The sequence below is a fragment of the Calliphora vicina genome, chromosome 5 (assembly GCF_958450345.1).
Source record: "Calliphora vicina chromosome 5, idCalVici1.1, whole genome shotgun sequence".
Lineage (NCBI taxonomy): Eukaryota > Metazoa > Arthropoda > Insecta > Diptera > Calliphoridae > Calliphora > Calliphora vicina.
In genome coordinates this window covers 102294791-102438969 of record NC_088784.1, presented here as the reverse complement: position 1 = coordinate 102438969, position 144179 = coordinate 102294791, and the positions used below count along the sequence as shown (strand labels likewise).

General features: G+C 31.7%; 1 protein-coding gene across 6 annotated transcripts; it reads left to right on the top strand.

Annotated features, from left to right (window-relative positions):
- Window positions 1–40454: 40454 nt before the first annotated feature.
- tou (toutatis) lies at window positions 40455–135185 on the top strand. Of its 6 annotated transcripts, XM_065514204.1 has the most exons (20): window positions 40455–40629; window positions 80907–80926; window positions 117100–117464; window positions 117543–117785; window positions 118558–119069; window positions 119168–119778; window positions 119850–119938; window positions 120047–120981; window positions 121038–121310; window positions 121607–121963; window positions 122019–122084; window positions 122270–122314; window positions 122501–122712; window positions 122821–122969; window positions 123071–126975; window positions 131828–132678; window positions 133073–133462; window positions 133579–134662; window positions 134728–134849; window positions 134919–135185. In XM_065514204.1, the coding sequence occupies exons 3-20, from the start codon at window positions 117302–117304 to the stop codon at window positions 135073–135075; spliced, it is 10164 nt and encodes a 3387-aa protein (XP_065370276.1). In that variant the 5' UTR covers window positions 40455–40629; window positions 80907–80926; window positions 117100–117301; the 3' UTR covers window positions 135076–135185. The 6 variants fall into 6 exon arrangements, with proteins under 6 accessions (XP_065370276.1, XP_065370278.1, XP_065370277.1 ...); XM_065514206.1 differs by lacking the exon at window positions 122270–122314; XM_065514205.1 differs by having other exon boundaries at window positions 119850–120981; window positions 132557–132678.
- The last annotated feature ends 8994 nt before the right edge of the window (window positions 135186–144179 follow it).

The following is a 144179-nucleotide window of genomic DNA, read 5'->3' as shown; positions in this document are numbered from 1 at the left end:
TAAATATGAGTGTATAGTTAGTCAGTCAGTTTGTATGTACGAGTTTGTTCGCAGTATTTACTGAAAACAAAACAAAATATTTCCAATCTACACTACATTTAAAAGTATCTATTTGTGAACATTTATGAACAGTTAAATGGACAATTATAGCAATTTTAAAGTTTTAAAAGTTTTGCAAAGAACATGCAAATAATTGGGCAGAACAAAATGTACAGTTCTAAAGAAACCTTAAAATTAGACTATAGGTAGACCCAAAACTTGTACGAGCAGTTGACAGTTTCCCGATGTTCATGTACTACATTTCCCTTTTCTCAAGATCACCTACAGTTCCATCCCATAAGCGTCTTACAGCCCTATTGGACTGATGATTTAGTAATACGTAGGCACTTAGTCTCTGTTATAAAAATATAAATCTGAACAAATAAGAGTACCATATCTGTGTTGAATCTTCTACTTCTAATTTTAACAAATTGTAGGTCCAATCAAGATATAAGGAAAAAATCAGGGTATTCTTATTTACTTATTTCTCAGCCAGTTGTGGGCAGATTTTCTCGATTTTAAATACCAACAGAACCAGGGCTATACCCGATATCATGTATCAATAATGTTTGTAAGTTCTTTGGGGGCTTTGCAAAGTTGATTTCAACATACAGACGGATAAGGCAATATCGACTACGTTGTAGCATGAGAAAATTCGTATTTATTTAATTCGTATTTATTTAAATCATTATTAGAAACATCTTATGAAATCGTTCTATCAACAACAAATTAATGCATACAAATGAAAAGGAGGCAAACAAAGCTTTATTAATGTAAATTTTTCATTTGTTTATGTTCCAATGTCGCGTTCTTGTACCTAAATCATCGTTTTACATACGTTTTGCCCTAAACATAGTGATACTAAAATGTTATCGAAAAACGGAAACAAATCTATTAAGATTTCTTTATTTTTGTTCACTTCAAAGGAGTACCAATGTCGCGTTCTTGACTGTGAAAATGTCCTTCTGAGTTAGAACGAAGACAAATTATTCTGTTCCAGTATAGTACATCCATGCGACTGCATCGGTGTATATCTGCACCCCTTACTCAAAGTACTGGCCATTGTTAGCTATGAATTATTCCCATCTTTCTGGCAACATATGGATTCCGAGCCAAAACAACGGCTGATCTTTTGAGGAAAAAAACGAATCAAACTAATTTCGAATACTCTGTTCCAATCGATCGAAACAAATAGTAGTCGGACGGCTCATAGTCTGTTGTATAATGTGGGAGAGGCAATAATTCCCAACCACTTCATTCTAAATACTTTTTAACGGGTATTCCAAAATGATATCGAGTATTGTCATGATGGAATGTTGCGGTTTAATGTCTGGCCGCATATTCATGGCGTTTTTCGGCCAATGCTCGCTTCAAACGAATAGATATGACCCTTTTGGTCCCACCAAATACTTAGCATTACCTTAGCGCCATGGATATTTGACTTTAGTGTCGAATCGGCTGATTGGCCGGTCTTCATATACGATCTTTTACGCTTCGGGTTATCGTAATAGATCAATTTTTCTTCGCAAGATTCGGTGCAAAAATGGTTTTCCTTATATCGTTAAAGCATTATTTCGGATATGCAAAATCGTCTTTCAAGGTTACTCGCCTTCAATTCGTATGGTACCCAATTTCCCAGCTTTTTAATGAATTCTGCTGCTTGCAAAGGTTTTGAAATTGCTGATTGAGAATTTTACAAGCTCTTGTAGAGTTTGACAACAATCTTCATGGAGTAATGCCTCCAATTGTTAGTCTTCACATTTTTTTGGCTGGCCTGGGCGATCTTTATTTTCGCGTCAAAATCACCACTTCTGAACCGCATAAACCATATCTCTCACGTTGAAACCAATGGAACATATTCACCATAAGCTTCGGTGTGATTCAGGGATATTTTTTTTTTTCAAATTAAATAAGTAAAGCAAAACTTCCCGCATGTAACAATTCGTTGGTATAAAAAAAACGTTGTTGCGGGAAATTATGTCGAATTATGAATGTCGCGTACTAAATCATACTAATGTATGTCGCATAGACCTGCGATTTAATAAAAACCTATAAGAAAAAGTATAACGAGGACAAATCGCACGATCTCGGTGATCAGTTCACAACACCTGCTGGTGGGATGACCTGAAATCGCTCGTGCATAATATCCCACGTGACATGCGCTGTGTGGTACGTAGCGACGTTCTATTGAAACCACACGTCGGTGCCCATATCATCCAATTCAGAACAAATAAAGTTGGGAATAATCGACCTATAGCACTCGCCGTTGGCGGTGATGGCCTGACAAATGTCGTTCTCAAAGAAATATAGACCGATGTACACACTGAAAATCGTCCAAAATTCGACAATTTTGTTTGTTGACATCACAGCTGAAGATGGTCGAAGTGCCTGAAGCGTTGTCCTAACAGAACACCCATTTTGATAAAACAATTTTATCATTTGTTCGTGTTGCTGAACGCTATATCCGTACATGACGATTTGACAAACTAGCTTCATCTATATGGCCGCTATCAAATGTCAATGTTCGGAAGTCCCTATTGGAAGACCCCTTCTTTATTCATTCGATATAAGGCGTAATTCTCATATGCTTCTCAAACCTAGTCAGATGTATGATTAAAACAGTTGCATTCAATTTGAGGTTGATTTTCTCCATTTGATATCAAGTTATTCTCCAATAGTTCTCAAACCTAATATTTGATTAGATTTAAAAACGCTGTTTCTCATTGTTATATTAAATTTTAGTGTCAAACTGGATATTTTCCCAGCCAACTTTGTGCTAATTATTTGATCATAGTTATTCCTATATACATAAGTATGTAAGTATGTTGTATGTGATTTTGTCGTATTTTAATTGCGGATTTATCTAACAAGGAGAGAGTGTATTTTATTTGCATGAGTATAAGAGCACATGTGTGCATTAGAAGGGCCCCAGTTGTTTGAGGACAAAAGAGTTGTGGATGTTTAGACAAACTTTTGGTTAATTTTTTCTTTTCAAACTGACAATATGACATTTTGATATCGAACGTCATAATGAATGTAAGATTTTTTCTTTATATTTGTTCACTTCAAGCAGTACGAATGTCGCGTTCTTTACTCTGAAAATAAAGGCTTCTTTCTGAGTTTGAACAAAGACTGTATTTTTAAAATTTTCTATTGGTACTTATATAATTGAAGGGAACTTAGTCCTGCGAAAGTAGTTTTAATACACTTCAAGCATTTGCTAATACAAGAATACAAATGTCTACAAGCAGAGAAAAAATATAGTTGGGCATGGTTACTGTAACCATTTCAATATTGTTACAAGTTTTTTAACTATATTATAGTCACAGTAACCATTTACATGATTGTGGTAACCATAATATGGTTAATTTACTATTCACATGATTGTCTCAATCATATATATGGTTACAGTAAACAAGTATATATTTGTGACAACCATTCATATGATGAAGGACTTATCATATTATGTTGCACTCGGCTTAAGGCTTATCATAATCTGAGAACAACATATTATGATAAAATTATTCATCATAAATATGGTTGCCACAAACATATACAAATGGTGCCCTCCTAATACTTATGTATGTACTCACAAAAGTGTTTTATGTGTGAGTGTACATAAATAAAGCCATTAGCTATTTATCGATTAAGATACACAGCAAAAGTTTAAATTTATTTTATTTAATATTGCTTTTTCTTTTTTTACTTTTTTTTTCTTAATTTTTTCTCCTATTAATTCACAACAATATTCGATAGGAAAATTTTCCTTTTACGTGGGAAAATAATTTTTATATCTTTATTATCGGCATTAAATCGAAACCAGTTTAAACTTTTAAATATGTTGTATTTACTTGGTTTTAAAAGATTAAGATTGATTGAGACAAACAACGAAAACACACACAGATACTTTCTATATTGACATATCGCATATTTAACAATAAAGTGTTGAATAAATTTATAATTATGACTTGCAGCGTTTATTATGACAGCAGATAATGTAACATATTTTGACATGTGTCATAATGTGGGAGAATGCGTAATGTAATGTAATGTGTTGTGTTTTATGCGTATAATAAATATTTGAAATATTTATGAGATTTAGAACAAATTTGTTATAATAAGAAGGGTATAATTAATTGTAAAATTGTGGAAAATTTATTTCTTTTACTTTTGATTTGTTTTTATTTTAGGAATTTGCAGATTATTTTTTTTTTTCAAATATTTTTGCAATTTCCTTTTCAAAAATTATTTCTTTCAAGGTGAGAAATTATTTAAACATTTACCAAATATTTGCTCTAATCAATGAAATGCCAAAACTCATAAACCAAACATCCTCCCTCCACTATTTCAAACATACATATGTGCTGAATTTTTAAAGAAAAAAAGTTCAAAAGAAAAAGAAAAATAAAAACAATTATCAGATTAATTCTTACGCACTATAAAGTCAAATTAATTCATATATAAAAAAAGACCATAAAGCGGAACGAAAGGAAATAAAATGAATTGAATTTAAAAAAAAGCAACAAGAAAAAACGTTTTTTTTATAGCTTAAGAGAGAATGAACCAATAAAACAAAAATGTACTTAAACAGAGAGCAGAAACCATTTGGGCAACAAAAAACTTCAAACTTATTTTGTTTTTAAAAGGTATATTCAAAATCCTCTATCTTGAAAAACACAACTTTTCAGGAGAGCCAAAAAACTGTTTTTTCGCATATTACTTGAGTTGTTATAATTCGGTATTCTACAATATTTTTTTTAAGCAAATACTAAAATGATAAGATATTTTGATTACATTTATGCCATCTGTCAGTTTTTAACGTGATTTATTTAAGATAGCAGCTAATATTTGAAAATTGAAAATAAACAATATTAAACAAAAAGTTATAGAAGAAACATTTTTTGATTGCTTTTTTATTTTTTTGGAGTTTGATTGTAATATAATACTTTAAAAGTATGTAGACACTTTTTTAAGCAAATTCCAACTTTAACCATTTATTTTTATGCCATTGACATTATATTTTCCAAAAACAAGATAGATGGTTTTGAATATAGTCCCTCGATATATTAAACTGGATATACAATCGACTGTTTTATATGCAGAAACAGTCGGTTTCTGCAGAAAATTATGTAGAAAATGTTTAATGCAACACTGTATTGTGTCTTCGCTTACTTGCTTTTGTGTCTTTGCTAAATATCTTCAAAATTAAAGTGATCTTTACCAAAATATATTCAGTAGAGTGATATCAGTTTTATATAAATTTTAATAACAAATTTTGTTGTCTAAATGGTTTATGCTCTCTGTTTAAATATTGGGTGTATGACTTACAAATGCAAGATTTTCAATAATATATGACGTATCTTTTGAACGCGATTTTCCTTTTTAAGACCTTATATGTCTTTTTGAAGGGTATACATCACCTTCCTGAGAAGGGTATATATAAGTTTGTCATTCCGTTTGTAATTTCCACAAAATAATTTTCCGACCTTATAAAGTATATATATATTCTGGATCCTTATAGATAGCGGATTCGATTAAGCCATGTCCGTATGTCTGTCTGTTGAAATAAATTTTCTGAAGACCCCAGATATCTTCGGGATCGAACTCTTCAATAATTCTGTCAGACATGCTTTCGAGAAGTTTCCTATTTAAAATCAGTAAAATCAGTCAACAAATGGCTGAGATATGAGGAAAAAACGAGGACAACCACGATTTTTTACCTATATCTGGATTACTAAGTCATTAATATAGACAATATGGATATCTAATGATAGATATTTCAAAGACCGTTGCAACGCCGTATATAAAACCATAGTAAGTTGGACCTACAATGGGTCAAAATCGGAAAAAATATTTTTTAACCAATTTTTTCACCAAAAAAAAATTTATAAAACTGAACAAATTTTTTTAAAAATAAAAAAAAAATTTTAAAATTAAAAAAAAAATTTAAAATAACAATTCGAAAAAAATGTCCAAAAAATTAAAAAAACAATTTTGGAAAAAAATTAATTTTGTTTACCTAAAAATATTTAAAATTTGTATTTTGAAGTATAATTTGGTGAAGGGTATATAAGATTCGGCACAGCCGAATATAGCTCTCTTGTTTATGTTTATAATTATGTACCTCATTTCAAGCAAGCCTTTTTGTCATGTTGTAAGACTATTTATTGTTGCCCAGAATTTCATGGATGCCTTTGATCCATAGTGAGCCGTAAAGAGAGAAGCTTAATTTGTAAATGTATTCAGCCCAATTATCAAAAAAAATTAACCGGGAGTTTTTTCCCTTTTCTCATTTTTCCTATTCAAATTCTATGTTAAAAAAAACGAAAAAGGAAAAAACTCCCGGGAATTTTTTTTCATAATTGGGCTGATTGAGTTCATAGACCAAATGCTTGGATCCATTGAAGGGGATATTCGGTAACCGTGTTATTTCGAGAAAGGGTCCGATTGAATGGCCGTCTCATTGCTTATGTGATTTAACATTTAAATTACGTTTAAATTACTAAATTTCTACAAGCTAAAAATAAATAATTATTCTCTTTTTTTTTTTACAGATTTTCTCCACTTCATTCAAATGTTTTGTATCGTATTTGTGGCGTGCCGTTGACCAGACAGCTCTGTTTTGAAAATAGACAGTCGACACTCACCTACACGTACGCGAACACGTAAAAATAAATTGCAAATGTGCATTTGAATGGAAGCGCATTTCGAGTAGATGGTGTTGGTTGCGCATTTTACATTAAAACAACATATATTCAACTGCAACAACTGCTGCTCACAGCTAACAGCAATAGTTGGAGCGACGACGCACATTGCGACGCGCACACACATTTAAAGGTAAGCACGCGAATTGTACAATTCTTGTTTTAGTTTTTAGTTTCAGTTTTATTGTAAATTGTACAATAATTTGTTGTATCTTTTATTTAGTTATGAATATGTATCACTTTTTGTATTGTAAAGTAAGTACAAACATACATACAGCAATAAATATTAACATTTATAAACTTATAAATATGTAACTACATATTGTAAAAAATTCAGTGTAAAAACGAGTATTTAAAATTATGTACTCATTTATATAAATATCTACGTATGTACATATCTACGTATGGAATACATAATATGTTTGTTACATTTGAGTGCATATTCCTGTATAATCACAGAATGCCACACATATGTATGAACGTATGTACTTACGGTACACTTGTAACTAGATATCAAAAATAACTCGTCCACCTATTCATATTAACCAAATTATCACTTATATTTAATTATAAACAAATAAATCACTCAAATCACAGTTAATAAATACTTTTTAGAGTTTGAAAGCCATCCGGAAAATGTTTTTCCTTAAGAAACAAACTTACAATGAGTGACAATACAATGGAAACTTTTTTGGAAACATTATTCCGGAATTTCAGTTTTCAAAAACATGACTTTTTACCAAATATGCAACAACACCTTTAATAGAATGTGATTATACTTTTTAGCATTGGCAAAACAAAGGAAACTTTTAAACTTCTTCAAAAAAGAAGACCAAATAACCGCTGAAATTAAAGTGGATCCCTTATCTTTGGTGTCTGCCTGCAACAGTATTATACACTTATGTATGTATGTATATTTGTTAGACTAAAACAAAACAAATATGATTTATGACGCTTTTGATTTTGCAGAGAAAACATAAATGCATATTCATAACTATACTTTGCCCCCCTCCCCTTTGTATGAAACGAAAAATAATGGTAGCGTTATTTTCTAAACTAAACTGAAATTTATCATTTGCAAAATTAGTTTGTATTATGTTACGTCGATGAAAATGATCGCCATGTTATGGTCAATGGCATTCGCTATCGTACTAAGGACTGAGATCGAAGAAATCTTAACATACCTAAATGTTAATAAAAACAAGTAAGAGAGCTATATTCGGCTGTGCCGAATCTTATATACCCTTCATCAAATTATACTTAAAAATATTTTTTTTTTTAAATATTTTTATTTAAAAAAATCAAAATTTTTTTTTTAAATTTTTTTTAAAATTTTTTTTTTTTAAATTTCTTTAATTAATTTTTTTGGAAAAAGAATTTATGACAAAAAAAAATTTTTGATGAAAAAAAAATGTTTGATGAAAAAAAAAATCGGGTTAAAAAATATTTTTTTCCGAGTTTGACCCATTGTATGTCCAACCTACTATGGTCTTATATACGTCGTTGCACAGGTCTTTGAAATATCTATCATTAGATATCCATATTGTCTATATTAATGACTTAGTAATCCAGATATAGGTCAAAAATAGGTCAAAAATCGAGGTTGTCCTAGTTTTTTCCTTATATCTCAGCCATTTGTGGACCGATTTTCGCGACCGAGCCGGAAGAATTTCGGAGCTATTGATGTATGAATCGTGTATGTAAGTTATTTGGGGGCTTCGGAAAGTTGATTTCAACACACAGACGGACAGACGGACATGGCTATATCGATTCCGCTATCTATAACGATCCAGAATATATATACTTTATGGTGTCGCAAATGAAAAATGTGGAAATTACAAACGGAATGACAAACTTATATATACTAGGGTATTCAATTAATCGGGTTTCTGGTTTAATCGGTTAATCGAGCAAATAATTAATCGAGGTTTAGATTTAATCGGTTAATAATCGGTTAATTTGAAATTATTCGATTAACCGAATAATTTATATTTTCATTTCAAATTGAAAATACAACAACGTCATTACTCAAAATCCGTGTTTATTGAACTGAGTAATATAAAATATGCGCTGTTCTATAATCTTTCATATAGTTTTATCAGTTTTCAAAAAAATAAATAATTTTTTGTGTGAGGGTGTTTTTTTGTTGTAAACATTGTAAAAAATCATGTTTTCTCGTATATTTGATAAGTAAAAATTTGTGTTAAATACAGGTTAGAAAGATATTAAAATCTCCTATTTAAATTTCTGAAATCGCATGACTTGTTGAAAATTTATTTAAGAAATAGTAAAATGTCATAAAATATTCAGTGTTTTTCTCGAAACGACTTTTTTTTAATTATGACGTCGTTGCAGCAAATAAGCGAATATAATTTAAACGATTTTTTTCTTTAGATTTTATAAAACGTTTCTTGGAAAAAAACTTTCTCGCTGATTGTATATTTTGGAGAAATCAAGAATATTCCTTTTTGGATATTGATTAATTTAACAGTTTCGTTCAGTTATGATAAAAGACTCATTTCAAAAAAAAAAGTTTCGTCTATACATGTAAATACAAACAAAGTTTCAAATACATGTAAATTAAATATGTCAGTTGTTATACATACTCACTAAACATGTTTATTGGATGTTCAAAAAATATCTAATTTTAATTTGAAATTTGTATTTGAATTGAAATGGAAAAATAAATACAAAAAAAAAATTTAAGTTCCAAAAAAAGGAATTTCGGTTAATCGGTTAATCGACACAAATTAATCGGTTTATTTGTTATTTGAAAATCGGCAATTTCAAATTATTCGAACAGTTAACCGTCCAAAATTAATCGGTTAACCGATTAACGGTTAATCGATTGAATACCCTAATATATACCCTTGCCACTCATGGTGAAGGGTATAAAAAGCAACCACTAAACCTACAGTTTTGATTATTATACCCTACACCACCATAGTGTGGGAGGGTATATTGGGTTAGTGCTGATGTTTGTAACAATGTCAAGTCTTTAGGTATTCTGCAAGAACACTTAATTGCGGCATACATTTTAGGTAATATATTTAGCAGAACCTTTGTAATATCTCAAATGAAAATATTAATTGTAATTATGGATTTCTAACTTATTTATTTCTATTTTTTTTGGGGGGGCCCAGCAGCAGAGACGCTACCCAGGAAAAATTTTGTGAATTTTTGTAATGACCACTAGTTATTTCATGCATTCTTTTGTAAGGAGTGGTGGTTACCCAGCACATTATTTTATTTACTAGAATAAGTACTTATTTTTATGCAGACTGGTAATGAACTTTTGCATTTAGCACAGCTATCTAGTGTGTTTGACTGGAAAACGGGAGGTTAGTGGTTCGCCACCTGTCAAAGCCATTAATTTTTTTGTTCATATCATATTCATTTATATGTTGATGTTAAAACTATTGTTAACTTACAATAAAATAACTCGTACATGGAGCAGTGAGTTAGCAGCTTGACTATCAAACACAAGCAAATAATGTGAATGTTCGATTCCCACACAAGGCAATATTTTTTGTGTTTTTTTTTTTAGCTACATATTCTTGTTGTGAATTTACAACTTATTACTCAACTGATTGTAAGTACATTTGTAAGCTTGACCCCTGAATTTTTTAAAAATCTCGAACAACGGTAAGTAGTGTTTCAGTCAAATAATAAGTAGTTATCGCTTTGCTCCAATTATACTTGCTGGCTTACTAGGTAAGCAAAGTTTTTGCTGGGTATTTACACTTTTTGTCCAGATACTCTAACGAATAAACTCACTACACTCTGATTTTATGCAGAGCTGCATTTTAAAGGCGACGACACAATGAATGCAAGTCAATGTAAATGTAACGTAATGAAAGAAACCAAAAAAATACTCGTACATACTTATATAACTTAGGATGGCCCAAAAAAAGATGTGGATCCAACTCAAAAAAAGTTTAATTATTTCGAATATACCATTTCTCAAAATTTGTGTACAGGGTTCAATATATTGTGAGCTCGTTTAAAGGATAAAATTTTCCTTTTAACACATTCGCGGACAAGACGGCATATATTCGAAATTTTTTGGAAAAAATTTTATTGGGTTTATGACTTAAATATGCGAGATTTACAATATATGGCGTATCTTCTGAACGCGATTTTTGCTTTCAATAATTTATATGTCATTTTGAAGGGTATACCTCTGTCATTTATTCTCACTTAGTTATTGAACATTAAAGTGTAAATAACAAATTTTTTTGCTTCGAAAATGTCGAATTTTGTACCAACAAACCGTCATTTGCGGTATGTTTTGCTTTATTTTTTTAATGTGAAAAAATTGCCGCTTAAGAAACGGATTGCTTACCAAAGCTTATGGTGAATGTGTTCCATCGGTTTCAACGTGCGAGAGATGATTTGTTCGTTTCAGAAGTGATGATTTTAACACGGAATACAAAGATGGCCCAGGCCAGCCAATAAAGTTTGAAGTTCAAAAATTGAAGATTGTTGTAAAACTCAACAAGAGCTTGCAAAAACATTGGGAGCTACTCAATCAGCTGCACGCAGAGAAAAAATATAATTGGGCATGGTTACTGTAACCATTTAAATAGTGTTACAAGATTTTTAACAATATTATAGTCACAGTAACCATTTACATGATTGTGGTAACCATAATATGGTTAATTTACAATTCACATGATGGTATCAACCATATATATGGTTACAGTAAACAAATATATGTTTGCGGCAACCATATTTATGATGAATAATTTTATCATAATATGTTGTTCTCAGATTATGATAAGCCTTAAGCCGAGTGCAACATAATATGATAAGTCCTTCATCATATGAATGGTTGTCACAAACATACACTTGTTTACTGTAACCATATATATGGTTGATACAATCATGTGAATCGTAAATTAACCATATTATGGTTACCACAATCATTCAAATGGTTACTGTGACTATAATATTGTTAAAAAAACTTGTAACAATATTGAAATGGTTACATTAACCATGCCCAACTATATTTTTTCTCTGCGTGTGGATTCATCCAAATGCAGGCAAATTGGGTACCATACAAATTGAAGCTTAGAGACCTTGAAAAAAAAGAAAATTATTTTTGCACCACATCATTACTTGCTATGAACAATGGATCCATTACTATAACCCGATGCGTAAGAGATCGTACGTGAAGGCCAACCAACCAGCCGAATCGACACTAAAGCCAAATATCCATGGAGCTAAGGTGGGAGCTGCTGAAATCTGGCCAGACCATCACAGGGAATCTGTACTGAATGCAATTAATTAGTTTAAAGCGAGCATTGGCCGAAAAACGCCCAGAATATGCAGTTAGGCATCAAACTGTAATGTTCCATCATGACAACGATAGGCCACATGTTGCAATACCTATTAAAAAGTATTTAGAAAGAAGTGGTTGGGAAGTTTTGCCACAAACGCCTTATAGTCCAGACCTTGCTTCATCAGACTACTATCTGTTTCGATCGATGCATAACGTTCTCTCTGAGATACACTTCACTTCAGAACAGAGTATTCGAAATGCCTAGATTCGTTTTTGGTCTCAAAAGATGAGCAATTTTTTCGCGCGATATCCATATATGTTGCCAGAAAGATGGGAAGAAAGATTTGAAAAATGGATAAAACCGTTTCGATGAATTTATAACTTAAGGTACGTGTCAATAAAGCAAATAGTATTGATTGTAATACTTGTTGCTCAAACGATGTGCAGATAAAAATCTGTTTCTCCCATTTCTATTTGGGCTATCAGAGTAAAAGTGGTGTAAGTCAAAACTATTTATTTAGTAGTATATTCAACTTACAGCACTTTTGTAGTCTATATTAATGATTTAGTAATCCAGATATGGGTCAAAAATAGGTCAAAAATCGAGGTTGTCCTGGTTTTTTTTTCTTATATCTCAGCCGTTTGTGGACCGATTTTCTCGATTTTAAATAGCAATGTAGCAAACTTTGCTACATTACTTTATAATATTATGCTCTATTTTTATACCCTTCACCATGAGTGGCAAGGGTATATATAAGTTTGTCATTCCGTTTGTAATTTCTACATTTTTCATTTGCGACCCCACAAAGTATATATATTCTGAATCGTTATAGATAGCGGAGTCGATATAGCCATGTCCGTCCTTCCGTCTGTGTGTTGAAATCAACTTTCTGAAGCCCCCAAATAACTTACATACACGAATGATACATCAATATCTCCGAAAATCTTCCGGCTCGGTTGCTATTTAAAATCGAGAAAATCGGTCCACAAATGGCTGAGATATAAGAAAAAAACCAGGACAACCTCGATTTTTGACCCATATCTGGATTACTAAATCATTAATGTAGACAATATGGATATCTAATGATAGATATTTCAAAGACCTGTGCAACGACGTATATAAGACCATAGTAAGTTGGACCTACAATGGGTCAAAATCGGAAAAAATATTTTTTAACCCGATTTTTTTTTTTCACCAAAATTTTTTTTCACTAAATAAAAAAAAAATTTAAAAACTAAAAATTTTTTTTTTTAAATTAAAAAAAAAATTATAAAATTTAAAAAACAATTTCGAAAAAACAACTGGAAAAAATTTTAATTTTGTTTACCTAAAAATATTTAAAATTTTTATTTTAAAGTATAATTTGGTGAATGGTATATAAGATTCGGCACAGCCGAATATAGCTCTCTTACTTGTTTCAGCTCCATCTGTTTTTGAATACCAAAAGATAGCTTACCCCACTTTTGTATTGATATTGGTAATGTAAGACCTGTAACCAGAACTGCAATCAAACAAAAATTGTGGGATACACCACTTTTGCGCTGATGGCCACATTTTGTAAACCGAAATATCAAAAAATGTAAGGTCATTGAAAGTGCATTTAAAAGACCTGACCAAAATGATATCAATATTTAATATGCGGGAAATATGAAAAAATCCTTAAAAATTACCTTGTTATCCTTTAATTCAACTCACCAAATACTAAAGTGAGGACAAACATTTTGAGAAATGGTCTCCTCCAACAATCTAAACTTTAATTTTAGTTGGTAACATTGACAGCTTTTTTCCCTCCATAGAAACGGGGCCATCCTAATATACAACATACATTCTCTACATACATACATGTATTATGTACATTTCTGTAGTTTTTTTTTATTTTAATGTAACTAAAACAAAAAAAAGAAAAGAAAATATTACAAAAACAATTTTAAAGTGGAGGTTGCTGCTGCACACATACTGTGTGCAATGTTTTGTTTGCTGGAAGTGGAGGAGCAGGTTAAGAGTAAAAACACCCCAACTCGTATTATAGTATGTCGTATTACTGAAACAATGATAAAAAAAAACAAAAAAGAAAAATACAAAATCATCCTCATCATCTTTACAATATTGCTGTAAAGCATATGAAAAAAGGAATAAAGTGGAAAGGAATTATCAAGCAAATGCAACAACAGTGGTACGAAATTGATGATTATTAAAACAAAGTTAAAATTTTAATAAACTATAATTTACAAACAAATTATTGTCTGACAAACGCCATTTATAGATTGTTTTATTTCTAAAATAAAATTTAGAAATTGAATAATATCATGGTGATTGTTTAAATTTATCCTGTACCACTGTGTAACAGTGACTAAAATAAAATCAACTGAAAAATACAACAACAACCAGTACAAAAGGGAACAAAACTACCTTTATAAATACCAGTGCAACAACAATAACAACAACAAAATGAGTATGAAAAAAAAATACCCAACTTTAAAGAACCCATTCAATGTTGTTCACATGTACATTTGACGTGAACTCTAGAAGAAGGAAAAAAGCGTCCTTACACACAGATACAGCCTCAGCCATACACATAGATACACGTCTGTTCAACTCTCAAACATCTCTAGCAACAGGAACAACCAACTACATATATATTTATTGAAACATTGCTGTAGTTCTCGCTGCTGATGATGAAGCTATTGCCGCTGTTGCAATTGCTGTTGGCTGCAACACAAGTAAACTGATGATAATATGCATACATACATTCATCTGTACAATACATACGAATACAGAGTGAATGATATGCATAGATACATGCAACATTTATACAAATACATGTTTAAATCGCTCGCTCATACATAGACACACATGTATCTATGTGATTGTAGATTTATGCATTCGTACATACGTCGTTAAATTCCTTTATTTAGTTTTTCTTAGTTTTATTTATTTTTTTGTTGTTGTATTATTTTCTTTTTGGGTATTTTTTTTTTATCATTCATACTCGTACCAGAAGACGAGGTGTGAGTTGCTTGGCTGGTTAGTTTTGTACTCAGATTGAATGTGTGTCCTTCGTATTTTTATCTGGTAGTTTGGCTGCAGGCAACTTGAAAGAATTTATACATTTAAACTTAACTTTCGATATCGTTTATTTGGAGTATGAAAAGAGCTAAGATTAAAGCTAATATTGGAGTACTAAATACCAACGATTGAAGCTAAAATTAGAGCACAAAAATACCTAAGATTTAAGCTGAAATTGGAGTAAAAAAGACCTGCAAATGAAGCTGAAACTGGAGTTAAAAAGCACATGCAAATAAAGCCAAAGTTGGAGTATAAAATGACCTTCGATTGAAGCTAAAATTGTAGTATGGAGTGAGATCGAAAAAACCTTAACACACGTTTTACTTTAAAACATTTAAACCAAGTATTATTTTGATATTTTTTTCATCAAGATATCTTTGGAAAGTATGTCAGTTATTATGTTTAATGTCAGTTTTGTTAATTTGTTGTAAATCTTATTAAAATGAGTGACCAGAATCAAGGCGTATTAACAAGGTGAGTGCATAAAATCAGCTGTTTCTTAATTCGCTGTGGTTTTATGTACACTATATGCCAAACTTTGTTTATGTTTACATTAGTTATTGTAAATAACAAAGTAATATTTTAATTCGCCTTGATTTTGACATTTACCGTACATTTTAACAAAAACAAATTGACTGTTGTTTTTGCATTGTTGTATTTGTTGCCGGGACGCACTCACCTTGTTAATACGCCTTGACCAGAATGAAGTGCGTACTAAAATTATTAAAAATTTTCAACAAAACCCAACTTGGTCCTACAAAAAATTGTCCAAACAATCAAAGGTCTACCTTCAAACTGATTCCAATATTTTTAAACAGTAGTGGGAGAACTTGTCCGTTGATAGAATACATGGATCAGGTAGAAGGAATGGTTTACATGATGTTTCTAAAGCAAATAAATAGAAAGCATTTTCAAAAGAGCATCCAACATATCCGGTAGGAAAGTAGTCCGGCTAGCTCAGTACTCGTCAGGTTTAAAAACAGAATGAATGCCGAAACGTATTTTCGGAAATTTTTTCTGGTCGATATTTTTAGGTTGCTGATGCTCCAGTGAATGTTGTAGAAAGGTTTAGGACCCAAAAGCAGAAAATTTTCCCAAAAATTTCATGGTATGGCAAGCAATATGCAGTTGCTGCAAAATAAGCCAAACTTTTGTTACAAAAGGCTTTATAAATGGTAAGGAAGCGCTTGAGTGGTACAAGAACAATAATGTGGTATTTGTATCAAAAGAGGCAAATCTTCCGAACTACCCGGAGCTAAGGCCAGTGGAGAGATATAGAAGAGCACAAAAAAGGTGTCCAGAAGTGTGGTCGATTTTAAAGGGAGATGGACTATCTGTTCATCATCATTAGTGATTAGAACTATAAAAATAATAATAATTTCAATCAAAACAGTAGTAAGTATGTTAAGATTTTTTCGATCTCACTCCTTATTGTAGTTAAAATTGGAGTATAAAAAGGCCTGCGATTAAAGCCAAATTTGGAGTATAAAATAACTTTCGATTTAAGCTAAAATTGTAATATTAAATGACCTTCGATTTAAGCTAAAATTATAATATATGTCCTCTGATTTGAGCTAAACTTGGAGTATTAAAAGAACTACGATTGAAGCTAGAATTGGAGTTTAAAAAGACCTGCAATTGAAGCTAAAATTGGAGTATAAATACACCTTGGATTGAATCTGAAATTGGAGTATTAAAAGAACTACGATTGAAGCTAAAATTGGAGTATAAATACACCTGGGATTTGAAATACAATTGGAGTTTAAAAAGACCTACGATTGAAGCTAAAATTATAGTTTAAAAAGATTGAAGCTGAAATTGGAATTTAAAAAGACCTACGATTGAAGCTAAAATTGGAGTATAAATACACTTGGGATTTGAACTACAATTGGAGTTTAAAAAGACCTACGATTGGAGTTTAAAAAGAACTACGATTGAAGCTACAATTGTAGTATTAAAAGACCTACGATCGAAGCTGAAATTGGAGTATAAAAAGACCTGCGATTGAAGCTTTGAGATTTTAAAAATGTCCACATTTCGATTTTTCTATTGGGAACGCGGAATATTTATACAAATCATTGGCCATTGTTAGCTATGACCTTTTCCCATCTTTCTGGCAACATATGGATTCCGAGGCAAAAGAACTGCTCATTTTTTGAGGCCTAGAACGAATCAAGCCAATTTCGGACACTCTGTTCCAAAGTGAAGCGTATTCCAGAGAGAGTGTTATGCAGCGATCGAAACAAATAATATTCGGAAGGGGCAAATTCTGGACTATAAGGCGGTTGAGGCAAAACTCTCCAACCACTTCATTCTAAATAGTTTTTAACAGGTATTGCAACATGTGGCCGAGTATTGTCATGATGGAATATTACGGTTTCATTTCTGGCCGCATATTCTGGGCTTTTTTCGGCAAATGTTCGCTTCAAACGAATATGTTGCGTTCGGTACAGGTCCCATGTTATGGTCTGCCTAGATTTTAACAGCTCATAATAGATATTACCCTTTTTCTCCCACCAAATACAGAGCATTACTTTAGCACCATTGATATTTGGCTTTGGTTTCGATTCGGCTGGTTTGTCGTTCTTCACATACGATCTCTTACGCTTCGGGTTATTGTAATGCAATAATTTTTCATCGTAAGTAATGATTTGGTGCAAAAATGATTTCAGGTATTATTTCGGTCATTCAAAATCGTCTTTCTAGGTCTCTCGTCTTTAATTCGTATGGTAGCCAATTTCCCTGCTTTTGGATGAATCCTGCTGCTTGCAAATGTTTTGAAATTGCTGCTTGAGTAGCTCCCAATGATTTTGCAAGCTCTTGTTGAGTTTTACAACAATCTTCATGGAGTAGTCTTCAATTCTTAGTCTTCAAACTTTTTTGGCGGACCTGGGCGATTATTTTCTTCCGTGTCAAAATCACCACTTCTAACCGCACAAACCATCTCTTGCACGCTGAAACCGATCGAACACATTCACCATAAGCTTTGGTAAGCAATCGGAGTGCTTTCAATCGTCACATTTTTTTCAAAAAAAACTTTGTTGTTTCCAATATAATGTTAAATAACTAAGTGAGAATAAATGACATATATATACCCTTTAAAATGACATATAAGTTATTAAAAACAAAAACAGCGTTCAAAAGATACACCATCTATTGTAAATCCCTCATTTTTAAGAAGGGTTGTTTATTGCAATAAACTGCAAACGAGTAGGGTATCATCTGGAAGCTTTTCCGAAGGCGGATCGGAAAATGCCTTTGTGAAATGTTTCGTTCTTCGTCTGTATTATTTCGTTTGATACCTTTAAAGTTCTGACAGTAATATCTTATATATTTTTTCGGACATGATATTTTTGTATGTTTTCTACATACGTTTAATATTGATGTTAAGCTGAGTAAGTGAATGGGCATGAAGAATTAAAGTGGAGCCCTTCAAAAAAGGAAAAATATTAAATAGAATGAGGCAAATAATGAAAGAAATGTTCTACCGTGGCATCAATAACAAGCTGGAATAAAAACACTGACTGCAAAGAAATCAAAAGTGTGGCTGGTTAAAACTCCTCACATATCCATATATAAATGTAGCTGTGGAGTAGAGAGCAGAAAAGCCAGTATGTTTGAAAAATAAGAAATGTTTTAGCAGCAACAACAGCCAACAGTTAACTGACAAAATACAAGAATAAGTAAAACTGCCATAAACATTCACTTACTCACATATATTCAAACAAATACAACATTGTAAGCAGCAGAAATCTCAATCATAATAAACATCACATCACAGATACATTTTCATGTTGTTGCATAAGAGGGAACGCATCTGAATGTTGCTGCTGCGGCAGCTGTATCGATATTTGTTGTTGTTGTTGCATGGAAATACCATCATAAGTGTGATCACACAACAACACACAACACAACAATTTTAATAAACTTGGCAACAATGTAACAACCATTCAATGCAAACAACCGTTTAATCATCCCACCAACCAACCATCCATCCACACACCCACCGAACGAACGAACATACAGCGCATACACACGTCCTAAACAACCCTTCTTCTGCCATGACATGACATCCATCCATTCCGTGTATGCAAACTAAAACTATGATGTATCAGACTAAATATTACACTAAATACACAAACAGATGTTAGGAATAGACTAGACAGACGGACAGAAAGAAGACAATTTTCCTAAAATCTCTAAATACGATAAAATGGGGAAAAAAAGGTCAAACTTTAAATTAAAATTGTGACAAAGTTGTAAAAACTGACGCTGTCACACAAAATGCTCTTTTACTGTGTGTTTCTTCTAGCGTAGTGTCATTTCTCTGCCACATTTACTCCATAAGTAGTTGTTTAGTTTACGTTACTCGTTGTTGTACTTAACGTTGAGTTGAGTTCTAATTTGTTGTTGCAAGTTTCTTAAATGTTACACTTACGAGTGTGTACTTGCCTCAACCTTTTCTTTTTTTCCATTCGTCTTTTCTGGCGGATTTACTAAAAGCTCTACTCCATTTAGCAGTGCTTACCGAATACATACGTAGTTTGTTTATGATCATCATCATTATGATTATTTGAAAATATGTTCAGGAGGAGTGTAGAAAAGTAATTGACAGAAAAATGTTTTATAATTGATTTGATTTATTAAGGTGATGATGGCATGTGCTTTTTAGACCAGTAACAAATGGGTTACTGTTGCTAAAGTTTGAACTAATTTAATTAAACTATTAAAAATGATTTCTGATAGTAAGAGTAAAAAATTCCTTCCATTCAAACGTTACCTCTAAAATACCAAGAGCCCAATATCTCTCCACTGGCCTTAGTTCCAGACAGTTTGGAGAATTTGCCCCTCTTGCTACAAATACTACATTATTGTTCTTGTACCACTCAAGACCTTTCTTACAGGAAAGGTGGACACATTAAGAAGTCTTATGAATGGAAGCATCCACTTTTGTAAACATTCCTTGATGTAAATTTCGCTATTTACAGAGCCCCTTGTAACAAATGTTTGGCTTCTTTTGCAGTAACTGCATATTGCTGGCCATACCAAGAACTTTTTTGGAAAATTTTCTACTTTTGGGTCCTAAACATTTCTACAGCATTCCCTCGAACATCAGCAACATAAAAATATTTTTATTTTATAAAATATGACTTCAATTTCCGTGCTCTGTCTTTGGCCTCTAAATATTTAGCAGAGTTCCTGTTAGGAACTTCTTGAGCCTTGTATGTGGTTTTAAACCTGCATTGGCTTTAACTTTTCGTACCAAATACTCCTAGTACTGAGCTAACCGGACTGTTTTCCTACCGGATGTGTTGGGAGCTCTTTTGAAAATGCTTTCCTTCTACCTGAACCAGGTTTTCTATTAACGAACAAGTTCTCCCAATACTGTTTAATAATATAGGAATCAGTTTGACGGCAGACCTTTGATTGTTTGGCCAATTTTTTGTAGGACCAAGTTAGGTTTTGTGGAAAATATTTAATAATTGTAGTCCCGTTACTAAAAAATAGCCAGCATATTCCCCTAATAGATTCTCTTAATCATATCTACCTATATCCCCCAGTTCATCATGGAATCTTTCCCCTAGGCATTACTGTCTAAGACCCTGTAGTCTAGGACAGTTACACAGAATATGTTGCACTGGTTCTAGTTCCTCAATATTCTCGAACAACCTACTGAAGTCCGGTGCGCTCATATTCCATTTACCAATGAAGGCTCCAATTGAGGAGTGCCCGGTTATCACGCCTACTAAAGAGCTGAAATTTGGCCAAATAGCCATGGACACCCTGCAATCCGTCCTACCAGGAATTTTTCGAAAAATCACCTATAATAGTGGCATATAGGAGGTATAGTTTCATTAATGCTTCGTACATCTACTAAAACGTTTGGCATTTGAAAATGAGTTTGATTTCAAATTATTCTCCATTCGAAATCCATGATTCTGGGATGTTAAAGCAGACTTTAATAGACTACCAGCTGTACAATAATAAGGGGAAATTGCTAGCTTTCATCGATTTTCATTAAACAATTTCGTAGAGGAAATTTCGTGGTGGAAAATAGTTCACGTTTAGATGTTGATTGCTTGGCTTACGTGATAACTCCCTGCATACAAGCAATCAAGTATAATCTACATAAATGATTCCTTTTTGATAAGACCACATCAGTCAATGAGATTGGTGAAAACTACATCAAGTCTAGATGCTAATGAAAAGAGTACTAGATCCAAACTTTTGCATTCAGGTATCCAATTAGATCACACAGTGTGGTATCCGTGGTGTCAAATACATCATTCAGTGTATGTATGTTCAAAGATCTGTATCTCAATAAACAGAGAAAACCGATTTGCGATAGCAACCGAATTTGTTGTTAATCGAATGATTCTACCTTATTAACCGAATTTTACAATTGTGGATACACAATTTTAGAATGGGTAACAAAAGTTGGGTTGCTTCAACTGAAATTCTTCTTTATCAACAAACTTCCTGTAGATAGAATCGAAAAATTCTATACCGAATCTACTCTAAATCTTTTTTTCTCTGTGCAGAGAAAGAAGGTGAAAACACTCCTCAGTCCATGCTGTGGCGGTAGTAAGTGTTCATGGGCAATTAATGTCTGCTTGCAAGTTTACTGATCTCCCAATCGCGCCCTAACACTGTTATTAGCCTTTGAAATGTCCTTCTATACTGCGTTTCGCATTGTGCGCATTGTTTTTAGCTGTTACTTTTCCTTAGTTCACCAAAGACTTGTCGCAAATGAATCGGTGGATATAAATTACATTTGAACTCATTTTGGAAGCACTTTTTCCATACAGATCAAGTAGCTCCGTAACATCAATCAATCAATCGAAAAAATCATATTTCACTAATATTTTTAGAGATTGACTATTTGTTGATTTGTCAGAATAATCACAACTGCACTCCTCGTCTGTTTATTGACCTAAACTTTTTTATTTTTTTTTGAGGATTCCTAAAATATTTAAATTTTTTGATAACATGTTTAGTGAAATTAAATAATATTAATTGAGTCTATAAATATGTCCACCTGCCGAAATTAACTTTCCAAAAAACTTACAAACGTGATTGATACATAGATATATCGGGTATAGACCTGGTTCGGGCAATATATCTGAAATATAAGCAAAAAAAAAACACGAATACACGAATTTGTTGACCTATATCTCGATTACTAATTCATGTACATATTCAATATGGATATCAAATGAAAGGCATTTCAAAGACCTTTCCAACGAAGTATATAGCGTTAAAGAAATTCGAAGCGACAGAGGGTCAAAATCGGGAAAAATATAAACTTTCCGTAGCCCCCAAATAACTTACATACTTAATTCATACATAAAAATATCGGGAATTCATTCGGCTCGGTTGCTATTTAAAATCGACAAAATCGGCCCACAAATGGCTGAGACATAAGGAAAAAACTGGGACTTTTAGCCTATTTTTGATCTATATCTGGATTACTAAGTCATTAATATAGACAATATGGATATCTACTGATAGATATTTCAAAGTCCATTGCAACGATGTATATAAGGCTATAGTAAATTATACCTACAATGGGCAAAACCGGGAAAAATATTTTTTATCCCGATTTTTTTTTTCATAAAAAAATTTTTTTCTCAAAACAAAAATTTAAACTTTTTAAAAAAATTTAGAAAAAAAATTTTATGATTTTTCACTAAAAATATTTTAAAAAAAATTATTTTGAAGTATAATTTGGTGAAGGGTATATAAACTCTGCATTGGTGAACGATATATAAGATTCGGCATAGCTGAATACAGAACTCTTACTTGTTATACCCTTCACCTTCGTGAGAAGGGTTATATATACCCTTTCTCATTCCGTTTGTAATTTCTACATTTTTCATTTCCGACCCTATAAAGTATATATATTCTCGATCCTTATAGATAGCGGAGTCGATTAAGCCATGTCCGTCTGTCTGTTGAAATCAATTTTCTGAAGACCCCAGATATCTGCGGGATCCAAAAGAAAAAAGAAAAAACCAGGACAACCTCGATTTTTGACCTATTTTTTACCTATATTTGGATTACTAAGACATTAACATAGACAATATGGATATCTAATGATGGATATTTCGAAGACATTTGCAACGACGTATATTAGACCATAGTAAGTTGGACCTACAATGGGTCGAAATCGAAAAAAAAATTTTGAACCCAAATTTTTTTTACACAAAAAAAAAAAACTAAAATTTTAAATTTAAAAAAAAAATTTAAAATAACAATTAGAAAATTTTTTTTTCCAAAAAAATAAAAACAACTTTGGAAAAAAATAAATTTTGTTTAAATAAAAATATTTAAAATTTTTATTTTGAAGTATAATTTGGTGAAGGGTATATAAGATTCGGCACGGCCGAATATAGCACTCTTACTTGTTTTTATATTATTTTGGAAGGGTATGGATTTCTTAAATCAGATTATTCTACTGTAAATCTTGTCAACTTTCCGGATAAATAAAAATTCTGTCAAACATTGTGAAACATTACCGATTACCGTTTACAACAGCTGTATTTTAGTGTTGTATTTTTTAAAATGCAAATGTAAATCATGATCGCATTTTAAAAAACACAACACTAAAAACAACTGTTGTAAACGGTAATAGGGGCCTAAAAGATTAAAATTTTAAGTTTTTAGGTTAAATTGTTGTAAAAAAAACTTGTTGATAAACGTTTCAAAAAGCTAAAGTGACTGCTCCAAAAATATCACTTTACTAGATCAGAAAATTCACTTCTATGCTTAAGTTGACTAAAATTAATTTTATAAGAACAGATTTCAGGTCATGAATAATTCGAAAATTAACAGAATACATTCAACAGTTAAACAAAAAACCTTTTTGTCAAAATTCTGGCCAAAAACAAGTGACAACAAACCGCTTAAATCATCTAGAAATTACCACATCTGATGATGATGATGTTGATGGTTTCTATTACCACACATATTCAACCATATTTTTAGAAAACACAGGGAGTGGCAGTGAGCTACAAAGAATTTCCATAAATACACGTACAATTGATTAATTAGACTTTAAGAAAAGAAAACATAAAAAACAAACGCCATTAAGACCAAGTCTATAGTTAATTTCACTTGAATTTCTTTAGTTGTATCTGCATGTAAATATAATTTAAACAATGTTTGTGTAGAATTTTTGTTAGAAATACTAAATTGTTGTGTGAATACTTGAGATACATTTGCTTATTATGGTTATGGGGTATTTTTTCATATTTAACACTTGATACTTGATTTTAGTTTTTGGTTGGTTGGTCATTGACCGTAACATTAAGCTGCTTAATGTTGTAAAAGAAAACTGAAGAAAGAACCAAATAAGACATAAACAATGAAATAAAATCCCACACAATTATTTAGTTTTATAAAATTTATAAGAATTTTTGTTTGTTTGTTGAATAAATCAATCATAAGTTGGTCTCTTAATATTAAAAAAGAAGTGGAACACAGCTATAATAAGTATTAAACATGCTTTAAATTAATAACAGTTAAATTAAAAGTGTCTTTAGGTGGGCAGATCTTTGAGGAAAGCAATTGTAGAGAAGGATTGTTTGGTTGTGAAAGGAGCCTAAGCATACACAATTATAATGCTGCAGTTTCCAGATCTTTAAGTAATAAAATCACACAGAAGTATTTTTAGCTGTGTTAAATCGTATACACTTTGCGAAATAATCTAAGCATACAACCTGATAATGCAAAAGTTCTCACACTTTTTGCTGGTTTAAGCACTTAACATATATTATGCCCTGCTTATAAATTACAAATACCTAACAGATTAATGAAATTTCTAGTGTTTATTTAAAAAAAATTAACAAAATAATAATGCGTACGTCACACTCAAAAATACTTTAAATTAAAAACGTCAAACAAATAAAACATTAAACAAAATCAAATCAAATGAAATCAAGTAATTTTGTTAACGTGAAATGCTAACAGTTTATGTACGAAAATGAGGAGAAGCGAAAGAAGAAAAAATTAACAGCAACAACAGCAACAACAATAAATAATACTTTTGATTATAATTATTTTAACGTTTTGTATGTTCTGAATCAAATGAACTCGTACATCTTGCTCTCACGCTAATTTGTTCTCTTTCTTACAAACAAACAACACAACAAAAACAAATTAAAATAAACATTTTAAAAAAAATGCTAAAACATACATACGAGAGTACACATACCTCAAATATCTAACAAACATACAGACAGACTTACACAGTTCTCGGAGAAGGCTGTATGGCACGGGGAATAGCACCATCACCAGTTAGTACTAGTGGCTGCCATCTCGCTACGCTACGCTCTGCCATGCCAAGACATACCACCACATCACACAATATGGCACCCCATTACCAAATCTCTTCTCCCATCTCCATACGAACGACTAACCGACGAACCGACCAACCAACCAACCATCCATCCATCCTACACGACATCTTCCTCAAACAAACAGCAAAACCACCAGCAACAGCAGCAACATGGTGAAATTATTATACGAGCGAGCATACCCCAAATAAGTAATTAAAACAATAGACCATTCAGTTATGGCATTCAGGAAAAGCAACAACAACAACAACAGCAGCAACAACATCGCAGAAAAGAGTTCTTCCATATACTTATGTACTTTATCACTGCATATAGATGAGTTAGTGAATTGTGATCCCTCAAATACCCTACTCTTGGAACGGGATTTATATTTAGATGGATCTTTTGAACGCGAATTTTGTTACATTAAGAAAGTCTATGTCATTTTGAAGGGAACATATCCCTCATTTATTCTCACAACAAAGTTTTTCTTTTTTTGCTTCGAAAATTTGGAATTTTGTACCAACAAAGCGTCACATGCGGGAAGTTTTGCTTGACTTCTTTAATTAGAAAAAAAGTGCTGATTGCTCACCAAAGGTTATGGTGAATGTCTTCCATCCAGTTCAACGTGCGAGAGATGGTTTGTGCGGTTCAGAAGTGATGATTTTGACACGGAAGATCAGCCATGAAGATTGTTGTCAAACTCAACAAGAGCTTGCAAAATCATTGGGAGCTACACAGGCAGCAATTTCAAAAAGTTTGCGAGCGGCAGGATTCATCTAAGAGCAGGAAAATTGGGTACCATACGAATTGAAGCTGAGAGACCATTAAAGACGATTTAACAAGACCGAATCATTACTTGCGATGGAAAATGGATCCATTACGATAACCCGAAGCGTAAGAGATCGTATGTGAAGTCCTTGCCAAAGCCAAATATCCATGGCGCTAAAGTAATTCTCTGTATTTGGTGGGAGCAAAAGGGTCCGATATATTATGAGCTGCTGAAATCTAACCAGACCATCACAGGGAACCTGTACCGAAAGCAACTGATACGTTTGAAGCGAGCATTGCCCGAAAAACGCCCAGACATGAAACCGTAATTGTACATCATGACAACGCTAGGCCACGTGTTACCTGTAAAAAACTATTTAGAAACAAGTAGTTGGCAATTTTTGCCTCAGCCGCCTTATAGTCAAGACCTTGCCCCGTCCGACTATTATTTGCTTCGATCGATGCAGAACGCTCTCTCTCTGGGATACGCTTTACTTAGGAACAGAGTATCCGATATTGGCTTGATTCATTATTGGTCTCAAAAGATGAGCAGTTCTTTTGGCTCGGACTTCATATGTTGCCAGAATCCTGCATTTTTAAGTCAATATTATCAAAAGTTAAACTAATATCGAAATTTGATCAGGAGCCAAATTGCATCATTTATGTTCGAAAAATTATTTTGAGATCGAAATTATAATAAAATGTAATAAATTTTGTGCTCGATATCGACTGCAGTCATTCGGCCCCCGATTTTTCTGATCATCGTACAAGTCTCCTTTTCTTATCTTTATTTGTAAATGAGCTAATATCACAACTAAACTCATCGAAATCCTATAGGTTCAGGCATTCGCTTGTGTGTCCTCTTCCTCCAGAACTCATTCAAATCCTAGGTGGTTCCAGCATTCGCTTGTCAGTTTACATCAATGTGAAACAATTTCGATGCGATTATCTAGAGATCTAATACTGAGTTTGAATCTTTAATCTATAGTAATCTGATATCCTGAGGGACAGTCTCAAAAACTCAACTTGTCCGAATAGATACCACATCCGATACTTTCATATAATATTGAGTCGTTGGTGAATATGTTGATGATATTATGCCGAAAGTGGAGGCTGTAGTAATAGTCTGATCTATCCGGTAAACGGGTTCTGGTATTGTATATTCGATAGCAACAACACTTTTCCTAGGATCCTACGAGGTTGATGGCAGTATTAATGGGTCATGGATCAATTATGTAAGCAGATTTGGATTTAATTTCACTACTTATTGTCAGATTTGCATCTAATCAAGGAATGACCAGCTAAGTCATTTAATCTTGGACATTTTTCTTTATTCTAATGATCTATCTAAGGTGTCGAAAACTAGACTATGTGACAATGCAACTGATTTAAACCTAGCTCTCACTTTACTAGTCTATATTCTTGACACAGTACCTTCATCTCAATGAGTGATTCATATCGACACAACTTGAAAAACTAGTCGAAATTACAATTAAACTGTTAAAGGAACTTAAGTCATGTTTAAACCATTTGAAATCGCTCATGTTGTAGCGAGCTACTACATGAACAAACTAACCAAATCAACTATTTCTCATTCAATACGGACAAATTTCTTAGCTTATTCTTAGCAAAAATCCAAAAGAAATCATGATGGAGTAGTGTAAAGTGCTTAATTAGTACATGTGTGCCAGATTTTCAAATGGTTTAAGAGAAGGTACGTCTAATTTTTGTGCCGAAACGTAGCCATGAGAGAATCATGGATATAATACAATACAGCGACAAGGAAAACCAACAAAATTATAGGACTTGTTGAAAAAAGCTGCCTCGGTCTCATACAGAAGGCAGCTGTACTAGTAATACTACATTAAAACGCTTAACGCTGTTGCTACTTAAATGAAGGATGTCATAGTAAAGCGAATTGTTGTGGTTTTTTGGAAATTAGACTCCAACAAATTGCTGATTTCTTAAAGCGTTCGGATATCCGTATTCTTTAAAGTCTGAAGGATTTAACGTGTGCTTTGGAGTTGTTTAACAAAATCCAACAGAATTATATTACAATTTATATGGTTTTTTAATATGGGATGAGACTGGAATTCATTATGGATTTTGGATTGTGACAATAAGGGAAATGCCTTGAATTTAAAGATTTGTTAAGTTTGTTGAAAGGAGAAACCTATGAATGCTGTGATTTCATTTGTATGGTGGACGATCTTTAAGGATCTTTCGATCTTACTTCTGCCTCCATTGCTGATTTTCTTGGTTTGTTGTTGATACTTTGTAACTTTGTCGGAACGTTGTGATCTCCTTTGTATGCTGGACGATCTTGAAGAAAATTAGTTACTAGAGGCTTGTTCAACTGGTACCACATCGATAGTTACATTCTTATGGATACATTGCTTTGGGAACTGATTAGAAAGGAGATGGCTATGAACTTTGTAATCGCATTTGTATGGAGATCGATCTTGAATAAGCCTGGGACGGTTTGTTGATACTTTGGAACATTGTCGGAAAGCTGTATGCTTATCCATATCTTACAGATATTTGTGCATGTGTGTTATTCAGCAGATATAAGTAGTGAATATTATTGGGAATATTCAGTTTGTGGTCAAAACATACGTGGAACTACATCCATTTTGGAATTGGTTAGAAAGGAGATGGTTATGAACGTTGTGATCTTCTTTGTATGGAGATCGATCTTGAAGAGGACTAGGGCGTTGGTTCTTATGGGGAACGAAACTGTTAACCGGTTTATTGATACTTTGGAACATCGTCGGAATGCTGGTTACTTATCCTTATCTTACAGATATTTGCATAGGTGTTGTTGAGCAGATATAAGTAGTCTTATACCGATGATTATACCCATTTGCTATAAATTGGAGTAGAGACCGCATTACACATTATTAGAAGAATTCATTTTTTGGTCGAACCATACGTGGAACATACTACCTGCCAATGATTTCCTAGCGGAAAGGCCGGACAAAGCATTGCAGATTGCATAGATTGGACAATGAAATTATGGAAGGAAAAAGCACTGACACATTTATCATCAAGATCCTGGATCATTAAGAATTACCTGCCAAGCCTCGCATAGGTTAGGTTTCCAGGCAGCAGCGGAGTGAAGACAAGAAAGAGGATCAGCTCACTTGGACCCAGGCAATAGGTCCGTTTGTGTTACCTGAAAGTAGAAAAATAGAAAAGAGGGACTGATAGAAATGAATAGAGGGGCAGTAAGATGTGATGAAAATATTGAAAAGTGAAGAGGAAAAAAGCGAGGAGAGGAGATTATTAATTCTTAAGTCACTCTATGGAGATCTCCATGCCTGGTCTGATTTATTACTATTCCTTATAAAGGCATTAATGCAATCTAGACTCATATTCGAGAGCTGAGAAAGACTATTTAGGGAACGATGGCCACATACTTCAGGGGCCAAATTATGGCATTCGTGGTCGAAAAATGATTTCGATATCGAAATTATGATAAAATGTACTAAATTTCTTGCTCGATATTGAATCCCATAATCTCAAATTTTACTCAATATCGAATGCGGTAATTCGGCCCCAGATTTAGCTTTCAGCGACTACTATTTATTTCTAATCTGAAATCAAAGATGACTCCCGGAAATTGAGATTTGAAACGCACATGGACGTCATATTGGAAAGTTTCACAAATCATAAGAAACTAGAAAGAAAGTATGTTGGCAGTTAAGTTAGAATGCTGAGTGAGAACCGTTGGAAGAATTTATCTTCAAGAGCATTACATTGATTTGAAATACAAAATAAAGTATTGCTATAACTATCATAAACCTCAACTAGTAGGGTGTTAAGAAAAAATACATAAAATATATAAATAAAAACAAAAACTGAAAAGTTTTTATTGTGTATCAAAAATACAAAAAAAAAGAAAACGGAGAAACAGAAAGAACATGACGTATATCTGCATGTCACATTGATGAGGTTGACGACTACTTCTACTTGGAATGACTACGACGTTTAAACCAACAGATATGGTCGGTCACATACAAATCTACAATATAATTTTATTTTATTTTTTTGTTTTCATTTTGTGTATTATTTATATGAGTTCAATTTTTTAATTCTTTCGTTTCGTTTTTGGTTCGTTTAGTTAGCTAAAGAGGTGATTGGGAAGTAATGGGATGAGATGGGATGGTGGTGGTTGGTGGGCGGCCGGGAATGATGGTGGTACTCTACACTACACTTCTAAATGTTCTTCTTGTTCTTGTGTCATCATATGGGTTTGTTTGATTGTTGTGCTCAAAAAAACACCACTCGTATTCGAACACTGTACACTGTTGTATTCATTCCATTTAAGTTGCTGGTGAGGAGGAAGAGTATGTAATCGTAGTTTGTTTTAAATGTGTTTGGGATGAGTTGAGAAGATGTGGATGCCGACGACGACGACGACAACGACAACAACGACGACGATGTTGATGATGATTTTCTACTTTGTTCAGTGCCATCCATACTTGGTGTATGTCTGTCTGTCTGTCGCTTGATTATACACATTTCTACAAGTACTAAAGTACATGGGTCTCCATGTATGTTGGTTGGTTGGATTCTTTTTGTTTTGTGCTACGACCGCACTTTATTTTTTCTTTTATTTTATTTTCTGTGTGTTTTTTTTTTCTTTCTTGTTTTGCTTATTGTTTAAAGTTCACACCGAATTGTTGTACTTCATTTCATTCCACTTTCTCAGTTCCGTTTAGTTCAGTTCATGTTTGGTTCGATTCAGTTCGTTTGAATATAGTATATGTATGTATTTATTATGTTTTGTCGTTGTTGTTTGTAATGCTGTTGCTGCTGCTGTTATATTATTTTAGCAAAGTCCATGACTGTATGTTGTGAGACTTCACTTTGCTACCCCCGCATCATCTCCTCGCCACCTTAGGAAGAGTCGGTGGCAGGCAGAGCTGAATTCATCTGAAAGTACTGGTAACAGAGACATTGGGTGATATATTTGTTATGTTTCTTTATTTTATTCCAGTGCTTATAAGTGTGTATGGGTCACTCCAAAAACATGGAAACCGAAACAAAATGTTGGTTTAGTTTTGATTATGTTTCAGACATTGCCTTTCCAAGGTCAAAATCAAAAGTGAAAGTTAGAAGAGTAGTCTTCAGTTGGCGATGTCTTGAGGCTAAACATATTTATGTTTGGTGATGTGATGGAGAATTGAGCAAGAATGGAAAATTTGGAAATTAATTAAGCCCTTAATTAATTAAGTCATTTATTGTCATTTTTCCTTTGTATGCTGGCCTGTCTTGGAGAATACTGTTAATGAGGATTCTTGAACCTCTTCTTGTGACAATGAAGAAGATACCTGGAGTAGCAAGATTTCATTACTTTGTTGAAAGGAAATACCTATAAACGCTGTGATCTTCTTTGTATGTTGGACGATCTTAAAGAAAACTAGTTACTAGAGACTTGTTCAACTGGTACCACATCGATAATACTTACTTCTGCATACATTGCTTTGGAAACTGATTGGAAAGGGGATGGCTGTGATCTCCTTTTTATGGTGGTCAGTCTTGAAGAAGGCTAGTTCTTCGAGACTGGTTGAACTGGTAAATACTTTGGTTTCGGTGTGTGACACAGGAGCTCTTCGTATCACAATGATCTTTATCCATTTCCTTTGGATTTGATTAGAAATAGATGGTTGTGAATTCTGATACAAACGAATTCGTTGCCAATTTACATTTGTATGGTGGTCGATTTTGAAGAAAGCTATTTACATGAGGATTCTTTAACTTTCATTCATCCATTGCGGTGTTTCGGTTATAAAGGAGATGGCTTGATGGCATACGTTGTTGCCGATTCTCCTTAGCAGGGAGCTCGATATTGAAGAATACTACTCCTTCTGCAACTAGTGTCTTTGGAATTGTTAACTTTTTCCAAAATCCCCTATGATGGAAGGTCGATATTAAATATAACTACTTACTAGGTCAGCGTAACTTTTTAACTGGTACATAGATTGTATTCGGTATCTCATCGACCATACTTCTTCCTCCATTGAATTGGATTATAAATGGATATGAACTTCGGTATCCTTTTATTTTGGTACTACTTACATGAGGATTATTTAACTGACTACTCCGTATAACATTGATTTGTGCCAACGGAGCTGGTCTTTAGTTTTGGTTAGAAAGGAGATGGCTTAATTTCTGCGATTCCCTTACTATGTTTCCAATTCTTTGTATGAAACTCGACTTTGAAGAAGACTAGTTACTGCTTTACTTTTTCCCAAATCTCGTTTAAGAAGAGAGTTCGACATTGAAGAAGACTGCTTACTAAAGACTTGCTAAACAGGTACATAATATGACTTCAATTTGTGCCACATTAGATCATACATCTTCCATTGTATTTAGATTAATTGATTGAAATCAATAACTTGTTTGTATAATGTTCAGCATTGGTTAAGTATGCTCTACACCTTCTCACATATTACGTATATCTACATAGAAATAATACCACCTGGAATATACCACTCATGAATGCTCCACATTCGTTGTTCTTGCGATTCCAAGACTACCTCTCATCCCTAAATAATACGACTAAGCAGAACAACATAAGATTAATCTGGTTTTGAAGCTCAGGATTATCCAGCAAAACATCATGAAATCAACAAATATCACCTGATTTGGAAAGTATTGGTATCTCCCTAAATAGGATCATGCTAACCTAAACTTCGCCGTAATATAAAGGAGTTACACGACTAAAGTCCACACGACAGACCCTGGCTCTTGATCTGGAAGGAATAAAATCGTCAGATTGGTAGAGTTATACTTCGCAGAGGTTTTGAATGCAATGATTTTTACAGGAAATACAGAAACAAGAATGAAGAGGAAAACATTTATCTCATTCTTTACGAATTTTTTAGAATTTTGGATTTTGTTTCATCGTGATTATTGTGTGAACAACTTGCTGATATTAGTAACATCATTGTATGTTAGAAAATCAAAACTGCACCCTATCCCGTCGCATCACAATGTATTAGCCTTTTATATTCTGACCAGTTTGAGTGCTTTCCAATCTTCGTTCCGGGTCTTCAATAAGGGACATGGCAAACTAAATCAGAATCTTATGGTTTCCGGAGCACAAAAGCTTCTAAGAAAACATGATGACGAATAAGTTTTGTAGAGGAGATATCAACTCCTCGTAGCAACACAATTTTAACGACTTTAACTATTCTAAACAATTTGAGTGCTTCCCAATCTTCGGTCCGGCTCTTCTCTAAAGGACATGGTAAATCAAATCAGCATCAGAATCATTCCGGAGAAAAAAAAACTTCTAAGAAAACATCATGACGAATTACATTACCAGATTTGGACAGTGTTGTCTGTGTTGAAGTTCGGCATAACAAAGAGGTATTAATCGATTGAAATTGGGAGAAAAAGAGATAGTAAAGACCTTCGAAATCGTTATTCTCAGCAGAGACATTTCCATTACGGAGTCTGTGATTTGTGGAAAATCTCTGATTGGTAGACAACCAATTAGTATTGGTGTTTAATTCAATGATTTTTGCAGTAGCTGTAGATACGAAGAACAACGAAGAATTGAATTTTGAGTATTTGGTTTCATCGTGATTATAGTGTGAACTGCTTGCTGATATTAGTAACATCATTGGATGTTAGAGCTGGTTTTAAAGTGAGTTCAAAACTGTGCTCTATCCTTATTCGGCTCTTCTTTAAAGGACTTGTTAAATCAGCATCAGAATCATTTGGGTTCCGGAGAAAAACAACTTCTTCTAAGAGAAGCTCATAACGAATAAGCTTTCTAGAGCAGGTATCAGCTTACATTACTAGATTTGGAATGAATGAAGTTCGGCATAACAATGACGTATTAATCGACTGAAACTGGAAGACAAAATACGAGAATGTCGATCATCTGCTTTGCCACTTTGCCATTCTTTCTGCGGACGAAGAATAACGCTATTTGTTGTAACAAATTAGGAGTCTTAATGTGTAGGGACACATTGTTCCCGGTATTCGTGATTAAATAACCTAACACTTCGTTGAATATAAGTTTTTTCCCAGAGAATTGGACATTGGACCCTACATTCGTGATTAATTATCCTAATTCTAACTTGTATATATGTTTCTTGTAACAGTTCTGCTGCAGTCGAAAGTTCTTCCCTGGAGAAAAAAATTCCGATTAAAAAAGCTGTCGCCGAGTTGTCAATCTTTGGCCGAGTGAGGCTCGGCTGCGATCGTTTCGGATGTGTGAAGATCCAATTGTCGTGGCAACGATTATTATAGCTGTAAGCGAAGTCGTCGTGGAATAGCCCATATGATAGCTCTATGCCATTTGTTTGATAATACGAATAAAATACATTATGAATTTTTCCTACATACGAGTAGTACAACGCTGTCTGTTGCTTATGGCTGGAGTTGTTGTTTCTTATTTCGTTTTGTTGTTAGAGTATTATTATTTTATATGCTGGTTTGGTTTTGTTGTCTTCTTTCTAGGCTGCTGTTGCTGCTGCTAGTTGTTGTAGATGTTGTTGTTATTTTTGTTATATTTACATTGCCTTACTATTCTACTTCGATTATTACTCCTCGGCTTTTACTTGTCTACAATTGGTGCTGCTGCTACTGCTACTGTTGTTGCTGTCACTGCCAGTGCTGTTGCCTTTGTTAGTGTTGTTGTTGCTGGTGGTGCCATTGCTCGCTGTTGCTGTTGTTGCCTTTACTAACTTTAATTTAACTGAAACGCTGGCTGGATGGCTGGCTGCTTGGATCGGGTGCACATCTAAATACATACCTATTTTGATTTGTTTTATATTTTATTTTTTTTCCTTATTTTTTATTGTTAAACAAAACACATGAATGTTAACATGGCGCTGCTCTGCTGCGCCGCTGTTGCTAATACGAGTAGTGAGTGTGTGTGTGTGTGAGTCTGAAATTTTTTTGCAGGCCTTTGACTCGAATCGTTCTGTGGATGATTTTGTAAATTTAGTTTTGTTCGGTAATTCGTCGCGTTAAGCAGGAAAAACAACAAAATTATTTAGAATATTATTGTTATTTTACGTGGTTTTATTTTTGTTTTTTCCCCCATTTGTTGTGAGCAAAAATTTATTATTATGAGTGTGTGTAATAAAGAGCAAAAATATTAATACAAAAAAAACGTGTTATTGAGAGAGAGCTCAACGAAAAGTGAGAGGGAGTAAATTGGTGGCAAAAATAAAGTATGCGAGAGATTGAAATATTATTTTGAAGAGAGTTAAAAAGTGGTATTTTCTAAATGTATGTTTGGTTCTTGACGTTTTTTTCACGAAAATTCTAAAGAAGTTTGCTTAAGTGACCACCATTTTTATTCGAGAATTAGTAATAAGGTGCGGGGGGATTTTATAGACAATATGGGTGATGAGGTGAAGTAGTGTAATAACAACTGTGGGTAATACTTGTTAAATGATTTGCATAAATTATGAAAAAAAGAACATAATTAATATTAAGCAAATAAATTAAATGGAAATTATTTAAAAAAAACCTATAAACAAATGCAGCATTGCTACAGTTATTAGCACATCTGTTTAATTTGCAATCTTTTTAACTGTAATATTTTTGATAAATATGACATATTGGTTTAGTTTATTATTTAAATTTACAAAAAAATAGGTATATTTTTTGTTGACATTTTACAAAACTTAATTAAAAGTGTTAACACATTCGTTTAGATTTTTTAAATTAAGTATGTAGATTAGGTTATGTTGCATGATTTGCTCGCAAATGTGCTCTCCATAAACTGAACGACTTTGTGACTCATGTGGTTCATATGATCCATCTCTGAGACAGTCCAGACCATGAATGAGATGTGTGCAAAGATCTCTCGAATGTGTTGTACCGATTACTCCTCTTCCTCGTCTAAACAGCTTCAACAATAATTATAACGTGGATAACCTATACATTATGTCAATAAGTCCAATCATAGTGCCCTGTAATTATACCCGTAAGAAACCTGATCGAATTCCTGTCAAGAGTCTACGTTCATTTCATTCTGGATATTCTACAAATGCAAGACCACCTCTCTTTCATCGCTCATTCAACTATCGAATTCGATCTGCCACCAAGGAAGTATGAATGTTTCTCTTCCTGGTCTAAACAGCTTCTACAATAATTATAACGTGGATATCTCCCATACTTTCATACAGTGCCCAGTAATTATACCTGTAAGAAGACTGATCGAATTCCTACCAAGAGCAAGAGAAATCTAGAGCATTTTGGATATTCTACAAATGCAAGCCCACCTCTCTTGCATCACTCATTCAGTTATTGAATTCGATCTGTCACCAAGGGAGTATGAATGTTTCTCCTCCTGGTCTAAACATAATCTACAATAATTATAACGTGGATAACTCATACGTTTTGACATAAGTCCAATCGTACAATGCCCAGTAACTATACCCGTAACCAGCCTGATCGAATTCCTACCAAGAGTTTGGAGAGTCTTTGTCCTTACCTTTACATGAAAAATGTAGAGCATTCTGGATATTCTACAAGTGGTGATATTACTCCACCTCTTTTGCAACGCCCATTCGTCTATCGTATTCGATCTGCCACCAAGGGAGTATGAAGGTTTCTCTTCCTGGTCTAAACAGCTTCTACAATAATTATAACGTGGATATCCCATACATTCTGACATAAATCCAGTCATACAGTTCCCAGTAATTACTCCTATAAAAAGCATGACCGAATTCCTACCAAAAGTCTGGAGAGTTTTGGTACTTTCCTTTGCCAGAGAAATCAAGAGCATTTTGTATATTCTACAAGTGGTGATATTAGACCACCTCTTTTTCAACGCTCATTCATCTATGGAATTCGATATGCCACCAAAGGAGTATGAATGTACCTTTGTCTAAGAGGTACGTCCAAGGACGACCCGTTATTTGCACATTCATCTGCTATTTCATTCTCCCGTTTGCCATCGTGACCTGGAACCCATATTATCTCAACATGATGTTTAAGTTGGGCCAGTGAATAAATACAGTCGAGGAGATATTTCGACCTAATTCTATTGGAGTTAAGCATTCATTGACGTAAGACTGTCCACATAGATAGTCGAAGTTTCGAGATTTCATTCCCGGATTATGTCATAAACCTCTGTCGGGAAAACGGTGCAGGTGTCAGACAGTCTGAGCGAGACCAAAAGGCTGATTCATCATAGTAAATGCCCGTTTCCGTCTTTGAGTCGCCAGTGTTGATTGAGATTGCGTCGTGCCGAACAGTCATTTCTTATCGGTATTTTAATCCTAAATGTCCTATCAAAACTCGGTGTATTTGTTATATAGTCCGCTCTATGCCCCATGATTGGACCTGCTTAACTTCTGGGGGATGGTGCCATAGCCAATACCTTAATGCTTCAGTCTGCCAAACTCATTGAGTCTTAGAGCAGACTTAGCAGAAGTGCATTTGAACTATTAAGTAAATCATGAGAAATTTCTTATTTTTTGGTGATTTGTAAAACTTAACGGAACTTTTATTATTTGGATGTATTGAAAAGATCCTACTGTCCAGGACTACTCCCCAGGTCCAGGATGTTCCTTAACATCTATTGCTCATTATAGATCCTTAAGTTGTTGGATTATAATTCTTGGTCGCCGCTTCCTTTTTCAAGAAGTTGTGATCACAAGGATATCTCCTGGGTTTCTTCATGAATATATAGTCACTGACTTCTTACTACGTTTGCTCTATTGTTCTGTGGTTATTTCCAAAGTTCCAGAAAGAACTGATTGAGTGCATAGCCTCTCTCATAAAGTGATTTCATTACTTTATCTTGTCCGATTTTATGATAAAAGTATCTTTGGATAATAATTACCTCATGCGCTTTCACATTTTCAATAATTAGAATTCTACGATTTCGTCAACATTTGCATTACATGCAGGATCGTTAACTTTGATTCAGTGGTTTTCCAGTTATTTTTATCAACCTGGTCCAAATTTCAACCAAATTTAAAAGCAACCTTAAGCCAATTATTGTTGGATCTAGATTCTTCCTGACTCTAATTCTCACAAATTTTCAGTGGCTGCCATCTCCACATCCTGTCCACCATTATTCGCTGAGATTTAGTATCCTATCTAATTGAAGTCTATTCATTTCACTTATGCCGTTACCAGCTTTTCCTCTTCATAGAGTCTTCTAACATTCCATGTTCCGATTTTGAGTTTCTGCTTTGTTTTATCATCGGAGATTGTTAGCTTTCTCCTTAGGCAGATTGAGGGCTTATTGGTTATTCCAAATTTCATCGCTCTAAAAATATCTTCTTATTTTATGACGTATAAATCAATCATAATGTGGTTCATATTTAAAGCCCTCTAAAGTTGGATTTTGGTGAAAAACTAGCCATGTACAAGATCGTTTAACTTTGGAACACAAAATATACAGAGGTGTCACGAGACAGAAGATAACGAACATTTCAGAACTGCCTTTGCAATTTTGTTTTTATTAAAAACTAACTAAACTAACTTGTCTATAGAAACAGCGAGCGAATTTAGCAGGAATCGAACCCATAACCTTCCGACTGTATCATCTGATATGTATATCGGAGCATCCTCTATTCAAGATAATTTAGCTATAACTGAAATTGATACTTCCTTGAAAAAGATTCAGTTTATTTTGGATTATTATAATATTATAATAATAGATACAGTTTCGACCTGAAAATAACAATTCAGTTCAAAATCTAATGTGTATTTACTAAGAAAAATAATCATAATGATGTGCTAATAATATTGCCATGACTGTATAAGATAAATTACTTGAATCGCGCGTCTATTTTATTGTCAAAATTTTTGTTGTTATTACGTTTTGTGGTGGTTGTTTTGGTGCGATACAAATGTGAATGTGAATTTTTGTCATTTCTAAATATTTTTTTTTGTTTTGCTGAGGTCTGGTGTGTGTGTGGCCAGTTGTCATTGGTTTTTAGCTTAACTAGCAGTTGTGATAGATAGAAGAAGGAAGTACAAACTAAAAGTTGCAGAAAATTCAATAATAAACATTAAAACGCATTAAATAAATACATTAAAAATCACAAAGAATAAATAAACTCAAAAGAAACTATGTAAATGGATTATAACAACAACAATAATAAAATAAATAAATTCCAGGATCATACAACCGTGGTCAACTAAACGTATGTTTTTAACTACATATTTTCCCCATTGTTAACTTCACTTGCTCTCTGAGGCAACTGTTATTCGTGTGTGTTTGAGTGAGTGTTTGTGTGTGCATGTCTTGTTTGTTTTGTATTGTTGTTGTGTGCTCATCATTGGTACAGCAGCTTTAAACGCGAAGTTAACAACATTTATAAGTGCAATATAACAAAAGTAAATCTCCTCTTTTATATCTTTTTTTCTTCTTCGAGTTTATTACTGTTTCATCTTGTTGTATTCGTCTGCCTTGTGACTGACTTCGTTTTCTTCAGTTTATGTCTTCAATACACATTTATCATTATTGTTATGTTGTTTTTTTTTATTTTTATTCTTCTTACAGTGTACACTCAAAAGTTAAATGTGAATGTCTGAAATAATATTGTTCATACATATATAACCACATACATACAATTATATATGTACAAGTGTATGTATAATAAATATGTAGAAAATTTTTTTTTTTTTTTAAAAAAAAGTTTATGCCATTAAAAATATTTAGTGAGTTTTTGTGTATAAGTAAATTATGGCCATAGAAATCTAAATCAAAACATGAAATTGAAATGAAATTAAAAAGCAAAAATATTCAATATTCAATAATAAATATTAAGTGAATTATAAAGGAATACAAAACAAAAATCTATTAAATACCTATCTACCCCAGTGTTGAAATAAAATGTATTTATACCTTCATTTTCTACATAGTATGAAAACAAATTTATCGTAATCAATAATCTTTACTCAATAAAATAAAGCAAATTCACAAGGAAAGCAGCAAAAACAACAAACGAGTACAACAAAATTCGTCTACTCTTTATAATAAAATAATCTAGCTAAAACACCTCTTCCTCCACCTAACTCCCCCAATTTAATACTCAACATCAACATCTTGCTCTAAAATATTGCAGTAGTGTGGTGAACAAAAAAAAGTATTTAAATGCTAAAAATTATACAAAAAATTCTTGGAAATCAATTTATAATTTATTGAAAATTAAATAGAAAAAAAATTTTAAAAAAAAAATATAAATAAATAAATGTCTATAAATTGTTTATCTATATCTAATATATGTATAAAAAAATATTAAAATAAAAATGTATTTTAGAATGTTTAACTAATAAAAGTGAGTGTTTGTGTGTATTTTACATTTAGTATTGAAATGAAAATTTTCCCATTAAAAACATTTGTCAACAACAAAAAATGATTTTTTATTGCTATTGTTGGGATTAACTTAATTATTGTATTAAACATTTCCTGTTATTAAAACAAAGGTAATTTTTTTTATTCTCATTTCATTATTTCAATATTTATATCATTATATCATTTTTGTGTTGTTACTACTACTACTATTTGATGTGATTTAATTAAATGTCAAAGTTTTTTTTCTCCTAATTCTGCTCCCACACTTAGAATTTCTATAGAATTGAAATTTAAATATAAGTTGTTTAAATATTAAGCAAACACATTTCAAGAATTTGCATATTTAAAATGAAACAAATATTATTTTTTTTTTTGATTTATGATAAATGTATGGAATTTGTTCAGTACAGTTCTGTGAGATTTTTAGCTTGAAATTCGTGTTAGACAATAAACAAAAAAAAAATATATTTTTTATGTTTAATTATTTTAGGCCAATTTTATATTGTATTATTCATCAGTAGTGGCAAGGGTATATATAAGTTTTTCATTCCGTTTGTAATTTGAACATTTTTCATAAAGGATTTAATATAGCCCCCAAATAACTTACATCAATGAATCCGCTATTGACCCGGTTCGGTTACTATTAAAAATCGAGAAAATCGGCCCACAATCTTTTTGTTGATCTATATCTCGATTACTATGTCATTAATTTAGACAACATGAATATCTAATGATATATATTTCAAAGACCTTTGCAAAGACGCCATATTAAATCGGACCTACAGTGGGCAAAAATCTGGAAAATTATTTTATAACGCGAATTTTTTTTATTCCAAAAAAATTAAAGAAATTTTGAAAAAAAAAAATTTGCCAAAAATTTTGTTCAATAATAAAAATAAAAAAAAAATTTAAAACAATTAAAAAACAAATTTTGATTTTTTTGAAATTTTTTTCATTTATAAATTTAAAAAAGAAAATTTAAACTTAAAATGAAAATTTGAATTTTTTTTTTTAATTTTTATTGTTTTACACCGACGATGATGCTTTGAACCAGTAAAAAAGAAAATTGAGACTAGATATGAAAATTAAAAAAAAAATTTTAATTTTTTTTTTTAATTTTTACTGCTTTAGAGCGATGATGCATTGAACCAGTTAAAGATTCAGTCGTCTCTTTTTAAATTTTGTTTTGCAATTCCCTTATAACCGCATCTGATAAAGCTCTCTTCGAGGTATAATTTTGAGTCCGTATTTTTCGATCTACAATTTCTTTACAATTTTTTATATGATTAAGATCTGGCGATCGTTGTAGTTCTGGAATCTTCAAACCTCATCGTTTAAAATGTATCACTATCTGATTTCATTCATATTATCTATTATGATATGAATTCATTGCATGAGACTGCAAGTAATCCTTGGGGAAAAGCAGTAAAGATGAGTGAGAATATTTTACCAGTGGTATTAGTTAAAGGGTTGAAGTGTATGTTATTGAAGCCAATAAATATAAAAATACGAAGAAAGGGTTAAAGTGTATGTTATTGAAGCCAATAAATATAAAAATACGAAGCTTTTGTTGGAATTACTTCAACCAACCCCTATCACAAACGTGACGGGAAAATATGCCACGTGCTAAATTATACTAAATGTTATAAAACAAAGAAGAAGTAAATATTTCAACATCACAAATATCAACATATGCTACAGTATTGTACTTTGTCCAAATATCGCCAATTTCCTGATTCGAAAACGTGCATTTTTTGTAGCGTTCTGGATCCCATGTTTTTTGTTAATATTTTGGAAACAACAACACGAAAAATTTTACCATTGTGCTGCTATCGAAAAATAGAAACAACAAATTTTCAAATTCATTATTTATTATCTTCGAAGCCGTACGAATGTCGCGTTCTGGACCGTAGAAATGACCATATTCGTGCGAAGAAGATCGTTCAAGCTATAAAGTCATTTTATACAAAATGATTGAGAGTATGGCTTAAAAATGTGGAACTTAAAATAGATGGCGTTTCTTTTGAATGCGTTTTTTGTTTTATATTGTACAAATGTTTCAAAACAAAAGCTAAAAATTTTAAAATCCAGGTCGACATGGATGCGTGCCTGCCCAATATAAAATATTGAAAATGAATTTATTTACATAAGATGAAAAAATCAAATCGTAAATTTTATTAAAATTTGTCAATTAAATAGTTTTAAAGATGAATAAGTCTTTACATAATATAAATTTGTGAGAAAAAAAATACGACAGTAAATTTTTTTATTAAACTTATCTTCAAATTTAAATAATTTTCTGTTTGGAAGAAACCTGAAAATCATATACAGTGGTGGCCACCAATTTAAGACAAATACTTGAATTTTTTACATCAACTGAATTTTAAGTGCGATAGAGCCAAAATAAAAGGACCTCTAAGGGTATGAAATTTATTATTAATGTTTCTAGATTCTGAAAACTTTTTGGAAAAATCGGTAAAACATATATGGACAAAGATATGTGGAAATACGTTAACCCACCTCAGCGAACATCCGCTGTTATTAACATGATATGACCGAAACTAATGAAACTAAAAATACGAAATTTGGTCCGAATATTTTTTAATAATAAAATTATAATGGTATAAATGTGAGAAAATATGTTTATTTAAAAAAAAAATTTTTTGGTCAAGTTGTAGAAAAATTGTATGTGTTCATGGTGAATATGTATGAATTGACACAGTCGAATAAAACACACTTGTGTGTTAAAACAGTCCTCATGCATACATATTTGTGGAAATATTTGAAAAAATAATTGACAATTACATGGAATTTAGCAAAAAAAATTTGTCTTAAATTCCTGGCCACCACTGTACATACGTTAATAGAAAAGCTCCGAAATGACTACTTAATACTTAGCTAAGAAATCCTTATTACAAACGTGACGAGAAAATATGACACGTAATAAATGTCGCGTGCTAAATCATACTAATAGGGTTTTTACACTAGCGCACATCTAACATCTACCATCAATTTGCAAAGATGTTAACATCTTCACATAAGAATTATACAGGGCTGAGTGTTCAACATCTTTCTACATCTTTACAAAATGTTTCTATCTCATTTCGTTCCACATAACATTTTTCGATTATTTTAGTGTCACCACTAATAAAATGGCATTTAAATTAAAAAAAATGTAAACAAATATTTTAAAAGTTTTAAAATTAGGTTACATTTTATTTGTTTGAAATGTGTTTATGAAATTATTTTCTTATTTAATTTTATAGTACAAAAAAGAAAACCAGTCTAAATTCATTTTGTTTCATTCAAAACAATAGGATTTTTAATATTTTGGCAAATTTTGCTAATGGTAGGTGTTAGATGTTGCTAGTGTGAACAAATTTTTCAAATTTTCAACATCTTCTATACGTTTCGCCAAAATGTACGTAAGTGTAAAAACCCTATAAAGGTTGTAAAAACAAAACGAACACATATTTCAATATGACAGTCAAATTATTGTACTTTATTTTCCGAAAATCGCTTTAAAAAATTAAATTCCAATTCTATTCATAGCGAAAATCCAACTGTTTAAGTTGCTTTATATGTAGATATTTATATCGAAACTACATATTTCAGCTAGTTTAATGTGTTTACAATTCTGTTAAAATATTTTAAATGACATTTTTAAAGCGATAAGTTTAAAAAGTTTGCCACTTTAACAAAATACTAAAAAAAGTGTTTTTCTTTCAATTTTAAACACCCAAAGTCGTTAACTTTGTCACCATTTAACTCGTTTTTGCATTTAACAAACTGCCACAAAATAAAATCACAAAGTTTATCTTGATGTTTTTTTTTATATGTTTATGAAGTTGCAACAATTTTTTACCAGAGCAACAACACTATTACTTATATTTTTTATTAAAAAAATAAAAGAAAAGGTAAATGCATTTTTGAAGAGATTAAATTAAACTTTTATTACTTAATAATTAACACTTATTTGGGATTTTAGTTTAAATCATATCAAGCTTTATGTGATACTTATTAATTGCAACGATTAGTAAGTAGTTTATTTAAGAAGTGGTGGTGTATTTTAAGTATTTTGCTGTCTGTCACACTACTGTGTGGTGTATTTGTTTCTAGTTTGTTTGGTTTTGTTTTCGTTAAGGTTTCTGTACGTGAAACGTACAATTCTCATGTTGAACAGCCATATGTCATTTTACACACAAAAATATTATTATTATTATTACGTTTGTTTGTATGGATGGATGGATGAAGAAAGAATATTATGTTAGTGTAGTGTTGTTGTTGCTATTACTGTTATTGTTGTAATTTATGTCTTTTTCTGACTGTATGATTCGATTCATTTCATTTCGTTTGCCATTATTGGGTGCTGGCTGGCTGTTTTTCTTGTTCTTGTTCTTGTTGTGGTTGTTGGTTCTTTTTTGGATTTCCTTTCTTTTTGTTGTGGCTGTTAATTCGTTACAATTTGCTTGTGTTGTTGTAATAATAAATAATTTTATTTCGTTTTTGTTTTAATGTTCAAAAACGGCGAAGTACTAAATAGGAATAAAACATATAAAATTACCAGAGTTTGAGTTTGAAGTTGTAACATTAGAAAATTGTTGTACTATCTCTTCAAACAAAGAAAAACGAACGTGAATATAAAATATGTGTTCGTTAAATAAATACACAAACCCATTAAAAAAGGGGAAAAATAAAGTACTAATATTTGGCGACACTAAATTGCAAACACATAGATACATACTTATGTACATATTCATATGTATATGTATGAAAAAAGTCCATACTTACATATGTATGTATGTATGTAGATTAGGGTGGCAATGAAAAATTAACTTAAATTTCTTCAACATATTTGAGCAGATTAGTTTTATAACATATTGAAAATTTGAGCTAAGCTGAACTAAGGCTCTAAGTCGTACCCCAACAAGGTCAAAGTTAAAATTTTGAGAAATTATGTATATTTATCTAAAATTAGCTTAAAATAATCTTTTTATAAACTGGTTAAAAAATATCTGTTTCTCAGAAAGTATTTTCAACTATTGGGTGTATGACTTACAAATGTGGTATTTTTTTTAAACGTTTAGCTTTTATTTTAAACATTGAAATTTATTCAAAGTTATCAATGACCTTTTCCCATCTTTCTGACAACATATGAATTCCGAACCAAAAGAATTGCTCATCTTTAGAGGCCAAGAACGAATCAAGCCAAAATCGGATACTCTGTTCCAAAGTAAAGCGTATCCCAGAGAGAACGTTCTGCATCGATCGAAACAAATAGTAGTCGGACGGGGCATGGTCTGGACTATAAGGCGGGTGAGGCAAAACTTCCCAACCACACAGCTCATAATAGGTAGCACCCCTTTGCTCCCACCAAATACAGAACATTACCATAGCATCACGGATATTTGGCTTTGGTGTCGATTTGGCTGGTTGGCCGGGCTTCACGTACGATCTCTTGCGCTTCGGGTTATCGTAATGGATACATTTTTCATCGCAAGTAACGATTCGGTGCAAAAATGTTCTTTTATAGCGTTCAAGCTAAATTTCAGACTTACAATATCGTCTTTCTAGGTCTCTCGGCTCTCCAATTTCCTTTCTTTGGATGAATCCTGCTGCTCGCAAACGTTTTGAAATTGCAGCTTCAGTAGCTCCCAATGATTTTGCAAGCTCTTGTTGAGTTTGAGAACAATTTTCATGAAGTAATGCCTTCAATTCTTGGTCTTCAAACTTTTTTGGCTGGCATGGCCGATCTTTGGCTTCCGTGTGAAAATCACCACTTCTGAACCGCACAAACCATCTCTTGCTCATTGAAACCGTTGGAACACATTCACCATAAGCTTTGGTTAGTAATCGGTGAGCTTCGGCGGCACATTTTTTTGTTGTTTACACTATAATGTTCAATAACTAAGTGAGAATACTGTCATTTATTCTATCATATCTTTTTGTACCCTTCAAAAAGATATGTACTCTTCAACAGGATTGTCGCATATTTCAACATATTTATCACTGCTGAAACAGTATTGCGAGAGAACATTTGTATGGAGGCTAGGTTCAACCACTTTCAATACCAAACAAACCTTGTCAACAGCGAGTATTTGTGGAAGATTTCAGCCACAAATACTCGCTTTCCTTTCGTTTGGGACCTATCGTGTTTTCAACACAGACAGAGGAACGAACATAGCTAGATCGTCTTAGAATCTGAGCTATTTATGGCAGCTGTGACTGCTCCTTGTAAACGCTATCCTGTCGGTCCAATTTTGCTCCATTTTTTCGTGAATAACCGGTCTTGTTTCGTTAATAGACGTCTAATCTTGGCTTCTAAATAATTAATACCCCCACAAAAAAGAGTCCAAAGGTGTCAAATAACACGAACTAGGAGGCCAATTCACAGGTCCATTTCTAGAGATAATTCGGTCACCTAATGTTTAGCTCAACAAAGTGATACATTCACTCACTGTATGGCATGTTGTGCCGTCTTGTTGGAACCATTTCTCCTGATTTTCAATGACATGAGGGAAAAAAATCTGTAGCGTTCGCCATTCACTGTAATGTTGGCTTTGGTTTCGGATTTAAAGACAAATTGGCCAATGACGACTTCGGCATGTAATTTTTTCGAGATGTAATGGAGTCTCATGAAGATTGTGCTTGTTTACAAACCCATTAATCCAGAAATGAGCCTCATAACTGAAGATAATTTGTCTTGAGTTTGGCGAACAGATCGCGAATTTTAGAAATATAATTCCACGATTCGTAAACTTTGTTCTGGTGTAAGTTTTAGCATGGTAATTTGCCAAAGTGTACTGAAAAAAATGACAAACACAATTCATTAGTATGCGAGCTAGTTTTACAGTTATCCCTATTGGAAGTTATATGCGTCTTAAAAATACACCCTTTATAAGGATGAAATTAGGGAAAACTATACTACAAAAACTTCCAGGATATTGGAGGATTTAATTTTAGAAGGAAATCATAGTCTGAAAACCAATAATAAACTCTTTTATTTGAATTAAATGTTTAGGTTTAAAATTTTCAACTTTTTTTCATTATTTGTTTCTAAAATATTAGAAAAACTAATTGTACCGAAGTACCAAAATCCTCCTTTTTAATTTGCTACCCATAAGGGCATAGTGGGCAAGTAAAAATATTATAATGAACGATATAAACAAATATTAAATCTGAGATTTAAAAGTCTTTTCATGTTTTCATACAATATACAACAAAAAACAGACAAGTGGCAACGATGAACAGCTGACATACAAAATTAAAAAAAAAATCAAAAAAACGTAAACAATAAAAGTAACCGGGACATCTAAAGAACGAAAGTTGTTTGTTGTAGAAAAATGGAAAAGATAAGATTAATTAATAATAATTACGATATTTTGGTACTAATTTTATTGATAACTGTTCAATAATTGCAAAATCTCTACCAATATCTTGTAACTTAATCATTTTTTACTTTGTGACGAACTTTTTTACTCGGCGAAGAACAGCTGATGCTGTTGTTAAATGAGTTAAAAACAACTTCAGCTAGTTTTATATTTAGAGTCGACTTTAACTTCAATAATATACTTTAACTTGTCTATGATAGAACTAAAGTCCACTCTTAAGTAAAGTCGAGTTTAATTCTCTTAAAATGTACTTTATTTTTGACTATGATTATGGGCCTATATTTTTGTCAATTAAATTTCAATACTCTGAATTTTTTTGGCGAAAATTGAACTTTGACCTCAGTAGGGAATGGATTAGAGTGTAATTGGCACAAATTAGAAACAAAAGTGTCTCTCATACAATCTCTTTGTCACCCTAATGTAGATACATTTAATATTTTATATTTTGTAGTTGTTGTTTTTTTTTTTTGTTTAATTCTTTCATATGTGACATGTTGTATGTTTTATTGTTATGTTTTTTTTTGTTCACCATTTCTATATGCAGTAAGTAAATGTACTCATACTCCCCAATGTACATACATATATGAAGAAGAAGGAAGGTACGTTGGTGGATGGATGGATGGATGTACTTTTTATTCTCATTTCCATTTCCATTTAGCTTCTCACCCATTTATTTTTGTTGGTTTACTTTTCGTACTCTGCTCGTATGTTTGTACATATTTCAAACTCCTCGCCAAGTTGTTTCTGTTCTTTATTGTTGTTGCCTGGTTTGTTAAGGTTAAAGCGCTACTTCTTCTTCATTTCGTATTGTTGTAGTTAGTTGCTGTGTTCCTCTGCCTGCCACTTCGTGTGGTGATTGCTTGTACATGTTTTTCTTTTATGTCTTTTTTACAATTTTTTATTCTTTAAACGAGTGCAAAATTACAGTGTAGGATAATGTGAGTAGAATAAGTGTTCATGCCTGCAAAATAAAGTGATTAGAAATTGATATTTTTAGTAATTGCAATAATTTTAGCAGTCTTTTGGATATGAATATTTCCACGGTCCAGAAAACATTCGTATGTTTTTGAAATGAAAAAATATAGGAATCTTAACCCTTATTTCCACACAATTAGTAGCAATATGTTTAGTGAAAAATCTAGGTTTTGTTGTTTCGTGGGATCTAGAACGCGACAATAAATAGAACTAGTTTTTGACTGCAGCTAGAAAAATTCGCAAAAACCAGCGAATTGAAAAATAAAGTAGAATAATGTGTCTTTCTGTTGTCATATGAAAATATTTTCTTTCGTTTTTTGACAACCTTAAGTACGATTTAGCACGCGACATATTTTCCAGTCCATGATTAGTTCAAGTAATTTCAACAAAAGCTATCGACATACTTTTAATATATGAGTTTACAAGGTTACTACTTAAGTTTTGAGAAAACATAATCGTTTATTAAACCGTCAACAAAAATAGTTCTTAAAAATGATCAAATAAGAAACAAAAATCATAATCAACTGCTGGTTATGTTATAAAAGAGAAAAAATATCCATAACAGGTTATTGCAAAACATATTCCATGATCGTTTTTTTTGCCGATCACTGGTTTAAAGTAATTAAAAAACAAAGGGAAATTATGAAAAAATCACTTATTAAAGCCCAACTGTGAGAGTTTACATTTTTATGGCAGGAAATGATCAATGACAAACATTTGATAATGTAGCATTTATATTACTCCAACAAATTTTATTCAATTAGAATCATCTCGGCAGACCAAAATAAATGACCAATTTCATGCTGATATAAATAACAATAACTAAAAGAAGATAGGGCCTAAACAAGGAGACCTAGAAAACAGAAATTTGTCACAAATAATAATTTACTTATGTGTTCACAAATGAACAAAATTCGTTGAACCGATAAAAAATTTTAGATCAAAATATATGAAAAACTTTTGAATATTATTTTTCAACATAGTCTCCTTTGAGCTCTATACACTTTGTTCAACGTTTATCCCATCCAAAAAATATGTAATTCAAATAGGTATTTGTTTGTGAGATAATTGCATCGTTGGAGTCAAATCTCTACATTTCTTCAGGTTTGGAAACAAGAAATAGTCACTCGGGTAGAATTCTTAGCCTCATTCATGGATTTTTTTATGGAAACTTCAATGTGAGCAACATTTTTCTTGGCCAACTACTGTCGCCATGACTTTATTATCTAACAATTTATTGTCGATTTACACCGGGAAACCAACTGTTTTGACTGTTGTTTGGTCTCTGGGGTTTTGTGGTGGATCAACGTTTCGTCAATGATTACAATATGGCGGTTGAACAACGCCAAGGTTAGGTTAGGTTCCATGGGTAGCCACTCTTCAAGCAGCTCACTTGGGTCCATTAAAAAACTGATCCCATTGTGATACCCAAGGGGTAAACGTCTGGGTATTAATTATACGTCCATCGTTTCCAGGCCAAACCAACCAGATTCTCTGATGAAAAAGTAGATTCATCTAAGACTTAATCTTGATAGCTCATCTAAGCATGATAGGAATGGTAATCCGAGGATGCGTTCCCTCAGGTTTATCAGAGCCGGGCATTGGCAGAATAGGTGGGACACCGTCTCCTCCTCTTCTTCATTGTGACAGCTCCTACAGTAGTCATTGTACCGTAGGCCCAATCTCCTAGCATCTGTCCCAATTATACAGTGTCCTGTAATGAATGAAACAATTAGCTTTATTTGCTCACGACGAAATTCTATAAGTAGATTCGTCCTGTTGGCATCATATACGGGCCAAGTAGAACTCGTTATAACACATTAAGACTCATTGGTCCACCTGCTTTGTGCAGATTCATATAGTATCCGCTGAACAGCTATCTTGCAATTAACAAGGGAAATACCAGAAAAGGGATCGCCAAACACTCCTGCGAAGTTGTCACACAATTGCATTTGTGGTCGATTGTGAGCACCCGTTTTGAAGCCCAATTTTGTAGCTATGAATCGTTATATGCGGAAAGTTTTGCTTTACTTCCTTAATTTGGAATAAAGTACCGCATACCGATTGCTTATGGTGCATGTATTTCATCGATTTCAAAGTGCGAGAGATGGTTTGTGCTCTTCAGTGAGAAGTGATTTTGACACGGAAGGCAAAGATCGCCCAGACAAGCAAAAGAAAGTTTGAAGGCCCAGAATTGGAGGCATTACTCCGTGAAAATTTTTGTAAAACTCAAGAGCTGTTAAATTGGGTACAATACGAATTGAAGCCGAGAGAACTTGAAAGATGATTAAGCTTGAACGCTATAAAAGAAAGTAATTTTTGCACTGAATCATTACTTGCGATGAAAAATGGATATATTACGATATCCTAAAGCGTAAGTTATCGTATGTAAAGCCCGGCCAACCAGCCGAATCGACACCAAAGCCAAATATCCATGGCGCTAATAGGTAATGGTCTATATTTGGAGGGGCCAAACGGTTCCTATATATTATGAGCTGCTGAAATCTGGCTAGAGAATCACAGGGAACCTGTACGGAACGCAAATGATTCGTTTGAAGCGATCATTGCCCCAGAATATGCTATGGCCGCATGAAATTGAAATAATCCGAGGAACCAGATAAAAGATTTTATGCAAAATGCACAAAAATCTGAGCCTGTATTATGTATATTGTAAACAAGTAATCTTGTTTAACCCTCTAACCCGCAAAATATTTTTTTAGGGTACTTATGGCCCAATAATCTCAGAACAGCCAACAGAAACTAATTTGCAAATTAAGTTTAGGAACCAGGTGCAAAAAGGTGAAGAGTGAGTGCCTCAGGGCATTGTTGCCGGTTTAGGTGTAAAAAACAATAATTAAAAAAGAACTAATAAAAAATATTTCGAATAGATCGGGCGACTAAAAGTCGCCCAAAATTAAAACTTTGATTTAAAAAAAAAACAAGTAAGAGAGCTATATTCGGCTGTGCCGAATCTTATATACCCTTCACCAAATTATACTTTTTCCATTTTTACGAAAAAAAAAAATTTCGAATTGTTTTTTTAAAATTTTTTAAATTTAAAAAAAAAATTTTTAAATTTTAAAATATTTTTTTTTGTTTTATCAATTATTCTTTTTTTAATATTTATAAAAAACTTTTGGTGAAAAAAATTCGGGTTAACAAATATTTTTTTCGATTATGACCTATTGTAGGTCCAACTTACTATGGTCTTATATACGTCGTTGCAAAGGTCTTTGAAATATCTATCATTAGATATCCATATTGTATATATTAATGACTTAGTAATTCAGATATAGGTCAAAAATCGAGGTTGTCCTGGTTTTTTCCTTATATCTCAGCCATTTGTGGACCGATTTTCTCGATTTTAAATAGCAACCGAGACGGAAGAATGCCGGAGATATTGATGTATGAATCGTGTAAGTTATTTGGGGGCTTCGGAAAGTTGATTTCAACAGACAGACGTGGCTTAATCGACTCCGCTATCTAAAAGGATCCAGAATATATATACTTTATAGGGTCGGAAAATTATATTGTGGAAATTACAAACGGAATGACAAACTTATATATACCCTTCTCACGAAGGTGAAGGATATAAAAATGACACACAAAATTTCACGTGCTAAAATTATGACATCACTCACAAAACAGCTGACAGAACAAAAACTAAAAGTCAGAATTTATTTCGACCTTCGAAGGAAATGTTAACAAATTTGAAACTAAAGTCACAGTTAAATTTAAAAATAATAAAAATTATAATTACTTTTTGAGATAATTGGTGTTTTGTAAAGCATGCCTTGAGGAACTCTTGCGGGTTAGAGGGTTAAATTTCGTTCTGTGTAAAGAGTACAGTGTAAGAGAAACTATACACAAACATAATTCTGTAATTGTTGTTTGTAGTTCTTTTACAGATCAACAAATAATAAAGACACTACAACAACAACATCTTTTTAGAGTTGCATATGAAACGTAACAACGAATTGAACCAACGACTGATTTTATTGTAGTTGTTGTTGTTGTCCCATAGTAAATATAGTTAGTGTAGTATATGTACTATGTTTGTATGTTTGGATGTAGTGGAGTGTAGTATAAATGCATTAATATAATGAATGTCCGAAATGTATTTGCAGGGGGATTCAACTTCAAAACCAACAGCAACTGCAACAATATTACTTACTTACTCGTCGTTAATTCCCAGGTTTTATTTTCAAGCATTAAATATTTTTTATTTTATTTTTTTCAGTTTTCATTTGTTGGTGTCCGTAAGTTTTTTCAGTTGCTGCTTTTAGTGCGTTTCTTTTTGTTGGTGTGTTTTTAATTTATAAGTTTTGAATTGTTTCTTTTTTTTCAGTTTTCGCTGGCTGATTCTGTCAAGTATTTTAACGTATTTTTTTTTGTTTAAATCTTGTAGATTTTCGCGTGTATATTGTCATGGTATGTGTGTGATTATGTTGCTCTGTTTTATGTTACTTTTGTTGTACAGCTAGTTAGTTGTTTTTGTTGTTGTTATTGTATTATTGCAGTTATTGTTTGTGGTGTAGTTTTTAGTTTGAAGAAAAATCCACCAAAAAAAAAAAAAAACCCAAGAAATATTCCAAGTAGTGGCTGGAACATATTAAGAGTCAACCAACCAAACAACCCAATCAACCAGCCAGTCAGCCAGCCATCTAACTAGCCAGTCAGCCAGCCAGCCAGCAAGCAAGTTGGGCATTTAACCATAATACTCGAACTCCATTTACTCTGGCTCTGCTCCACTCAGTCATTTAGCCAACCATTCAGCCCAACAGCCATTTAAGCAGTCGTCAGTCATTCAGTTCGGTTAAGTTTTCTGAATTGTGTATCCATTCATCCGTCTGTCCGTCCGTCCGTCCCTCTATTTCGTTCGTTCGTTGTCTTGACAACTAACAAACTTACATATTTTTCGTCTTCGTCTTCGTTGTTATTTGTTTGTATAAATGATGACTTTAGTTTTTTTTTTTGTTTTTTTTACAAGTATTTATTTATGTTTTTATACTCTGCTCTTGTACTAAACTTTTTAATATTTTTTGCTTTAAAATTTGTGTTCCCTCGATTTGTTTGTTTGTTTTTTCGTTTTCTTCATATTTATTGATTTTAAAAGATTATTATAACACAAATCAGGTTTATGAAATATTCACAACAATTTCTTTGTAAATTTGCAGGGAATTGTTGCAAGTTTTAAGCGGTTAAGAGAATTTGAGAGCAGGATTGATGGCAAACTTAAATGAAACTAATTAGGAGAAAAGTAATTTCTTAAAAATTAATTATTAAAAGAAGAAAATCAAAGGGTTCTTAACAGAAATGGAAAATAAATTTTTTAGTTTGGAATCTAAAAAGTAGATTTTGACTACCACATATTTGTAAAGGTGCTTTTTAAATAGCTTACTTAGCAAAAACTAACTTTCGATAAGATTATTTTATTGAAAAATAAGAAAATAAAGTAAATTGCTTAAAAATAGTACTTTGGAAAAAAGTACTTTTTTAATACTATTTGAAATATTACTTTTTTTAAACAATATTTTTAATAAACAATTTGAAATACCGAAAAAAATTGTTTTTAAAAAAGTACTTTTTTCTAAAAGTAAAATTTTTAAGCGAATTTTTAGTAAAATTAACTTTTAATATAAATTTTTCAGTATAAAATAAGAAAATAAAGGAAATTGCTAAACATAGTAGTTTTGAAAAAAGTAATATTTTAATACTATTTGAAATAGTAATTTTTTTAAACAATATTTTAATAAACATATAATAATTTAGTTGAAATACCGAAAAAATATATAAAAACTATTTTCTAAAAAAGTACTTTTTTTACTACTATTTCTAAAAGTAAATTTTTTCGTTATTTTTAGTAAAATTAACTTTTAATATAAATTTGCCAGTGAAAAATAAGAAAATAAAAAAAATTTCTTCAAAATAGTTCTTCTAAAGAAAGTACTTTTTTAATACTATTTGAAATAGTAGTTTTTAAACAATATTTTAAGAAACCTATAATAATTCAGTTGAAATACCGAAAAAAAAAAAAAAATTTTAAAGTACTTTTTTTACTACTATTTCTAAAAGTAAATTTTTTACGTTATTTTTTAGTAAAATTAATTTTTAATATAAATTTGTCAGTGAAAAATAAGAAAATAAAAGAAATTGCTTCAAAATAGTTCTTCTAAAGAATGTACTTTTTTAATACTATTTGAAATAGTAGTTTTTTAAACAATATTTTAATAAACATATAATAATTCAGTTGAAATACCGAAAAAATATACAAAAAATATTTTTTGAAACAGTACTTTTTTTTACTACTATTTCTAAAAGTAATTTTTTTAGTCGAATTTTTAGTAAAATTAATCTTTAATATAAATTTGTGAAAAATAAGAAAAAAGTACCTTTTTGTTAATACTATTAAAAGATCTTTTTTTAAATAATATTTTAATAAGTAGTTGAAATATCAAAAAAATATACAAAAAATATTTTTTGAAACAGTACTTTTTTTTACTACTATTTCTAAAAGTAATTTTTTTAGTCGAATTTTTAGTAAAATTAATCTTTAATATAAATTTGTGAAAAATAAGAAAAAAGTACCTTTTTGTTAATACTATTAAAAGATCTTTTTTTAAATAATATTTTAATAAGTAGTTGAAATATCAAAAAAATATACAAAAAATATTTTTTAAAACAGTACTTTTTTTACTACTATTTCTAAAATGAAAATATTTAAGTGAATTTTTAGTAAAATTAACTTTTAATATAAATTTTTCAGTGAAAAATAAAATAAAAGAAATTGCTTAAAAACTTTTTTAATACTATTTCAAATAGTATTTTTTTTAAACAAATTTTTAATAAACCTGTAATAATTCAGTTGAAATACCGAAAAAATACATAAAAATATTTTTTAAAAAAGTATTGTTTAGTACTATTTCTAAAAGAAATTTAATATAAATTTTTCAGTGAAAAATAAGAAAATAAAGGAAATTGCTTAAAAATGGTGCGTTTGAACACAGCCTCAAAAGTGAAAACCAAAAAATTTACAAAAATTATAAAAAGTACTTTTTCTACTACATTTTTTAAAGTAAATTTTAAAGTACTTTTCGATACTATTTTATTGAAAAATAAGAAAATATGAAATATTGCTTGAAAATAGTATTTTTCGAAAAAGTAGTATTGAAAATTACTTTTTTATACCCTTCACCTTCGTGAGAAGGGTATATATAAGTTTGTCATTCCGTTTGTAATTTCTACATTTTTCATTTCCGACCCTATAAAGTATATATATTCTGGATCCTTATAGATAGCGGAGTCGATTAAGCCATGTCCGTCTGTCTGTCTGTTGAAATCAATTTTCTGAAGACCCCACATATCTTCGGGATCAAAATCTTCAATAATTCTGTCAGGCATGCTTTCGAGAAGTTTGCTATTTAAAATCAGCAAAATCGGTCCATAAATAACGGAGATATGAGCAAAAAACCGGGACAACCTCGATTTTTGACCTATTTTTGATCTATATCTGGATTACTAAGTCATTAATATAGACAATATGGATATCTAATGTTAGATATTTCAAAGTCCATTGCAACGATGTAGATAAGGCTACAGTAAGTTGAACCTACAATGGGTCAAAATCAGGAAAAATATTTTTTAATCCGAATTTTTTTTTCATCAACGTTTTTTTGTCATACATTTTTTTCCAAAAAAAAAAATTTAAAACTAAAAAAAAATTGGAAAAACCTTATTTTAAAAAAAATTAAAAAAAAAAATTTGAAAAACAATTAAAAAAAAAATTAATTTTGTTTACCTAAAAATATTTAAAAAAAAAAATTATTTTAAAGTATAATTTGGTGAAGGGTATATAAGACTCGGCACAAGCGAATATAGCTCTCTTACCTGTTTTAAACTAAATTTGGTTAAAAACTCACTAGTTAATAATTCACACGAAAGATAGAGAAAAACCCAAGACTGACTGACATTTATATAAGAAAATGTTCTGTAGAAAAAAAAAACTGTTATACACAAACCATTTTACAGAAGTTTTCAATATAAAAAATTTGTATAAACGAAGTTTTCAGTAGAAAATACTGTTATACACAAAATTTTCTATAGAAAAAACTGTTATACACAAGGCTTTAGCTGACCATATTCGTAACCTGGAGGCTATGAGTGCAGACCAAAGATTTAAATGAAATCAATTTTGTGCACTTGTCTTCAATATTCACATTTCTTTCATGAAACTTGTGTTATTTATTGGCAGAAAAAATTATTAAGTAAAATAAGTGTTACCTATTTGCACGAATTACTTACTCCTTAATTGATAAACAATTCATATACTATTACCCATAATATGTAAAATTGTTTGTTGTAAATTTGTTAAATATTTAAAGTACTTTGTAAATATTTATCAAAATAATAAAATTTCATTGTTTTCTCTGTATAACAATTTTAAACTCACTTGTTAATACTACAACACACTTGAAAACATTTTATTCCAAACAAAAAAAGTAAATATGATTTAAATGTGAATACTTATGACCAAAAAAATAATATAAAACCAAATCCTATGTAATAGAATTTAGATAAAACTTTTGTTTAAATTCTAAAAAACTGTTAGTTTAGTTAAATATTTAATAAAATCATACAATTACATACAAAGAAATATATCATCTATCTATTTACATACATACATAATATTTATAATATATTTATTAGTAATATTTTGTGTTTTTATGAAATAATGCATGTGTGTGCTGTTCGGCGGCCTCTCACTCTTTAATTTCCAAGTAAATACCTACCATGTGAAAAAATAATAATAATAAATTTGAAAAAAATCAACCTAATACATAAATACATACATACATACTACATACAATGATAAAATGAATTCATCACAAAAACTCAACTTTTGACGGTTTGAATGGATGGATGGTTGGTTGGTTTTACTGTCATTTTAGATACACAAAAACACACACATCCACACAGATATACCCACATACATACATTCCTAACAGTGCTGGCAAATATTGAGAAACATACCCTTTGGTGTAATTAAATATGTTGAAATACAGGGTAAACTTTATTTTCAATTGAATTTAACAGGATTTTTTTTCAGTAAACTTATTAAAAAAATTATTTTCTGAGAATTTCTGCCAACTTTCCCAAATTGCATTGCTATAGACACAATCATTTTCATTATTAATAATTTAAATGAAACATAGGAAACACATCTGACGTTTTAATACAATATCCAAATGATTGGCAATACTGGGAAACTATTGCTGCTATGTATATTATCATATAAACTGCAACAAATTGTTAATTTTAATCACAATTAGTGTGTGTGTTTTTTTTTTTGGAAGTCTAAGTTCTATACTAACTAGTACACAACCACGCACTCACTGAAGGGTGATCAATTGATATTATTTGCTATTTTTCTAAAAAGTACCTTTTTACTACTATTTGTAAAGGTGATTTTAAAGAGCTTACTTAGAAAAAACATACTTTTGATATGATTATTTAATTGAAAAATACAAAAATAAAGGAAATTGTTTAAAAATATTGGTTTTGAAAAAAGTACTTTTTTAATACTATTTAATAAACATATAATAAATAATTCCGTTGAAGTATACAAAAAATATTTTTTAAAAAAGCACTTTTTTTACTACTATTTCTAAAAGTAATTTTTTTAGGCGAACTTTTTGTAAAATGAAGTTTTAAGATAAATTTCTTAAAAATAGTTCTTTTGCAAAAAGCACTTTTTCAATACTATTTGAAATTGTACTTTTTTAAACAATATTTTAATGAACATATAAAAATTCCGTTGAAAAACATACAAACAATATTTTAAAAAAAGTACTTACTACTATTTCTAAAAGTAATTTTTAAGCTAATTTTCAGTAAAATTAACTTTTAATATAAATTTTTCAGTGAAAAATAAGAAAATAAAGGAAATTGATTAAAAATAGTACTTTTGAAAAAAAAAAATTCCGTTGAAAAACATACAAAAAATATTTAAAAAAATGAAAGTAATTTTTTTACGCTAATTTCTAGTAAAATTAACTTTTAATATAAATTTTCAGTGAAAGATATGAAAATACAGGAAATTACAAAAATTTTAATTTTGAAAAAAGTACTTTTTAAATAACATTTTAAATAGTGTTTTTTAAACAATATTTTAATAAACATATAATAATAATTCAGTTAAAATACCGAAAAAAAATATGTTTTTAAAAAAGTACTTTTTGTAAAAGTAAAGTTTTCACTTTAATTTTCAGTAAAATTAACTTTTAATATAAATTTTTCACAGAAAAATAAAAAAAGAAATAATTTTTCTTTAAAAGAGTACTTTGAGAAAAAGTAATTTTTAATGCTATTCGAAATAGTACGAAACACAAATAAAAATTCATTTGGAATACGGGAAAAATTACTTTTTACTACGAATTAATTAAAACTTTGCTTAAAAATGTAGTATGTGTATATTTTAAGAAAATATCTAAAATTACTTAAAAAAGTGCAACTTTCAAAAAAGTACCTTTTAAATAAGTTGCATTTAAAAGGTACTTTAAAATGCAACTTAAATGGTAGTATTTTTTTTATAAAATTTTGATAAAAATACACTAAAGATAATAATTCAAATGAAAGATGGAAAAAACTCTTATTTTTTAAAAAAGTACTTTTTGTACTACTATTTGGAAAAGTTAGATTTTTTGAATAAAAACTGACTTTTTTATATTAAATTTTGTCAAAAATACACTAATTAGTAAAATACACAAAACTGTTATTAAAAAAAAAAAAACGTAAATTGTCTACTGCTATTTATAAAAGTATTTTTTTAAACTATTTTTAAAGTAAAAACTTTTAATTTAATATAAAAAATACTACTTTTCTAAAAAATGTTAAATATTCACAAATTAGATAGTAATTCGAATGATAGATTAAAAAATATACTAAACTCCTCTTTTTTAAAAAGTACTTTTTCTACTACTATTTGCAAAAGTTAAATTTTGTTTGTTTTTTTTAATAAAAACTTGCTAATAACACATTTAATTGAAAAATAAGAAAACATCAAAAAAATTTTTGAAAAGAGTATTTTTCGAAAAAGTACTTTTACTATACTATATTACTAAATAAAAAATAAAATTTTTTTTAAAAAAATTTTGTTAAATATTCACAAATTATATAGTTTTTCAAATGATAGATGGAAAAATACACTAAACTGCTATTTTTTAAGAAAGTACTTTTTCTACTACTATTTGCGAAATTTAATTTTTTTTGTTTTTTTTTAGTAAAAACTTGCTAATAACACGACTATTTAATTGAAAAATATGAAAATATCTAAAAAAAAAAAATTAAAAATTGTATTTTCCGAAAAAGTACTTTTTTAATACTATATTTCAAATAGTATTAAAAAAGTACATTTTTATACAAAAAGTTTTTAAATATTCACAAATTAGATAGTAATTCGAATGATGGAAAAATATACTAAACTGATATTTTTTTTAAAAAAAATACTTTTTCTACTACTATTTGGAAAAGTTACAGTTTTTTGATTTTTTGATTAAAAACTTGCTAATAACATGACTATTTAATTGAAAAATATGAAAATATCCAAAAAAAAATTTAAAAATAGTATTTTTCGAAAAAGTACTTTTTTAATACTATTTGAAATACTACTTTTTTCCAAAAAAATTTGTTAAAAATTCACAAATTTGATAGTAATTCAAATGATACATAGAAAATTACAATAAACTACTTTTTTAAAAAAGTACTTTTTCTCCTACTATTTGCGAAATTTAAATTTTTTTGGTTTTTTTAGTAAAAACTTGCTATTCACACGACTATTTAATTGAAAAATATGAAAATATAAAAAAAAAAATTAAAAATTGTATTTTCCGAAAAAGTACTTTTTTAATACTCTTTGAAATACCTCTTTTATACAAAAAAGTTTTTAAATATTCACAAATTAGATAGTAATACTAATGATAGATGGAAAAATACACTAAACTGATATTTTTTTTTTAAAAGTACTTTTTCTACTACTATTTTTAAAAGTTACAGTTTTGTGATTTTTTGATTAAAAACTTGCTAATAATACGATTATTTAATTGAAAAATATGAAAATATCCAAAAAAAAATTAAAAATTGTATTTTTCGAAAAAGTACTTTTTTAATACTATTTGAAATACTACTTTTTTACAAAAAATTTTGTTAAAAATTCACAAATTATATAGTTTTTCTAATGATAGACTGCTATTTTTAAAAAAGTACTTTTTCTCCTACTATTTGCGAAATTTAATTTTTTTTGTTTTTTTTTTTAGTAAAAACCTGCTAAACACGACTATTTAATTGAAACATATGAAAATATCCAAAAAAAAAAAAATTAAAATTGTATTTTTCAAAAAAAGTACTTTTTTAATACTATTTGAAATACGACTTTTATATAAAAAAAAGTCTTTGAATATTCACAAATTAGATAGTAATTCTAATGATATATGGAAAAATACACTAAACTGATATTTTTTAAAAAAGTACTTTTTCTACTACTAATTGGAAAAGTTAATTTTTTGGGTTTTTTTTTGTAAAATTTAATTAAAAAATTAGAAAATATTAAAAATGTTTAAAAAAGAGTATCTTCGAAAAAATACTTTTTTAGTACTATTTGAAATACTACTTTTTTAAAAAAAAAATTAAAAATTCACAAATTGGATAGTATATTCTATTAAATTCAAATGATAGATGGAAAATATACTAAATTACTATTTTTTAAAAAAGTACTTTTTCTACTACTATTTTTAAAAGTTAAATTTTTGTGATTTTTTTTATTAAAATATCAAACATTTCTTAAAATGAATATCTTTCGAATAAGATTTCGCCTTATCTTTGGTTTACTCCAGTTCAAATAATAGGATATTTATTCAGGTGCTAGTTACGGCCATCTAATCTTGGAATCAGATGTATGCCTGAGTTAAATATTATTGAAATGGAAGATTGACTGATTTTTGATCAGAACTCATTAATTGATTCTTTTAAAGTATCTCTGCTCATATCTAGATCTAAATACCATAATAATTTTAATATTTTGTTGTTTCTTGTCGCGGTCACTGGTATCATTTTGCTATTGTACGAATAAGTAGTTTTTTTATTGTTTGTTGTTGTTTTACCCCTGCTGTTGCTGCTAGTTCCTCAGTTTCTCCTCAGCTGGTTTCAGTTAATTGTTAATGTTTTATATGAATTTGATTTTATTTGCTTTTCATTTGTATACCTATTTGATGTTGTAGTTGCTGTTGCTGTTGAACGTACAATTGTCAGTTTAACGTACAAAGGCATTTATTATTTTAGTTGTTGTTGGTATTTATTAGTCATGTATATTTTTCTTTTTGCTGCTGCTGCTGTTGATTTTTTTGTAGTTCGAATTTGTATTTGGCAACGTCTGCTTATTGTGTATGTATCCACCAACAATTATGTCTGTCTGTCTGTCTGTCTTTCTGTCAGTTTGTCTGTCGGACCGTCGTTCTTTTTGTATGTTTGAATGAATGTAAAATGTTTTAACACAGTATTATGGGTTTGAGTGAGTGTAGTATGCATGTATATGCTTTAATAACTAATAACAATAATATTTTGTGTTTTTATTTTTTTGCAAAAAATAAATTTACAAAAAAAAAACATTAAACAATAAAATGAGTTTAACAAATAAGACTCATAAATTTAATTTATTATCGAAAAAAAAAACAAAAAAATTTATAAAAATAAATTGAAATTAAGTACATACGCTATTTATAATTAGGTATTTGATAAAATATTGTAATTTTGTGAGATTTTTAAGACAAATATTGTAAATATTAAGATTCTTTCATATAAATATGAAATATTCAAATATTAAATCAATGTGAATGAACCTTTAGTATTAAAATAATATGGGGTTAATGCGATATATTTCAAAGGATATGGTTCCAGCATTTAAGTATCAAAATTTCTCTGGTTGGAACCTTATTATCAATTGTTTGCTGTTTTAATAATAAAATCACAAATATAAATCACAGTCCATATTTCTTCTTAATAAAAATCACGTCATACTCTACAACTCGATATGGTACACCAAAGCCAACAACAATGAAATCAATTCGTTTAAACAAAAAAAATATTTTTAAAAAAAAAAATAAGTCTAAAGCTAAAAAGCTTCTCTATATAAAAGTACATACATTCGTACATATGTATGTTTGTATATAGAAGTACTACTTGTATAATGATGTTATAGATAAATATCTATAAAACTACATGAATGTATAAATAAAATATAAAATAAAAAAAAAGTATTAAACAATCACGACTACATGCTCATAAACAGATGGACACAGCGATGGACAGACGGACGGACGGACAGACAGACAAACCAACAGATACACAACTGTATTCATAGGAACAATTTAAAATTAAAAATAATAATAATATTATACTTTCATACATATAAGAAGTATATCTATAGTTTTTGTCTTTTAAACTACAAAACTAAGTATATAATCGCCGCACTTAGAATACGGTGGAAAATATTCTTACATATGATACGTTATTGTGAAAAATAAATGAATAATCAACAGAATGACAAAGAATATCAAGCAGCAGAGATCAGTAGAATACGAGGGAAATTTTAAAACTCCTTAGCTTGATATTTTGTTTGGCAAAAATGAATTTCATGATTCAATATTATAGAGCCTAATTTTGTAAAAAGAAGCTACAATCGTTTGGTAATTATGTCGATGAAAAATTTGGTTCATCAATTTCTCAATATGTTTATTCATTATAAATAATAGCTTATGTTAAGATTCTGTCCGTAATAGCAACCGAATCGAATGATTCTATCTGAGTGATCGAATTTTACTGTTGTGGCTACAAAATTTTAGAATGTTTAACAAAAGATTGGTTGCTTCAACGGAAATTCTACTTTATCAATTGACTTTCTGTTGATAGAATCAAAAATTTGCAAATCATTTGATTGGTAACAAATTCGGTTGCTACTACAAATAGAAAACAGATTCGTAAAACCAACCGAATTTGTTGCCAATCGAATGATTCGGTTTCACACACAGAATTATGCAGAAAGTCAGTTGATAAAGAAGAATTTCGGTTGAAGCAACCCAACATTTGTTACCCATTCTAAAATTTTGTATCCACAACTGTAAAATTCGGTAGCTAAGGCAGAATTATGCGATTGACAACAAATGCAAATCTGTTTTCTCTGTGTAGGCGTTTGTTTTACACCGAAATATCTTACCGCAGAACAATTTCTTCAGATTTTGGAAACAGGAAATGGACACGTGGGGCCTTGATCTGGAGCATATGCTGAAGGGGTAGCATTTCGTAGCCCAGATACGAAGTTTTATGTAGTTTATGAAATTTTGAGTTGAATATACTTGAGTAATCGGTATTAGTAACATCACGAAAAAATATGTCGCATGACAAATCATACCAAAATGTGTAAAACAGAAACCAATGCAAACATTTCAACAAGACAACTGTCAATCGATGCTACATTATTCCAAAAAAAAAAAATTCTTTAATAAATTATGTTCCAATAAGCTGATTTTTCTATTTTTTGTCCCGTTCGGGATACCAGTTATATTTTAATTTAACTAATCGACAAAACCTATATTTTGCACAAAACATAATGCTACAAATATTCTATAGAAAAATGTAAATATGAAAATAAAATTGTTCTGAATTCTGTCACGTTCGGGACCGTGGAAATGCCCATATATAAAAATTAATTAGATCTGCTTAGTAAGGCGACATGTTGAATATAAATTATTTTATATTGACTTAAAAATGCAGAATTTGCAATAGATGGCGTATCTTTTAAATGCGGTTTTTGTTTTTAATAACTTATTTGTCATTTTGAAGTGTACATATCTGTCATTTATTCTCACTTAGTTATTTAACATTATAGTGTAAACAACAATGTTGTTTTTGCTTCGAAAATGTCGAATTTTGAGCCATTGATTTCAAAGTGCAAGAGATGGTTTGTACGTTTCAGATGAGGTGATTTTGACACAGCAGACCAATATTGCCCATGTCAACCAAACAATCAGAATATGCGGCCAGATATGAAACCGTAATACTACATCATTACATCGCTCGGCCACATGTTGAAATACCTGTTAAAAAGTATTTAGAAAGAGGAAGTTGGAAAGTTTTGACCTTGTTCTGTCCGACTACTATTTGTTTATATCGATGCAGAACGCTCTCTCTGGGATACGCTTTACTTGGAATATGGGATACGCTTTACAGAGTATCCGATATTGGCTTGAATCCTAAAACTTCTTTGGATTGGCGATTGAATATCGCCAAACACTTCTTCGAAGGGGTCACAGGGTGGCCAAGTGTGAGTAATTGCGGCACTCATGGAGCGTTTAGATTTTTCATGTCAAAATATTCATGCCCACAACCTCATTCTCCGATCGCCCAATATCATTTCATGGATTTAATCGACGATTTCTGGCACGATGACCACTTTTAGGCGACCTGTAATTTCGACGTTACTTGTAAACCATGACTTGAAGGCCTAACTTCGTGGTGGGCTTAACACTGGATAGAATCAATGAGTCTATCACCGAAATTGTGTGACTTACCAGCCTCTCTTAACGTGGGTACCGGACTTGAAGGCCTAACTTCATGGTGGGCTTAACACTGGATGTAATCAATGAGTCTATCACTGAAATTGTGTGACTTGCAAGGAACACACAATTGGAAACTTTTTGTATATTGAATGCACAGATCAATGCACAAAGCATTTGCTCGAGAGTCATCATAGCTAGCTAGCAATCAGCAAAGCCCAGTACAATTATCAAATCAGCAACATCCGTCCTTGTAAACCAGTCCTATATATGATCTCTGACTTCAAAAGCTCCAGGTCGATAAAAGTGTGTGGTCTGATTCCACACACATAATCCACCACTCCAATACGTTACGAGCATCTGCTACTTTTAATGGCCTTGTTGTAATAGGTAACAACACATCCTTCTAAGATACAATTGGTGGTCTGAAATTTGTTACTAGCCCAAATATCAGTCCTTTAACCAACTATCTTTTACCAGCTTTGGATTTTAAACTACAGCCACTAAGTGACCTCAACATCGATCCAACAGGACAAGTTCTGGTGCTCCCCGTAGTACTAGATAAAGACTAGCCAGCTGCGAATTAAAAAAAAATAAATTCTTACCAGAAAAGATGTCCAAGTATGCCCCAAGGGGACCATTATTGGACTGATGTGTTCAAGATTAACGTGAGTACCTGCCGCAAAGGGCCAAACTCACGGTGCTCTTAACATCGGGTAGAAACAATGCGTCTACCTTCGCCCCCATGCTCGACAAAATGCCAAACAAGAGTACCAATTCGAAGTTATGTATTTGAATATAACCTCCCCTTGGTGAGGAGCGGAACACTATCTAAAACTCCTTCCGTTCTATGGGTCACTGCACTCGGTTGCAATGCAACTCTACACCGAGCTTGCGCTATAGCCGCGATTTGGGTCTAAACCACAGCCACCACGAAGATCCCCGAAGGGCCGCACCAACTGTCAGGCTGGAACCAAAGTTCCAGGGGCTCCAGACACCCGTGGTACCTGAATTAACCCTCCGGTCAGGCCTCGTAGCCGAAGCTACTACCAAGTAGAACTCCAAATAGTTCGGGACTGGTCACCAACAGCAACGAAACATCAAAACATACAGCAACCATTATTGGACATTGGGGTGGACTTTATTTTGCATTTTTGACGGAGAACAATTTTAGACCTTGGGAGTAACGAAAATAGCAAAAGTGTAAAATAATGGCCATTCTATCGTGGTAATGTTCTATTAGTTACAGTCTGTTCCTTGAAGTCACTTCAAGTCGAAAAACAGCTGAAAATATAGAAACCAATGGGTCGATTATGGATGGCTACCGAATTTCAGTTGCGTTGCCAGAAATTTCTGGTAGTCAATATGGCAACAGTTGCAGTTGACAGTTGCCATCTGTAATATCATTTTATCATAAATTTTGTATGAAAACTTTTTGACTTGTCGTTCTAGTCATCATTCGCATATAATTTAGGAGTTAATGAAAACCAACTCAAATATTTCTTTCGCTTGGAAACAAAACGACTTGCAATTATGCATTTATCCAGCCACAGAAGAGAGCGGAAGTCAATACAGTAGTGCTAAGCCAAAGTAAAAAAAAAATCTACCGGTAAAATATGAATAATGAAAAAGTTATGTGACTCTTCTTTATTTCTTTACATTGACAACAACTGCAATAATATGCAACATTTACAGTTCGTTCTCTTTTATGTCATTTTAAGCCGATGTACTCCGATGTACATACATACGTACGTAGGTATTTAAATATTTTGGTTATTATTGTTGTTAATACCTACATATGTATATGTAGCTGCTGGTGCTGCTATTAGTATTGCTGTCGTTGTTGTTGTTATTGTTGGAAATTTTATAAATTGTACTCTTGCGATTTATATCACGTATACTATGCGTACTACCAGTATGTATAATATTTCTGAATGTATGTATGCTTGCTGTACATAGATACATACTCATAAATGTAGATACTTATGTATGTATATCTTCTCATACTCTACTGTAAGATGTATTGCATTGTATTTGTGTACTCCCACCTCAGCCATCAACTATGCACAAGTCCAAACGGAAAATATTTATTAAATATTTAAACTTTTCATATTTTTTTTGTTTTGTATGATATTGCAACCATTCAAAGACATCTTTACAGTTACTATATACATACATATTTACAAGTACATGTTTGGGTGGATATGTATGAGTTTTGCAAATGTATGTTTGTAATGATATCCCAGCAGTTCTCGGTGACTGTCCGGAACTAAGGATTGCGGGAATCGAACCTGCAACCCTCAGATTGATAGTACATCACACTATCGTCTAGTCTATCGGGGCACTCATTGTATTGACCTCAAATAGTCAATTAAAAACACTCAGAGTCAGTGCAATAACCGACTGCTTGTAAACAAACCTTCTTCCGACAACTCTCCAATAGTTTACTTCTGGGTTTAAAATAACTACTTTCTAAAGTGCAGTACAAAATAAACGTTTAAAGTGACTACCCTTTAGATTACTTAGAGACACTAAAGTGACAATTGACTTCACTCTAGATTACATGGAATATCAGTATACTTTAGTAATAAGAAAATAAACTGTATGAGAATTATATCAACACAATTACTCACAAAAAATGCAGTACAAAACAAACGTTTTAATTAACTACACTCTAGATTACTTAGAGACACTTAAGTGACAATTGTAACCATTTGTTTTTTTTCTCTGCACTACAAAGAGCTCATACGTATTAAATGACCCATTATACAAATTGGAGTCAGACTTTAGTGATAATCACTGTCTATAAGTGATACATTGACTACTTGCTTAACTGTTGGGTGTGTGTGTCTATCACTACATCATACTCATTTATTTTAGTTATTTAAAAATTCTTTCTTTTCTATTTTCTTCCACATCCACATTTAGAGTCAGTGAGTTAAGCATATGGAAAACTGCTGTATAGATTGATGTACTATTTACATTTCAATTAAACATAATGTAACCGAACAGCTGTCAAAATATGGAACTTGAAAGAAATCTATGTTGGGTTTCATTAACTCCCCATCTAGGCGTTTTTGAACGACAAAAACGCTAACATTCTTATACAAAATTGTGCTTCTTTATTTTCGACTCTTTCTCAGTCGGAAGAAAGTAGAGGAATCTAACTTCGGTCGACTTTAAGTGAATAACTTGTGCAAAATTTCAATGTATTATCTGCAATATATCAGGAGGTTATCTCACAGTTTGGTCCAAAACTATGGTTCTTTTCTACACATTTCCAATACCAAACATTTCTGATCAACAAAGAATATTTGAGAAAAATTGCAATACCAAAAGTCCTTCCCTGTATGGCCTATCGTGCTAGAAGGGACGGATATAACTAGATCGTCTTAGAATTTTATAAGGACCCAGAATATATATACTTTTTAGGTAAATAAAATTGCATGAAAAAAAGTTGGCGATAGTCGTCGTTTTTTCTCGATTTTAACTAGCAATCGAACCAGGACTATACCCGACCCCACTATCTATAACGACCCAGAATATATATAGCATTACCCCTCATAAGGAAAGGGTATACAAAGTGATTAACTGAATTTCGTTGCGGTCATATCAGAACAAGTGACGACGAACATACAGGTCGGTCAAATGAAGTCGTCTGGGCAGAAATTATTAATAAAATCCATGGAATTATATTATACTGGATATCGAAAGTTCATGAGGGGGTACATCAGAGTTTACTTGAATATTTGGACATGGACAAGTTATTTGCTCGTTGAGTGCCTCGATTGCTTACATTCGACCATAAGCGCAAACGTTTGAACACTTCACAGGAGCGTTTGGTGACGTTAAACCTCAAGAAGGAGGAGTTTTTGAGCCATGGTTAAACATGGACCCATCACAGCACACCAGAGACCAATGAACAGTCGAAACAGTGAATTCTCTGGGTAAACTTATACCATAGAAGACCAAGACGGGTCTGATGGCGTTCAGTGATCACCGGTGATTATTATTCAGAGCTGTTGGGCAGATTCATCATTGCACCTCTCGGTAATTCGGATCATTGCACTATTTCCGCCTCGTTTTTGCTCTCGGAACTTCGCAATGTTTCACAAAAAGCTACGAAATGTTAAATTTTTATCTACGAAAAGGCTCGTTGGGCTGAGCTCAACGATTTCTTTCGGCATTTTAATTGGAAACTTTGTTTAATAATAAATGTAAGACAATAACGTCAATGCCAATGCGAAAATGGTTGAGAAAGAAATCATGTTGGGAATGAAGACACTTCATACCGTGCCGGCGTATATTGAAAGGATGCTAATGTAAATTTTGCTCTGCACTTTCCAAAGTTATGGAGAGTATGGTTAACTACCATCTTGTAAAATACTTAGAATCCAACAATTTGCGTAGCTACCGGCAGTATGGCTTTCGTAGAGGACGCTCTACGGGAGACTTGCTAGCTTTGGTATCGGAAAAGTGGTGTCGTCCCATACATCGTTTTGTCGAAAGTATAGTGGTGGCTCTATATAATTCAAAGGCGTTTGATAGAGTATGGCATGGTGCGCTGTCAGCAAAACTTATTGCTTTTAGTGTCGGTATTAACTTCTCTCAATTTATATCGAGCCTTGTCAGAGATCGCACTATACGAGTTGTTATAGATGGGATCTGATCAAACGAGTTCAAGATAAATTCAGGGATACCGCAAGGCTCCATTCTTTCTCCTACTCTATTTCATAATTTTCTAAATGACCTTCTACTTCAAACTTCCAATCCCATCTATTCTTTTGCAGAAGACAGCAACATTTGCCATTCATATTCATTCAATTACAGACCTAGCCTTTCGGTGATTGAGACAACGAGGCAAAACATGGATGATTCCCTTAATCGGGACGTTCTGACAATCTCTGAATAGGGTCGTGCGAATAGGGTCGCTCACAAGACTCAATATTGCACGTTGACACATAAACGAACGACAGACCATGTCGCTTCATCTGTATTAATGGGTGGTGTAAATATTGTGGAATCAGACACTCTTGATGTTCTGGGCATGAGAATACAATGTGATGTCCGCTGGTCTAAACACATTTTTCAAGTGTCTCGGATTTCTGAAACGGTGTAGGAATTACTTCACACCATCTGATCTCCCCACATCTGATCTCCTCACGTAGGGTATCCAACTCTCCCGTTGCAATGTGGGCTGTGTTTCACTGTTCTGTCGGTACTACAATGGAATGTATTCTGATGAAATTAGGGAACTTGTTCTTGATACCCGCAGATTTTTAAGTAATACACGTTTTTCAGTAAGAACACATCCCTTTTTGGTCGATTGGCCAGTGGACCGCACAACACAATACAGGGAAAATGCGTTCTTTAGCCGTACTGTACGTACGTGGAACAAACTTCTCGCTGAAGTGTTTCCTATTTTTAATGGTGAACTTTTTATTAATCTAAAAAAAAATTGCATTATTAAGTAAAAAATCGGGGTTTTTCCAATTTAGTGCATTCGAATTGTAAGCATATAATCATTTAAAACATAGTTTGTCTAATCAAGTTGGTCACAATTGTATCTACAGTGGGTGTACAAGTGGATAAATCTAACCCTTTCTCACATAAGGAGTGAGATCGAAAAATTCTTAACACACGTTTTTCATTACATTTTTTAACCCAAGTATTATTTGAATTTTTTTTTGATCAAGTTACCTTTGAAAAACATGTCAGTTATTATGTGTAATGTCAATTATATTAATTTTTTTGTTAATCTGATTAAAATGAGTGACCAGAAAAAAGTGCGTACTGAAATTATTAAATATTTTCAACAAAACCCAACTTGGTCTTACAAAAAGTTGGCCAAGCATACAAAGGTCTGCCGTCAAACTGTTTCCAATGTTATTAAACAGTACCGGGAGAACTTGTCAGTTGATAGAAAACCTGGTTCAGGTAGAAGGAATGGTCCACATGATGTTTCTAAAGCCAAAAAAATAGAACGCATTTTCAAAAGAGCTCCCAACACATCCGGTAGGAAAGCAGCCCGGTTAGCTCAGTGCTCGGACTATTTGGTACGAAAAGTTAAAGCTAATGCAGGTTTAAAAACATACAAGGCTCAAAAAGTTCCTGACAGGAACGCTACTAAAAATTTAGAGGCCAAAAACAGAGCACGGAAATTGAAGTCAAGTTTTATAAAAAAATATTCTTGCTGCATAATGGATGACGAAACGTATGTTCTGGCAGATTTTTCGCAACTTCCAGGTCAAAAATTTTATGTTGCTGATGCTCGAGGGAATGTTGAAAAAAAGTTTAGGACCCAAAAGCAGACAAAATTTCCCAGAAAGTTCTTGGTATGGCAAGCAATATGCAGTTGCGGCAAAAGAAGCCACTCATTTGTTACAACGGGCTCTATAAATACCGAAATTTACATCAAGGAATGTTTACAAAAAAGGCTGCTTCCATTCATAAGACTTCATAATGTGTCCACTTATTTTTGGCCTGACTTGGCATCCTGTCACTATGGCAAACAAGCCCTTGAGTGGTACAAGAACAATAATGTGGTATTTGTACCAAGAGAGGCAAATCCTCCAAACTGCCCGGAGCTAAGGCCAGTGGAGAGATATTGGGCTCTTGTTAAAAGAGAATTGAAGAGTACAAAAAAGGTGTCCAAAAGTGTGGTAGATTTTAAACGGAGATGGACTACATGTTCGAGCAAAGTGACAGAAAGCACTATAAAAACGTTAATGGAAGGGTTTCCGAAAAAGGTTCAAAATTTCATCACTAGTGATTAAAACTATAAAAATAATTTTTTTTGTAAATTGTAATAATAATTTCAATCAAATAAAAAAAAAATTAAAGCTGTAAGTTTAGTGGTTTCTTTTTTATAAACATATATGTATGTTAAGAATTTTTCGATCTCACTCCTTATTTACATCTATTTGTAGTTATGTATGATATGTGCCTGTATAATTGTTTTATGTGTTAATATCTGTGTTGTTCCTGTAAATATGTATGTATGAATGTATACATTTCTATAAAAGCTCTTCATCGTTACTTTCATTTATATATTTTCTATTTTACTGCGTCGTCTATATGTTTAACTTTGGAAACTCTGGCATGGCCACATTCAGAAATAATAGTAATAATAATAATAATAACGTATGATGATATGTTGTTTGTGTGTCCGTTCGTTCTATATGTATATTTTCTATCATGTTCTGTTCTATTCATTTGCTGCTATTGTTGCAAAAAAAATTGTATGTATGTAAGTTTATAGTTAAGTGCTGTTGTTGTTGTTGCTTTTTATACAAATATACATATGTATGGTAAAGTAGATATGGATGAAATTTTAAACATGCCCAACAAACACCTTACAACAGCAAGAACAACAACAACAACAAAAATCACCACTTTTCCCACCATCCTGAGTTACGGGAATTTTCTAACAAGAGAAAATACATGAAAATACACTCACTTTACTCCACTCACATGCACACACACACAACACAAAATATTCTCGTTTTTATCAACACCCAAACATTCATACAAATTTTTTCAAACACTCGCTACACTGTGTAGGTCCTTAAAGTTTTTTCTGCTTTTCTTTCACTTTTTTTTTTGTTCCTCCAATCCATTGGTTTTTCCACTTTTTCCCCATTTATTGATACTACGAGTACCAGTTGTATGTTTGGTTTACACAACAAAAAAGAAGAAGACAAATGCTCCCTTCTTATTAGTTTTTTTTTCTTTTTGGTTTTTTTGCGTTTAAGCTTCAAAATATTGCTGTTGGCGACATTTTTCTCTATTTTTTTTGCCATTCTCTGTTTGGTTTCAAACAGGGTTGTATATTTAAGTAGTAGACATTGGTATTGTTACTGCTTTTTTTTTTGTATGTGTGTTTATTTGCAAACCAACAACCCATCCATGCTGGGTATTTCTATACAATGTAATGGTACTGTATGTTAAGAGAGTTTTAAGACAAGAAAAATCTATGTTTAATTTTGCTTAATAATTTCTTGATTATGTTTTAAAAGCAATTGGTTTGTTATTATATTACAGACGGTAAGATAAGTTTACATAAAACTTTTATACTATTCAAAATCATTGAAGTTTTATAAAAATTTCAATAGAGGTACATATGACCAGGAATTTTGTTTCCAAAGTGATCACAATGTTCAAAACAGACTTAATAATAGAGAGTAAACCAGTAACAGCAAACGTGCCGATTATGTCCATTTTCTATGCCAAATATTTCTGATCAACAGAGATAATTTGTGTTAAATTTCACTGCCCTATTTCCGTCTCCAATGACCTCCCTTTTAAACTTGTACTTAAGGATTGAGATCGAAAAAATCTTAAAATACAGAAATGTTAATAAAAAGGAAACCACTAAACCTACAGTTTTGATTTTTTTATTTGATTGAAATTATTATTACAATTTACAAAAAATATTATTTTTATAGTTCTAATCAATAGTGATGAATCTATGAAACTTTTCCGGAAATCCTTCCATTAAGGTTTTTATAGAGCTTTCTGTCACTTTGTTCGAAGAGGTAGTCAATCACCGTTTAAAATCTTCCAGACTTTTTGAGCTCTTCAATTCTCTTTTAACAAGATCGCAATATCTCTCCACTGACATTAGCTCTAGGTAGTTTGGAGTATTTGCCTCTCAGACAGGTCAAAAATAAGTGGACTCATTTAAATTCCTTGATGTAAATTTCGGTTTTTATAGAGGCCTTTGTAACAAATGGCTTCTTTTGTCGCAACTGCTTATTGCTTGCCATACCAAGAACTTTTAGGGAGCATTTTTTGCTTTTAAACTTTTCTACAACATTCCCTCGAGCATCAGCAACATCAAAATATTGACCCGGAAGCTGCGAAAAATTTTCCAGAACATACGTTTCGTCATCCATTATGCAGCAGATATATTTTTTTGATAAAATTTGACTTCAATTACCGTGCTCTGTCTTTGGCCTCTAAATTTTTAGCAGCATTCCTGTCAGGAACTTTTTGAGTCTTGTATGTTTTTAAATCTGCATTGGCTTTAAGTTTTCGTACCAAATAAACCGAGTATTGAGCTAAACGGACTGCTTTCCTACTGGATGTGTTGGAACTCTTTTGAAAATGCTTTCTATTTATTGGCTTTAGAAACATCATGTGATCCATTCCTTCTACCTGAACCAGGTTTATTTTTATCAGCGGACAAGTTCTCCCGATACTTTTTAATACCATTGGAAACATTTTAACGGCGGACTTTTTGGAGGCCCAAGTTACGTTTTGTGGAAAATATTTAATAATTTTAGTATGCACTTTTTTTCTTGTCACTCATTTTAATCAGATTAACAACAAATGAACATAATTGACATTAAACATAATAACTGAAATACTATTCAAAGGTAAATTGATCAAAAAAAAAAAATCCCCGGAACTATTGGAGATATTGCTACGAAATTTCACATGCTTGGAGCTGAGGTGTTTTCGACTTGATGTACAGTTGTTCAGTGGCCTCTCATAATTCGTCTCCTCGGGTCTCAATTCTTTCTTAAAAATCGCCAAAAATCCATTTATAATCCGAATGTACTACAAAAAATACGCTTGCATGTGAAGGTTATCTCTTTTAGTTGGGGAGACATTTAAGTTTATTTTTTTAATTTTGCTCAATATTTTTTTGGTTTTTTAGATATGGCGGGCCTACCGAGGCCCTATATTAGCGACAAAATTCTAAACAAAATAATACAAATTTGCTAACAGTTATCTCGTCCCTATAAAAAGTTACAGGCATCAAAAGTTGGAGAATTTTTTTAAATTTTTCCCAAAAAAAGTTCTTTTGTAGAAAAAATTTTTCTTTGGGACTACATATGTATATACAATTTGAAATATGATCCGAAAAGAGAACTTTAAGGGAAATCGTGTAAAGTTTAATTCGGCTCACTTAAGTGGGCATATTACCCCGCAGACCTAACCAAAAGAAAAAATAGGTTTGAATAAAAAATTCTAAAAACGAAAAGGCAACGATCCTCAAAAAAAGCTGCATATTTGTATAACCCTATATGTTATTTAACTACATACAATGTTTTTTTTACTATCACACGGTAAATAACGTCACAGTAGGCATTTTTCTAAAAAAAGTCAGATTTTGGAACACATTTTCCGCGTTTAACGAATTTCGGTATTTGCAAATACAAAATTTCAAAAATTAGAATGCCATTGATTTAAGTACATTTGGGTCTACATTAGTTCCAATTTTTGTTATGATTAATTTAACCGTTAAAATTTTACATTAATTAAAATTTTATATTTTTCTTCATGGAAAATCATCATATTACTAGCATAACCCGGTGCACTTCGCTACCCCTACCCTAGTAAAATTAAAAAAATATGAATTGAAATACGAAGATAACACATACAAAATTTTAGAATCTCTCAATTACAGTTCACTTGATATTCCAAAATAACTAACTAATTTTGTGTGGGAGATACCACCCTACTGCTCTGATCCCACCCATTTTTGAACCTTTTATGTAAATATCAATCTTTACTTTCCTTTATAAGGGAGAGGTAATTCCTACCAAGCCGATAATGCTTAGCTAAACTTCGAACAGGAATAAATTTGTTTTTAGCTAACCTCCGTAGAATGGTAATAAATTGATTGATACAGAGTTTAAATACTTTTAGAATTATAGTTAGTTCTCCAGATATTCAAAATTAATTATTTACTTTGTGCCACAACTCATTTTTACTCATGTACAACTCATATTTACTCATGTACAATTACATATTTACCCCGCCATCCCACATATGCATAAACAGTTTTTAAATTTGTCAAAGGTTTATAAAAGAAATTTTGAATGGAAATTTTGTTTAATTTTGATCAATTTAAAAATTGTTTATGCATATGGGAGTTAGAAAATAAGAAAAGCACCTTCAAAATATATTTTTGTGACTTTAAATTGCTAAAGTCTTCTTCTTTGTTTTCTATAACAACTCTCACTTAAAACAGAGCGAAATCAATACAGTTTAATTGTTTCTCTTATTTATTTACAACAACAAATTGGACAAACACTTTTGCTTTGTTTACTTTTTAGCTTAAGGTTCACATGTACACGTTTTTGCATATGTGTTAGTAACATCTTAAAACGCTTATAACTCCTAAAAAACTGAACCGATTTCAATAAAATATATATTCTGCACTTCTGTGAATAAATCCCTTTAAAGTGGTATATTTCTTGCCCAAATTAATTGTATAAAGTGAGAGTAAAAGGGGTCTAAAGAAATCGACTTGCCTATTAATATTATGACTAGCATAACCCCTACCCTAGTAAAATTAAAAAAATATGAATGGAAATACGAAAATAACACATACAAAATTTGAGAATCTCTCAATTACAGTTCACTTGATATTCGAAAATAACTAACTAATTTTTTATGGGAGATACCACTCCACTGATCTGATCCCACCCATTTTTAAACCTTTTATGTAAATATCAAGCTTTACATTAACTTTCGTTTGTAAGGGAGGCGTCATTCCTACTAAGCCCATCATGCTTAGTAGCTAAACTTCGAACAGAGATCAGGAATAAAATAGTTTTTAGCTAACCTCCTTAGAATGGTAATAAATTGATTGATACAGAGTTTAAATTCTTTTAGAATTATAGTTCACCAGATATTCAAAATTAATTATTTACTTTGCTTCATAACCACTAATGCAATCCCGACCATTTTCAGCCAATCTGTGTAAAATGGTTAGAGAGCTATGCGGTCAAAGTTTGAAGAACCTTGCAATTATTACTTTGTATGGGAGGTGACTTACCTCCTTTTCCGACCCCTTCCATTTTGGGTGCCATGCCCTCTAATCTAATTTCATCTATATTCAGCTAAACTCCGCACAGTAATACGAAATTAATTCGCTATAAGTTGAAACACTTTTACAATACAGTTCTACTGATATTCGAAATTAATTATATACTCTGTATAGGGTGTGTCACGCCCACTATTCCAATCCCGAACAATTTCAGCGAAACTATGCAAAATTATAAAAGAGACATTTAGACTTATTTGAAGAATCTTGCAATTATAGTTCACAAAATATTTAGAAATAACTATTTACTTTAAACCATTTTTCCGATCCCTCCCAATTTTGATTAAACTTCATGCAGTGATAAACAGTTGAAAATCGTCAAATTATAAAATAACTATTTACTTATCTACAATTATATATTTACCCACATATGCATAAACTGTTTTTATACCCTACACCAACATAGTGGGGAGGGTATTATGCGTTTGTGCAGATGTCTAACACCCACCTTAAAGTATACCGATCGACTTAGAATCACTTTCTGAGTCGATTAAGCGATGTCCGTCCATGTAAACCTTGTGCGCAGATTACAGGTCGCAATTTTGAAGATATTTCGATCAAATTTGGTACATATTATTTTTTCGGCTCATGGACCAAGCCTATTGAAACTGGCTGAAATCGATCCATTATTTCACCTAGCACCCATACAAATGTCCTCCCGAATTTGGACTTTATCGGTCATTAATGTTTAATTTATATATGTATCTCCACAAATTCCTCTCCAAATAAGTTTTATATACACAAAATTCATGTCACCAAATTTTGTTACGATCGGTCCATAATTAGTCATAGCTCCCATATAGACCCGCTTCCGAAAATCACTTTAACGTGCATAAATCGCTTAAAAATGTTGGTAAACACACAAAATTCAACATAGTTAACTTTAATATAGACATAAATCACACGACCTAATTTCATGGTGATTGGTCCATAATTGGTCATAGCCCCCATATAACCCCACTTCCGAAAATCACTCAAAAATATAAATTATTGAAATTTTAAAAGAAACAATTTTTTTGCTCTTTTACTTAGTGTAGGGTATTATATGGTCGGGCTTGACCGATCATACTTTCTTACTTGTTTAAATTTGTCAAAGGTGAAACCTTTGATAAATTTAAAAATTGTTTATGCATATGGCAGTTAGAAAATAAAAAAAACGCCTTCAAAATATATTTTTTTAAGTGACTTTGAATTACTAAAGTCTTCTTCTTTGTTTTCTATAACAACTCTCACTTAAAACATAGCGAAATCAATACTGTTTATTTGTTCCTCTTATTTATTTACAACAACAAATTGGACAAACACGCATTGCTTTGTTTACTTTTTAGCTTAAGGTTCACATGTACACGTTTTTGCATATGTGTTAGTAACATCTTTAACTCCTTCCCAGTATGCAACATTTCGAGTCAGTTCTTTTTATCGAACTTATTTCGAATTAAAATCGAAAATATGAATTTATTATGATGCTCTATCCAATCTACATTTTTTAGAATATCGTATTTTAATATTTTATAGAAATAGCGAATAATGTTCCAGTTTTTTTTTAATGCCAAATTTTATTTTTGCACAAATTGACAAATGCATATACATACATATTATTCTTTTGTCAATTTGTGAGAAAATAAAATTTTATTTATTATCCTATCAATAACATATTCATAAAAATATAGTTTAACACGAAAAATGGATCAAAGACGTCTTAAATGAAAAGCGCAGCCAATTATTGATGTTGTTTTTTGACAATTCGAATCTCATAATCCGCAAACATCGGAAATATGTGCAGAGTTTATTGCATTTGAAAATGAAAACACATCTAACGCAACATTATTGGATAATAATAAAGGTATTGAATATGCATTATTTCAAGAAAAAATTGCTCGATGGTATAAAGTATTCGAAATTGTTCATATATTTAATCGAAATCGAATCAATTTAGAACATTTTTAATACCGAAAAAGGTATAGTATATCGATAAAAATTAGAATCAGAATAATAAATAATTTTCGACTCTTTATCGCTCTGCACTCTACTTAGGAAAACACGCACATTCTCGACATTATATCGAAGTCGATATCGATAAAATTTTACGAAAAAATGATTCATTTTCGACATAACTTCGAATCATTTTGCATACTGGGTTATAACTCCTAAAAAACTGAACTGATTTCAATAAAATATATATTCTGCACTTCTGTGAATAAATCCCTTTAAAGTGGTATATTTCTTGCCCAAATTAATTGTATAAAGTGAGAGTAAAAGGGGTCTAAAGAAATCGACTTGCCTATTAATATTATGATGATGATAATTTAGATTTTAAAAAATAATATTCTTGAGAGCATATTCCTGACATGGAATTCGACCACTCTTTCCAGTGAAGTAACGCTGGGAATATGCCATTATGCAACAATTTTAAATAAATCTAAATTTTCAGCTGTCAAACGGTTTATGTATTTTGGTTGGCAACACTTTATAGCACAAATGGCGGCAAATTCAAATCTTACGTAAACTTTGCTATATTTTGCCAGTCTTACGGATTATTTTGTTATCTGCTTCTTTTTTTATAAATATATTTCGTAATTGTCCCCAAACCTACTTAACACACTGTATTGGATACAGCAACAAACACCAGCTACAACAATAAACATTAAATATCATTTCTATAATTTATTGCATTCTGTATTCGTACATATATTTTATTTATTTCGTTGGGTTTTTGTGTTGTTGTTGTCGCTGTTATTGTAGCTTTGTCGTACTTCATCTGTATCTTCTTGTTGATTTTCTACTTTTCTTTAAAACCGATTGTTGTAAAAGACTCTGTGTAAAAATCTGTCTGTCCTCCGTCCCTTTAGACTCCTTAAATGTAAAAAGTCTGTAATATTTTATGTACTTATGTACATATGTATTTCTTTTTCTTATACTTACATACTTTTATACATATTTATATTTATATTGTATATATTTTTGTTCATTTTCTACGTTACATTTTAAAATCGAGTTTTTGCTATATTTAAAATGAAAAAAAAACCTCACAAATAAATGGAAAAAAAGTGGTAAAAATGTATATCTGGTGCCTCAGATTTTTCGTTATTGTTGCACTTGCTTTGTCTTCTTTCTTATAGCTGCAACATTTTTTTTTCCTTGTGGTGGTTTAATAAATTTGTTTTTGCTTAAAGATTAGACTTTAAACTTTGCTTTTAGCCGTTGAAGCCAGTTTTTTTTTTGTTGGCTTTTAAGCAAATATATGTATGTATTTAATTCCATTTGTCTGCAAACATTTTGACAGTAAGTGAAAAAACTAAAAACTAAACGGTTAAATATGCTTAAATACTTGTCAATTAAGACTTGTCTGGACCCCATATCTAATTAAATATTCAAATTGTTAGTAAAATATGAAAATTATTTGCTTGTTTTTTTTATTGTTATGTTATACATAAATTATATTTAATTCAATAGTTTTTTTTTAAAAAAATCATTTTAATTTGAAATTTTTTCGCTGTGAAAGACAAACTTTCATTTATTTACTTTTAAATATTAAACAAATCAGATTTTTCATTCCACAAACTTACTAATTTACTATTTTTTCTTATTATTTATTACAGATCCCTTAAAAATCTCATTGGTAAGTAATAAAAACACATGAAATTTTAAATCACTTTTATTTCGATTTTTATATATATAAAGGCTGTTTTTTATGCCCTTTAGAACTTGAAATTGTAAAAAATTACACAAAAAAGTAAATTTTATTCAAAACAAGTATGAGTGATATATTCGGCTGTGCCGAATCTTTTATACCCTTCGAAATGTTATACTTTAAAATAAAAATTTCAAATATTTTTAGGTAAAAAAAATTTTAAATATTTTTTTTTTAAATTTTCATTTCAAAATTTTTTAGTGTAAACAATTTTATCTATGCCAAACATTTTTTTTCAAAATTTATTTTTATTTTTTAAAAAAAAAATATTTAAAAAAAAATTCGGGTTAAAAAATATTTTTTCCGATTTTGACCCATTGCATTTCCAACTTACTATGGTCTTATATACGTCGATGCAAAGGTCTTTGAAATATCTATCATTAGATATCCATATTGTCTATATTAATGACTTAGTAATCCAAATATAGGTCAAAAATCGAGGTTGTCCTGGTTTTTTCCTTATATCTCCGGAATTTGTGGGCCGATTTTCTCGATTTTAAATAGCAACCCAACGGGGTCTATAGCAGATTTATTGATGTATGAATCAAGTATTTAAGTTATTTTGGGGGCTACGGAAAATTGATTTCAACATACAGACGGACAGATGCATATCTATAACGATCCAGAATATTGTGGCGTCGCAAATGAAAATTGTAGAAATTACAAACGGAATGACAAACTTATATATACCCTTGCCAATCATGGTCAAGGATATAAAAATATTTGTATTTGAAAGATCAATACATGGCATTAACATTTGAAAATGATATGGGTCATATGACCAGAGCAGCTGTTCTTGAATCAACGTATTCTGGACGTTCAATTTCAGGCCGCTTTTTCGAACATTGCTGGCTGTATATCACGAAAAATACGAACAATGTTGGCCTTCAAGACGTCAATTGTTGCTGGATTATCAGCCTAAACCAGTGACTTCATTTGGCCCCACATGAAATAATCGAGAGCTGTCAAATCGCTCGACCTAGAGGGGCAATTGACAGATCCATTTCTCGAAATCAAGTTGTAGACAAATTTTGATTTCAATAAATCGATGGTTGAGGTCGCCGTTGGCACTTAGCGCCATCCTATTGAAACCACATCACTCCCGGATCAATGTCATAAATTTTGTCATACAAACAATAATTTATCATGGTACGGTAACGATCTCCATTGGCCAGAAATAAGGGCCAATGATGCCACCAGGGGGTAAACCGCACCAAACGGTGCATTTTTCTGAATGCAATGAAGTCTGTAGGTTCTGTTGTGAATTGGTCTCACTCTATATGCGGCAATTTTGTTTATTAACAAACTCGTTAAGCCAATGAGCCTTATTGCTAAAGACAATTTTGCGATAAAATAGTCCTCTATAAGTTGCTCAAATCAATGACTGATTTTCAAAGAAAATTTGTATAATTTGGTAAGGTTGTTCAAGCGTCAATCTATTCATGATGATTTACCAGAGTATACTGATCAAAATTATCAAAAAGTGAGGGAACGGATCTATGGGGAAAGGAAATTTCACCCCCAAAACCAAAAAGTTTTAATATAAAAAAAGGAAAACAAAATTAAATAAATTTTACTTTATTTATCACCCCCTCCCCCCATTTGGTTGACCAGGATCCATGCCTGCTTTATGCACATATTTCAAATTAACTTACCAAACATAGTAACGAAAAAAATACGCCATTTGTAGCGTAACAATCCAGAGAGCAGGCATCGAACTTAGAGTGTAGGCAAATTGCAGGTTATGAAGTAAATTGGCTGTCAAATAATGTCAAGAATTTAGCTGTCATCACATGTTTTAGCCATAGAAAAGCTACACTTTTGAACAATGAATTTTTAATGTGCGATGGGACAATACCAATTCAAAGGAGATCCAACAGCGTCCAAGGCTTCCCGAAAAAGTCACGGTTTGTTGTGGATTTTCTTTGATGCCGTTAACGTTGAGCGCTATAGGTCGATGATTATTCGCAGGAATAAGCCACAAACCACAGCGGCCCTCAAAGCCAAAATCATTCAACATATTTCATTAAGCTATTTTGCAATGGATTTGAATAAACAAAAACTTATGTAAATGATTAATTCTTTAACGAATGAATTCTTAAAGGAATGAATTCAATACTTTTGGAGTACTCAGGAATTAAGATAACGAATAAATTCGTGTTGAATGGTTTAATGGAATTGTTAAGAGGATATATTTAATTAGATTTTGCATATTGAATTAAGAATTAATTCGAATTCGAATCTTATAAATTTGAAATTTAACTATTAATGACTTAGTAATCCATATATAGATCAAAAATATGTCAAACATCGAGATAGTCGTGGTTTTCTGCTTATATCTCAGCCATTTGTGGGCCGATTTTAAATAGCAACCGAACCGAGATTATAGCGGATATATTGATGTATGTTATTTGGGGGCATCGAAAAGTTTATTTCAACATACAGACGAAAAGACAGACAGGGTTATATCGACTCCGCTATTTATAAAGAATCAGAATATATATCTTTTATGGGTTCACAGATGAAAAATATAGAAATTACAAACCCTTTTCACTCATGGTAAATATGTATGTGGGCAAAACTTTAAATAACATTCTTTTTTTTAAGACAAAAGTCTTTAGGAGAAAAATTCAAATATTCTTTACAGTAATGCTGGTGTTTTTAATATTGTTCTCTAGGCATTGTAATTAATTCCTTACAGACCATTTATTTACTACGTGTATCTACATATCTACCCTTAAATACAAGAAACGGATTAGTTGTTTTACACTTTCTGTTCAATTCATAGAAAATGACAGCTGTCATGATAGACTTAAGACGTTGTGTTCTTATATTTATATTGTTTCGTACGTGTATCTTCCTTAAATACCCACACCTGTTTTCTTTGTAGGTACTTATTGGTTGTGGAAATTGTTTGAAAAGTCACCATGTCAAATAATACTCAAATGTTTGTAATATATAAATATGTCATAAATGACATATGTTAAAGAGTTTTTATTTTTAATAATATTTTTAAATAACAAATACATAAATAATAAATGAAGTTTATAAATACATTTTTTTTGGTTATTGAACAATTGTGAGGAAGATAAATTTGTGGTGAATTTAAATTAAAATGAAAATAATTATTTCAATATTTTTAGCCTAATTATTTATAAACTGGGTCAAAGTATACATTTTAAGGATTAAATATTAATTCTTACTGGAGATATGTTTACAACAAACAAAATATAGATGTGTTTTTATACCCTTCACCATGAGTGAAGGATATTCCGTTTGTAATTTCTACGTTTTTCATTTGTGACTTTACAAAGTATATATATTCTGGATCCTTATAGATATTGAAGTCGATATAGCCATGTCCGTCTGTCCATCTGTATGTTGAAATCAACTTGCTGTAGCCCCCAAATAACTTACATACATGATTCATACATCATTTTATTTAATATCGAGATAAACGGCTCACAACTGGCTGAGATATAAGGAAAAAACCGGAACAACCTCGATTTTTTACCTATTTTTTATATATATCTGGATTACTAAGTCATTAATATAGACAATATGGATATCTAATGATAGATATTTCAAAGACCTTTGGAACGGCGTATATAAGGCCAAAATAAGTTGGACCTACAATGGGTCAAAATAAGGAAAAACTAATTTTTACCCCGGATTTTTTTTTTCACCAAAAATAAATTTTTTATAATATTTGTTTCACTAATAAATTTAAAATTTTTATTTTTTAAAATTAAAAAAAAAATTAAAGAAATTAAAAAATTTTTTTCCGTAAAATTTTTTTCGCTATAAATAAAAAAAATTCTTTAAAAATTAAATTTTTTTTGTTTGCCTAAAAATTTTTATTTTAAAGTATAATTTGGTGAGGGGTATATAAGATTTTGCACAGCCGAATATAGCTCTCTTAATTGTTAAATTCCATATTTTTCAGAAAATGTTTATTTGTGATCGTTTCGCTTTAATTTATAAATATTTGTTATAGAACAAAACTACGCACAATGAGAAAATTCAGACACTTTTAAATCAAAAAATCTCTTGTTAGAGTCAACGGAGACATATACTGTTATATACCAATAGATTCGTATTGACATGCACTTTCAGAAATAAAAGTTCTCATGAAACTCTTAAAAAAAGAGTTTTAATAGACGTTAAAAAAAACTCATTTGAGGAGTTTTATTTTTTCCGTCATAAAAAAAACTCATTTGAGGATTTCTACTTTTTTTCAGTAGCTTTCTTTATTGAGTCTATCTGATATAATGTTTGTAGTAATTTGTTTGTTTAAGAAAAAAAAAACAACAACAATTTGATTTAGGAATCAAACAATAACAAATTAATTTTATTTTAACCCTCCGGAGGGTTCATTTTTAAACTGAAATTACTCCTTGATGGTCCATGGGAAGTATACCCATGTATTCTAAGGAAATTTTATCTAGAATCGTTAAAAAAAATCAAAGCGATCCGACCAATAGTTTAGTTTCTATTAAAATTTAATACATGTATAATTAGTAAATAATAATAAATCAAAACAAAAATAATGTTTAAAAAATGCGTTTTCATATAAAATTCCCTAAAGGTCCCTGTGGACCTTGTACTTCGTATAAGGGCAAAAACTACTCAACCGTCGGAGGGTTAATGACAATTTATTCAATTGCAATGCAAGGTGCTTTACAAATTGTAATGATCTGACTAGCCAAACTTTAGAGGTGTCGATTTATATAAAATGAGTTTTATTTTCTGACGGAAAAAATAAAACTCCTCAAATGAGTTTTATTTTTCGTCAAAAAAAATAAAACTCCTAAATTGAGTTTTTTTTCCGAAGGGAAAAATAAAACTCCTCAAATAAGTTTTTTTATGACGGCTATTTAAAACTCTTTTTTTGAAGAGTTTCATGGGAACTTTTATCTTTACGTTGAAAAATAACTGTTTTAGATAAATTTGTCACATATAACCTTGGAAAAAGTGTTGATAAATCTAAGTCTTTTAAACTGCTAGTCCGATTGGATAATGATGTACGAACAAATCCTACAGGAGAACATAAGCTTTCCGAAAATTAACACATGATGAGATACTGGTTGTCAAAATCGACCCATTGTTTGTTTAAGAAAAAAAAAACAACAACAATTTGATAATAGGAATCAAACAATAACAAATTAATTTTATTTTAATCACAATTTATTCAATTGCAATGCAAGGTGCTTTACAAATTGTAATGATTTGACCAGCGGCATGCTTTAGAAGTGTTGATTTATATAAAATGAGTTTTATTTTCGGACGGGAAAAATAAAATTACTCAAATGAGTTTTATTTTTTGACGGAAAAAATAAAACTCCTCAAATGAGTTTTATTTTTTGAGGGAAAAAATAAAACTCCTCAATTGAGTTTTTTTTTCTGATGGGAAAAATAAAACTCCTCAAATAATTTTTTTTATGACGGCTATTTAAAACTCTTTTTTTAAGAGTTTCATGGGAACATGAGCTTTACGAAAACTAAATTTGTGAGCACCCTGTTAGAACACATGATGAGATACAGGGTGTCAAAATCGATCATATCCGGTTTTCAAAATTTCAATAAAACATTTTTTACAGATAATCTCTAAAATCAATTTGGTTAAAGTGTTAATGGTTTTTAAAATTCCACTTATTTTTTTACACAACACATTTGTTTAAATAAATTTTGCAATTGTAAAATGCTGAATATGAAAAAAATCATCATATGCCTCATCGGTAAAAAAAATTATTTAACCTGTTTTTATTTAAAAATTTACACCTTGCCCCCTTAAAATCAATTGATTCAGTGCCTGTTGCTCAGTCTGCTCATAAAATGTATAAATTTCTTATATTAAACAGATTCAATAAAAAAATTTCACATTTAAATCTGCGTAAATTTATAACTAAAAAGCAGAAAAAAGATACAAATTATTAAAAAGAAACTGAAAATGAAAATTAAAAACTAGGACGACAAAACAAGCTAAACACAGCCAAACATTCATCTTAAAACCCAAAAAAAGCAAACGACAGAACGGCCAAAAAAACTGACGACCCAACCAACAACCAAAAAATTCAGCCAGCCATCCATCCAAACATCCATCTATCCATCCATCGAATTTTTATTTTAATATCGTCGTGTACATTCAATTCAATCAAGCGTATATGCGATATAATTCATTTTTGTTGTAGTTGTAGTTTATACATACAAACAAACACACATAGATACAATCCACCACTCCACCAACAACTACAACATTTTAAAAAACAAAATTCAAAAGAAGAAAAAAAATCATTGACGATGACTTGAAATCAATAACAAGACATGTGAACTGAAATTACGATGATGAATCACTTTTCAAAATGTGTTTTTTCTTGTTTTTTTTATTTTTATTATATTTTTTTATAAATTTTTAATTTTTTTGTTCGCTCTAAACTGATTATATGAATATAGAATCAACATAAAAAGTGTTGTTGCTGTTTGAGAAGGTCTTAACTGCAATTATTTGTAGGGAAAAAAGGTTTTACTTTCATTATTGCATGAAATTACAATAATCAGGATTTGAAAATGAAAAAGCATGTGATTTAGACATTTCATGACTATATTCTGTTAAATATTGCAAAAAAAAAAATTACCTTCGACTCTGGAGATTTTGATGAAAAGGCACATTTAAAACACAGTGAAACATTATCGGTCAATTCACAAGGTCTCATATCATGTCATATTGTCATAATATTTCACGACTCGGCTTAACCGAATCTTAGATGTTCGTCCGTCGCAAGTCTCTGCTGGTTGGCAATAACCACATTGTGAAATATTATGACAAGATGACATGATAGGAGACAATCACCTCTATCGCGAATCAATACTTCACATGAAATATGTTCCCATTTCCCATTTTTCGTTCATAAACTTTGTTCACGTGAAAAAATTCCCCATGTTGTGAAATTTTTAAATGAAATTTTGTAAACAATAAACAGCTGCTACGAACAAAATCAACTATTGTGAATGAAAAGTTTAGGGGAATATCACGATAGCAATTTTCCCTTCGAGGGAAATAAATATTTCATGGGAACATAAATTTCACATGTTTTTCACGATAGGGGTGATTGTGAATAGACCATAATTTCATAGATTTTGTTGAATTTTGCCACTTAAGTCATTTTACACAGCAGCCGCATACCTCCAGCCATTTAAACTGAAGTAGATGATGTTGCCATTGTGCGGAGTAGATAAAAACAAAAAGGGGATTTTGTGAGACTCCAGCCAGTTTAAACGTTTAATTTGTTAAAATAACAAAACTAAAATATGAAAAACAACAATAAAAACAAATTGAAATTTAAAATTATAACCGATGATTTTATATATTTATATATTAACCTAACTAAGAAGTATAGAGCGCGATAGAGAGGAGGGGGTATCAGAGAGCAAAACGTATTTAAAGTAATAAATTTATTATTTGTTTGCTTACACATTTATAACAACAATAATAATAGTTAAATTATTGTAGTTTTTTTTGTATTTGTTTTATCTAATATATACATGTGTAAACCTAGTAAATATTACAATAATAATTGTTATTTATAGGAATAATTATAGTAATGATTAGTTTTACATATGGATGTTGTAATTGCAAAATCGACCAGGTTAAATATATTGGATTTATGACTCAAATGTTTAGCTTTTATTTTGAAACATTTCTACAATATAAATTTGTTCAAAGTATTGTTCATTGTTATCTATTAACTTTTCCCATCTTTCTGGCAACATATGGATTCCGAGCCAAAAGAACTGCTTATCTTTTGAGGCCAAGAACAAATCAAATCAATTTCGGATATTCTGTTCAAAGGTGAAGCATACCCCAGAGAGAGCATTCTGCTTCGATCGCAACAAATAGTAGTGGAGCGGGGCAAGATCTGGACTATAAGGCGGGTGAGGCAAAACTTCCCAACCACTTATTTTTAAATAGTTTTGAACAGCTATTGTAACATGTGGCCGAGTGTTGTCATGATGGAATATTACGGTTTCATGTCTGGAATATTATGGGCGTATTTCGGCCAATGCTCACTTCAAACGAATCAGTTGCGTTCGGTAGAGGTTCCCTGGGATGGTCTGGTCAGATTTCAACAGGTCATAATAAATATGAACCTTTTTCTCCCACCAAATACAGAGCCTTACCTTAGCGCCATGGTTATTTAGCTTTGGTTTCGATTCGGCTGGTTGGCCTGGCTTCACATACGATCTCTTACGCTTCGGGTTATCGTAATGGATCCATTTTTCATCGCAGGTAATGATTCGGTGTTAAAATGATTTCGAACTTGTAAAATCGTCTTTTAAGGTCTCTCAGCTTCAATTCGTATGGTACCCTGCTTTGGGATGAAACCTGGTGCTCGCAAACGTTTTGAAATAGCTGATTCAGTAGCTCCCAATGATTTTGTAAGCTCTAGTTGAGTTTTACATCAATCTTCAATTCTTGATTGAAAGTGAGTACTAAAATTATTAAATATTTTCAACAAAGCCCAATTTGGTCCTACAAAAAGTTGGACAAACAGTTAAAAGTCTGCCGTCAAACTGATTCAAATGTTATTATACAGTATCGGAAGAACTTGTCCGTTGATAGAAAACCTGGTTCTGGTAGAAGGAATGGTCCACATGATGTTTCTAAAGCCAATAAATAGAAAGCATTTTCAAAACAGCTCCCAACACATCGGATAGGAAAGCAGTCCATGTAGCTCAGTACTCGGAGTATTTGCTACGAAAAGTTAAAGCAAATTCAGGTTTAAAAACATACAAGGCTCAAAAAGTTTCTAACTGGAACTCTGCTAAAAATTTAGAGGCCAAAGCAGGGCACGGAAATTGAAGTTAAGTTTTATAAACAAAATATACCTGCTGCATAATGAATGACGAAACGTATGTTCTGGCAAATGTTTTGCAGCTTCCGGGTCAATATTTGTATATTGCTGATGCTCAAGATAAAGTTGTGGACAAGTTTAGGATCCAAAAGCAGATAATTTTCCCAAAAAGTTCTTGGTATGACAAGCAATATGTAATTACAGAAAAGATGTCTATATTTACATCAAGGAATATTTACGATGCTTCCATTCATAAGACTTCTTAATGTGTCCACTTATTTTTTTGTCTTGAAATCCTGTCACTATGGTTCTGAGTGGTACAAGAACAATAATGTGGTATTTGTAGCAAGAGAGGCAGTCCCTCCAAACTGTCGGGAGCTAAGGCCAGTGGCGAGATATTGGGCTCTTGTTAAACGTGAATTGAAAAGCACAAAAAAGGTATCCAAAAGTGTTTAAATAGAGATGGACTACCTGTTCGAACAAGTGACAGAAAGCTATATAAAAACCTTAATGGAAGGATTTCCGGAAAAGGTTCACAAATTAATCACTATTGATTAGAACTATAAAAATAATATTTTTTGTAAGTTTTAATAATAATTTCAATCAAATAAAAAAATCAAAACTGTAGGTTTAGCGGTTTTTCTATTAACAGTTATGTATGTTAAGATTTTTTCGATCTCACTCCTTAATTCAATGGATTGAATCAAACAACTCGCCTTATTATAGATATTTACCCCCATATGCATAAACAGTTTATAAATTTATCAAATTTCCATAGAAAATTTGTTTTATAAACCTTTGATAAATTTATAAACTGTTTATGCATATGGAAGTTAATCTTTACTCGTTCAACGACTTTTAACAAATTTTGACAATTGCTTTTCTTTACCCTTACAAAGACCTTTGACAAAACATATGCTGAGATAACATAATTGCACTAATCGCAAGTTGGTGCAAATCACTTTTAATCGATATTATGGATATAATTCGTCTTCAATCGCTAACTTTTAGATGATTTTCAAACATCTTTTTTAAAGACCAATCATTACCACCAACCAGCCTTTCCTATAATAATAATTTCTTTAAACATCTTCTTTACATAACACTTTTAATACACAAACAAATCGATTTTATAGATGTTTAAATATTAAAAATAATATAAAAAAAAGCTGGATATTAAAAAACTCAGACATAACACAATCAAACAACTCAATAATTTTCCACATTACAGCAGCAGCAGCCACCACAACAACAACAACATAAAAGTGGAGGAAAAATAAAGTGTAAGTGCAACCAAGTCAATAACCCTCGCTCTCGCAATGATTATCGAGTGAGTGAATGAGTGTTTGTGTGTTAGAGAGTGCATATTTAAATGATTGTATGTGTAATAAGAGTCATATTAACAATAACAACAACAACAATACAACGATGAACATTGAACACCGCAATAAGACACAACAACCAGATCCATTAAAAAGAAAGAAAAAAACACTGGGAAATACAAAATCAAACCTACAAAACAAAACCACTGTCACTGTCCTCCATCCAAACATTAGTTTTAGTACATGATGATGATGCCCTGACACTGCACTGTCAGAAAATAAATACACTGTTTATATGAATTAATATGTACTGTAAGCAAAATCCTACGCTACTCAAACAAAATTGGAAACTTAGTTTGTAAGACGATCTCTACATATTTTGTTTCCGATAACATTTAAATTCATTAATCTAATTAGATGAAATTTGCCACTAATTAAATTTTCTAGTAATAGAAAATATAAAATTTACTAAATTGGGTAAACCACATAAATGTTTTTATGCATAATGAACAAAAATCGGTATATTTTTATACCATTCACCTTCGTGAGAAGGGTATATATAAGTTTGTCATTCTGTTTGTAATTTCCACAATATAATTTTCTTACACGATTCATACATCAATATCTCCGGAATTCTTCCGGCTCGGTTGCTATTTAAAATCGAGAAAATCGGTCCACAAATGGCTGGATATAAGGAAAAAACCTGGACAACCTCGATTATTGAACTATATCTGGATTACTAAATCCTTAATATAGACCATATGGATATCTAATGATAGATATTTCAAAGACCCTTGCAACGACGTATATAAGACCATAGTAAGTTGGACCTACAATGGGTCAAAATCGGAAAAAATATTTTTTAACCCGAATTTTTTTTACCAAAAGTTTTTTTTTCGCTAAATATTAAAAAAAAAATTCAAAAAAAAAACAATTCGAAATTTATTTTTCCAAAACATGAAAAAAACTACTTTGGAAAAAAAAATAAATTTTGTTTACCTAAAAATATTTAAAATTTTTATTTTGAAGTATAATTTGGTGAAGGGTATATAAGATTCGCCACAGCCGAATATAGCTCTCTTATTTGTTTTCAAATATCTTTGTAGATTTAAATTTACATAAGGAGTGAGATCGAAAAAATCTTAACATAGATAAATGTTAATAAAAAAGAAACCGCTAAATCTACAGTTTAGATTGTTTATTTGATTGAAATATTATTTCAATTTATAAAAATTATTATTTTTATAGTTTTAATCAACAGTGATGAATTTATGAACCTTTTCCGAAAAGCCTTCCATTAAGGTTTTTATAGAGCTTTCTGTCACTTTGTTCGGACAGTTAGTCCAACTCCGCTTAAAATCCACCACACTTTTGGACACCCTTTTTGTGCTCTCAATTATCTTTTAACAAGAGCCCAATATTTCTACACTGGCCTTAGCTCCAGGCAGTTTGGGGAATTTGCCTCTCTTAGTACAAATAACACATTATTGGTTTTGTACCACTCAAGACCTTGTTTACTGTAGTGACAGGATGCCAAATCAGGCCAAAAATAAGTGGACACATTAAGAAGTCCTATGAATGGAATCATCCTCTTTTGTAAACATTCTTTGATGTAAATTTCGGTATTTAAAGAGCCCTTTTGCCGCAACTGCATATTGCTTGCCATGCCAAGAACTTTTTGGGAAAATGTTTTGCTTTTGGGTCCTAAACTATTCTACAACATTCCCTCGAGCATCAGCAACATAAAAATATTGACCTGCGGAAGCTGCGAACAATTTTCCATACATACGTTTCGTCATCCATTATGCAGCAGGTATATTTTTTTTATAAAATTTTACTTCAATTTTCGAGCTCTGTCTTTGGCTTCTAAATTTCTAGCAGGAACTTTTAGAGTCTTTTTAGAGTATGTTTTTAAACCTGCATTGGTTTTAACTTTTCGTACCAAATAGTCTGAGAACTGAGCTAACCGGACTACTTTCCTACCGGATGTGTTGGGAGATCTTTTGAAAATGCTTTCTCTTTTTTTTGGCTTTAGAAACATCATGTGCACCATTCCTTTTACCTGAAACAGGTTTTCTTTCAACGGACAAGTTCTCCCGCTACTGTTTAATAATGTTGGAATCAGTTTGACGGCAGACCTTTGATTGTTTGGCCAACTTTACATAGGACCAAGTTGGGTTTTGTTGAAACTATTTAATAATTTTAGTACGCACTTTGTTTCTGGTCACTCATTTTAATCAGATTAACAACAAATCAAAATAATTGACATTAAACATAATAACTGACATACTCTTCAAAGGTAACTTGATCAAAAAAAAAGCAAAATAAAACTTTGGTTAAAAGTTTTAAGAAAAAAACGTGTGTTAAGGTTTTTTCGATCTCAATTCTTACACTCTTCGCTTTTAATAAAGATAATTAACTTCTAAAGTGTATTTCATTAAGCGTTTCCAATATTTAAATTTAAATTTCGGATTAAAAATGCGGGATTTTTTTTTTCAAATTTGTAGCTTTTATTTTGAAACATTTATACAATATACATTTATTCAAAGTATTGGCTATCGTTAGCTATGATATTTTTCCGTCTGTGATGGTCTAACCAGATTTCATCAGCTCATAATAGATATGACCCTTTTGGTCCCACTAAATACAGAACATTACCTTAGCGCCATGGATATTTGGCTTTGGTGTCGATTCGGCTGGTTGGCCGGGCACACATACGAACTCCTATGGTATGGTATTCAGGCAGATGTCCAAAACCTTCGCCTCGTACAGCTCACTTGGGTCCAAGATCGTTCCCTTTGTGATATCTGAAGAAGAAAATGAAAATAGAAAGAAAAGAGAAATATAAGTTGAAGAAAATGGAAATCTATAGATTGAGTTATAGCTGAATTTGCAAGAGTAGAGTGTAGGTAGAAATGAGTGGAGAAGGAGGAGAAGGGTTAAGAATTCAGAGAATTCAGCTAACGCAGACCATCATGGAATAGTTGCTGGGTCCCTAAGATGTACAGTTTGCATAACCAGTTTTATCAACCATCTGCTTTCCCTGATGAAGGCGTCCATGCACCGTAGTTCCTTCACAGATAACCTGTAGAGGGTACTAAAGAATCGTTCACCTAAAAGCCTGGCACTTAGATCACCCAATGCCGGGTAATTACAAAAGAAGTGTAGGATGGTCTCTTACCCCACCTTGCTTGGGCAAGTTCGTGATATGCGTCATGTATCAGTTCCTTGCAAGTTGACAACGTACGAACTCCTACCCTTCGGATTATCGTAATGGATCCATTTTCGAACAGGCAAAATCGTCTTTCAAGGTTTCTCAGCTTCAATTCGTATGACACCCAATTTCCCTGCTTTTGGGTGAATCCTGATACTCACAAACGTTTTGAAATTACAGCTTGAGTAGCTCCCTAGGATTTTTGCAAGATCTTGTTGAGTTTGACAGCGATTCTTCATGGAGTAATGCCTCCAATTCTTGATCTTCAAACTTTTTTGGCTGGCCTGGGCGATCTTTGTATTCCGTGTCAAAATCAGGCGGGTTATTATATAACTCCTTTCGAAAAGAAATCCGTTCGAATTTGTATGCTTTATACACTGTATTTCGAAAGTGTTTCGATTCGAATCGAATTACATAATAACCCCCAGCACTTCTGAACCGCACAAACCATCTCTCGCACGTTGAAACCGCTGGATCACATTCACCATAAGCTTTGGTAAGCAATCGTTGAGCTTCAGCGACACTTTTTTTCAAATTAAAGAAGTAAAGCAAAACTTCCCGCATATGACGCTTTGTTGACACAAAATTCGACATTTTTGAAAGAAAAATATTTTTGTTTACACTATAATGTTGAATAACTAAGTGAGAATAAATGACAGATATGTACCTTTCAAAATGACATATATGTAAGATAGTATTGAAAAGAATAGATGCTAAATGAATAACACGCAATAAAATTACACTTTCTTCTGTGGTCTTTTGTAAGCGATTTATAAAATAAAACCCCTCTTAAAAATTATAAACCAATGGCACATTTGAGAATTAAAATGGAAAATTTATAAAGTAAATTTTGTAGTTGTTTTTTGTACAACTATTTACACACCCCCACACACATGCAGGGAAATAAAGAAATATTTTTCAAATGACACATACGAAAATAAACTCAATTTATACAACAATTATGAAAGAAATTAAAAATAATAGCAACAAAAACAACAACAATAACGACAATAACAATAAAAAGTATCTATCATTAATTTCTAAAGACACTGCAACAAATTGTGTTTTATTTTTTCTGTATTTTCATTTTGTAATTGTACAGAGTTTTCAAACTATAGTTTTGAATATGTGGTATCTTGTAGATACTGTATAAACGTTTCCCATCATTTTATAAGCAAAAAATGTGTGTTTTTTGTATAAATAAAACGAAAAGAAAACTAACAAACGATTATCTACAAACATACAGAGAAAGACAGACAGACAGACATTTTAGATACAATTGTACGGGTGTTCAAAAGTATGGATGACAAGATGTTGTGAACGAAGAAGTACAAGTACAAACACAAGACAAGAAATATGAGAAAAAATTAAAAAAAAAAAATAAAAAAAAGAGTTGTTGTATCTGCGCGCTGTTCAAATTGTGTTATTCCCTTTTATTTTATTTGGTCTTCATTTTCCTGTGTGCTAAAGTATTTGTTGTACTTTTTGGAAAAAATACACATTTTTGTGAAATAAAAATTGACCATGTTAAGAGTACAACCAACCAACCAACCAACTACTATTGTTGTTGTTGCTGTATTCCATCTACATAGATTGCAGATCCCAATGTGAGGAGGACAACAGAGTGTGTTTTGTATGTCTTATTTAAAAAAAAAATAGTCTCAAAGGGAGAACAAGGTTTTAGCTTGTTTGTCTTCCTTTTGCTTCTTATTCTCAAACATTTGCGAGCAGAAACAAAGCGTCAAAAAACACACACCAAGTTTTTGAGAACAAGAAACCAAGGATGTAATTTGGTGTCTGCCCCAGAGCCATTAAAATCTCATTGTTGCATTCATTAGTTGTTGTTGTCGTTCCTCTGTATGCAGAGAATAATGGAAAATTGAAATCAATTCTTTCTCAAAGATAAATTTATAATAATTTGAACTAACAACAAACAAACTAACTGTAAATTTTAAATGTAAATTTTTAAAGAATTCTTTAGTGTTGAAATTCGTGAAGGTCGTTGCTTAAAACAACAGTACAAAAAAGGTTAAATTTTTGTTATAATCTCTAGAGGAACTAGTCATGTGCCTAGCCAATTAAACATGGTGCTTAGAAATTATCTTAAGAAAGCATTGAATAATGTAAAGGGTCTTTCAATAGGGTCTTCCGAACTTTGACAGTTGATAGCGGCCATATTGTTGAAGCTACATCTGTCAAATTGTACGTCATTTATTCAGTTTGTTTTCGCGAATCACCATGGAAGGATATAGCGTTTAACAACATGTGCAAATAATGAAATTGTTTTATCAAAATGGATGTTCTGTCCGGGTAACGTTCCAAGCGCTTCGCCCATTTTACGGTGAAGCCCAATTTTAGATGACAACAAACAAAATTGGAGAATATGGGCCCATACCAATCCATATGAGATCCAAGAGCGTCCAATGCATCTCGAAATAGTCACTGTTAGGTATGGATTTTGGGCTAGTAGCGTCATTGGTACATATTTCATTGCAAACGATGTTGGTCAGACCTATAGGTCTTGATTACCAACTTATTTTGTCCAGAATTGGATGATATGGACACCAGCGACATGTGGTTTCAACAGCACGGCGATATGTGCCACGCAGCTCATGCCTCATTGGACATTCTACAGGATCGATTTTAGGGTATGATCATCTCAAGTCAAGGTGATGTGAATTAGCTGCAGATATCGTGCGATTTGACTCCGTTAGCCAACATAACCCATGCCATCGGTTCAGCCTGATTTATGCTCCTGATTCATGGAAACTGGGATTTTTTCCAATGAAAGTCTCCCAGCGAAATCTGTGCGGACATTTGCATGATCTTATTTTTATTTTCTCCATTAGCCCTATTGGGAGCATATGGCTTCCACAAAGCATCTCCATCTTACACGATTTGTTGCAGTTGTTTTTGCGTTTTCCCATGTCCTAGATCTTGGAGTATCGTGCGTCTCCATGTACTCTTTGGTCGACCACGGCTACTAGAACCTTGAGGGTTCCACTCTAGCGACATCCTTTTTATACTGACAGGATTCTTTCTAATCCTTTTATACTGACAGGATTCTTTCTAATAGTATGGCCGAACCACCTCAATTTCCTACGTTTTATTTGTGTTAGTATGGGTTCCACATTGGTAAGGTTCCAGAGATCCGTGTTGCTGATGTTGTTAGGCCAGAATATTCTGCATATGATTCTGAGGCACTTGTTGATGAATACATGTAGTTTTTGCGTGATGATGTTCCATACTAACCAAGTTTCACTTCCGTACATTAGAGTAGACTTTATACATGCCGTTGAATATTCTATGCTTGGTTCGTCTGGATATTTGTGAGTTTCTCCATACTGGTTGTAGTTTTCCTAATGCCGCTCTCGCTTTATTGAGCCTGTTATTTACGTCTGTTTCAGCGCCGCAATTCGTTGATACTTGAAGCGTTGAAGCTTTCTACGTATTCAACTGGTTGGTCTTGTAGCATAATGTTATCGGTGCTAACGTTCTTGATTCTCATTGCTTTGGTTTTCTTAATATTTTTCTCAAATCCAACATTGCTTGCTAATTTTTCCAAATCTTCTATTTTTGCTTGCATGTTGAATATCTTGTGCGAGAGTAGACAAATATCATCCCCATAATCCAAACCCTCGAGTACACGTGAGAGGCTCCATGTTATTCCTCTTCTCATTGAACTGACTTCGCTCATGATGTCAACCAGCACTATAGTGATTAGCTGGGGTGATAGGGGACATCCAGCGTTTGTGTGAAATGGTTGACGATGCACGATGTTATATTCCATACATGTTGGCTTCGATAGGCCTTTCAAACGAATAAAAAACGTTTTATTTAAATTTAAAGATAGAAAGCGCTTAATGAAAGACCCTTTAGAAGTCAGTTATCTTTAAATTAAAAAGCGAAGTTAAATAAAACTTAAACCGTTCAATATAAAAATTCTCAAAAATAAATATTGTCCTGGGATACTCTTCCTGTGTTCTTTAATTATTTTATTACAAGAGCCCAATACCTTTCCACAGGCTGAAGTTCTGGACAGTTTGGCATTTGACAGTTTGACATTATTGTTTGAATACCACTCAAGGCCATTTTTTCCATAGTGGCATGTTGCCAAATCGGAATATATTAGACACTCCGTAATATATATTTTTGTGTTTATCTTGGCTGATGTTACAAATGATTGCCTTCTTTTGCCATAACTGCAAATGGCTTGCCACACTAGCAACTTCTTGGGGAATTTTGTTTGTTTTTTGTCCGGTATTATTCTTGAACATTACCTCGTCCATCAGCCACATAAAAATCTCAACCCGGAAGTTGTGAAAAGTCTGCCAGTACATAAGTTTCTTTATCAATCACACAACAGGTGTATTTTTTATAAAATTTTAGCTCATTTTTTTCCTCGTTCTTTTACTTCTAAGTTCTTTAACGCATTGCGATCTTGAACTTTATGCGACTTCAACCCTGCATTAGCTTTGGATCTACACACAAAAGAATTAGAGCATTTAACTTTACGAGCTGTTTTTCTGATAGAAGTGTTCGGTGCTCTTCGAATGAGTTGTTCGACTTCTTTTGCCTTAACAATCTCTGTTAGACCTTTTTTCTTCCTGCTCCAGGTTTTCTTTCAATGTTCAAGTCTTCCTTATACTGTTTGAAGACTTTTGGAACAGTGTGACGATGAACCTTTAGATCTTTGTCAGAATTCTGCAATGACTACTTTTCAGTACTAAAGTTTTAGTCCTAGTACAAGATTCTAAATAATATTTTTGTTCATTCACTCTAATAAATAAGTCAAAATACGGTTACCCCTGTAATTTAAATTAGGGTAACATTTAAACGTTTCCAATATTGCTGTTATCGTCATTAGAACCACAAATTATAACTCAACTATTCTTTACATACCTATAATGTATTTTCTTATAATTTTTGCCATCTTTTAATAATTTGCTTAAAATATACATATATTCTATAATTTGGCCAAAACGTTTATTGGAATTTTTTCTAGCTGAAACAAAACATTATAAATGTCTGCATTGATATCTATTTGTTCATTCACACACATATAACAAACATAAATTTTATACAAATCTCTCATTAAATCCATTATAAATAATTTATTGAAAAATTATGCCCCACCAAAAAATAAAAATAAAAATTAAAATGAACACACGAAAATAAAACAAGCGGATGGAGTACATAAAATGAAAAAAATTGAAATTACGAAAATCTGTGAAAAAAAACACTCAAAAACAATTGTACATAGACAATCACACATACAACATTTAAATACCAAAAACAAGTGAAAATGATCCATGAACACATGAGGTTAAGACGGTACATGAACCCTCTATTAAACACAATTTAGGATATAAATTCATACATATATTTTATATTGTCTTAATGTATTATAATCTACCAAGAATAGCCCAATAGTTTTAAAATGGACTCGCAAATTCATTTACACTCTATACAAATACCTGAAGTTCGGTTTGAATGTCAACGTTAATTAAACATTTTATTATTCGTATTTAAATGTGTTGCAAACCATATGTCAAACTAAATATATCTCCTCCGTGTATGCGCTCATACATGATGTTGGTTATAATTAAATAAAATTTAAATCATGGATACATAATCGATAGAAAAGTAAAACAAATAATACAAAACACGCAAATCACATCATCATCATCCATTTAAACAATGTCAGCATAACGCGTAAGTTCATACGACCCAAGTACTAGTATCTCTCTCTGTCTCACTCTTGCTGATATTGTTTGAAAGAATGCATTAATTGGGTTTAAAATTAAACATTTATTACTAGGTCAACCAAAAAAAGGATCTAATTTTTACAGAAATTTAAATGCTAAAACAAGTAACCCTAGGTCTCCACGTAGCAATTTTTATTGCTAAGCTCAAACAATAACGTCGGCAGAACAACAGCAGATTGATTGCTGATTGCTTTACGTGGAGAAAACGTTCGTCACGTGTGGTTTATTTTGCGTTGAATGATTTTTTTCACTAATTTCATTGTTTTTTTTTTCTTTTGGATCTTAAATAAATTAAATATTTATGAATTAATCGCACCGAATCATAGAAAGATGCAATTTTACATTAATGACAACTGAACTGACAGCTTATTGCTTAGCAATAATTGCTCAGGCAATCAGTAGAGCAATCATTGCGCAATGGATTGCTACATATGGCAATTTGCAGTCTACATTCGCGAATTTTATTGACGCAATCAAATTTGACAATTGCAGCAATAAATATTGCTACGTGGAGACCTAGGGTAAGAGAGCTATATTCGGCTGTGACGAATCTTATATACCCTTCACCAAATTATACTTCAAAATAAAAATTTTGAATATTTTTAGGTAAACAAATTTTTTTTCCAAATTTGTTGTTTTTTTTTAAATTTAAAAATTTGTTTTTGTTTTTATAATTTTTTTTTAGTATTTAGCAAAAAAAAATTTTTGGTGAAAAAAAATTCGGGTTAAGAAATATTTTTTCGATTTTGATCCATTGAAGGTCCAACTTACTTTGGTCTTATATACGTCGTTGCAAAGGTCTTTGAAATAACTGTCATTAGATATCCATATTGTCTATATTAATGATTTAGTAATTCACATATAGGTCAAAAATCGAGGTTGTCCTGGTTTTTTCCTTATATCTCAGCCATTTGTGGACCGATTTTCTTGATTTTAAATAAAAATCGAGCCGGAAGAATTCCGGAGATATTTATGTATAAATAAGTTATTTGGGGGCTCGGAAAGTTGATTTTAACAGACAGACAGACATGGCTTAATCGACTCCGCTATCTGTAAGGATCCAGAATATATACAGCTGCGGTCAAAATAATAGCACCACGACATTCATATTGTTTTATAATAATATTACGTAAAAACTGCTAAATTAATTTTTGTTGTTTTTGTATAAATTTATGCTTAATGCCTTAAAAATAGTTTTGAAAATTAGATGCAAATTTTAAAGAAAAACTTCATAATATATAAATACCTAAGAAATTCATATATAAATTCAAAAAAATAGCACCAAGATAGAAATCGATTAAAATAAACAAAAATTAACCAGGACAAAATTTAATTTAGTAACAATTATTATGGTTGTAACGTTCTTAACATGTTATTATTAAAAGTAAAATATTGTTGTCTTTTGTTTTCGTATTTTTTGGCAAAAAAGAGACCGACCCCCTCCTACCTATAGATTCTTAAATTTTAAAAATTTTGTATCGAACTTGTATGCCAAATATATTTTTTCATTCCCCAAAATAAATTCTTAAATATTGTTGCTTTCCTTTTACCCTTTTAGTGACTTTTAGCCATCTATTTTTAATAAAATTATGTTTGGGGATATCGCATCCTGTCCCACGACATTGACCTTTTAGCTTGAAACCCAAATTTATATCAGTTTATCATTCCATAGATCATTCCTATGGTCATAATTTCATTGATTTATATCTGAGTATGATTTTATCAAGCATTTGATCATATAATATTGAATTATTTATTCCACATATTCAATATATTCTTCGAATGTTATAATAGAAAAACCACAATCAAAATACAATTTTAAAATCTGTGTTTTGTAAGATAAGATGAATATATTATCTTAAATTTTGGTTGAAATTGCATTCGGAGGACTTTCAATAGAAGTCTGATATCAAACAATATAATTTGTTATTTGACCAATAAGTGTTTTGGTACTTGAATGTTGAAAAATATTAATGCGACTTCGGAAATATTACCTTTAATGGAGGATGTTATATTGTTATTGGTGAAACTTTTCTAGAATTTAAATAATTTAAATTTTGTCAGCGAATAACTGCAACACTAGTCGTCACTTTTGACCACCGTCAAACTAGAGCTCACATGTACCACTTTTTCACAATATCGAATGAAAGATTTCATTCGCATTCTAAACGAAAGAAAGCTGATTTTGGATTCCCTAACTCCATGTTTATGTCAACGAATCAGTTTTCTTTCGCTTCGAATGCGAACGAAATCTTTCAATCGATATTGTGAAACAAGCAATTAAAACCACTATAGACAAAATTACAGCAGCTATTATTAAAGATAGTAACCATTGAAAACAGTACTGTAACGACTTATTTTCTTATTTTTACATTTTTTACTACTTTTGTTTTTTATACTTTCTGTTTGTAATATTGAGCGTACAATTTTCGAAATGATCGCTATATAAGATTGTCAATGTTAAAAATTTGGCCGTTTGTTTGATTTTGTTTGTTTTTTCTCACCATTCGTTATATCGAGCATACAATTTTTGAATTGTTCGTTATATAAGGTAGTCAATGTTACGAATTTGACCGTGCGTTAAATCGGATTTTCGTTAAAGTGAGATTCGTTATACCGGGATTTGCCTGTATTTAAAAATCGTGGCTATCTCCAATGTTATATGCATTTGAATTTAAAAATTGTTTCGATTCTTCGCTAGTTTTTGAGAAAAACAGTACTTTTTATACCCTTCAGCTTCGTGAGAAGGGTATATATAAGTTTGTCATTCTGTTTGTAATTTCTACATTTTTCATTTCCGACCCTATAAAGTATATATATTCTGGATCCTTATAGATAGCGGAGTCGATTAAGCCATGTCCGTCTGTCTGTCTGTCTGTCTGTCCGTCTGTCTGTCTGTTGAAATCAATTTTCTGAAGGCCCCAGATATCTCCGGGATCCAAATCTTCAACAATTCTGTCAAACATACTTTCGAGAATTTTGCTATTTAAAATCAGCAAAATCCGTCCATAAATAACGGAGATATGAGCAAAAATCCGAGACAACCTCTGAAAATTTCATCAAAAAACACAATGTATTGTATGCTTTGACAAAAAAACAACAAAACGTATGTTTGGATGGGCAAGTTTTGTGTATTTTGTTTTTTTTTGTGTTTTGTTTCTTTTGTCGTTGTTGTTGTTTTTTATACAACTAAACGGTTGTTTGGTTGTGTGTTGGTTTTTTTTTACAAAAAAGCAACAAAACGTAGGCTTGGATGTGCAGGCTTTGCGTATTTTGTTTTTTTTTGTGTTTTGTTTCTTTTGGCGTTGTTGTTGTTTTTTATACAATTAAACGTATGTTTGGATGTGTGTTGGTTTCATTGGCTTGCGTATTTTGTTTTTTCTTTTGGTGTTTTGTTTCGTTTGGCATTGTTGTTGTTTTTTGTGTTCTTGATAAATTTAGGATGCTGTACGCTGAAAGTGGGCAATGTACATACATATATACTAATTATAAAAAATAATAATGCATCCACAACAAAGGTGAAGGGTATATAAGATTCGGCATAGCCGAATATAGCACTCTTACTTGTTTCTTTTAAAGTGATCTAAAAAATTTCTAAGAAGCTGTATTAAGAATTTTTACTTTTTGCAAAGCTAGATTTACAGTAAATATTTTAAATGAAAAGAAATTTAAAAATTGTTGATATCGAGGGGACCAGGTCCATTCAAAAAATCCTATTTTTTATGTAAAATTCAACTTTAAGGCAAAAATTCTCAAATCGCATAGTCGATATTAAAATATAGTAACCCATTTTGGATGGTCAAATATGTTCTAAATTATTTTGTAAAGGATTCCGATAATACAAAAAAATTCCAGTTTTGGAATTTTTCAACACTTTTTTTCAGAATTGCGGGATTCCTGATTACAAATTTCAAAATTTGTTTTTATTTTTTCATTTTCAATAGAAAAATCTATATAACTGTAAAATTTCATTACAAAATATTTATTTCATTAAAAAAATTTATAAATAAACATTTTATTTCAATTTGAAAAATGTGTATCTTTGCAAAAACTCAATAAAAAGTATTTCTTGTCATATTTTAAAAAAAAAAAATATTCCATGAATTTTTTAATTGTCAAAAGTTATATAGGTAGGTAGTATATTTTTTGAAAAATAGACAAAATTCCTTATCCATTGATATATAACATGTCTGTCTACCTTATGGTTTTTACGTGGCAAATTAATTAGGGAAAACTTAACAACTCACACATTCTAATGTTTTCTATTTTTTATTCCTTTCAAAATTGATTTAAAAAAAAAGTATTAATTCTTTAGTTGACCTGTACCTGCATGTCAGTGTATTTGTTGGTGCTTGGTGTGTTTTATTGCAAAACAACAACAAGAAAAGCTTCATTCATGTTGATGTTGTTTATTGTGTTTATTTTTTGTTGTTTCTTATTGTTGTAATTTTTCTCCAATGGAATTATTATTAAAAATAAAAACATAAATCTTTAATACATTGTTGTTGTCCGTGTTGTTGTATGAATGTATTATAGTGGTCTGGTGGTGTTGTTGTTGCTGTTTGTTTAGTTGATTGGTTTGGTTTTTGTGCTTTTTTAGTCGTTTAGATGCTTCGGTTTCAATTTCAGTTTGACTCGTTTTAATAAAATCGCTCAAACTGTGTTCACTGTATTTTTTCGTTATTGTTGCTGTTGTTGTTGCTCTTATTGTCTACAATGTTTAAATGTGACAATAAATTTTATACAGAAAATAAAAACAAAACAACTACTACAGCAACATTTAAATGAAAACAAAATAATAAAATAAAAGTGTTGCCTTGTTGTAGTTGTTGTTGCTGCGACAACCGACACTCTTATTTTAATAAAAAATAATAAAAAAAAGTAGAGTTGTACAGAGTGTATAAACAATAAACAGACAGAGCTGGAGCTAGTTGTTGGAAAAAGCAACAAAAACAACATAGACAGTATCGAGAAGTGGTAGTAAAATAAACGAATAACTTTACAGTACAATAAGTAATACCAACAGACAGACAAACAAACAAGTACAAACTTACATTACCAAATACATACATATACCTACAGACATTCATACATATTTGTAATAATGTCAAGAAGAAGAAATTATATTTTTCGAGTACTAAATGTATGTATAATAATAATAACAACAACAACAAACAGCAAGAACTCTACTAAAACTATGTACTCTCATTAATTCGCCATCTTGTACTCGTAGTCAAAACAAAAAAGCATAAATAACAAAATCGTACTCGTAATAAAAATAGGAATCAGCCACCATATTACTAAACAAATAGTTAGTATTAAATATATTTTCGTTAAACGTTCGTTAATACATATTTTCAATGATTTGTCTTTGCAAAATTGATGGATTTTATTTCCGTTTTAGAGCAAAAACAATGCCAAGATTTTCTTTTGTTGATAAAATGAAAAACCAGAATGAAAAAAAAAATGTTATCACGAAGATAGATGATCAATCTATCTGCAATATGAAATCTGTTTGGTCAAACATTTTTCTTTATTAATTGACAGTTCGAAAGGCTGGCTGCTTGAATGATTTAAAAACAATTCATTTGCCGACACACAGTGGGTTAGATAATGGTAAATGATATGAAGCTATACATACTAAGATTTGAGATAGCGGTAATTAGAGTAGAAATAATAACTACATAAATTTGATTGCAATATTACCATTAAATATGGTAATATGTAAAAACAGTCAGTTATAATTAGAGTTTTTCTTTTCCCGCACTTTTTTATTTCCCGGGAAATTTCAAAATTAATCCCAATTTCCCGAGAACTCCAGCCTAGAACTATTATTCAATTTTAAAAATGTAGACTTCGTTAATAAGCTAAGAATGTCATTTGTTTTAAAATGTAGACTTGGATACAAATAAAAAACTCCAATAAAAATTTAAGATAAAGAGATAAACTGGCTGGATTTCTAATTTTGGTTGAATACAAACCTGTCACCATTTGTCATATGTATCGGAATGGCTTCAATTTCGATTAGATTTAATAATTCTGTTAATTCGCAAAAAATAAATATTTTATTTTTTTAATTTTGAATTGGCAATGTTTTGCTTATTAAATCAAACAATAATAAAGATATTAATTAAAACTTTAAGAAACCCGAATAATATTAAACAAAATTCAATTCCACGGAAGATGGATTTATTCTTTCGTTTTACTCTTTGTTAAAAAGCTAAATACTAAAATTATTCCACTTTCGATTGGAATAGAATTCTGTGACAGCCCTGAACATTCACGAGTTTTGGTATAATTTGAATAATGAGCTTTTTATTGGTCTATTTGGGTTAAATCTGCTAAATTTTGTTGTATGAATCTCCTGCATTTGTTTTGAAGCTTTAAGTATATTTAAGAGAAAGGCATGTCCAAAAAAACATCTCACACAATTTCCCGGGATTTCGAGATTGAAAATTTTGCGGAATTCCCCTGAAAAACTCTAGTTATAATACAATGGAAACTTTAATTGATAACTGTATTCAAAGTAGGTATGTATTGGCCATTGTTAGCAATGACCATTTTTCGATTTTTCTGGCAAATTATGGATTCCGAGCCAAAAATAAATGCTCATATTTTGAGGCCAATAAACAATCAAGCCAATTTCGGATACTCTGTTTTGAAGTGAAGCGTATCCCAGAGAGCGTTCTGCTTCGATCGAAACAAATAGTAGTAGGATAACCTCTTCTTTCTAAATAGTTTTTAATAGTGTTGCCTAGTGTTGTCATGATGGAATATTACGGTTTTATGTCTGTCCGCATATTCGGGGTGTTTTTCGGTCAATGCTCGCTTAAAACGAATATGTTGCCAACCGAAATATCAAAGTAACACTGAATTCGATGAACAATAAACACACTGTCCTTTTTTTATTGAATGAGTAAAAGTCTCTTAAAAAAAACACAATATTTTCAAATAATATATTTATCTAACCAGAGCAAAAAATCATAAACGATGACTTTTAAAAATATAATTGTTTAGCAAAATGACAATAGATGCCAATAAACTTTGTTTTAAAGACTATACGAAATGTGGTTAGTAAACTAACCACCAAACCGCAAAGAGTTAAAACGTATATGTTGCCATCGGTACAGGTTCGCTGTGATGGTTTGGCCAGATTTCAGCAGCTCATAATAGATAGGAGCTTTTGGTTCCACCATATGCAAAGAATTACCTTAGCGCCATGGATATTTGGCTTTGGTATTGATTCGGCTGTTTGGCCGGGCATCACATACGGGTTATCGTAATGGAACCTTTTTTCATCGAAAGTAATGATTCGATGCAAAAATGAGCAGCTTTTCAGACGTACAAAATTGTTTTTCAAGGTCTCTCGGCTTCAATTCGTATGGTAGCCAATTTCCCTGCTAATTGAGTAGCTCCCAATGATTTTGCAAGGTCTTTTTGAGTTTGATAACAATTCTTGGTCTTCAAACTTTTTATCTTTGTCTTCCGTATCAATATCACCACTTCTAAACCGCACAAAACATATCTTGCACGTTGAAACCGATGGAACATATTCACCATAAGCTTCGGTGAGCAATCATTGTACAATTTTTTTCAAATAAAAGAAGTAAAGAAAAACATCCCGCATATGACCCTTTGTTGACACAAAATTCGACATTTTCGAAGCAAAAAAAACTTTGTGAGAATAAATGACAGATATGAACCCTTCAAAATGACATATTAAAAACAAAAACCGCAATTTAAAAGATACTCCATCAATTGTAAATTCCGCATTTTTAAGGCATACACACCCAATGTATATTTTTACGTTTTTTTTTAAATTTATGTATTAATGAATAACAAATTTCACCTAAAAATGCCTAAGCAAATGATACCTACACTATATGTATTAAAAAATGTAAAAAATCAAATTTCTTAATTTTTTTTTTTGATTGTGGCCTATTAATTGAATTGTCAGTCACTGAATTTTCTGATTATTTGTACATTTGTAATTAAGAAGATTATGCAGTCTTCAATGTATTATGTAGGTACATACCTAGTAGTTGCAAAATTAGTTTCAAACATTTGTTTAATTATGCACCTATTTATTGTTGTTGTGTAGGTATTAATAGAAAACTAAATTTAAATAAATGATGTCTGTCCGTTCCGGTATTTTGCCCCTCTTTTAGTTGTAATTAATCAAAAATTAACACATTGTTTTTTTTTATTTTAAAAAACTCATTATTATCGTTATAATCACGGTTACTCGTTGATATCATTGTTGTTTTTTTTTTGTTTTGTTTGTTTCTTTTTGTTTTTTTTATTCATACACACATCAACCGACAAGCGACATTCATTTGCTGCTGCTGCTAAACCACGCAAAGCACACACACTCGCTCACATGTTATTTTCAAAGTAATACGAATTAAAACAAAAACAAACAATAAAAAAAAATGTTGCTCATCGAACCAACAACAAATTTAACTGAAAGAACAGAAGAATAATAACAACAAAAACAACAACTAACTAATGCTGAACCCGAACCAACAAACACAACTACAACAACAACCTACGAATTAAAGAAGGCTGGCAGAAGTCCATCTGTTTGTTGTTTGTCGGTGAATAAACAATTTCGTTGTTTTTAGTTTAGTTGTTGTTTAAATATTACTATTGTTGTTGTTGTTGTGTGTACTTTGGCTGTGCTTAGATGGAAACGATGATGCCGTATGTCAGTGTGTGTTTTATTGTCTCTGTTTTTGTTTTTTCTATATGTAGGCAGGGATGCCAGATGATTTTGTTAAAACAAATTGTTTTTTACGGTAAATATTAATGAAATTGGAATAAATTATTAAAATCCTTAATTTATAAGTTTATAATAAATTTTTGGATAAAAGAAATAATTTTTTGTTAGAATTCATTTATTAGTTTCCTATTAGAGCGAAGTAGCTTTTATTATTATTGTAAGCTCCTGCTTCTTTGATTCATAGAAGCTGCAAAATATGTTGAAGATGTAAAGATTGTCGAGTCTTTCGGTTTTTTTCATCAATTTTATTATTTTTTTCCTCCAATTATATTATTTTTTATAAATTTCATAATCATTTTAACCTATTAAAGAATGAGTCAGAAAATACTTACATATTCACACTATTCCAGTCAAAACTTATCCCTGGTCCAATAAATAATTATTTTTTTAATCTAAATCATTCATTTACAACTGTTCGTTCAAAATGGATAGCGAAAAAGAAGTATCTGAACAAATATTTAAAACTTTTAAAAAAATCCAGTATGGATTTTCGAAAAAATAGCCAAAGATCTGAAGGTTTATCGTCACACTGCTTCCAACGCCAGTAATTAGTATAAGGAAGTATTGAACATTGAAAGAAAACGTGGATCAGGAAGAAACAAAATATCTAAGAGATATTGGTAACCCAAAAGAAGTCTTTCGAAGAGCATTGTAAAGTTAAATGCTCTAATACTTTTGTGCGCAGACCCAAAGCTAATTCTGCGTTGAAGTCGTATAAAGTTCAGAAAGTTTCAGATCGCATTGTGGTAAAAAACTTAGAAGCAAAAGAACGAGAGAACAAATTGAGGTCAAATTTTATAAAAAAAAATACAGCTGTTGTGTGATGGATGATGAACTTATGTACTGGCAGAACAATACCGTACAAAAAAACAAACAAAATTCCCCAAGAAGTTTCTTGTGTGGCAAGCCTTTTACGGTTGTGGAATAAGAAGCCAATCGTTTGTGACATCAGGCACGATAAACACAGAAATATGTACATATATATTACAAAAATGGCTTCTAAAGAGTGTCTTCACATTTCTGGCCCGATTTGGCATCATGACACTATGGAAAAAAGGCCCTTGAGTGATATTCAAACAATAATGTCAATTTTGTACCACGGGAGGCAAATCCAAAACTTCGGCCTGAGGAAATGTATTAGATTCTTGTAACAAAATAATTAAAGAAGACATGAAAGGTATCCCAAAATCAAAAGTGTACCACCTCGTACAAAAACGTAAAAAATATCAACTATTAAATCTTTAATGGGAGCAACCTAGAGTTACCTAGCCATTTAAATCTATGAATCTGTAGTTTCGGTATTGGACATAATGTGCTCTACTCCTCTACATCCCCACACACTCTACAAAAATCCTGTGTTTTATTATCCCATTCACCTACGAATGCACCAATTGAGCAGTGACACTCCTACTAGAATTCTGAGACTACACCTATCCAACCCAATTAATGTTTTGGTTGGCTTTGCATCCAGTTTTGGCCAACAGACCTTGGACACACGACAATCCGTCCTACTATTCCAAGATTGATTGGTGGAGCCACTGAATCTTTCAAATATTAGGCTGTAGTAGTGACAAATCAGAGGTCTTACTCCCCGTTTACTAGTACCATGGTCTAGATCAGAGCTCTACTGGAGGTGAGACACCGAAGTTAAAGGTCGACACCCTATGATCAGAGATTCCCGTGGGAATAATGTCATTACCTTTAAAACCTGCCTCATGGAATATACTAGTGCGAACTACCCGCAGTTGTTTCACTAACGATGACTCAAATAGCCTAAGTAAGTTCCTTGCCGCCACACTCTCAATATAATTCTGAATGGGAAGTAAGTTTAAGATTAAGGCAGCTGTAGGTGGCTAGTTTATTTAAACACTAACTAACCATCCAGGTCCTCGGCACTGCTATAATTACCCCCGGTAAAGCCTCTACTATACAAGTGGCGAACATATCAAACGGGGATAGCACCATAAAATATACATGTCTTAATATTAGACCCAACAGCAACAGATTACATATCGCTCCAACATCTTGACAAGATGAGTAACCTTTGATCATACAGTCCTCTAAAATCGCGACCCCCTTTGTGAATGTGCCAAAAGAAGCTGCACATACAAAAAGGAAAGTAAGACCACAGAGAGTACTTAAGCCCTCGCATCGCTATAACATCTTTACCAGGCTAAATTTTTATCGAAATATCTTCAAAATTGCGTCCTCTACTTTGCGCACAAGTTTAAATAGCCTCAGAAAGTGATTCTGTGTCTATCGATATACTTTTAGGTGGGTGTTAGACTAATATTTTGTGCGTTACAAACATCAGCACAAACGCATAATACCCTCCCCCACTATGGTGGTGTAGGGCATAAACAGTATTAGTAATTTTGGGAATTACACAATTCAGTGCAAAATCATTTAACTATGACAACAACAAAATTCATCAAAATGCCGAAAAACCGTCAAATCTGGCAGCTACTTGTGTATACGATTGTTTGTTATTTATTTTATTTTTTTTTTTTGTTCATCATTCTGTTGTCGGTCCACTCAAAAATCGAAATACTCGCTTAATAATAACTCAACATTTTATGTACGTTTGTATGTTTGATTGTGCGACTTACTTGAGTGAGTGAGCGAGCTAGCGAGCGAGTAAGTAAAGTAGTGGTAGTTTATAATAGTAGTTTGAGTAACCATCAGATACTTTGCTGGTGTACTAAAGTAAACACATATCTACGCGTTTTGAAACAGTACAAATTTCTCGGAATTTAAATACAACAAAACAAAATTTTCAATTAAAACAATTACAGAAACAAAAAAATTTTAAAGAAAATTCATGTTTAATAATAAAAAATTATAAATAATCAGAAATATATGAATAAATAAAACAAATAAATAGATTTAAAAGTGATACAATTTAAATTAAAATACAACAACAAAAAAGAGGTGTGTAAAATCGATGTGAAGTTTGAAAGAAGACGGAAAAAATAATGAATGAATGAAAAAAAAAATTATTGTATATCTACTACATAGGTACTTGTAGTAGAATAAATTAAAACAAAATTTGTTAACAAAAAAAAGAAAGCAAACCCAGTTAAATGTATATAAAAAAACAAAGCAATTGTTTAAATAATTTAAAAAGGCTAATAAACCAAATAAAAATTTAATAATTTATGACAAAAGTTTGTTTTCTTGAAAGAGATAATTATGACAAAGATTATTTATAATATTTTAATTAAAAGTTATCAGATTCTAAGCATTTTTTTATCAAAAAAGTGCAGTGAATTGTGGAAAAAATGTTTGTGAAAAACTCTACATTCAGCAGATGTGTTTGAGTGTGTAGAAAAACGGAAAAAATTTTACATATACACTTCTTTTTCCCTTTTTCGCTTTTTCTTTTACATTTTTCATTTATTACTACACACTTCTGCTCTCTCGTTAAGCACACATGTACATTGTACAATTTAAAATACAGTTCGGTTTTCTTTTTGTGTTTTTGTTTTTATTGTTATCTTTTTTTTATCTGAAAAGGTGTATTGCTCGTCTGAATTGAATCGTGCTTACTCATAGATAATTCGTTACTTTTGCATGTGCGTGCAAGTGTGTGTGTGTGTTTATATGTGTTACTAAATTATTGCTTTGTTAGTTATTTCTTGTTATTTTGTTTTAGTTTTTCTTAAAAATTTTTGGTAGGTTTGTGGTGTGTTTATGTTGAAAAGAAAATCAGAAGTAACCAAAAAAACAAATACCAAGAATAATAATAGAATTTTCCAAGATTTTTGTTTGTTTCTCAGTTTTTGTTTTCATGTGCAATTCGCTGGCTTCACTCTTGCTCTCACTCTCTCACTTTAACAAAGCAAAACAAAATAGAAAAAAAACACGGTTATTTAAAATGTTTACTAAAGAGAGCAAATTAAAAGCAAGTCTACACAATCTATCTCTCTCACTCATATAGTAAAAAAAACACGTATACAAAAAAAATAAATAAAAAATCAAATGAATGAATAAAGAAAAAAACGTAAAAAATAGTAAAGTGTTGTGTTAAAAGATCGTAAATAAATAAACCAATAAAATGCTAATTCCTTTATTATTTTCTATAAAACCAACAATAACATTATTCAAAACAAAATTAAAAAGAATTGTGCAAAAGTTTAAAACATATAAACTAAATTCTTTGTAATATTTGATGGCATATTGTTGTTGTTATTTAAATATTGTAAAAATGAGTGACTGTGTTTTTGTGTAAAAGTTCATTGGCCGACCTAATGAATAAAAAGGAAAAAAAGATTAATTGATAAAAAAAATTAAAAAATTGAAGGTCAATTAAATTTTAAATTGTGTGTATCTTTAAAATAATATTGAAACCGAAATATAATGCATACATACATACATAATGAATTACATATAATTTTTTAAAATAGCCTATCAATCAATTTGGATTTACATTACAATAAAACTTTGAAAACAATAATCCGTTGAAACTGCTCTACATAAATTTTTAGCTAAAATTGGGTTTATTTAGTTGTCATCATGAATGAATTTAAAATGTTAAAATTAATTTTGTTTTGGCGCCAAACAATTTTCAACATTTTTGCAGTTCTCACCTGTCATTTGTCATTTAGTTTACAGCTGTAAACTATGTGCCTAGTGAAATTAAAGTTGAGATTTTAAAAATTTTAAATAGGTTGCATTTAAATTTTTTTTTTTAATGAGTAGGTAGGTATTTGACTTAATGGAGTTTTTTACATAAATCATGTGTTTACATGAGTAAAAGATTTATTTCCGAAAAACATCTATTCAAAATAATGCGAAATTAAAAAAAAAAAAAAAATAAGTGAATTTTGGTTTCGTTTTAATATTACTGTGAAAAAGGTAATATTAAGCTGTGGAATAGAAATCTTTAGCGATGAAGACCATTTCTGGATGAATGAATTGTCGTATTTGGGACGATTCCAATCCGCATGAGTTCCATGAGCCTTCAATGCATACCGAAAAATGCACTGATTGTTCTGGCGGAGTCATCGTTCCATAATTCTTTGAGAATAACATTGACCAGGGCATCACCATCAAAGTTGAGCGCAGTTCATGCCACATTGGACATTCTGCTCGATTGATTTGAAGGCATGGTCATCTCACGTGGAGATGAGATCGTGCGATTTGGCCCCGTTAGTTTTTTTGTGGGGTCTACGCGAATAAGCCTCAAAGTGGCCCTAAAAAGCCAACATAACACATGTCATCGTCCAAATTCAGACTGGTTAATGCGATAGAGTCATGGAAAATTGAACATTATGTTATATTCCATACATAATGGCATCGGTAGGCCTTTGAAAAGAATACAAAATTTCGATGATGTCTCACACAAGCCCAGAAATGGCTGAGATGTAGATACATATATGGAAAAAATCAGGACAACCTCGATCTGGATTACTAAGTCATTAATATAGACAATATGGATATATAATGATAGTTATTGCAAAGAACTTTGTAACGGCGTATACAGTATTGGCCATAACTAAAGCACCCCCTCAATGAATTTTTTTCATATGGTATTTTTTTTGTATAAAATCAAATTTTTAAATATCTATTATGTATTATTTTCATTTGTTAATATGTTTAGTATTGATAAAACAAATACTTTCAAAGTTAACCTTTCTATAAGAGGTAACTTAAAATTAAAAAATATTTTAAGGTAGAAAATGAAACGGAAAAAACTAAAGCACCCCTTCAAGGATATAATATAAAAACATTTTAATTCATTTTTTGTTGCAAATCCTTTGTTTTGGATGGCACAAGAACATCTCTTGGCATAGAAGATAATATGTTTTTATGGCGTTTTTCGATATTCCTTCCCAGGCTATTTTAACGGCATGATATATATTGTGAAAATTTCCGATCCTTATTTCAGCAATTTTCACGATTTATTTTCATATTAACAATGTGCCACAAGTTCTGACCAGGCCAATGAAGAACTCGAATCTTATTGCTCTCTAGCCAAGTTTTACAAGCTTTGGAGGTGTGCTTAAGATCGTTATCCAGTTGAAAGCTTCCTATAAGTGGCATCTGTTCACTGGCATAAGGCAACATTACATCTTTCGATATATCACGGTACATGAACCGATCCATAATCCCATAAATTTTATGAATTGGCACCCTATACGATTACATTGCGTCCTCCATGTTTAATTGTTGCTTTACAATACTTGTTATACAGTCTTTCTCCTTTTGGTCTGCGTACACGCTTTATTCCATCGGAACTATTTAAGTTGAATTTGGATTCGTCAGAGAACAGTACTATCCATACTATTCCATTATTGGACTCTCCAGTCAATGTGGGCTTTGGTAAATTCCGGTCTAGCTTTCTTGTTTATACGCTGTCATCGGCTGAATAATCCAGCTTCTACTGCTCTTCTACGGATTGTTCTCTCGCTAACGCATAATCTTAAACTTGTTCTTACTTGACTAGCTGATGCTGTAGGATCTTTTTGTATTGCTCTTTTGAACAAGGAATCATCATATCGTGTTTTTTTGCGGACGTGCACCGGTGATATGCGACCAGTCTGTAAAAACTTTGAAATGAGCCTGGAAAAAACTGATCTCTTAATTCAATAATTTTTACGCAATTCATATCGTGTTAAGCCCGTCTTCCAGTCTTCAATAACTTTAATTTTCCATTCAATGGAGTACTAGTTCCTTGCCATTGTTTTTTTTCACAATAAACTGTATAAAACTTAAATTATTAGTTCATCCAAATTATTCGATTTATATTTTGTACAACCATTTAGTTAAAATTGTTTTTGAGAAAACCTTGGTTTTGGTTCTACTGCAAATTGTTTGGGAAACTTGAACACAAACCGTGATTTGGGCTAAATCCATTAATTTTGGGTAGAACGAGTTATTGTGAACGTCATAGAAGATGTTATTACTTATTTAAATTTACACTCAGAGAAAAGATGGAACTTAAAAATAAGAACTCGTCATATTAATTCAATAATGTTCATTATACATAATAGAAAAATTGTATTAATATGCGATAAATATTGAAATTAAAAATTTCAACATTACTAGACTTTCGTTAATGTTTCTTATTGATACAATATGGTTTTTAAGTTGTTTTTTCTCTGGGTACCTATAGTATTATGAACAATTTAAAAAAGCCCTATTATTTGTTCGAAAATGATAATTTTGAAATTCGATTAATCGAACAATCATAATTCGAGTGGATATTCGAGTAGTATATATCCAGATATTGACAAATACGTGGATTAAAATAAATGAAAGTATTTTTTTTTGTTTGTTTCCTGTTTCAAATAAAACAAGTGAAACACGTTACCTACTTAACAGTAATGAATTAGAAGCAATAGCAATTAATTGAATTAACAAACAATTGATTTAACTAAATAGATACCTAACTACAAATTGTTTTTTATTGACATATCGATGAATAAATGCAAGTCTAGAACATTTAAAAACACCCGTTTTAATTATTAAATATGAATCACTTAATAGTATGTACCTACTAATTTTATTATTGTGAATTATTAACTGGTTATTTACTAGTACATTTTTTTTATACCTACTCAACTTTCATAATTTATTCTAGAACCAACAACAAAAAATACGTTAAGACATAAACAAAACAAAATAAAAACCTTTAGGCCAATTAATTGACCAAATTTTTCATTTATGTTTGTTGGTAGTAAGTACGAAGCGGCCAAATGGTTTTTGACTCTACGCTTTATTATCGGCCTATTTTTCTTTTAATATTCTACTCACTGATATTTTGTGTATTTACTATGTTTTGACATTTCCACTTTGTTTTGTCAATCATAATTCTTTTAGCTTGTTTTTTTATTTTGTTTCTTTTTCCTCTTTACTGTATTTTGTGTTTTGTTTTCGTTTCCTCTACATACTTGGTGTGCGAAAACAAAGAAAGTGTAATAATAAAAAAAACAACTCCACTTGTACTAAAAGAGAGAGAGACAACTGTTTTGTCTGTTTCTCTTTCCATTGTTGGTTTCTCTTATATTGTGTTGTTTTAATTTTGTCCTAGTTGTAACGAGGCAAAGTGATATTTGTTGCAAGTTCGAGTTGGTTTATATGTATAAAAAACATGTTTGTTATTATTTTGTTTTTGTGCATTTGTTTTATCTGTTTTTTTCTTCTTTATTTTGTTTTTAGCAAAACCCTACAACATGATGGATGTGAACAAGTATGAAATGAACTGAAATGAATAATTTTATTAAAAATAGTTTAACAACAAACAACAACAGCAGCAAATTTCCAACAACAGCGATAGACAACGAATTATTTGAAAAATTCCGGTTAAAATAAAAACTTCAAAATTAAACGTAACAATAGACCCTTTGACCCCCATACATTCATGAAGAACATGGATAAAAATGCGGGTGAGGGTGGACAACAAAATGATGGTAAAGGCGGCGGCGGCGGTGGTGGTGGCAAATCATCGGGCAATTCTGGTGCTGGCGGGGCAGGTGGTGGTGCACACGATCCTGCTGCCCTATTAGATGCGGCCTCATTATTTGGTTAGTTTTCTATCATTATTTCTACTTTTAAAATAAAATTTCTATGGAATTTATAACTTTATTTTTTAATTATTTCAGCTTACTGGGGTCGTGATCCTAGTGCTGCTGCAGCAGCAGCTGCTAATCCATTATTTAACGCACAATTTAATGCTGCTGCCGCTGCTGGTTTGGGTCTACTACCCAATCCAACTGCTAATGCCGCCAATGATCGCTATTCAATGGCTGCAGCAGCAGCAGCGGCGGCCGCAGGACATCATCACCAAAACACCATGGCGGTAGCAGCTTCTCAAGCCGCCAGTTTGGCGGGTTTACATCCAGCAAGTGAGTTAATGTGTAAAGTATGCGTTAATTTTAACTTTACTGAGTTAAAAAGACATTAAGCGCTAAACTTATTCTATTACAACTTGTTCTTATATCATTAATTGTTCAAGTTCAAGTTCGTAGGATCCAAGTTCAAATACTGTTAAAGATAGTTTAGTAAATCCTTAACATTGGGGTGAAACAGCAAACTCATTTGCTTTGCCAAAAATGTAGTTTGAAGAAAACTCCCCTAGATTAAATAATTAAACAAAACTTCAATGGTGTTCACAAGATTTTATTGTAATTTCATAAATTCTTTAAAGCCATTGAAGCTTATACTTATGTACATATTTCACGCGTATATGGTGCATACACCCTTCCCAGTATTAACGCATCGAATATTCTCTTTCAAATGCTCGATCGTTTCTGGTTTATCTGCTTTACATATCCCCAGAGTAACTAATGACGTACATATATAGGGAAAATCAAATATTTTGGAGAATTTAAAAAAAAAAAATAAGTTAAAACTAAATCTCTTGTAAGTTTCAAAGCATATTTTTAAATTTTCGACTATAGTAACCTAAGATTACGGATTCACAGTTTTTTCCTTTCTATTTTCTACCGATACGTGTCTCTGAAACCGAAAACCATCTGAATACAGCTTCAACGATTCTCCAAAATGTTTAATTTTCCTCATGTATACACTCAGAATCGCCTCAAATCAACAGATTGGACAAAATAAATTCGTGTATGTGTTATTTGAGTTAAATTTAAATTTATTTCTGTTTCTTAGATTGGTGGTCAATGGCCCAATTAGCTGCCCAAGACTATTTCAGTCGTTTGCAGGCCTCTGGCCTATCACCATTTCCCCATCCCGATTTGGCAGCTGCTTTTGGACCAGCAGCATTAGGTTTAGGTGGTGCTGGTACTGGTGCAGGCAATAGTGGCGGTGTAGGCGGCAACTCTTCTGGCTCTGGAACACAAAACTCCAGTGGTAATGCGGGCTCCAATATCGGTGGTAATTCATCGTCTGGTGGTAAGTCGAGCAGTAAGTCTCGCAAAGAAAAGCAGCGTCAACAGCAACAACAACAACAACAGCAGCAGCAACAACAGCAACAACAATCGCTGGCCAACAGTTTAAATGCGGCTGCTGCAGCAGCAGCCGTTGCCTCAAATCCGGCAGCCGCATTGGCGGGCATGCATTTGGTGGGAGCCGGCACCACAATAACTCCCTCCTCGGGCATGGGCAGCTCCGCTAATAGTGGCAATAACAACAATAACAATAGCAGCTCCAACTCATATAAAGTAATTTCTTTACACAACAACAAACTTTTAAAATACAATACAAATAAATTTGATTTCTTTTTAAGACAATTAATGAAAATTGTTTATATTTTATGCAGAATAATTCCTCAAATCTTGGTAAAAACTCAGCGTCATCGTCGTCTTCTACAATCTCTGTACAATTGCCTCCGTCGCCTGGTTCAGCTTATGATCCTGTAGTCTTGCACAAAGAGTTATTGGCCATGCAAGTGGCAGCCGCCGCTGCAGCTGCCAATCCCTCATCTTCGTCGTCATCATCAACGTCATCGAAGAAATCCCGAAATTCTTCATCAAACAATTCTTCCTCCTCGCATCATATGGTAGGCAGTTCATCTGGTAACAATGCCTCATCCTCAGGCGGTCTGATGTCAACGCATGGTGCTATGACAGGAAGTGGTGTAGGTGGCGGCATGGGTGGCTCTTCTTCATCATCGCGTAATAAGAATGAGGATAAAAATAATGCCTCCTTGAATGCTTTGAATTCATTGTCGCAGTTTGGTACATTGGGCATGACACCTCAACAGAGTATGCAGGCAGCCATGAATGCTTTTGCGGCCAGTAATTCAGCAGCAGCCGCAGCAGCCTCCAATGCTGGCAACAATGCTGGGGTATCCTCAACCTCGACGTCGTCATCTTCTACTGGCGGCAATAAGCAATCAGTAAATGATTTCATGCCATCCGGAGGATTAGGGTGAGTTATTCTTTTTAATCTCGTACCTACTAAACTAAGCTAATGATGACATTTACTCTGCACCATTTTAGTGACCATCCATCGCTGTTGGGAGTACGCTTGCCGCCCGATACGGAAATCATCAAATACACATCATCCATCGTGGGCCCCAAAATACCCGGTACTACAACACGTGGTCGTAAAAATACAATTTCTGATCATGATCAAAATCTACAACTACAACAAAAGAATGTACCCGAATCAAAATCATTTTGCATTGCATTTTCAGGTCTTAGCCCGGCGAAAAGGGCTAGACTAGAAATGGAGTATGCTGCCATTGCTGCCGCAGCCAATGCAGGCCCTGGACCCAGCTTGCCTCCCACGCTGACTGCTGCCCAGATCGCTGCGCTGAGTGGACTGGGTAGAGCGAGTAGCACATCAAAATCTTCGGGCGCCTCTGCTGCCTCATCGTCACAGAGCACGCCACACTTGGACTTGACCGGGCCGAGCAGTGGCCGAACGAGCCGTGACTCATCGTCGGATCGCGTTGAGGTCATTAAATTGCCACCTACTATTACCTCGAATGGAGCGTATAACTTATCGAATAAAAATAAAGATATACACGATTTGAGCGGTACAACTGATCTTAACTCGGGTGTTAATCTCAGTTTGAAGCCGGCTGCTTCTTCAGTATCGAATACATCGCTAGCCAATTCGAATGTTGTCGGAGCCACCATTACTATAGAAGATTTTGATGCTCCGCTTAATTTATCCATGAAACCGGATAAATCATCAGCGTCTAGTAATGATTTATCAGGTAGCAGTGGCAGTGGCGGTTCGGGCGGTAATAACTCTGGCAATACGGGTTCAAATAGTTTACAAAGTTTAAGTTCCATAACCGCTGCTCTTGGGAGTAGCGGTGGTGGCGGTATCGGTATGAGTGGCGATAATGTCGGTGGCGGTAATGGTGGAGCAGCAAATAGTTCCAATACTGGAGGTAATAGTAGTAGCAATTCCTCTTCGGCCAGTGGTGGCGGTGGTGGTGGTATGGGCAATGACAGAACAAACCAGCCGCCCTTCAAAGAGGGACGTCCTAGAAATTTGGGTCGCGGTGTATCGAAACCCAAAAAGAATACTGTGGCCTCGCTACTCGCTCAATCAAGGGCAGTGGGTATAAAACCCATGCTATCCACTCAACAATTATTACAACAAGGCGCTGATATAGTAAGTGTTATTAGACGTAACAAAGTCGTAAGTTTTAAAATATTTTTCTATTTTAGGAGAAAATACGTCAAGCCCTAACCGAAGCTAATGCTCAAATGGAGGTTTCTACTGATTCTGAAAGTATTGCTGCTGAAAGTGGCCTCTCGGAATCGGAAAGTGAGGAGCCGAATCTCTTAAATGTAACAGAACTCAGAATACCCTTGGACTTGGGCTGGAAGCGTGAAACGGTCATTAGAGGTCTTACCAAGGCGGGTCAAATTAAGGGTGAAGTCGTGTATTATGCTCCCGGTAGTAATGTACCCCTAAAAACCATGGGACATGTTTTCTCTGTGAGTTTGTAGATCAATTTTTAGTAGATACTATTTAATGACAGGATTGATTACTTTTATAAACTTGATACTTAAACATAATTGGGAGGCAACGATAAATTTCGATAAAAAATGAGTTTTTCAAACTTCAATCTTCTGAATTTGATAATATTTATATATGGCCAGCGAAAACATGTATACCAAATTGAATTCAGAAGATTGAAGGTTAGAAAGGGTTAGGTCTGAAATTTTTTGTTTCCTCCCAATTGAAATTTTATGTAAAATCCAGTTTTTCATAATTTTATTAAATACTTTAGCATTTGGAAAAGAATCCTTCAAAGTTGACACGAGAAAACTTCAGTTTTTCGGCACGAGCCATAGTGGGCTCTTTCTTACAACCTGCACCACCACCATACGCCAATGATGGTGATTACATACGCATGACAGACGAGGACGTGGCCAAACGTTTGGAAGACCTAAAAATATTTACGCGTCAAACCCTAAATGTGGAACAGCGCATTGAAATCGCCAAACAGCAGCAGGCACTGAGAGATGCCAAGAAATTGCAAAAGGAGGAAATGAATCGCAACAAGGAGAAGGCACGTTTAGAGAAAAATGAAAAGTTGGAACAGCAGCGCAAGGAAAAAGAGTTGAAAAATCAACAAGCCATAGAGGTAGTACAAAAATCTTTAAATTTAAATATTTATATAAACATGTTTGTACATTTAGGCCCGCAAAAAGAAACAAGAGGAACTGGAGCGTCTTAAACAGGAAGAAATACTCAAAAAACAACAGGTATGTAGGACGAAAATTAATACAAAAATTCATTTCATTTTGTCTATTTACTTCACAATCTGTCTTTGGTTTACTTTTTGTTTTCTTTTGCCTTTAAATTTGTTTTAATAATCTGTTCTGTTTCTTAAAAACACAACGCAAAAATATTGTTAATGTTTGTCTTTTATTAAAATCGTTTAATTTAGGAAAAGGAAAAGAAACGTCAAGAAGCTATTTTAGCTAAAGAACAGGTATAAAAAATGTTTAAATTTTTTAAAACCTAAAATTAAATCACTTTTAGAGATTTATTCCTTAAATGAGTACAGTAGTTTGTAAATAAAAGTCATAAACTAGTAGACTTTCATTGAACATTTAACAGAATCACACACATACATTTTGGGTTACTTATTTTTGTCATCCTCTGTTTTTCTGTGTAGGAACTCAATCGTCAAAAGGAAATGCTTTTGGCGGCCGAAATGGAACGTGAACGTAGACGCCAACATATGGCTCTCATACGTCAACTGGAGTTGCGTCGTAAGTTTGAGGAGCGCGAAAAGAAAAAGCATCAAATGGTATTGGATCGTTTGATTCTAAGAGAGAAACGTTTAGCAGCTCGTAAACGAGATGCTGAAATTTTAGCACAAATAAGGTGAGGTGCTGTTAGAATAATAATTAATTTATCACAATTACATCAGGGGCTTTTCAGTTTGTTGTGGAATTTTTATTAAAATGTATTTCTTTACTTTTAATTCTATAGAAAACCCCAAGAGGATTCGGAATTATTGCAATTACATAATATACCCGATTTGGAGCGTATTGCTGGCAATCGTTTGCCCGGTCAAGCTATGGCTGATCTGTTAATGGTCTTTGAATTCTTACACAACTTTGGAGAAACATTAGGCTTTGGTAAGTTTCACAAAATATAGCATTCTTACATGTTCCTAAATAAAATGTTGCCACAATTCCTTAATTAAATTGTCATGCGTTTTTTATTTTTTTTCTCACAGATATGGAATCTCTACCCACCCTTCAGAATCTCCATGATGCTTTAGTAGTCGATAGTAATGCCGAAGTTGAAGAAGAACTCTTATCTGTGATGACACATCTGCTGGTATGTGCCATAGAAGATCCGGGCATACCAAATCCGGGACGTCATACCACACTACTGGGACAATCTCTACGAAATGCCGACATTACAAACTCCAATGTATCGGAAATTTTACGCATCTACTTGTATGCCACAGCCACCGGAGAAATACGGCAAATGTTCGGCGTGGTCATGGATCGTGAACGAGAACGCAAAGTACCGGATCATCATCAAATTGATGCTGAAACTGTGGTGCACACTGGCAAAAATGCCGAGTACTACAAGTTGCTGCATGAAAATGAAACCTGGAAAATGTCACTTGCTCTAAAGGACCGGCCATTTGTGGCACTTAATCCCACAAAGAAAACCCAAATATTGGCTCATCTCTGCAATGATTTGCTCATGAACAAGGCAGTACTCAAACAAATCGACAACAGTCTGGAGACCTGCAATCAGATGCGCAAGGAAAAGTACATGACTGACATGAAGGTGAGAAAATATAAGGCTCTGCACATGCGCAAGTCAAGAATAGAGGCTTATGAGAAAATTCAAGCTGAACGTGAGGCAGCTATGCAGGCAATGGCAGCACAACAGAAGTTGGATGCAGAACGTTTGGAGAAGGAATCGGCCGAAGAGACGAATAAAAAAGATGTCTCCGCTTTGGAAGTTAATCCGGTGGCTACCACGTCATTGGAAACGGCTGGCGAACAAAATAATAACACCAATAAAGATGAAAGCATGGATGTGGATTTAGATGGCCCTCAAAAACAACTCGATAAGGAATTAACCAACCTGCCTAGCAATTTGGATGATGGAAAATTGTCTGCAGCCAATTTAATGGTCACAAGTGATATGACGCCCACAAAGATGGCCAAATTGGAAGAATTAACTTCCACTTCATACCACAACGGTGGTGCAACGGCTGGCGATATCAATGCTTTATTGGCGGGCAAGAAGACCCTAAAGGGTCTCAATGATGATGCCTCCACCGATGTGGGCATGGATGAAGATCTCTCCGACATTGAGTCCGAAATTACCAATGTGGACGAGGATGAAGACAATAGACTGTCGGCCGATGAGTTGCAAAAGAAGCTGGATAAAATCATTAGAGCTTCATTGAACTGCAAGGAAGTGTTGGAGAAGAGCACAAATCAATTACGGGCCACTTGTTTTGGTCAGGATCGTTTTTGGCGACGTTATTGGCGTCTGCCCAAGGCTGGTGGCATATTTATCGAAGCCCTGGAATCGGCTCAAAACGATATATTCCAATTCAATGAAATACTGGAGCAAGAAGACGATGAAAGAAAACAAAATATGAGCCCAGAACCACCATTATTGGCACAAGATGACATGAAGAATTCAAATGAGAGGATGGAGGATGACCTAGATGTAGAAATGAAAGAGTTGGAATCACTAGTATCAGTTACAGCCATGAACACAATCCTACCACCACCACCATTACCAGCAGTCGAACATGTTATAGAAAATAATCCAGCCGACGACTCTGATGATGATGTCATCGAAACAAATCGCATAGAACCCGAAATAGTTGATTTGCGTGACGACGACGATGATGATTACGATGTGGCTATACAACCACATGGCATACAACTGGATAATAATGGCACCGCCAAAGTGGAGAAACCCGATGCAGCTGGCCTCTTGCCACCGGCCCACATAATCAATCAGCTGCCCAAAAAGGAGGAAATGGATGTTGAAATGAAGATACCACCACCTCCACTACCGCTACAACTGCAACTACCATTACCACTACCCCCCTCCTCTCAAATCCATCAAATATCAACTCCTCTCATGACGAATCTAAATCAGATTCAGAATTCAATAACTATAAACTGTGATAAACCAGATTTGAATAAAATGAATTCTAACACTTCTACAACTTCCATGATGTCTAATCCCACCACATCGACCACCGTCTCGTCGTCTACAATAAATCTCTGCACCAGCAGCAGCATTTTGAGTGGCGCCATTAAGCCTGACTGCAAGTATGATGACAAAAAAGAAGACGATTGCATTATCGTCTCCTCCACAGGCCCGTCGGACATTAAGCCCTTATTTACAACCGAAATACCCGAAGTCAAGTGGTTTTCCATTGTTAATCGTGAAGTGCCATTGACAACCACAGAACCTCAAAATGCCACCAATCTGAAGGAATTTCAAAAGATGTATGCCAACATCACCTGTGGCACCAGCTATCAAATCCAGGGCCATCCCTGGGATATCTCCAACAATGTCCAGTATTTCACCGTTACCATGGATGATTGTAAGGCTGATTTAACGAAATTAACCACGGAATGCATACTATCGTTGTCGGGCCTCAACGAGGCGGACATCGAAATCAAACTGAAGGAATTTGAGGAAAAGTTACAAAATTCAAAAAACTCCTTGGAGACTCCTCGTCATCATTCTGCAGCAACGATGAAAAGTGAAGAAGCAGATGTAGAAGGTAAAGACAATAACAATATGGAATGCGATGACGAGGAGGGTGAGGCTGATAGAGCATTGGAACAGTGTGGCGGTGGTGGTGGAGTAGATAGGAAATCCGTGGTAAAAAACGAAGGCAAGATGCAATTTTTTCCTTTTCCTAAGGACGCTCTCTGCGACACTGGCGGAGGAGTTGGCGAAGGAGAATATACCGAAGACATAAAGCCTAAATTGGAAATCAAATTAGACGAGGCTTTGCAATCATCCCTGCAAAATATGCAGCAAATGTCTTTGGCCAATATCAGCAATTTCATACAGTATGATATTCCCACGCCTTTGCAAATGTCCCTGGAAGAATCTCAAGTATTGGAGGAAATCAAACGAGAGGGGTTTCCTAAAAAACAAAAGGGCACTTTTGTGAAACGTAACTTGCGTTACGGCTGGTGGAAAATCGATACCATGGAACTGTTGCAACAAGTCATAAATTCTCTCAACTCCACGGGCTTGAGGGAAAAGGAACTCAAGGAGAATCTTACCCGTTTTCTGACACAAGAAATCCCTTTGGGTCTGCCCTATCCCATGGGTGATGTAAGGCCGGATGATAAAGACTTTTTGTTACCGGACAAACCCAACGATTGGACACCCAAAATAGCTAAACGCGTAGAAATGGCTTTATTAGAACAACTTGAAGTGTTGGAAGACAAAATCGCTTCGGCCTCCATGCAATTGAAACATTGGCAATTGCCACCTAGAATAGAATCCGAACTTAACTTGGAGAGTGATGCTGACATTACGGAAGAAGACTTTGTTAGCATTATACCCATGATAAGGGAACGCATCATAGACTTGGAAGCCAATATAGAAAGGCGTTACTTGAAGCCACCCTTGGGTGCTCATACTGGCGATGCACATTTAGCGGCCATTGCTCAAAATCAACATAATACTCAAACACAAAATTCAGCCAATGCTGCTGCCTACTACCAACAAATGCAACAGCAGCAGCAACAACAACAGCAGGCTCTGCTGCAACAGCAGCAACAACAAGCCTTTAATCCCTCGTCCTTTAACGAAAGAGCCATGGCTATAGCAGCGAATAATGCCAACAATGCCGCTGCGACCAACTCAAATGCCAACAACAGCAACAGTGCCGCCGACCTCAACTCTCAGTCGCACTCGGCCAACAACAACGAAAATAATTCGGGAGGCGACTCTCCATCCAGCAATTGTGATAGTGACAAGGATGAAAAGGTGGAAAACATACCAAAAGGTCTGGTGTCTTGGCGAGATGCCGTCTCACGTTCTCATACCACCGCCCAGCTGGCAATGGCTCTATACGTTTTGGAATCTTGTGTGGCCTGGGACAAAAGCATTATGAAAGCCGTAAGTTTTTTTTTGTTAAACACTTTTGATTGTGATAGTTTTTCAAAACATACTTTAAATAAAGAATAAAACTAAAAATGTATTATTAATCAGGCAATATTAACACTACACAAGCACACATTTTATTTTTTTTTTGTTTTCATTTATGATTTAAACGACATCATTTAGTTTACTTTCTACCCCACATATATTTTACTACTTACTATACTTAGACTATAATTTTATTATTTTTTGTGTTTTGTGTTTGGTTTTTTATTTAGTTTTCCCCTCATTCACATTATTAACCAAACTAACATGTATTTATTTAATTATATAGTGTTAATTTCATACCAATGAAATTAAATTTATTTCTTTAGTTTTCTTTATTTATGTTTTCTATTATTTTAATTTAATTTAATTTTGAACTGCATGTTGGGTCTTTATTTTAATGCTTTTATTGAATTGAATACGTATTTAATTCATTTTATCATAATTTCTTATTTATAAGCAGGATTTTGAGAATTATTTAGTGTTTTTGTTGATAAACTAACATAACTCTTATCCGGTAATATTCACAAATGATGCGAAAATTACATTGTTTCTGATTATGATTTCTCTGAATGATGCTTACAAATAAATTTATTACCACCCGAATATTTATTTGAATACAAAATAAGCAATTTAGAACCTAATAATTCATTTTTAAATCGATAAAGACATATGGTAACATATTGACGAGACGCAATTGTTAAAATCTAAGTCTGTTGTCAAAAACCTAACTCCTAAACCTAACTGCAACAACAAAATATATGTTAGTCAATGTATCTTAAAGCCTATGTCTTCCTCTACGATTCGCTCGTACATAATTTTGCACTTCTTTTCGATCGACTGCATTGCATTGTGTATAGTTGAGTTGACAATCTTTCGTCAAATGTGATTCCGGTTGTTCCGGAAGGAAGATCTAATTGTCATGGGAACGTGTTAGGTTTGAGTATGTCTCATATATTACTTTATAACCTTTGTCTGATGAACAGATTATGGTGATGTTTAAGGCCAAACTTTTAAGTACATTGACAAATATATCGGTTTTGTGTTGTCGACGTACCGATGGACACCCAATATCAATATGTATACCCTTTTTAGGGTTTTAAATGAATAATGTTAGAGTGTAATATTTGTATGGATGCAAAAAAAAAGTAATAGATTCTACGAAGCATATTTGCTTTAGAAACCATATGTTTTTGATAAGTTGTAAGTGGTGTTTCACTGCAATGTGTTAAGAGGTAAAATATTGTGAACAAGGATAATAATTCAGGACTTTTTCGTCCATTCATCAATTCAGCGTTTAATCGCCTTAAAATTTCTGTTAATTTTATTAACACGCCTGAATAAAAAACATTTTATTTATGATTTTAAAATGCGGGATTTTTTCAAATCTTTAGCTTTTATTTTAAAACATTTGTACAATATAAATTTATTCAAAGTATTGGCGTTGCCTTCGGTACAAGTTCCGACACCGATTCGGCTGGTGCAATTCTTGGTTTTCAAATTTTTTCGTGTCAAAATCACCTCTTCTGATTCGCACAAACCATCTCTCGGAAATTGAAACCGATGAAACACAATCTCCATAAGCTTCGGTGACCATTTGGTGTGTTTCAGCGTAATTTTTTTTAAATTAAAGAGGTAAAGCAAAACAAAATTTGACATTTTCGAAGCAAAAAAAAAGTAAGAGCTATATTCGGATATGCCGTATCTTATATACCCTTCACCAAATTATACTTTGAAATACAAATTTTAAATATTTTTAGGTAAACAAAATTAAAACTTTTTTTTCAAATTGGTTTTGTATTTATTTTTTTTTTTCGAAATTGTTTTTTTTTATTTTTTACCAAATAAAATTAGGGGAAAAACTTTTTTTTCACTCATTGGACTCATTGTAGGTCCAAATTACTATAGCATTATATACATCGTTTGAATGGACTTGGAAATATCTATCATTAGATATCCATATTGTCTATATTAATGACTTGGTAATATAGTCCCGATTTTTCATTATATCTCAGCCATTTGGGCATACGAATATGGCTATAACGACTTCGTTATCTATAGCGATCCAGAATTTATACACTTTGTGGGGTTGCAAATGAAAAATGTAGAAATTACAAACGAAATGACAATGTTATATAAGTTCTAAAAAATAAAACCGCGTTCAAAAGATACGCCATCTATTGTATATCCCGTATTTTGAAGTTATACACCCAATAGTTATTTTTATACCCTTCACCTTCGTGAGAAGGGTATTTCGTTTGTAATTTCCACAATATAATTTTCCGATCCTATAAAGTATATATATTCTGGATCATTATAGATAGCGGGGTCGATTAAGCCATGTCCGTCTGTTGAAATCAACCCCAAATAACTTACATTGACGATTCTTATAAAATCGAGAAAATCGGTCCACAAATGGCTGAGATATAAGGAAAAAACCAGGACAACCTCGATTTTTGACTATATCTGGATTACTAAGTCATTAATATAGACAATATGGATATCTAATGATAGATATTTCGAAGACCTTTGCAACGACGTATATAAGACCATATTAAGTTGGACCTACAATGGGTCAAAATCGGAATAATATTTTTTAACCAAATTTTTTTTTTCACCAAAGTTTTTTATTCGCTAAATATTAAAAAAAAATTAAAAAAAATTCGACATTTTTTTCCAAATAATGAAAAAAAAATTAATTTTGTTTACCTAAAAATATTTAAAATTTGTATTTTGAAGTATAATTTGTTGAAGGGTATCTAAGATTCGGCACAGCCGAATATAGCTCTCTTACTTATTTGTATTTAATACTAGCATTATTTTTCAATCGAATGCAGCATTTTAATCAGTTTATATATGTTATATTCAATATATAATCATTTACATATAATTGATAACTTGTGTAACTGAAAATAAAACTCTTATTTAAAATCATGAAGCACTTACACATAAGGTCAAAATCCATTTTAAATCCCTCGTTTATAGTTGCAAATTTACTTAGAATTCTTCGTAGAATGTTTTCCCCTCCTACTTCTATTAAATCTCAAGCACCAGGAGTGAGTGAGTGAGTGAGTGAGTGGTGTTGTACAATAGGTTATGCAAACACTTACATATCGCTGGCTTAACATGCAAAGGCTCTAAGTCTACTTTTTTTAGAAATTGAGATTTTAATGCAGTAAGAAAACAAAGCAAAATACAAAATAAAATTGCGTTTACAGAATTCAAAAATATTTACGCAAAAAAAAGTTTGAATGTTTTTTGTCTCTCCTGTAAAATTTTTAAATATGGACTTAGAGCAGTGATGTTCATCCCATACAACAATTGTTTAAAAAATTTAAACACATTTGTTACGCTCTTTTAAAGAGCGTAATAAATGTCTCATTTTTTCAGAAATTCAATAAGCATTGTTGTTGGTTGGTTTTTGGATGAAGCATAGCAAACACACGAGTTTCAATTACAATTGAACACAAAAAAACAAAGTTAAAAATAAATAAAAAATTTGAGAGTATTTCGGCCGTATAATGTATATTCTTTCATTTCCTTAAAATTTAAATTATATTCATTTAATAAATTGGTTTTATTTGACAAAAATTCTAAATTTAAACTTTCTTCATTTTGTTGTTATTTTAAGTGTTTGACATTATGTTTGCTGGGTAGCTCTCTCACCAAATATCTTCATTTTTATTTTTGAACATCACTGACTTAGAGCCTTTGCATGTTAAGCCAGCGATATTTAAAAAATAAATGAGCAGAATCTCTTGAACTTTTGAAGAATCATTTAATACAGTTAAATATATTTGTAGTTTTTGACGGATTAAAAACATACATTCCCTCGAAAGAATCTCTTGTTTCACTTGATATGTTAATTGTTAAGAAATTTATTAAATTCTGTAGAAAATAATTTTTTAAAAAAAAACATCTACATTATACATATTTAGTTTGCATTCTTTTTATTCTGTATTGTATTTAGCCCTTTTTGCTTATTTTTTGTTTGTTTGTTTTGTTTATTAGTTATCCAGAAAATATCCAATTTGTTTGTTTTTAGTTTAGAAAACAAATTAATTTAAAAAAAAAAAATATTAAAAATCATCTAATTTTTCTTAAACTTTTTTCGATTTTTTTCTTTTTTCAAAATAAAAAAAAAAATAATAATATTTGTTGTTGTCCAATTTACTACGCACTTTTATTAAATTATATAAATGTCGCTTAAATTCAAAATCCTGAAAAAATTTCGTTAATCAATATTAATTTCTCTTATTTAATTTATTGTTAACTACTACTACTTACTATTGCATCTTTAAATCCTTAAAAATAAAATCATTTAATTTTTTTGTGTGCTTTTTATATGTTCTTTTTGTTTTTTTAACTTTTTTCTATTTTTGCATTAAAAAAAAATAAAATACTGATTTAATATGGTGAATGTTTGTTAAAAAAAAACACTTGAAACACTATAATTTTTACAAAAACAAAAATACATTACAAAACCACATTTCATTCATTCATAAAATAACCCACCCACAACACACTCATTTTACAACTTGCATTTGACAAAAACATCTAACTACACTTTTACATACTACATACGTAAATACACACATACATACATGCCCTTTTATATTTACTCATTCATTTGAACATTGATGGTGATTGGTATACAAACAATATATAAATTCAATACAAATTTTCCTTTCCCTGTTACCTCTCTTCCCCCTGCCTTTTTCGATATTCCTGAATTCCCGAATTCCTCTTTCCATTCCCATTTTGTTTTGATGGTTGTTTATTTGTTGCGTATTTCTATAATCATTTTGTTGCTCTCTCACAAAAGTTGCCAATAACAAAACCGGAAAAATCCGAAAAGTCAAAAAAATCCAAAAAAGAAAAAAAATCGAAAGATAAGAAAAATTCCCATAAAAATGATGAAAATTTTAATGGAAAACATAAGCATAAACATCACAAGAAATCCAAAAGTAAATCGAACAAAAGTGAACAGGCATCTCTTAATGATACCAAGTCTCTTAATTTGCAAACACTATTCGAAACAAACGAGGAGATCTCTCAGACCTCTCTAGCGGCGAAAAGTCCTAAGGGCCAACAGCCAACAGTTGAGGGTGCTGAGAATTCGGTAATGGTGTGTGAGACCACAACACCCACCACTATTAAAATCAATCTGAAATATCAAACGCCCAAACAAAGATTCAAGAATGCTTTGAAATCGGGTGAAGTCTCTCTAACACAGTCACCCAACCCCTCACCAACACCTTCTTCTGGCACGTCAAGAGATTCTGTAACACCACCACCAACACCAAACACTCCTTCCAAAAAAACCAAGAAATTAGCGACCAAAAATACTAAGAAATTAACAACCACAACCACAAACACCAACAACAACACATCCCATGAAAAATCTAGTCCTTCATCACCCTCCCATTCCCACATCCATTCCCCTTCCTTAAAATCCACCAAAACAACAACAACAAATACTAAAAAATTAGGTAGAAGCCGTAAAAAATCAACATCATCTACAAAATCTCCCAAATATTCGAATTCCTTACAGAATTGCCAGTTCTGCACATCTGGCGAAAATGAGGATAAACTTTTGCTGTGCGATGGCTGCGACAAGGGTTATCATACCTACTGTTTCAAACCGAAAATGGAGAATATACCCGACGGCGATTGGTAAGTATTTAGACAAATTACACAAAAATTAATTTTCATATTTGTTCAATTTTCTTCTTTTTTTTTTTTTTTTTCAAAATACAACAAGTTTTGGTGGCAACTAATTTATGTTTTCTTGTAATTCTTTTACTATACATCTTCATATTTCATTTATCAATCAATCAGTCAGTCAATTAATCGATTTTTGTTTGTCTCAGTCTCAAAACTAAAAGAAAATATTAAAAAACAGAAATGCTAAAATCTCTTTAAATCTAATAAAGAACACATGTTGTCACCTTTTCAAAGCACTAATAAAAAAACACTTTTTTTTAAAAATATAAGATTTATAACTTATGTAGTTTGTCTTGTTAATTCTCTACTAATGCATGTTAATCTGTATCTCTATGTCCTTTAGGTATTGCTATGAATGTGTTAATAAGGCAACCAATGAACGTAAGTGTATTGTTTGTGGCGGTCATCGTCCCTCACCGGTTGGCAAAATGATCTATTGTGATTTGTGTCCACGTGCATATCATGCCGATTGTTACATTCCCCCACTATTGAAAGTGCCTCGTGGCAAATGGTATTGTCATGGCTGCATCTCAAAGGCACCACCACCGAAAAAACGTTCCTCCACTAGTAAACCTCGCCGTGAACGTGATTCATCTGCCTCGCTATCGAAACGCAAAGATAAACATCATAATACATCGTCCAGTTGTGAGCAGCTGAATACATCGGCCGATCATCACAATATACACAATTCATCACACGATGAGTCCATGACTTCCCTGCCAGCACCGCTGAGGTGAGTTTTCATTTACATGCTTTCAACTATAGCTACACTCCACACTCAGTGGTTTAGAAACTTTTTTATTTTGGAAATAAAAACTGATATCAAAACTATTTTTCGTTTCCTTTTAGCCCGGCTCATTCTGTTGCCTCAACATCATACGATGATCATCATAACAACTCTATTGATACAACGCGCTTCCAAAATCAAGTAACAAATCGTCAAGGTGCTTTAAGTCCACAACCCACAAACAATGAATTCAATGATACCAGCATGGATGGTACTGCCACTGCAGTATTAGGCACAAATACAGCAGTAGCAGCAGCAGCTGCTGCAGCAGCCTCCGTAAATGTTGGTATACTACAGCAACAGCAGCAACAAGTGCTACAAACACCTCCTACTGCAACAAACATTCTTCCAATGATGACTATTCCACCACCAACGCCACCAACACAACCACAACAGCAACAACAACAAAGTTTCAATAGTATGCCAACTACGGCAGCACTCTTACCACCTCAAGCACAAATTTTGTCACCATCACATTTTGCCAATCTCAGCGCACCACCACTACAAATCGGTTCAAATCAAACAAATCATTTGCCATATCCCCTTAACACCACACAACTGATACCGCCCAGCACAGCGGCCGTGATAGCAGCACCCTCTTTACCACCACCAACACCCACAACAGCTATAACATCAACATTAAATGTAGCGGCATCATTAATTGTTGCACCCCCAACCATAACCCAGCCAACGGTCACAGCCGGTCTCTTACCTGTAACTTCTCTACCAAATCAAATGCCACTTTTACCGATCATAACAGCAGCAGCAGCAGCACCGCCCACACCACCTATTGGTGTCACGGCAAATCTAATGTGTGCTACTACCTCCCCACAACATTCCTCCATAACGTCATCGTCCCGTTCCTCGACACCGACACAGCAACAGCAACAGATGCATCATGTGCCTGCTGCCCAGCACTCGCCACAACTACACGCTCCTGCTACTTCACCTTCCATGATGGTGGTGTCTACAAGCGCGGTGACAACACCGCCACCCACCACTGCATTGGGTCCACCGCCACCCCTGAATATTCATGCCGTGCAGGAGGCCAAGGAAAAGTTGAAACAAGAGAAAAAGGAAAAACATGCCACCAAAAAGTTAATGAAAGAATTGGCCGTGTGCAAGACAGTTTTAAGTGAAATGGAGGTAAATGTTTATTATAAATCTCCAAAACAAATAGCAATACATTCATGTTAATCTTTATTATTTAGCTGCACGAAGATTCTTGGCCTTTCTTGTTGCCAGTAAATACCAAACAATTTCCAACCTATCGCAAAATCATAAAAAATCCCATGGATTTATCCACCATTAAGAAAAGACTACAAGATCTAAGGTAAATTTTTATAAAATATTAAATTTAAAGCACTTGCCCTTACTCTCCTCTCTCCTCTCCGCCCTCTAGTTATAAATGTCGAGAAGATTTTTGTGTTGATGTCCGACAGATTTTCGACAATTGCGAAATGTTCAATGAAGATGACTCGCCGGTTGGCAAAGCTGGTCATGGTATGCGTAAGTTCTTTGAAATGCGCTGGGCCGAATTGACCGACAAACATTCATGATATCAATTGCAACATCAACAACAACAAACCCAACAACTCAAATATAACAGCGAATAAAATGAATCGTAAATCATTTGAATCCCACATGGATTTAAAACATTAAAATAAAATACACAAGCAAAACAAAATGATTAGTAATCAATCGTAAGTGAAATATATTAAAAAAAAAACAAAAAAAAAAAACAAATTATACATACAATATAAGATCTAACTTTATTCAAATTTTAACTAATTAAACAAGGCTTGATATTAATTAATTAGTATATAGATTTAAAAAAAACACACACACAACAAAAATAAAAAAATAAGATTTTAAACAATAATAACATAACATCTAAATTATATTATTACAATGCACACATGTCATTGGTAACAACACTCAATCAATCAATCTCTTACACACTCACACACTCAAACTTACAGAATTTTATCAAAATTTAGTAACTAAATATATATTTGAAACTCAACATTCTTAAAAAAAAACATAACTCACACATACTCTCTCTACTCGTCTACCGAAAGGAGATTTAACAGATTATTTCAAATATTTTAATAATTTATAAACTTTTTACAAAATTTAACAACATTTTTATACTGAAATAAAAGAAAATTTAAACCAAACAATTTCTCAAGTTCTTAACATTGTCATGAACTTTACTTTTTACAGGATATTTTAATTTGCTTTTTTTTGTATTCAATCAACAAATATTAAAGAAATTCTTTTCAATTTCAAATGCATTAAAATATAGTTGAACAAATATATGAACAAAATTCGAAATTAATTTCGAAATATTCGAATGTTGCCAAACTAATAATTTCGCTCGTAGAATTTCATTAAAAAGAAAAAAATAGAAAAATTTTATATTTTTTTAAAATACTGAATTTTGAATGGATCAAAAATTAGTTAAAATTTAAAGTATTGAAAAAAATATTAATTTTGTAATAAAAAACATTTTTTACATTTTCCAATACAAGAACAAAATTCGAAATTAATTTCGAATGAAACTCCAAATTAAGAAATGTTTTAAAAATCTCAAAAAAAATAATAATTTTAAAATCTCAAAATATAAAAAACTCGAAAATTCGAATATTGGCAAAAATATAGAAACTTTAGTTTTTTTTTTAAAAAATACTGTATTTCGTAATAAGTATGGAAAATATTTCAAAATATTAATTTTGTAATAAAAAAACATTTTCAAATATAATAACAAAATTCCATATTAATTTCCAATGAAATTCATAATCAAGAAAAAGGGTTAATCCATCTTTTCAAATCAATAAATCCCAAAATTACAAATTAATTTCGAAATTTTCGTACATTTTTTAAGTAGAATTTTTCAGTAAAATTGGAATTTTAAAATATTTTGATCAAAATTCGAAATTAATTTCGTAATTTTCGGACATTGCCAGAACTGTTTATATATATTTGAAATTGAAAAATATATCGATTCTATCGAAAATAGAATTTTGCTTCTTCAGAATTTCATTTTCCTAAGTTTTTTTATAAATTTCATTACCAAAAACTTGACTTTTGTTGACGTTTATTACGTTATCAAATTAAAATTAAAAAAACTGAATTATTACAAGTTTTGGGAATTAACAAAATCAAACAGAATCTGAAGAAGCTAATACAAAATCTATCGGAATAATAACTATGGAATTGAAACCAATCTGAAAGAAAATTTTTCAAAACATTGAATTTCGAATGGCCCAAAAAGTCCCTAAAAATTATAGATTTTTTAAAATTATTTGTTCTAAACTTGTTCCACTGCAAAAATAAAATTCTAAATTAATTTCGAAATTTTCGAACATTAGAAAAAATACTGAAATATTTTTTTTAAAATACAGAAATATTTAAAAATATTAATTTTGAAAAAAAAAAAATTTAAAAAATCTTTGCCTCTACATGAACAAAATTCGAAATTAATTTGAAATTTTTTTTTTCAAAATCTGAAATTTTTTTTTTAAAATACAGAAATGTTTAACAAATATTCACCCCTAACGTGAATCAACATTTCACATGAAATATGTTCCCTTTTCCCATTTCTCGTTCATCAACTCTGTTCACGTGAAAAAATTCCCCATGTTGTGAAATTTTTAGATGAAATTTTGTAAACAATAAACAGCTGTTACGAACAAAATCAACTATTGTGAATGAAAAGTTTAGGGGAATATCATGATAGCAATTTTCCCTTCGAGGGAAATGGATATTTCATGGGAACATAAATTTCACATGTTTTTCACGATAGGGGTGATTAATTTAAAAAAAAAAAATTTCCACTACATCAACAAAATTCGAAATTAATTTCAAAATTTTTTCCAAAATCTAACAAAATCTCCAAAAATAGAGAATGCAAGTGTTTGAATTTATTAATTTAACTATAAACATATTTTTTGGACATAAAAGTTCGAAATTTTCATACATTTCAAAACTATAAAGTAAACTAAGTCTGCTTTTACACACAGCAAGTTTACTTGAAGCAAGTCTCTTCGATTCCCTTTTAAACTTGCTCGACTGTTTACACACAGCAAGTCTGTGTTCAATTTTGTATGTCAAAACCTAATAGACGCCATAGTGAAAATGAGAAAACAAAAGAGAATTGAAGAGACTTGCCAGTACAAGCAAGTGTGTACCCCTCTTCTTTCTTCTTGCCTCTCTCTCCTATAAACTCTAGACTTGCGCAAGAAAACTTGCCCTGTGTAAAAGCAGACTAAATTAGTTTTGAACATTGTTATAACTATTTATTTTGCATGCACAATTCATTTGAAACTGACAAATGTAGACAAAATTAATAGTTTTTAAAAATATTGAATTTCGAATTTACCTAAAGGGGACCTACAACTTATAAAAAGTTTTAAAACATATGAATTCTTTAAAAATACCACACAAGAATTATTTTCGAAATTCAAACATCGCCCCTAAATATTTATAGAAAAAAACATTTAATTTTGTAAAAAAAAAATGGTTTTTAAATGTTTTACACTACATGAACAAAATTTGAAATTAATTTCGAAAAATTGTCGAAAATCTGACAATAAATACTACAAAAATTTCATATGTTGGTTTTTAAAATTTTTCCACAACATGAAACAAAATTCCAAATTAATTTCGACATTTTCGAACATTATCAAAACTAATACATTTTTCGAAAATCTGACAGTAAATATTTAAACTAATATTGAATTTCAAAATGTATAAAAAGACCTGGATAAGTCACGCAAGTGTTTGAAAAGTATAATTTAATAATATTATTTTTGACATTTTCACTATTTTGTCAAAATTCGAAATTAATTTCCAATGTTTTGAATATTGCCAAAACTAATTATTTTGCATTTGAATTTAAAAAATATAGAAAAATTTATATTTTCTTAAAATATTGAACAACAATAAATTCGAAACATTCGAACTTTCGAAATTTTCAAACATTACCAAAACTATGCATTTTGAGTGCTGAATTGAAACAAAGAAATGTTGGAAAAGTTTATATTTTGAAAATGTTTATAAATTATTAATTTACATTTCTTTATAGCTTTTTGCTCAAACTCACATAAGAAACATGTAAAATATTTATAACTTTAATAAAACAATACACTTTTGTAGTTAAAACACAAAAGTAAAAAAAAACAACAAAAACACGAACAAACTGATAAAAAAAATCTAAAATTTTCTTTCAGGCAAAAACCGTTTTATAACAAAAATCATAAATTAAATTCGTACAAAATGCGTCTTCACACTTAAACCCACAAATAAAACAAAACTTTTTAAATATACTCAGCAAACTAACAAAAATACACAACTAACTTTTAGTTAATAATTTAATATTTTTTTATTTTTTTAAATTCATAAGTTACTCTTTAAGTTTCAGTTTTAATTTAATTTAATCAATAAAAAAAATATGTATTAAATTTTTTTGTATTTTTTTTTCGCAAAACTAACTGAGCAGTATTTTTTTTATATATACAACACTAAAACATAAAATAAAACAAAAACATTATTAAAAAAATTAATGAAATAAATAAATAAAAAAAAAAGTTTTTTCCTTAAACACAAAAAAAAAAAATATTTTTTACAAAACAACATGTGAACTATATAAAAAATGCATCAAAATAATATATAACTTAAAACAATAAAGTTTAATATATAAATAATAAGACATTGTACTTTGTAATTTATAAATATTTGTATTTGTTGTACTTAGTTTTTAGACTCTAACCAGAAAAAACCAATAATTAAAACAAAAAAAAACATAAATAAATGAAATTATCAAAGCATAACACATATAAGCATCAATGAAATTCATTTAAATACAGCAATTAAATGTTGTTTTGAAAACAAACCGAAAAATAATAATGATCAAATGTAATAAAATCTTAACAAGAATTAAGAACATTTTTTTTTGTATTGTATTAATAATAATCTCTATAACACAGAATTATAAGCACCAGTATATAAATTAGAATTTTACTATTTACTATACAGTATTTAAGTTGTAAGTTTTCTTATCACAAATTATTAATTGTCCTTTTACGTATAATTTTAAATATATATATATTTTTTAAATTATATTATTGTTCTTTGTATTGTAACTTTTAAACACTGCTCTCTCTCTCTCCATATCTCTCTTTATAAATGTCTTTCTCTCTCTGTGTTGTTTTTAATTTGATTTTTTTTTGGCAGCTTTTTATGTTTTTATTTTATAAATTTCCATTTTTGGTATTGTATTAAAAATTATTTATTTTCTTTCTTTATTATATAGATTTTACTTTATACATACTATGTATTTATAGTTTATACTATTTTAAATGTTATATATACATTCAATACATATAAAAATATAGAACAAAAAAAAAAAAAACAAAGATATTTGATTTTTATATTAAATGCCAGCATCAGTAAAAAAAAACAATAGTAATTTTATTTTTGTTTATTATTAAAAGCAGAAGGCTACAGCGAAGAAAATTATATAATTTGGAAATTTTATTCGATTAAAATAAACAAAATATTACATCAGACACTATAACAAAATATACAAAAATTTTTTTATAAAGAGTAGCCAGATCAGATATTTCCAGAGTTTACTAACAACGATTGCAATGTATAAAATATGTGTATATCCTGCAGGAAATGTCAATAGTGAAACTGTACTGACTTACTATTGACACAGTCACAGTTTACTCTAGACATTTAACATGTTCTTGTCATTGGAAGTCTACTACTAACGATAGTAGTACTATTGACTAGTTACTTCTTTTGTGGCCATATGTCTGAGGTGATCACAGATTTTCATTATTTTTACGATTGGAGCACTATTTAAGGATCTACAGCCAATTTTAGATTTTTCATATAAAAATCGATTTTTGGTGAAAAATAGAGGTGATCACAGATTATCGTTATTTAGACGATTGGGCCACTATTTAAGGATCTAGAACCTATTTTAGGTTTTTCATATAAAAATCGATTTTTGGTGGAAAATAGAGGTGATCACAGATTATCGTTATTTAGATGATTGGGCCACTATTTAAGGATCTACAACCGATTATAGGTTTTTCATATAAAAATCGATTTTTGATGGAAAATAGAGGTGATCACAGATTATCGTTATTTAGACGATTGGGCCACTATTTACGGATCTACAAACGATTTTAGGTTTTTCATATACAAATCGATGGAAAATAGAGGTGATCACAGATTTTCATTGCTTCTTCGATTGGGACACTATTTAAGAATCTACAGCCGATTTTAGATTTTTCATATACAAATCAATGGAAAATAGAGGTGATCGCAGATTTTCATTACTTTTTCATCTGGGACACTATTTAAGCATCTACAGAGCCAATGATTTTAGGTTTTGCATATAAAAATCGATTTGGTAGAAAATAGGGTTGATCGCTATTATTACTATTTAACGATCTACAGGCGATTTTAGGTTTCTTACATTTTTCGTGGTGGATTTTCATTATTTTTATACCCTACACCACTATAGTGCAGAGGGTATATTGGGTTAGTGCTGATGTTTGTAACGCACAGAAATATTGTCCAAACACCCACCTTAAAGTATACCAATCTGCTCAGGATCACTTTCTTAGTCGATTAAGCGACGTCCGTCCGTCTGTCCGTCCATGTAAACCTTTTACTCAAACTACAGGTCGCAATTTTAAAGATAATTCGACTAAATGTGGCACATAATTTTATATTGCCCCAAGGACTAAGCCTATTGAATTTAGTTAGAATCGTTCAATTATTTCTCCTAGCCCCATACAACTGCCCTATTCGAAAATAGTTAGGCTCTCATAAATATCTTAATTATAAACACAGCCAAACCAAATTCAGCATAAATAAGTTTTATAGCTCCCATATAAGCACTATTCTCGAAAATTTCATTAATCTGCATACATCTCTGAAATATGTTAGTATTCAAATAAAATTCAACACAAATATGTTTCGTATATATGCAACTCTTCGCAACTGGTGGAAAATATAAGTGATCACAGATTTTCATTATTTTTTCGATTGGGCCACTATTTAAGGATCTACAGCAGATTTTAGATTATTCACATTTTTCATCGGTCTTTCATATAAAAATCAAATTTTGGTATAAATCAGAGGTGATCACAGATTTTAATTATTTTTTCGATTGGGCCACCATTTAAGGTTCTACAGCCGATTTTAGATTTTTCACATTTTTCATCGGTTTTTCATATAAAAATCGATTTTTGGTGGAAAATAGAGGTGATCACAGATTATCATTATTTAAACGATTGGGCCACTATTTACGGATCTACAGTCGATTTTAGGTTTTTCATATAAAAATCGATTTTTGGTGAAAAATTGAGGTGATCACAGATTATCATTATTTAAACGATTGGGCCACTATTTAGGGATCTACAGCCGATTTTAGCTTTTTCATATAAAATCGATTTTTGGTGGAAAATTGAGGTGATCACAGATTATAATTATTTAGACGATTGGGCCACTATTTGAAGATCTACAGCAGATTATTCACATTTTTCATCGGTTTTTCATATAAAAATCAAATTTTGGTATAAATCAGAGGTGATCACAGATTTTAATTATTTTTTCGATTGGGCCACCATTTAATGTTCTAGATTTTAGATTTTTCACTTTTTTCATCATCGATTTTTGGTGGAAAATAGAGATGATCACAGATTTTTATTATTTTTTAGATTGGACCACTATTTAAGGTTCTACAGCCGATTTTAGATTTTTCACATTTTTCATCGGTTTCATATAAAAATCTATTTTTGGTGGAAAATAGAGTTGATCACAGATTTTCTTTATTTAGACGATTGGACCACTATTTAAGAATCTTTTAGGTTTTTGATATAAAAATAAAGTTTTGGTGGAAAATTTTAGTGATCACATTATCGTTCATTTTTCTACTATTTAAGGATCTACAGCGTATTTTAGCTTTTATTTTGAAACATTTGTACAATATAAAATAATGACCTTTTGCTGTCTTTCTGGCAACATATGGATTCCGAGCCAAAAGAACTGATCATCTTTTGAGGACAAGAACGTTTCAAGCCAATTTTGGACACTGTTCCAAAGTGAAGCGTATCCCAGAGAGAGCGTTCTGCATCGATCGAAACAAATAGTAGTAATAGCAAAACTTCCCGATCACTTCACCAATAGATTTTAACAGATATTGCAACATGTGGCCTAGTGTTACTGTGATGGAATATTACGATTCCATGTCTGGCCTCATATTCTGTGAGTTTTTCGGCCAATGCTCGCTTCCAACGAATCAGTTGCGTTCGGTACAGGTTCTCTGTCTGTCAAATTTCAGCAGCTCCCACCAAGAGAATTACCTTAGCGCCATGGATATTTGGATTTGGTGTCGATTCGACTGGTTGGTCGGACTTCACATACGATCTCTTACTCTTCGGGTTATCGTAATGGATCCATTTCTCATCGCAAATAATGCTTCGGTGCAAAAATGATTTTTATTTATCATTTCGGACATACAAAATCGTCTTTGTTATTATTTTTTAATTTCAATCTCATGAGCTACTTTTAAATAAAATTCAAATGTTAAGCTTTAATAACAATGAATTCTTTTATTTAAATTTTTATTACATTATAGTTTTGTTAAGCTATCTTTTTATAATTTACTATAAACAACAACCAGTGCAGCACAATAATAATAAACAAAAAAATGGACAACAAACTCAAAGAAATAAAAAATAGCCACATTTAAAATAACTAAATAAAAAAACAATATAAACAAATATATAATTTATATAAGACCATACATACTTACATATACAAACTTCCCCCCCAAGAAAAATCACCCATAAAACCAATTTTATATTGAAAAATAAAAATAATTAAAATATATATTATATTAAATTAAAAATAAAATAATTAATAGTTAGTGATGGTAGAAAACATATACGCATATTTAACAATAGTATTAATATTAATATAAAAATAAAACCTAAATAATGTTTAATAAAAATGTATTATAATTTATTTTACAACAACTTGTAAATATTAAATTAAAGCCTAAATGATAAACAATAAACTTAATTGATTTCCCTTTTTTTTTAAAAAAAACAACTAGAGATTATGCTTAAATATTTTTTCTCAAAAAAAAAAATATGTAGAAAATTATTTGTCCCCTAAAAACAAAAAGAAAAAAACTTTTTTAATTGTAAAAACCAGCAAAATAATTAAAACTAAAGTACATATTTGGTAATAAACGTGTTTTCTAAAACAAAAAAACAAACTTTGCTCCTCTATAGTTGACCCTTCCCTCACATTATTCTATTCAGAAAACTTAGTGATGAAAATTTAAATTAACAACAACAACAAAAAAAGTAAATAATTTACAAAACATTTAATTTAATTATAAAGTAAAGTAAACAAAAAAAGATAAAATTATAAAGAAAATAATACTTAATTATAAAAACAAAAACAAAAAATATGCAATATATCAGTTAAAAAAAATTATACCATATTATATGAAACATAATGAAAAATACACACCAAAATATTATAAAAAGAAACAAAAATGTTTTATTTTAAGAAATAGTTGAATTTTCCAGCCGTAAAGTATGCTATAGCTTTTAATTTAATAACA

What these genes read in the sequence shown, in the direction of transcription:
- tou (XM_065514201.1), top strand. Translation starts at nt 117,302, where the DNA reads ATGAAGAACATGGATAAAAATGCGGGTGAGGGTGGACAACAAAATGAT. An exon ending in AGATGCGGCCTCATTATTTG is followed by an intron (nt 117,465 to 117,542) that starts GTTAGTTTTCTA and finishes TAATTATTTCAG; the next exon opens with CTTACTGGGGTCGTGATCCT. An exon ending in CCATGGGACATGTTTTCTCT is followed by an intron (nt 121,311 to 121,606) that starts GTGAGTTTGTAG and finishes TAAATACTTTAG; the next exon opens with CATTTGGAAAAGAATCCTTC.